Raw genomic sequence first — 136,874 nt, 5'->3', positions numbered from 1 at the left:
TTGGGTAGATACCCAGAAGTGGAATTGCTGGACCATATGGTCACTCTGTTTTTAATTTTTGAGGAATCATCACACTGTTTTCCACAGTGGCTGCCCCATTTTCCATCCCCACCAACAATGCACAAGGGTTCGATGTCTCTACGTCTTTGCCCAAGAGTCTCTGTTTTTAGGAATGTGTTTTGCCCTTTGGCATTTACTATAATCACTGGTACTTCGGGATTTTACTCTGTGGCCTCCCTCTAGGGAAAGGAGGGAAGAGTCTCTCTTCTGTCCTGCCTCTGGGTCATATGGCTAATTGTTTCTCATCACTTCTCTTGCTTCTTGGGCCCCACTTGCTGGGAGGGTGAGCAACACTGGATGACTGATGACTCCTGTTCTAGCCAGGGCAGCATCGTGGTGGAACACGAAGTTGTCATGGAGGCAAACTTCACTTCAGAGTTTCAGGAGCTGTTTAAAAACCTCACTGAGGTCATAAAGGCCAAGTTTATGCATGAGATCAAAAGGCTACCCAGTAATTCTGATGAGTGCAAAGGTAGGTCCTCCTAAAACCCCTTGACATTGGTGGGGGAAGGATGGGAGGGGTCCTTTAGGGAGGTCTCTATATCAACCCCACACCCCAAATCTCTCCTCTCTTCTGGAACTTCAGAGGCCTCCCTATAGGACTTCAGAAGTCTGGGTACCTTCTCCACATTCTGTGATGCTCCCAGCAGCCCCTCCTCCTGGGCTTAAGGTTGTCACTAGCCTTAAAGTCCCCATTTGAGCCTGCTCACTGCTGCATCTAGGGATGGGCCAAGACTCTACTGGCTTTGGTCCTGCATGGAGGAAGGGGAGGCTGGTTGCCCCCAGGGGGCAAAGGGCAGTATATCTGTTTTGTTCTTTCCCACTACCCTGGGCAGGCGTCTCACGTCTGTGCTATGATGAGAAATCCGTCTTTGTGAATGAGACCGTGAAGCTTGGCTTTGACCTGCAAGGTAAGCAGCTCTGCATAGCATGGGCAGTTAATATGGGGGCTAGGGGCGCATCTACTGGGCTGAAGCTTGCTGCCTGCCCCCCATCCCCAGAGCAATGCACTCAGAAGGCTACAAAGGACTTTGCCCAATTCTACTATGTGGATGATCTGGATGGGAAGCTGGCCTGTGTGACCAAGTGCACCAAGGGGACGAAGTCACAAATGAACTGTAACCAGGGCAGTTGCCAGCTGCAGCAAAGTGGCCCCCGTTGCCTGTGAGTGTCTGTCCCCTCGAAGCCCCGTGCCCCCCCTCTCTGGTGGCAGGGCTGCACTCTCCTCACCGAAGGCAGGCAGGGTGGAGGTGGGCAGAGCTTACAAGGCTCCTCCCTGCCTCCTCTATAGCCCTCTTTCCTCTACGGGGTGTCCCATCCCCCACTCCCACCAGAGGGAGGGCGAGGTGCAGATTACAGACATGGGCGTCATAGGACCAAGAAAACCCTGTCCTGAGAAACTTCCAGTTATCAGTTTCCAAATCTATGTCTATGAATCGCTATCTCCATCTCTCATTCATTTCTCTTACGTCATCCCAGCCACGATACCAATATCACCGCTAGCTATAGCTGGGGCCCTACATTTGGGAGACCATAAATTAAAGTACAAAACATAAAACATGGTAACAATCTGTCAAGGTGCCAGCTACTTAGCAATTACATGAGTGACCACCACGTATCTGGGATGAGGCACCAGACACTCTTGGATTCTGAATTCCTGTTTCACAGATTCAGGGTCCCTGCCCCACAGCCCCTCAATGCCCATTAGCCTTGGGGAGTTGGGGAGGGCACCCAGTACCTGCCCTCAGAGGGAGAGCCTATTTCCTGTGCTTTGACATAGTTTTTTTTTTTTTTTTCTTTTGGGAGACTGGGTGGATGAGGGATGCTGGTGGGCTGGCCTGAGCTTGTGTATGTCCTCAGATGCCACAACTCAGACACACACTGGTACTGGGGAGAAACCTGTGAACGCAGCACCAGCAAGAGCCTGGTGTACGGGATCATGGGGGCCGTGGCAGTGCTACTGGTGGTCTTGGTGGTGGTCCTGATTATCTTCCTCAGCCGATCCCAGAAAAAACTGCACAGGTGAGCTTCTGGGGCTGGGCGGGGGAGAGGGGACCACAGTCAGAGTATCCTGAGGCTCTGCTCCATCCAGCTCAGCAGTCAGAGGTCAGCTGAGTCCGCACCAAGGGTGGAGCCCTGCCCCTCCCCATCCTTCCCAGCCCCTGCCAGCCCCTCCCAGCTCTGGGGACAGCAAAGGGCAGCCTGCTGATCTGATAGGATATATCCATTTGGCAGAGAAATGGAAATGAAACTTATGTAGTGAAATTAAATTATGTAATGAAATTACCTAGTACTTGTTATCACCTTGGCTGCCACAGAGCAACACTGTCACACTAGGACACTGGAATGACTGGTGTCACTTTCCCCAGCTGTAAAATGGGTAGGATCTACCTGAGAAGGTTGAGTAATGCCCTGCCCAGCACCTGGCTGGCAGTTGAAGCAAGCTGCCCTGACGCTAGTCCAATGCCCCCATCTCACAGATAAGGACACTGAGGCCCACTGAGGGGTGTGAGGGGGGCAGGCCATGGTGACAGCCCCAGGCATGCTTTTCTTTTTCTGCCACTGCTGCTGGCATCAGACCCCTCCCTGACTCAGGGCTTGGCCATGACAGCTTCTTCTGGAGTCCGAGGGTCAGAGAGCTCTGAGCCCCCTCCCCCACCTCTCTGCCACCAGTTGCTCACGGCATTTCTGTTGGCAGGCAAGAGTACAACATATCTCGTGAGTGGCCAAGAGAAGATGTCCCTGGCAATTTCCAGAGCATAAGCGTCTGGGAAGGTAGATCTCATGGGGGCAAGGGTGGTAGTGGGTGACACGCATCCTGCCAGCCCCGCCCCACTTCTGCTGCACCAGCCAAACTCCTCTGCAGCCTTCTGACCCTGAGGCTTCACCTGCAGCCCCTCCTGCTGACCCTTCAGCCTTTGCTCGACTCCCTGTCAAGTTCCCTGCACTCTAGTCTGTGGTCCACACCTTCGCGCAGACTGCACCACTGTCTGAAAGGTTCCCTTCACCTGCATCTCTGTGCATCCCATCCCACTCTGTTTCCAAGATTCGGTTCACATGCTGTCCCTCCACGGACCTTTCTGTGGGTTCAGCCTTCTCCAGCTCCCAGAGCCTCTCACAGGACAACGGAGGGGCTATAGAGATGGCTGAGCCTGATTCTGTCCCCGGAGACCACCCCCAGTGAAGGCACCAGATGCACAGAGTTAGTGGGAATGATAAGTCCATGACGAGGGCTCAGTGGGGCACAGAGGCCCCCTGCGCCAGCCCAGGGTGGAGCAGGCATCAGATAAGGCTGAGCTGAGGGCCGGGGCAGTGCTGGGAGTAAGCTGTGTGCTTCCTGCTCCTGAGAACAGAGAACGTAGAGCCCCGTGAACAGGGAGACCTTGTGAGGGGAAGGGGGAAAGGAAAGGGCTTTCTGGGCAGCGGGCCCTGCTCAAGAAAGGATGTAGAGGCGGGAGAGAGCATGGCCTGTGGGGGGAACCGAGGGCAGGTCAGTGGGACGTGAGGATGGCCGAGCCAGGTCAGGGAGGACTTTGTGGGCCATGATGGGGGAACCTGCTGGAGAGACTTTAAGGGAAGGGGCCAGACGTGCATTCTGAGCAGCTCAGTCAGGAGGACTTGGGGGGACAGCATGAAACTGCGGAGACCAAGGAAGTGTCTCCACTCTAATGCAGACAAGGGACAGCGAGGCTGAGTCGGGGCAGTGGGGCGTGGGAGGCGTGGACAGCAGATGATCCAGTTCAGATGCCAGGGAGCTGGGCGGGGTGTGTTGTTGGCAGGCTTGGGGTGGGGATGATGAGACGGGTGCAGTGGGGACAAGCAACCGGTGGGATGCACTGAGTTGGGGGCGCTGGTTGCGTGCAGGGTTGGGGGAGGCACCACAGATCACAGAAGCCTGGGGAGAGGCCTGCGGCTTGTGGGCAGGGCTGGGAGTTGCCAGCTCAGCTCAGCCCACGTTGGAGGAGAAGGTGGGCGAGGAGGACCGATTGCAGGGCTCCCGGGAGGATCTTGAAGGAGTCAGCGAAGGAATGTTCAGGAAGGTGCCAGGAGGACCTGGAACCTGTGGCCTGGAGGCCAGGGAGGGAGTTTATCTACAAGACTGGGACAGTGGGTGCTGGACACACGCCAACTCAAACAAGAAGATTCTAGGCACAGCTGCCTCCCCTCTGCTGTGGTTACCGTTGCTATGAGGAAGCGGGCACAGATGACCCCTGCGTGGCCCCCTCCTCCTACTCCGCCCTAACTCTGGGCCCCCTGCGCCTGTGGCCCGTGCTCACTTCTGGCCCCGGGGCATGTCAGAAGGCTGCTGCTTTGGCTCCCTTCTGTCCCTGCATCACACTGGGCCAGCGCCCCAGGCTGCGTCACGGACAGGCTGCCCTGCTGGGAGGGCAGCCGGGCAGGGGGAGACTAGTTTAGGGCAGCTGTGGGCTGACTCTTCAAACCCATTTCTCTTACTGGAAAAAAGCCCCTCCCCCTGCCTCTTCAGCCTACCCCAGGCTCACCCGGTACCTCTCCCTACAGGTCAGAATCTGAAGGGGGACAAGTTTGGCCTTGAAAACACCTACAGACACTTCCAGCCCTCCCTGCAGAACGTCGACCCCACCACAGAGGTGACTCGGGAGCGCGCCCCCAGCTAGGGGCTGCTCTCCTTTCCCCTACCCCTGCCCCCCGCACCCCCACATCCCGGGGCTGCCTGGAGAGGGTAGGGCCCACTTGGCCCAGAGGCAGGTCACTCCCTCTGTATGCAGCCATCACCGATGGCCTCCTTGGCCTCACCTCCTCGGCCTCACCGCCTCTCTCCCACCCCCCAGATCCACATTCAGAGGCCCAGTGTGGTGACAACTGTTCAGTGAGGGGGACAGGAACTCCCACCCCTCACCCAGATCTGGACGAGAAGGCAGCAGCAGACGGAGAGCCCAACATAGGCCCCAGGTCAGTCAAGAGGAAAGAGATGGCAGGTCCAGGTCCCCAGGAGGTCCTGCTCAGAGCTGGTAGACTTGCCTCGCCCAGTCCGCCCCCCGCTGCTGTGAGCCCCCTCTGCTCCCTCACCCTCCATCCAGGAGCCCCAAGGCTGCCCAGACACCTTGGCATCTTGTTGGCTCCACGGCGACTCCCCACTCTGGAGTTTCCTACCAATAAATAATGTACAGAACGAGGCATGAGTGGCCTCCTCCCCTTGCCTGCAGGGGCCTGGCGGCAGGCCATCGTCTCTGGGAAGGTCCTTCTTGGGAGATCACTCCTCCCAGGGTTGGATGCATGTGGGTCCCTTCCTGTACCCACCTGCGGGGCACGGAGCCCCTTGTCCACTCCAGGCCTGGGCAGGGCCGGATCCACCTCTGCCTGAGGTCTCTGTGGCAGACGAGCTTAGGGCCACATCCTGCGAGTAGAACTTGGGCCCAGGGAGTGAGGAGTGGGAGCTCCCAGAAGGCAAAAGAGTGAACACTTGGCCCTGCTGACCTTGAGAGGGGCCAAGGTCACTCCAGATGGTCACAAGGGCTGTGCTTACCTGTGAAGCCACAGACCCAAGAACTCTCAGCCATCCCAAGGCTGGGCACTGGCCCAGGGGGATCCATGACCTGCAGCCCATGACCTGGTGGGGTACCCATAGGGGCAGTAAAGGGGGCTTCAGAAGAGGGGAAAGGGGTCTCCTTCTCCGGGACTGGAATCAAAAGCAGGGCACCCTTCTCCTCTACCTCCCAGCTCCTTCCTTCCCTCAGTTCTCCCAGGCTGCTTCAGGCCCAGCACCTGTCCCTCCACTGGGGTGACATATCTGATGGCGCATGTGCTTGTGTGCTGCTTGGCCAGGGAGGGGGTCCTCTTCCCTCTGCCGTTTGGCCTGGAACAGGGCCCGAACCCCCTAGTCATTAGTGATGATTCCAGATTGCCTCAGATGGCCCCCAGCTCTCCAGTGTCTCAGGGATCAAAGGGCCCATTTATTTCTGGGGTTCCTTGACTGGCATGCATTTTGCCAATTCCTGTATGGGTGAAGGGCAGGAGTGCTGCCCTCTGAGCTCTGAAGTCGAGACTGGTGACAATGACACTCTGCCTGCTGCCTCCTCCAACTCTTGCCCCACCCCCTAGTGGTGAACACCTCCCACCCCCAGCCCTTCTGTACCCTGGATCTGCCCGTGCTCAGGAAGGGCTGCGTCCTGGGGGCACAGGTGGGGAGAACCTCAGCCTCTCGCCCCTCAGCCTCTCGCCCCTCACCTACTCTTCTCCCCTCCCCAGAGAGATTTGGGGGAAAAGCTAGAACTTTGGGGCTCCTCTGAGTTAGCCTCTTTGAGCCTCAGTTTCCTCTCCAGAAAGTGAGAATAAGAAAGCCAACTTGTCGGGGCTGAAGGATCAGACAGACTCCCCCAGGAATGATCCCCAGCACATGACAGATGCTCAGTCAATGGTAGGGGCTGTCCTTCCCCGTCACTGTGCCCTTCCAACCCTCCCTCACCTCTCACCCCTGCACCAAATGCCCAGGGTCTCCCTTATGTGACACGAGACAAACGCCTTATGTCTCCGGCTCTTGTCCTGGCTGTTTCTGCATCACTCCATCCCACCTTTATGCCCTGAGGATATCACAGTGCTGTCAGGCATCCTAGAACCAGAGGAAGGACCACTGTCATACCCAAATGGGCACAAGAAGGAGTTTGGGGAGCCTCAGATTCTAATCCTGCCACGAAGCAGTGTATACACCATGGGACAACTCAGTTCCTCTCTGGCCTCAGTTTCTCCCCCTAAAGGACAAGGGTTGGGGCCTCTAGGATTCCTTCCAATGCAGCTGCTCTGGGCTCCATGGCCATGGAGACTGGGCCCAGGTTGGCAGAGGATGATAGCGGGTCCTGCTCAGACCCCCAGGATCTCCCTCTGCCCTGATCCCTGCCTTTACCTTAAGGTGTCCTTCTCCCTGTGTGCATGTCTGTGCCCAAACCTCCCCTTTTGAGAAGGACACCAGTCATATTGGATTAGGGCTTATCTTAACAACCCCTTTTTAACTCGATCACTTCTGTAAAAACCTGGCTTCAAGTAAGGTCACATTCTGAGGTACTGAGTGCTAGGATTTCAATACATCTTTTGGTTGGGGAGGGGGCACAATTCAATATATAACAGATACCAGGAATCAAAAAGCTATTTGCCCACAATCAGAAGAACAATTACTTTGATGAGGGCCTTTGATTAGTGTTCAATCTATTTTATATACTTGGCTAATTAAACTCCATTAAACATTTTGAGTTGCATTTATAAAATTAATGCATTACACTTTCTATTTAAAGACTTCCATTTTTTGATTAATAAACAAAACCTTTCCAAGTACTCATGAAACTCCATAAATCTAATACATTAAATGTATGTTTTTAAAAGCCTCCCCAAAACCTAATTCTACAAACCTAATAAATTAAACATATATATATATATATATATATATATATGATGAATCTTAATTTCTCTTAAGTGTTCTAACACTGTTTACAACCTTAGCAAGATTTTAATGTAAAATTACAAGTCTAAATCAATCACTCAATTATGTCTTTTAAATTGAAACTACAGTTCCAATAGGCCAAATTATCTTGAACGTTATGAATGTATTAACCCTCGAATGTAAAGAGATTATTTGATATGAAAATATTAATACTAAAAGTATGAATTTCTCTAGGATGACTAGAATAATTCTATCTCTTCCTGGGGCAAAATGACACCCTTAACTGTAGTAGTTAGGATGTTTTTGTATCTGCTATAACATGTATGCCTCAAATATGCAATGGCTCAACTACAATAAGTTTTCTTTCCCTTGCTCATGTAACAGTGTTCCTGCTTAGAGACAGCTTTCCTCCATGAGGTGATTCAGGGATCTAGGTTCCTTTTTCTGGTGGCTTTGCTATTCTCTTGGTCTCCTATTTATGTAATGTATATCCTTGCCAAGTTTTGTTGAACCATTTGGAAGTCAGTTGCAAACATTCTGACACTTGATCCCTAAACAATACAACACACACCCTCAAATACCATTATCATGCCCAGCAAGCTGATAATTCCACAACACCCAATATCTATCTTTCCAGCTAACCCAAGGAACATATCTTATTACTAGTTTTTTCAGATGTGAATACAACAAATTTCACTCATTGACTTTTGCTGTGCCTCTTCAGTCTTTTAATCTAGAACTGACTCCTAGATTTTCAACATACTGATTTTTTTTAAGAGTCTAGGATGGTTGTCCCACATTCTGGATTTGTCTAATTATTTCCTCATGGTGTCATTGAACTTATTCCCCAATCCTCTGTATTTCCTATAAACTGGCAGTTAGGCCTAGAGGTTTGATTAGACTCAGCTCAAATACTTTTGTTAAGTATACATCATGGATTATGAATGTTATTGCATCATCTAAAGAGGTACATGATATCAGGTTGTCCCATTCAGATTGAGGCCAAGATTAGTCATTTGGCAAGGTGAGGCCACTCCTTGATTACTACTTCCATTTCATTTCAATTAGATGGATATTTGAGGACAGAAATATACCATCAAGAGTATTCACACTTCAGAAGAAGTGTAATTGGCTTCAGGTACTGTACTCCCTAGAGAGAGCCTTGAGACAAAGGTGAACGCCTTAGTCAGGAAACCTTTAAACCTGCCTAACTTGGGGGTGGGTGGACAGTTGGCTTGTGCTGGGCTCCAGCTGATAAGCTCAGTTCTAAGCTGAGCACTTTCCCAGTCCCAAGACTCTCATGCTTCCAAATCCCAGGCTCCTCATGGGCACAACCCTCACTTGGTTCTATCTCTCCAGATGAAAATTCAGATTCATTCACTGCCCCAGGTGATGGTGACGTCGATTTAAGGTAAAGGCAGTTTCATATGGAGCTTGAGGTCTGGTAGTGCAGAGACAGTTCAGCTGAGCTTGGTGGAAAAATTCCCAGCTGAGAACACTCCACAGGAACATGATGAAAAACAACACTTGTACTCACCAAAGACGAAGAGGAGAGAGACCACAGTGCTGGGAAACTCTCAAATAGAAACACCGTGGAAGCTCCGATAGCCTTACCATGATCGCAAGGCCCCTCTGCTTATTCCAGGAATGTCCTTCCTCCTGCCTGCTCCGTTTCAGCACCAAGGACAGCGCCCCCAATCAACTAGCTTACCTTGCTTAAACACTGCACTGAACATCCAATTAGACAAAATGCCCGTGTAAGTTCTATTGCATTCCACCTTTGTGGAAAACATGAGTTCTTAATATATAGCATTTTCTTCGAGTACATAGTATTATGAGTATTTTTAAAGTTCTTATTTTTATCCGCAGGTTCTGGGGTTTTGTTGTTGTTGTTAGTCAGTACATATTATACAATAACTAAAAACAAAAACAACTTCATTAAAATTTTCATGGTTCCCAGACCTTTCCCCAGTCAATGCCCTATACAAGGTCACTTTTCTCACTTGTCATGCTCTCTCTCCTCCTCACCTCCAGGATGTAGAATCTGATGAGTTTAGCCTCAAGGTGACAAAAGAGAAGTCTGCAGCCAGAAAGAAAGCCATTCCCTGACCTTCCCTATCATCACTTACGGTCCATCAAGGATGCCATGAGGCAGCACATATGCACACTCACTCACTCACATGATATAGGGACTCACTTCCTCTTGCAAGAGAACTAAGCTCTCCTTCTGGAAACAGGCTAATGTGTCTTTCTGTAGAGCTGAAGAGATGGAGTCTTGGGTTCCATTTCAGGTTTCTCATCCCATCCTTGGCTTAACTTTAGGAAAAATCATATTTGACCATTTGGACTCAGTCTTGCCTTCTGCTGAATAAGGACTAGGTTGTTTCTAAAGTCCCTCTCACCACTGTCATTTTCAAATTTGTAGGCTGCTTTATTACTATTCCTGCCATGGAACTCAAGATTCATTTTGTTCTGGAAGATGTCTCTCACAAGCCACCCCACTTAAACCTTAACATAAGAACGAGGTTAGGCTCTGCTGCCCCCTCATGGATGCTTAGAGCATCTTCAGGCACCATTCAGCTTCACTACGAGAGATCTTTAGACTTCATTCACTTGGTTGGTTCTCACATTTGCCATCAAAATACCCAGCTCCAAAAACTGGGCTGTCTTAGTCCATTCTGGCTTCTATAACAGAATACCATACTAGATGGCTTAAAAACAACAGACATTTATTTCTTACCATTCAGAAGGTGGGAAAGTCCAAGATCAAGGTGCTGACAGATACAGTGTCTGGTGAGAGCCCACTTCCTGGTTTACAAACAGCTCTTTCCACATCTTCCTCTCTAGGACATGACTCATCCTGAAACCCCAATTCCACTTCCTCTAGGAAGCCCTCTCTGATATGACCTTTTACAATTAATCTCTCTCATCCATGTCTTTCTGTCTTAGTCAACCCAGGCTGCTATAACAAAATATCATATCAATACATTGGGTGGCTTAAACAACAGACATTGATTTTGCTCACAGTTCTGGAGGCTGGAAGTCCAACATCAGGGTGCTGACAAGAGTGTGTCCTGGTGAGGGCTCTCTTCGTGGCTTTCAGACCAGCCCCTTGCTCACTGTGTGCTCACATGACCATGTTATTGTGTATGCTCACACAGCAGGTAGGCAGGGGGAAGCAAGCTCTCAGGTGTCTCTCCTTATAAGGGCACTAATCCCATCAGACCAAGGCCCCACTCTCATTACCTCATCTCACTCTGCCTCCCAAAGGCCCCATCTCCAAAAATCATCACAAGCGGGGGAGGTAAGGTCCATGCTTAGCATGCATGAGGTCCTGGGTTCAATCCCCAGCATCTCCATTAAAATAAATAAATAAACCCAAGAAAACCATCACATTGGGAGTTAGGACTCCAACATACTGATTTTGGGGGGACACAAACATTCAGTCCATAGTACTCCTTAACACTGCTATGGAAAAACACTGTTATGTATACTTCTTATGTCACATTCATAATTTTCCCTAGGTATCTGTCCCTTCTCACTGAGGATGTGGCTTGCTCCCCTCTGTACCCCTACAATGCCTAACAAGGGCCTTGTGCATAGAAGATGCTATTAATGTTTGTTAAATTTAATTGAATCAAACCTCATCTTCATAAAGTTTTTATTTTTTGAGGGGGAGGTAATTAGGTTTATCTATGTATTTATTTTTAGAGGAGGTACAGGGGATTGAATCCAGGATCTCTGCATGCTAAGAATGCGCTCTACCACTTGAGCTATACCCTCCCCCCTTCCATAAATTTTTTTTTAAGCATCTTCTGTCCCATTCATCTCAGCCTTCTCTAGCCTTCTTTTGGACTGGTGTCAACACGACATAATTGAGTTCTTACTTGTTCTCGAATTGCTTCATACATGCTTATCTCTGATCCTACAGAAATCACCACGTTTGGGGCCATAGAATCCAGTTCAGGCTGTGCATGCCATGGACATTTGTACATCCCCTCCTCCCACGGCCAAGCCTTGCCCTCTCTGGAAGAAAGCAAGACGAAAAGGATTGGTCAGCAGAGCTTCTTTGTCCATCACAGGGGGCCCTGGGCTTGGGAATAAATAAGCATCTTGATCTCCTTCCTTCTCCTTTTCTAGGCCTCTCCAGATCCTTTCAGTCACCCAGAGACTCTGGGAATGGGTCAAGTATGAAATGAGGCTGAAAGTTCAAGGACAATTCCCTGATGATAAACTAAGACTAATGCCACTAGCCCACCCTTAGGATGTGTAGAGAGGAGGAAGATCATTTTCTAAAGCTTCCTCTAAAATTCAGCTCTCTGCAGGCAGACTATAGTATAGGCTTTCAAATAGCAGTAAGGTTCTTGGTGTTTAGAACCCCGGAGATACCCGGGAAGATGTGACAGTTGGGTTTTGCTGCTGAGGGTGATGTGATTCTGTAGATGGCGTTTAGATTACACCCCCAGGTTGGGCAGGCCTGATTCATCTGTGATGATACAGCAGGCGGGGGAGCTGGCGGCTTCCTAAGTCGGGCTGCCTGACAAGAGGCAGGGCTCACAGGGGAGCCTGGCGGCTGAGGAAATTTACTGCGTGTTGTAGCCAAGGAAAGTAGAATTGGACCTGGGCAATAATCAGCCTGATTAGCTCAGGGCCTCCTGGAGAGAGTCAAGGGCAGGGAGGCAGTGTGGGGTGGGGGTGGGGAGGATAGATCAGCCAGCATCAATGTGGAGCCCCAGGGGCTGGGGTTTGCTAAGGTCAAGAGCATCCAAAGCCCAGAGAAATATGTAGAGCAACAAACCCAGAGAAAACAAACCCAGCGCCCAGTCATGGGAGTGAGGGTGGGTCAGGACCAGCGACCAGACTGAAGGCTAGGAGTGGGGACCTTTAGGCATGGTGGTGGGAAAGCCAGGATGGAGGAGGAGGACAGTAGGCAGAGCTGGGGTGCCCACAGCACCTCCTCACTGGGCGCTCTCCGAGGGGCAGGTGCTGGCCAGATTAAAGGCTCAAGCTCCGCCATCAGCAACCCCTTCTCAAGCCCCACCCTTGAGAGAAGACTCAGCATCTGCCAAATGTTTCGGTTACGAGCAGAGCTCCCCAGCCTTGATCTTGGTGGAAGGCCACAGGCTTCTCGTGGTGTAGGTGGAGGAACCCCAGAATCTCTGGTTTGTGAGATAAAACTGTAGCCTGTTGGTTCTGCCCTACCCCCCTCCCCATTTCAATGGGATTAAAATTTTGAATCTTCAGGAAAAGAGGACCCATAATGTCTGGCAAGGACGGAGTGACTTTGTCCTCCACAACCATTACAGGCTGTTGACCAGACTTCCAAAATCACCCTGATCACAGTCGCAGCTCAACCATTTGTGAGCCCTTGGTCTAAATGCCAGGCCTAGTGCCAAGCATGCACGTGCATTAATTCATAGCTTCCCAACCTGGGCACCTCAACCCTGAAAGCGTGCCCTGAAAAGGCTATAGGTGGGCAGAGGGAGCTCCCAGCCCTTGGACCAACAGGCAGGGCTTGCCAGAGGCTGGTTCCCCACCCTCAGGTAACTGCTTACCAATGCAATCATTTCTCCCATGTGCCAGTCATGGAAAAGATTTGAAAGCACATCATTATTTTATTTGATCCTCACAGCAGCCCTACAAGGCAAGGACCTTTATCTCCTTTTTATAAATGAGGAAACTGAGGAGTTGAAGGGTTAAGTCACTTGCCTGTGGTCACCCACTTAGGAAGAGGTAGGTTGGCACTGGGCATGCCTAGCTTGAAAGCCGACTATGTGAACAAGCTTTTAGGAAAGGAAACTGCTCTCTCTCTCCCACGCCAGGGCCAATACCACTAGGTCATAATTGCTAGCAGAGCCAGCTGTCCCCCAGCACCTCCATCAGGATGGAGGTTTTCTGCCTAAGTGGTGGGGACCTCTTCCAACAGCATTGGGGGTGTCTGTTTCTATGCTGTGGGGGAGACCAGATGGAAGTGAAAGGAAAGATGCTCCTGGCTATCTCATGCCCAGGGTTGAGTTAAAACCTTCCAGGGCTGAGGAAGCAGGGGGCAAGTACTCAGCTGTTTTCCCTTCCTCTTCCTCCCTCACCGGCATGGGGCTGTCTGCACTGCAGAGACCTATGCTGAGAATATCCAGGCCTGGGATTTGGTCCAATAAATCAGAGACACCTGATTCGATGCCAGAGCAGCCAAGTGTTTGCTGTGGCTTCACTCTTAAACCTGGAGGGGCAGTCTGAGCTCGGGACTCCTGATGGTAAGCTCTTCTCAGGAGCAGCCCCACAGGCCGGGGAGACCCCCCCAAGACTCACTCATCAGGCACTAGACCAAGACCTCCTACGCACCCCAGGAGGGGCTAGCCCCTGGACTGGTCCCCTAGGACTGCCATAACTAAGTGCCACAAACTGAGTGGCTGACGCAGCAGCGATGTATTTGCTAGCAGTTCTGGAGGCCAGAAGTCCAAGAGTAAGGTGACAGCAGAGTTGGTTTCCCCTGAGGGCCAAGAGGACGAATCCACTGCGTGATTCTCTCCTGGCTTCTGGGGGTTGGCCGGCAGTCTTGGCGCTTCTTGGCTTGTCGATGCATCATGCCCTCTGCCTTTGTCTTCAGATGGCAGTCTCCTTGTGTTCATGTCTCTGTGCCAACTTCCCCTTTGCATAAGGACACTGACCCTATTGGATTAGGGCTAACCATGTATGACTTCAGGATGACTTCATCTCAATTTAACTAACTACATCCGCAAGACCCTATTTCCAAGTAAGGTCATGGTGGGGGAGGTACTGGAGGTTAGGACTTCAACACACTAACTGGGGAGTGGGGCACAATTCAACCCATAGCATGGCTCTTCTCCTGCAACAGTGGTTCTCACACTAGAGTAAGTGTCAGAATCACCATCAAAGAACCCAGGGGCTCAAGCTTGTTGCCACAATATGGGGACTAGGTGATTCTGATACCACCAAAGTGTGACAGCTGCCCTCCTAGACCTTTAATTGGACCTCAGGGCCAGAGGGCTGAGCTGGTGATACATCTCAGATCACCCCACAGTCAACAGCCCAGGCAAGACTTATTTCTCATCACCTTTGTCCCTCTGTACCCATGCCTACTCTCTCCCTTCCTCCGTCAGTGCCTGCTCCAATGCACCACGTATATATTAACTAGTCATCAGTATATTAGTGTTGCCTTGAAAGTTACATTGTGCTGTTTTATCTTAGCAAGTGTTTTAAAATTCTGCACATGAATGTGTTCTGTGGAACTCATCTTTTCTGTTTCTATTCTTTGAGGTTTTTAAGACCTGTCCACAGGAGTGTTTCTCTAGGAGTTGCATGGCTAGGTCATCAGATGTACACATAACTTAGTCTCACTGCTTGGCCAGATGGCTCTCCAGAATGGCTGTGCCCATGTTAACTCCCACCAGTTCCCTTGTCTCCACAGACCTGCCTTTGGATGGGTGCAAAGCTACCGACTACCAGTGAACATCTTCTAAAATGCTTGCTAGCTATTTAGTTTCGTCACCTTTGCCTATTTTCCTGTGGGTTGCTTGTCTTTTGAAAATTGATTTGCTGTGTATTGGATATGAATCCTTTGTCAATTTCAGATATTGCAAGTGTGATCTCATTCTGAGCTCTCTCTTCTGTTCTGTTGCCATTTACTCCCATTTATCTGTGCCAGCAAAGGTGTCAGTGTGGTTTTCGTGGTTTTAAAAAAATTATTATTACCATGACTTTATAAAACACATTTTAAACTAGTAGAGTGAGTCCTTCTTGCCAACATTTTCTAACTATGTAAGGACTTTATTTAACCATATACATTTAGGATTGCATTTAACAGACTAACTTGGGGGAGAGCTGTCACCTTTGCAGTGCTGAGTCATCACAGTCATGAAGATACTGTATTTCTCCTTTTACACAGATCATCTTTAAAGTCCCTCAAGGGACTTTAAACATTTTCTCTGTAAGGAGGTAAGGGTTCTGGGCCACCAGTCTCCAATGTGCATATGGTGGGTTTTCTTCATACCAACAAGAAACTCTCTGACACCAGCTGGGTGTCCTGCTATTGAACTCACTCCTGAAGCTGTCAGAAGTGAGACAGTGTCCGATTCCACAGGTTAAGGGTTCATTCCCACAAGACCGCCCTCTGCTTCAGATGCCAATCCCAAGTACAAGCTGTTATGTATACACTGCCGGCTGGCTGGCTATAAAGCACAAGGCCCCATGACCTCCTCCTTGGTTGGATTAATTTTTGGAGTGGCTCACGGAACTCAAGAAGCTCATTTACTCACTAGATTACCAGTTTATTACAAAGGACATTAAGTGATATGATTCAGCAGCCAAATGAAGAGATACATAGGGCAAGGTCTCAAACAAGGGAACTTCTGTCCCTATAAAGTTTGGGGCTGGCACGGTGGCACAAGGAAGAGTTCTCGTTCACCAACCTGGAAGCACTCCAAACCATGCCCTTTTGGGTTTTTACAGAGGCTCCATCACATAGGCATAATTGATCAAATCATTGGCCACTGATGATCAACTCAACTTCCAGCCCCTTTCCAATTCTCTCATAACCTGGTTGGTGCTCCTGGCAATCAGCCACCTATCTTAGGTGGGGCCCAAAAGTCACCTCAGTAATTTAAGAAAAGACTCCTTTAAGGCTCTCATCACTTAGGAAATTCCAAGGGTTTTAGGAGCTCGGTGCCAAGAACTGTGGATGAAGACCAAATAAATATTTTGTATTATAAATCATGGTATCCCAGGAGAGGTCATATAGGTTCCATTGACAGAAACACTCATTCCCCCAATGCTCGTGTTTCCACTAGCAATTACCCCAGGATCCAGCCTCTTCCAACACTTGCAATGGGAAGGGACAGCTATTTGTCTAAATCTCTTGAATGATTGTGCCAACTATTAAAAGGCTTTAAACACTAGATTTATGACTCTTTTTCTTCTCCCTCTGCCCTGGGCAGTGTGAGGCAACAGTTCTGAGTGAGGTCTCTGATGTTTAGAGTCAGGAAGATGGGAGAACCCACAGAAGGCGTGGCAGGGAGGCAGGAAGAGGAACAGGAGGGTTGGAAGACCAAGAAGCCAAGGGGAAAGAGCTTTAAGGAGGGGGTGATCTCCTCTGCCAGACGCCACTGCCGCCAAATAAGAGGAGCACAGACGAGGTGAAGGTCGTTGGTGACCTTGGCCAGGGCCGCTTTCTGAGGAGTGTTGAGAACAAAAGCCTAATTGTAGTCAGTACAAGAGAAAAAGAAAAACAAGACAGGGAATGATAGGGCATGTGAGGTCAGGCGGGGGGGGGGGGGGGGGGGACTGGTTTCCTTTTGTTTTTAAGATGGGAAATATGCTAAAGAAGGATCCAGGGGAGAGGAGAAAGGTGATGGTGCAGGAGAGAGGCAAATACAGAAGCGAAGTCCTCTACTCGGTGGTAGGGGGTGAAACCCCGCCTGGGCTGGGCTAGATTGAGGCCTGAGGCCAAAAGAAAAATCAGTAATACCGATTCTGTCTGGACCGAAAATTTTGAAATTTTATTTATTATGGATTGTTGTGCTAATTATTATTTTAAAATATTGCATAAAATATTTACACTGATGAATGGTGTTTTGGGTGCTCTTTTTGATTTTTGCACCTGAAGCCTTGTGAAGGGGGAATCTTTGAGGGAGATAGCCTAGTATAAGAGGGAGGTTGAGGGGAGGAGAGTGTATAAGAATAACGGGGCATGGGGCCTCTGGTGATGGGTGAGGCACCACAGGCTGGCAGGCACCCTACAAAGCCCAGAAACGAGAGGAGGTTTGTGCCTGGGGCTAGTCAGCTTCAGCAGGGGCAGAGCTCCCCCTGGTGGGCCTGGGTGGGAAGACAGCTCAGAATGGATTGAGCTGGGAGTTGGGCTTGCTTGGGTTCCCAGAGACCAGGGAGTGGAAGAGGAAGGAAGGGAAGCCCCTGAAGGCAGTGGTCCCAGAAGGAGGAGGAGGGGCAGCCAAGAGAGGAGCGAGTTTTGAGAAAAGAGTGATGGACAGTTTCAAGTGTCAGAGAGGCCTCCTTTAATTTTGGTCTGATTATTTTCATAGGTGCAGCAAGAGGTGTACATTTACACGTAAACATATTCAAGCCTACGGCATTTTGTAAACTAAGATGGGAACCTTACCTTGTACGTGGAAATTTTCTAAAGGAATCTTGGCTTGGACCTTTAAAAGTCTCTATGACTTGGACTGGCAGATACAAAGTACTATGTACAGAGCAGATTAACAACCACCTCCTACCGTAGAGCACAGGGAGCTATATTCAATGGATCATAGGAACCTGTCATGAAAAAGAATATGAAAAGGAATATATGTATGTATATGTATGACTGAGACAATATGCTGTACACCAGACTAATACAACATTATAAATCAACTATACTTCAATAAAAATAAAATAAAACAGAAGCCTCTACTATTTGCTCTTCTCTTCTGAATCTAGGACCAAGGTCAAGAATGTCCCTTCACACATTTTACCTGTACTGCCTATAAGCGGAAGTGAAGTTCTATCTCAGAGATATTCCCAACATGTTATAAGGTTCTGACTATCAAGGAGTGACCTTCCTTACCACTGTGACGCCAGGACCTTAAACAAATAAATTTAAAAAATAGCAGAGAGGTCAAGGAGTGTAAAAGGTAAACAGAACCTACTATCAACCTGGGTTGCAAAGCAGGTTTTGCTGTCACTGGGCATCTGATCCTGGGCCTATGGCTCTGGGCCACAAAAGCTGGCTAGCCCGTGACCAGGTGGATTTTGAGTGACTCAGAGCAACTTTGGTTGCTGTAAGACTGACTGAATCTCAGACTCACGCCAACAAGAAAATCAGCACCGAGTTGGCAGCTTTATCGTGCTGAAGGTGAGCAGAAATTTGGAGACTGCAACCAGACTTGCCTGGGCAGCTGGAGGTATGAATGATTCCTTTGGAGCAGGAGATAAGCATCAGTCATGCTTCTTAGTGAAAGTGGACACCTCCAGCCTGATGGGTTTAGGATACACACAGACCTAACACAGACATCCAGCCCACATTGTCAGCTCCGCTGGATGGCAGGAGCAGTAAATGCCAGAGCCTCAGGCTAAATCTGGCTCTATAATTTTACTTTTAAGTGAATACTACCCAATAATTTCATTTCAAACTATTTTGCAGCATAGCTACTTCCAGAATGTAATGGCTCTTTTTAATGAAACTGGGATGTAAATATGGCAAAGTATCCCATGAGATCTGCATATCGGTTTCCTCTGGGAAAAGGAGGGAACCCAGCAGAAAGTAAAAGCCGGGGGAGATGTGAGTATAGCTGAACCCCAAATGTGCCCGCAGGCCACCACACACAGGTCACTTGGCAGAAGGAAGGAGCCTTATAGGGCTCCAGGTCTTTGAACACCATCTCTCCAAATCAGTGACTGACAGACAACTAAGCTATGTAGACATAGGGAAATCCCAAAGTCAGACTGAAAAATAAGGACAGAAAAACCAGCTAGAGAGGTCAGTGACCTCACAACCCCCAGGAAACAAAATCCATAGCTAAGGCTAGTCTAGTTGGTAGGCAACAGCGGCATGGGCAACAACCCCCAGCACCAAATGCTCCAAGGTTCCCAGAGAAGCAGGAAAGCGTGGCCCAGACTCAGGGGAGAAGAGTCGTCGGCAGAAACTAGTTCTGGTTTCAGATGGTGCAAGATTCCCCCACGACCAAATGCAAGACAAGAATGCCTGTTCTCACCACTTCCATTCAACTATTCCTGGAGATTCTGGCTAGTACAAAAAGGAAAGAAAAATAATTACAGTCATACAGATTGGAGAGGAAGAAGTAAACGTGTCTTTATTCACAGATGGCATGGCCTTGTATGGAGTAAATAAAAAGAAAAAACATTACTAGAACTTATAAATGAGTTTAGCAAGGTCATAGGATACGAGATCAAAATGTAAAAACGAGTTGTACTTCCATCAACTAGCAATAAACAATCAAAAATGAGATTTAAAAAATAATTTCACTCACAAAAGCATCAAAAAGAATAAAATACTTAGGAATAAATTTAGCAAACGAAATGCAAGACCTGTATATTAAAAACTAGAAAACATTTGTAGGAGAAACTGTGTGAGAAAATCATTGTGACCTTGGGTTGGGCAAAGATTTCTTAGACATGATGCAAAGCATGAACATAAAAGAATAACCTGATGCACTGAGCTCATCAAAATAAAAAACTTCTGCCCTGCAGAAAGCACTGTTTATAGGATGCGAATGTAAGCTACAGATTGGCAGAAAAAATATTTTCAGATCGCAAATCTGACAAATGACTTGTATCCAGAATATATAAAGAGCTCTTGAAACTCAACAGTAATTTAAAAATCCAATTAGCTAGAAAGAGAAAGAAAAATACCATATGATATCACTCATATGTGGAATCTAAAAAAAAAAAAAAAAAAGACAAACTTATTTACAAAACAGAAACAGACTCACAGACATAGAAAACAAACTTATGGTTACCAGTGGGGCGAAGGCGGGTGGGAAGGGATAAATTGGGAGTTCGAGATTTGCAGATACAAACTATTATATATAAAATAGATAAACAACAAGTTTCTTCTGTATAGCACAGGGAGCTATATTCAATATCTTGTAGTAACCTATGGTGAAAAAGAATATGAAAATGAATATATGTGTGTTCATGTATGACTGAAGCATTGTGCTGTGCACAGAAACTGACACAACATTGTAAACTGACTATACTTCAATAAAATATATATATATTAAAAAAGAACCTTATAAAATATGCCAATCTTCATTAAAAAATAAATTTAAAAAATAATAAAAATCCAATCTGGTAAAAGAACAGACAGTTCACCAAAGAGAATATACGGATTCTCAGCATGTGGAAGACATTCAACACCGTTAGCTATCAGACAAATGCAAACTAAAATCGTAATGAGATGTCATACCTATTAGAAGAACTCAAATTAAAAAACCTGACAATACTAAATGCTGATGATGATGTGAAGATTCGGATCCCTCACGCATTCCTGGTGGGCGTAGCACAGCCACTCTGGAAAACTGTTCGGCAGCTTCTTGTGAAACTGAACATAGGCTTATCCTACAATCAAGCAGTTGTGCTTCTGTGCTCCTGAGCATTTATCCCAGAGACACGAAAACTTAGGTTCACACAAAAACCTATATATGAAGGTTCGTAGTAGCTTTATTTGTAAAAACCAGAGGTGGAAATAATCTGAATGTCTTCCAATGAGAAGATAGATAAACAAATGGCGGTGCACCCAAACAATGGGATATTACTCAGCCGTAAAAGGAACTATTAACACTCATGCGACAAGGTGGAGGGAGGGGTGTCTCAAGGACACCAAGCGAAAAGAAGCCAATCTCCAAAGGTTTCATACTTTATGATTCCATTTGTATAACATGCTTGAAATGACAAAATTATAGAAAAGGGGCTGCCAGGGGTTAGGGATGGGGAAACAGTTTCTCTGTGTTGATGGGAGAGTTCTGTGTCCTGATTATGGTGGTGGTCACATGGGGGTAATACTTGTGATAAAATTGCATAGAACTGTACACAAAGTACACACACACACGCTTGAGTGCATGTGAAAACTGGTGACATCTGAATAAGGTCTATGGTCTTGTTAATAGTGTTGTGGCGATGTCAACCTCCTTATTTCATATGGTACTGTAGCATGACCGTGTTGGTATTATTTGACCATATACATTGTCAAAACTCATTGAGGGGGAAGAGTATAGCTCAGTGGCAGAGCGCATTCTTAGCATGCACAGGGTCCTGCGTTCAATCCCCTGTACCTCCATTATAAAAAAAAAAGAAAGAAAGAAAAAGAAAAAAGAAAGATTGTGAATCAACTACACTGCAATAAAAAATTGAAAAAAAACCTCATTGAACTCTACACTTAAATTAGTGATTTTTCATTGTGGATAAATTATACCTCAGAAAGCTAATCTGAAAATATAAAACAATAAATGTTACAGTGACCTAAAGAGAGAGGAAGGGAGAGGAGGGAGGGAGGAAGGAAACCATAACTTGGATGTAACAGATACTGTGCAAGATGAAGAAAACTCTCTCTCTCTCTCTCTCTCTCTCTCTCTCTCTCTCTCTCACACACACACACACACACACACACACACACACACACACACAATCATCCATACCCTCAGATGTAAGAAGATACTGGTTCTGGAGGAGGGTGTAGCTCAGTGGTAGAGTGTGTGCCTAGCCTGCACGAGGTCCTGGGTTCAATCACCAGTACCTCTGTTTTTAAAAATTAAATAAATAAATAAATAAATAAACCTAAAATTACCTCCCCCCATTAAAAAAAATTTAAAAAAAAGAAGATATTGGTTCCGTGAAAGAAAAATAAGGTGCAAAAAAAAAAAAAAAGGAACTCATGAATTAAAACTGTGACTGTAGATTTGAAAAAACACAACACAAGGACTGGACTGGTTTAGGTAGAAGTCGTCTTCCAGAAAGTAGTACAAAAAAAGAAAGGAATAGAAAATAAGAGAAAAGATAAAATTAGAGGACCCATTTGGGAGACGGAACATCTGAATGATGGGAGATCCAGACGGGGAAACAGAGAAATCCGTGGGGAGAGAATCAACAAAAAAGGAGAACTTCCAAGTCCTGAAGAGCATGTGTGTTGAGACTGACAAGTAGACAAGAAGTATCTACACACTCCAACTACAATCACGCCGACTGTCTATAAATATATAGAGGCCACTGTGTAAGCTATGCTCCTATCAGAGACCAAAGGAAATACACGTAGGAAAAAAGGTATTTTGTTATGATGATGATATAAGTGGTTTACATTTTAAAGTTATTTGGTGACATGAGTTTTAAATGTTATTTTCAATTATGCTGATTATTTGTATAAATTAAAATGAAAAAGCTTTGCTTGCCCTGCTCCCAAGTACCTATAGAACAAAGTCCAAACTGGCCTAATAAAAGTAAGGCTCCCCATTACCTTACGGCCTTACAGAATTCTCATCAGGTCCTACTGAAGTGTGTTCTGCCTGCCCGCTCCCATCACTGGCTACTGCCCTCCACCTCCCAGCTCTCCAGCCTTATCAGACCATCCACTGTGAGAGGCCTTCCCTCGAGTCATCTTGAGGAATCCCCAGCATCTGGCAAGAGCACCTGCTCCTCCCCATATGTGTCTCCATGGTAACACTTATCTCTTGGCTATAGCTGAGTTATCACTTGGCTCAGAAGCCTGTTCTCAGGGTGGAGAAACTGTCCTCCTGGGGTCTGCCACACACTAGAGGCACTTTGAGCAACTGTTCAATGTTTGGGGAGATGAGATAGGACAGCTGCTGTAATGCTGCCTCTTACAGGAAGCCTTCCTGATTGCCACCGCTGCCACACCATTCCAGGGGAAATCAAACATTCCCTCTTCTGTGTTGTGTTCTGGGACCTTGGGTGACATTCACTCTCTTTATAACTCAGTTTCCTGAGTCAATCAGGGTACCTATCTTACCAGGTTACTGTGAGGATTAAATCAGGTTACACTGACAACACTCCATGCCAAGCTCATGGTAAATACTCAGTAAAAGGAGGTCATTGTGATAATTAATTTGACATTTAATATGACATTTGTCTATCTCATATTGCATCATGTACAAATCTCACCTCCTACATTTGTTGATAAACTGCTGTGGGTGGGGAACATATATGATTGATCTTTGTATATTGCACAGTGTGTGGCATGCAGTCTGGCCAAGGCAGGCATCCAACAATCCATTCGTGACTGCACAAACCAGCACACATGGAGGTTGTACACATGTGCAGGTGTGTGCACATACTTAGGGACACACACGTGCCAACATGTTTTTTGTGCTCAGCTTGGCTGACCATCTGCCCTGTAGCATTCACCTGCAATGACCCTCTCCTCCTTCTGGAAGGGCAGCATTCTCCAGCTGTGGCTCCTGGGACTTTCTCTTACGCGGATTTCTGTCTGTGTCCCCATAATGCCATCTTGACCCTGCTCTTCTCGCTTTGGACACTGTTGGGTGACTTCATCAAAACCACAGATATATTGGGAAAGTATTGAAAGGGAGCAGGACCCTGTGCCGCTCCCTTCACCACCACAAAAAAGCCTTGCCTCTTGTTTACTGAAGAGCTGCAGTCTCCCAGGCCTCCCTGAGTCACAGAAGAGCGGGCTCAAGCAGTTGATGAGGACAAGCCTGCAGGCACTGGGGGATGGCAACGACTCTGACGACCATTCTCAAAGAGTAACTGAGATCATTCCTTCATTTCCTATAAAATTTTCATGACTGAACAGAATCTCTGGAGATGGTTTTTTAGGAGGGATGCTGGGTCCATCAGATTGCAGGCATTCCGGTTAAAAGCAGCTTTCCTTTTCGTTCCCAGGATCACATCCCTGCCCCTCCCTCAAATAGAAACTAATTACTCTTATCTAAGTCTCAGGAGGCAGCTGCAGAGAAGAAACAAGAACTGGTTAGAACCCAGTTCAAGATGGTGGAGGATTTGACTTCCAGTGGACCTTGAGCCTCATTATTCGCTCATTGTAATGTATTAGCATGCTAAGTGACACGCCCACCAGCGCCCGTGACAGTTGACGATTGCCATGACAACAACCGGAAAAGTCCATACAAGGACTGAAAAATTCCAGCAAAGACTGATTGGTTCCATCACAACCGGAAAGAGGACATGACAGTGGCAGCCTCTCAGAAAAGTCCACCTGGCCTGATCTGGGCTGGAGCTGCTCCTACCAGCCATCTTGGCTGACGGCTCCCAACTGGAGTGCCTTGTCCCCATCCCCACCTCAAGTGCTTTTCCTTCCCTTCTCCTGCTTGAGCACTTTCCTTCCTTTTCCCCTTCAGAGCAATAAGGAGCTATTCACTTCGTCCCTCTGCCTCTGCTGTGTGAATTCTTTCACAGTCGGCAGCAGGAACCCACACTTTGGTGGCCTCCTAATTTAGGGGTCCCTCCATCCGCTAACAGTATGGAAAAGTCATAAGCCCCAGTTATTGCCAGCCGATCCCTCCCTCCTGACCCCAGACCTGCAAAACCTGAAAACATCCTCCCCTCCTTCCCGCACCTCCCTCCCCAGGGCCCATCACAAGACTCATGGCTTCTTACACCTGCAACAATTGCTCACACGCGAAGCCACCATCTTCCACTCTCCTCTCTGCCCCTAGTGCCACCGTGTCACCTCAAACTCCTCTGCTTTTCACCTGGACTCTGTACCAGCTCTCCTCTATTGATAAAGGGAGTTGTACATAGATACGTGATGAATCACCTATAGTAAGTGTAGAATCTAAGTGGTAGGTATATGAGTGTTCACTGCAATTCTTTCGATGCCTTTGTGCTTCAAAATTTTCATAAGATGTTGGGGAAAATATCCTTCTATGGTTTCTTTTGGCTTTTTTGGATAAAACTCAGACTCCTTCGTATAGAACATAAGGCCCTGTATGATCTGACCACTGCCTCCTTCTATCACCCCATCTGCTACCACCCACATGTCCCGTTCCCCCATCCTGAATTAACTGGAGCCCCCAGGAGAGTCATGGTATTTCATTCCATGGACTTGCTGTTTCCGATTCCCGGAATGCTCTTCCCTGTGTTCTTCTCATCTCAGATGACGCCTCCTCCAGGAAGCCTTTGCTGACCTCTCAGTTTGAGGTCCCTTATCTGGTTCCTACAGCCCCGTATCTCAGCAGAAATTTATGGCACGAAGGGCCTCCCCTAGGGCTGGATTTGCAGATATGTTGCAGCACTGGGACCTTCCCCTGAGGACGGGGCTGCAGTTAAGCTCCGTCTCTGAATCACTGATGATGATCTCTCATTTCTTCCCTCAGAGGACATACCCTGGGGCACCTCCCCTGTGCCTGCGACAAACACACTTCAATAAACACACTTAGCAGGCTGCGAGAATCCTGAGGCTCAAATTGACAGGCTGATCTCGGTGACTCCAGCTGTGAAAGCTGACCTGGCCCGGGAGCCCTGGAGGAGGCGGCTGGTGGGGGGCTGTGCCCTGCTGGGGGTGGAGGCCCCGAGGAAGAGGTCCAGGCTGGGGTAGGGAAGAAGGCGGGGCCTGCGGCTGTGCAAGTCGGCGTCCCGGGCCTGGGACGGAAGTTGCAGAAGTACAATTAGTTTCAGTTTTGTTTCTCTTTCAGGGACCCAGCAACAGTGGCTTCCGGACCTCAGGGCCCCCCAGTCCGGCCCTGGAGCCCAAGGTCAGCTCTGGCTAGGTAAGGATTGGGGATTGGGGGCCGCTGAAGTGAGAACTGAACTGGAGGGAGCGGGGGAAGGGAGAGAGCGGGAGGAAGAGGAAGGGAGGGGGGAGAGGGACTCAGAAGGCAGGAGGGGAGGAGAGGCTGGGCCTGAGCACCCCGGCCGCCCCGGGCCTTACCCCTCAGGCCGGAGAGCCGAGGCCTCCCTGGAAGCCCCCACCCACCCACTCTTTGAGCTCCCCTCCCAGCCCCTGCTTCCTGGAAGTTTGGGAGAAATCCTCCAAGTCTCTTTATCAAGTGTTTCACAGCCACTGTGCTGGGAGCTGGGGGCATTCACAGACACTCCTCACGTGACTCCGACCCTCCAGAGGTTTCTAGGAGAGCAGGAGGCCTCCTGCAGCAGGAAAGGCTGAAAGAAAAGGGCCCGAGGAGCTGGGGAACAGGCTGCAGTGACCCTGAGTTTGAGGAGCTGGAAGAAAAGCGCAGGGCAGCCTCTTTCCCTCAGATCTCCTTCCTTCTGCTCCAAAACCCATTTCAGGACAGTCGGGCAGGACGTGGGGCCCCCACTCCCCGAGAAGCTGCTGCCAGTGTCTAGGAGGCAGGTGTAGGGGCTGTGAGGATTGGGGCGCCGGGAACTGGGGCCCCTCGTACTTTCCACCTGCCAGGAGTCAAAGCAACTCCGCCCACCTGCACGGTCGGCTGTGTCCCCTCTGCCCGGCCCCCACCCAGCATTCCCCCACCAGCAGGACCCCAGGGTCTATTCACACGGGGCTCGCGCCACAAGGCCTTCAGCCGGGGCGCTGGTCATTCCACCATCAGCTCTCTGAGGCTGGGCTTCTTGGTCTTGTTCTTTCTCGCAGGACCTGACTTTTGAAAACAGCCTTTACTTCTTCACATTTGCTGAATGTATGCAGGGAGGAGAGAGGCAGCTCTTTAGCTCAAGAGACCAGAAGCAAATTCCTGGCCATTCAGGTGAGACCCCAGACCTGGCGGGGCTGGAGGAAGGGGGAGAGGTGGGAGGGCAGGCTGGAGGCACCGTGGGGGTGTCCTCTGCCTTCTGACCCTGACTCTTCCCTTGCAGAATGGTTTCCCAGGGCTCCTCGCCCTCCCTGCTGGAAGCCCTGAACAGCGACTTCCTGGCCTGTAAAATCTGCCTGGAGCAGCTGCAGGTGCCCAAGACTTTGCCCTGCCTGCACACCTACTGCCAGGACTGCCTGGCCCAGCTGGCTGAGGGTGGCCACCTCCGATGCCCTGAGTGCCGTGAGTCCGTACCTGTGCCACCCACGGGTGTGGCCGCCTTCAAGACCAACTTTTTTGTCAATGGGCTCCTGGATTTGGTGAAGGCCCGGGCCGATGGAGACCTGTGCGCAGGGAAACCGGCCTGCGCGCTGTGTCCCCTGATGGGAGGCACCAGCGCAGGGGGGCCAGCCACAGCCCGGTGCCTGGACTGCGCTGACGACCTGTGCCAGGCTTGTGCTGACGGGCACCGCTGCACCCGGCAGACCCACACCCACCGGGTGGTGGACTTGGTGGGCTACAGGGCGGGGTTTTACGACGAGGAGGCCCGGGAGCGCCAGGCGGCCCAGTGTCCCCAGCACCCGGGGGAGGCTCTGCGCTTCCTGTGCCAGCCCTGCTCCCAGCTGCTGTGCCGAGAGTGCCGCCTGGACCCCCACCTGGACCACCCCTGCCTGCCCCTGGCCGAGGCTGTGCGTGCCCGGAGGCCAGGCCTCGAGGAGCTACTGGCCGGTGTGGACAACAACCTGGCCGAGCTTGAGGCCACTCGGATGATGGAAAAGGAAGCCTTGGCCCAGCTGCGGGAGCAGGCAGCCAGGGTGGGGACACAGGTGGAGGAGGCAGCTGAAGGGGTCCTCCGGGCCCTCCTGGCCCAGAAGCAGGAGGTGCTGGGGCAGCTCCGGGCCCATGTGGAGGCTGCCGAGGAGGCTGCTCGGGAGAGGCTGAGGGAGCTGGAGGGCCAGGAGCAAGTGGCCAGGGAGGCGGCCACCTTCGCCCGTCGGGTGCTCGGCCTGGGTCGCGAGGCTGAGATACTCTCACTGGAGGGGGCGATTGCCCAGAGGCTCCGGCAGCTGCAGGGTTGTCCCTGGCTGCCTGGGCCAGCCCCCTGCCTGCTGCCCCGGCTGGAGCTCCATCCTGGGCTCCTGGACGAGAACTGCCACCTGCTCAGGCTCTCGTTTGAGGAGCAGCAGTCCCAAAAGGACAGCAAGAAAGATGGAGCTGGAAGCCAGGTTGGCGATGAAACCCAGCCCCAGAGTAGAGATGGGGCCCAGACACCCCAAGAAAATGGAGTTCAGATCCTAAAGGTGGAGAGAGCCGAGTCTCCCCAAGAAGATGGAGCCCAGACCCCCAAAGAGGACAGAGCCCAGACACCCCAAGAAGACGGAGGAGCGCAGATACCAAGGGGTGGCAGATCCAACAAGAAGAGGAAATTCAAAGGCAGGTTCAAGTCAGTTTCCCGGGAGCCCAGCCCAGCACCCGGGCCAAACCTGGAGGGCTCCGGCCTCCTCCCCAGGCCCATCTTCTTCTGCAGCTTCCCCACGCGGATGCCGGGAGACAAGCGGTCTCCCCGGATCACTGGGCTCTGTCCGTTTGGCCCCCGGGAGATACTGGTGGCAGACGAGCAGAACAGAGCCCTGAAGCGCTTTTCCCTCAATGGCGACTACAAGGGCGCGGTGCCCGTCCCCGAGGGCTGCTCCCCGTGCAGTGTGGCTGCCCTGCGGGACGCCGTGGCCTTTTCAGCCGGTGCGCGACTCTATCTCATCAGCCCTGAGGGTGAGGTGCAGTGGCGCCGGGCGCTGAGCCTCTCTCAGGCCAGCCACGCCGTGGCTGCCATGCCAAGCGGGGACCGAGTGGCTGTCAGCGTGTCGGGCCACGTGGAGGTATATAACATGGAAGGCAGCCTGGCCACCCGGTTTATCCCTGGGGGCAAGGCCAACCGGGGCCTGCGGGCGCTGGTGTTCCTGACCACCAGCCCCCAGGGCAATTTTGTGGGGTCAGATTGGCAGCAGAATAGCTTGGTGGTCTGTGATGGGCTGGGTCAGGTGATCGGGGAGTACCGGGGGCCAGGCCTGCACGGCTGCCAGCCAGGCTCTGTGTCTGTAGATAAGAAGGGCTACATCTTTCTGACCCTTCGCGAGGTCAACAAGGTAGTGATCCTCGATCCGAAGGGGTCACTGCTCGGCGACTTTCTGACGGCCTATCACGGCCTGGAAAAGCCCCGGGTGACCACCATGGTGGACGGCAGATATCTGGTCGTGTCCCTCAGTAATGGGACCATCCACGTCTTCCGGGTCCGCCCTCTTGACAGTTAAAGGGCTAGAACTGGGGCGGGACTGGGGCGGGACTGGGGCGGGACTGGGGCAGGAGAAGGGAGGCAGGGCTTCTGCTAAGGGCATTTTCCCAGTGGGCAGAGGGTGGCAACTTTTCCACGTGAAATGCCAAACCCCTCTGCAGGTGTGCAGGAATAGGGACCAAGGCGGGTGGCGTGACCAAAACCCTCAGAAGCAGAGGAGGAGGGGTTGAAGGGTTTCTTGGTGTTGACCACCCTCTTGCTTTCTGTGGGTGACTGCTGCTGCCGCCGCTGTAGAGTCTAGGTTTCTGAGATTTGTAAGCTAGGCCTGATTTTCTTTCTGCACGACCATTCCTGATGGAGGAGCCAGGGGGAGACTTGAGGAGGCGGGTGGAAGGAATCCTTTGAGCCAAGAAGGGCTCAGGGTCTGTCAAGGATGTGCTTTCTGGAAGGGAGCTGAGAACCTGGCTCCCCTCAGACTGGAACAGGGACCCACCAGGTCAGAAGAGGCCTGGGTTTTTGAAATGGCCATAAATGGCGTCTCCCACCAGCTGCAGCCAGGAAGTAGAGGTACCTCTGATAATGGTGCTCCCCAGGGAAGTACAGGGTGGGCTTTGTGGGGGGCCAAGTACAGACACCAGTCAAAGCCAATAGGTGTTTACCTTGAAGTCCATGAAGAGAATGTGCTCCCAGAAGACAGAACCCAGTTGGGCTGGAGCCTAAAACACAGGGTTCTGAGTATTAGAGATGGGGAGACACTGGATCTTACCCTCCAGCTCCCCTCCCACCTCCAAGCCAATCGGAGGCAAGATCTATGTAGGATGTAAAATCTCTTCCGTTTTGATGTCACTTCCTGGAGTTTATTTTTATTTCCCTTTAGTTTTCCAGCATAATTCCTTTCGAGAAAGTTTGGCCTTCACTTGGCTGAATTAAAGGGTGAGGGCATTTGTTATTACTGCCATTTTTTGGTGTGGAAAACATCTAAGCTTAGAGGCCAGGTGTGGGATTACAGGGCCAAACCAGATGGAAAACCCGAGAAGTTGGTAGTGGGGCTGGGATGGGTGGAGCAGTGAAAACCGCAGGGAGGGATCCAGTCAGCAGTGAGCCATGACCACCGGCCCTTTGCACGGGCTGGGGCAACGGTGGAACTGAGGTGGACACGTTTATCCAGGGACTGTCAGGAGATGACCAAAGGGAATCTTCATGTAAGGATCATGAACAATGAGCGTTCATGGGAACCAGAGAGATTTTGGACAAGTCCAGATGGAAAGCACAGGACATTAGGTGTAGGGAAAAGAAAATCCTTTTCCAGGGAGGTTATTGATTGTCTAATGAAGCGAAAGGGGAAATCATCAGTGTTGGGGGTAGGGGGCAGCAAATTCAGTTATATAAAAATTTGAAATGTATGCACAGCAAAGAACAATGAACATGAAAGGAAAATCACTAAGATGAGGATATTACGTAGAGTTGATCTGAGGGAGAGCTGAGTCTCCAACATATGCAGTGACTAAAGAGATTTACTCGGTCAAAGGGACAAATGAGCTGTGCACCCAGGAGGAACACACGCAGGCCAGGACACATAAAATAAAAAATAAAATAAAATCAATCCCTTGCATTGGTTAAAAATATGTTTTTAAAACGATGTCGTGGGGAAACAGACTCCTGGCGCTATAAAACGATGCTTCCTGGAGAAGTTTGGCAGTACTTGACAAGAGTCAAAAAAAAAAATGATTGTAAGATAAAGTTATCTCTCTTTGGGGAATACTTTCTGGGAAAATAAGTCAAGAGAAAAATAGTATTTGCCCATAGATATTTGTGGCCACTCTATATATTATAGTCATTGACAGGAAACGGCTCAGCTTGGGGGTATTGCCAAGTAGATTGTGGTCTAGCACGACAGTGAGGTACTGCCTTCGTGTATGACAACTATGAGAACTATTTAGAAGGGTATGATGTTATATGATGCAATCATAGGTTTAAAAAAAATATATTTTGGATTTATGATCCCATAAGGTTAGCTACAGGGTAAAGTATACCTGAATAGTTCCCAGGTGGAAATAGGTTGAAAATATGTAAATAGTCAGTGAGTGGGGAGATTGGATTCTGTTTGACTTATTTCCTGGTATTCATATATGCACATTTCTACTAGTTATTATTGTCCATTAAATAACATATGTACCTGAATATTTACGTCAGAAAAGTGTACCTCTATAGATGATACTCAAAATTTTTTTTCAAAAAAGTGATATTCAAGAATAACCACTGGCCTTGCGAATGAATACATGAGTCAGGAGAGACGGTTCTGTTGGAGGAGGGGTAGGAGTGGGAAGGGTCATCAGAGCAGGGGCCTGTCTGGTGACTGGCTGAGGAATTTGCCTGGGGAAGGTATGCAGAGGTCAGGCGGTCCCCTCCGGTGATTGGTCATTGTGGAGGGTCCAGAGGTGGGGAAGGTCTTGTTGGGTTCACCAGCTAATTCAGGACAACTGGAAATCAAGAGCTGGTTCTGTGGAACCAGCTGGTATAGAATGAGTTACACGAGTGGGGTGCTGTGTCTGTCTTCTTTGCAGCTCTCTCCGCAGAGTCAGCAGTGATGGCGTCTAGTAAGTGCTCAGTAATGTCTGTGGAATGAATTGATATCTAGAAATCAGATGGGACCAACTGAATCGTCCAAAACCTTGGCTTATGGGAAATATCCAGTAGGGGGCACTGTGGACACAGACTACTCTAGCCTCCAGGAGGGTGGCTCAGCTCTGAGTCACAAAAGAGATGAGATGGTGGGGAGGGGGACCTGCTAATGTGTGCGGAGCGGGTCCTGGGAGGTGCTGGCCTCTAGGGGATCATATGCTTTCAGGTTGGAGCAACAGATTTGCAGAGCTGCACAGGAATCTTATGCAGAGGGCCTGGCTGGTGGAACAGCTCCAGCCAAGTGGCTCACCTAGGAGGCAAAGCAGGAATAGAGAACTTCAGAAGGGAAGCATCACCTGCACGCAGGAAGAGAATCCCACAGATGCTCTAAAGATGCAGGAGACACAGGGCTCTCCAGGACGCTATGAGAATCCTGGGAAGCTGAGCATCAGACAATTGACAGAAATACTGAATTTTCTTTGTGGGAGGGTAGGGGTGGGAAGGCACCCGTGGCAAATGTGAAGTGGATGGGAAGTACAGCATTGAGCATAATTTGGAGTTGAAATCCCCAGCACCTCAGCTGTGACCCAGGAATCCGAATGCATCCTGAAAAAAGCACCACTCAGCGCAGAGAGAGAGAGTTCTTGGTTCAGCTACAGGTGTTAAGAAATCAGGAACATCGTGAAAGAGACAACACCCCTCCACCCCCATGCCGCCGTGGACCATGGCAATTAACGCGATCGATCATTCCTTTTCCTGTTTGGAACTTTCCAGTTTGTGCACGTACTGGTGAAAGGAGGGTGCCTTTCAGGTAGAGAGAAAGAGCGGAGAACCCCGTTCATATTCTTTGTGCCGGAAAAAGGAAAGTGATTGAGGCAGCAGAGACCTGGGTTGAGTGCTGGCTCTTCCACTAACTAGCTTTGTGGTCTTGGTCTAGCTCACTAACCTCTCTGAACGTCTTTTTCTACGTCAGTAAAATAGGGAAGATAATATCCAGCATGCCCACCTCGCAGGGTTGTTGTGAGCAGTGGGTGTCTTTTGTATATCATAAAGCTCAAATCTGAGGTCTTGGTTAGGGAAAAGTTTAACCGACTTGTACTGACTTACTAGTCTTCCATCAGGGTAAGCGCGAATGGGGATGTTCTGTGCGTGTATTATGAGGGGAAAGCTCAGGAATGTCTGGGCAGAGTTACTACCTGCTTCTCCTTTGGAGGAGGCTGTTTCGCTTTCCAGCAGTTATTTGGAGAAGCCATTTGTAAGACACAACAGTGACCACAGGAACAGAAGGGACCAATGGGCACCTTGCTAAGGGTCAGTGCTATTCCAGCAGAGAATCAGGCTGTACTAATGAAGGCCTGATAACCAGAGGCATGGAGACGTTCGAAACAGCAAGAGTGGCCCAATCTTTTGATATTTGAGAGAAAATATAATTTGGGAGGGAATAACTCTCCTTTTGCTGTAGTCATTATTACTGTATCTATAAAGCCATGTCATATAATAAATCTCCAGAGACAATATTCAAAAAAGGCAGACATCCAAGAGAGAAGTCAGAAAGATTCCGAGGAAGTTGATGAGGTTGGTGATCTGAGCTGGGCAAGGTTCGGTAAGTAGGAGCCAAGATCAAGGTGTTAGGCCATCCCTCCTGGGCAGGTCAGCTGAGAACTACAGCTATACCATGCATTAAATGGGAGATCGGATGGGGGTACAGAGTTCTGTCTGGGGGAGAAAGCAGTCTTGGACTAGAGGGGGCAGGGAGCTGCCAGAGAGACTGCTCAAGAAGATAGCCCAAACAGGAGAAAGGTCAAGTTCAGATGCAGGCTTAGGAAAATAGGTAACTTGACCAAAGCTAGCAGAACCAGCTTTCCCAACTGGTTCATGAATGTAGTTTAATTAAGTGGATCAGAACAAGATCAAAAATAGGTCTAGAGACCACAGAGTGATTGGAGGGGTGGGGAAGGCACCGCAGGGTCAGCCGACTTCCCCTGAAGCCTGGGTGAGGGACCTTTGGGACTAGGCCGAAGAGGGCCGTATGTAAGGAGGCAGTTAGGAAGCAGGTTTGGGGAGGTTTTAGAAGGCAATCTGACTTGTCTTCCAATTAATTTTAAACAGGTTGCCTTAGCAACCAAGAGAAATGGGGTTGAAAAAGGAATCAGGGCCTCAGTACCACGGTGTCAGCCAGGCAGATTTTTCTCAGTCCCTAGGGGCCGAAGAATCTGGGCTGTAAACTCTTTCATTCCTTTGATTGTGTGCTTTATATCTTCTTCCTGTTTCTTAATAAATTCTTTGGAAAAACTTGAACCTTTTCTCGGATGGTTGATGGGTATGGGAAACAGTCAGCACCCAGGCCCAGGAAGTGGAGGCCTACAGAGCCTGCCATCCCTGTCATAGCTCCAAAGGCGCTACACAGAGTCCTTGGGGACATTTCAGGAGCATGATGACCGGCATAGTCACCGTCTGTGGTCCCAGCCCTCCTCCTTGGCCACTCTGGCCTGTAGGACAGAGGGGCTCTCTGGGCAGAGGTGTGCACCTTCCAGGCTCACGTTTGGTGGGAGGGAGTCAGCAGGCTCTCTGGCCCCGCAGGCCTGCTTGGAGGTGTGTATGAAGGAGGTGGGTGAGGAAGTCAGGGCGGCTGGGCCCACCAGTGGTTTCTGCTTGTGTTCTGGTTTGGGAGAACCAAACAAGCACCTGCACCCGCATTTGTGATCCCACGGTGACCCCTGCAGGGCTGGGAGGTACCCAGGCTTTAGGATTGTCTGCCTACTGGCCAAACCCATGCCCTCTGACCTGGTCTCCAAAGGAGACTTCAAGGAGTTCCTGAACTTCCCCTCTGAGTCCTGAGCAGGAAGGACTCAGACCTCAGGTCCTTATTTCTAATTCACTCAGCCTCTGGCCTCCCCATCAGATACAGGATCAAATAACAGTCATCAAGTGCCGCCCACCCGTGCTTCACACCCATCGGCTTCCGGAAGCCTCCTGGCCTACGAAGCCAGCACCGTTAGCATTATGCTACAGGCAGTGAAGCCTCGGTTTGCTTGTTAGAAATAGATATGATTCTGACTCCAAAGCTGCCCTTCCAACCGCCTCTGAATCCTGAGCCTCTGTTTCCTCAGTCATCAACGAGAGAGCCAAACGAAATGAGATCTGAGGTTCTTCGCTGAGCTCACAGCCAGGCCCCATCCATCCCTCTAACAGGTCCGGAATCTAGACACAGGCAGGGAAGCTCAGGGATGCCCCACGCACCCCACCACCATCTTGTGCTCCCTGCCAGAGCCCCCCAAGATGGAGAAGGGATGACAAGTGACAAGAGAATGTTTTGAGCTGCTCGGTGGGGAAGTAGGGGGTGGGGATCAGGGCCCACCGCCGCTGTGGTGACAGCCTGAATAAAAATTCCACAATTCATCATCTAATGACTCAGCCCGGCTCTGGCCCAGCGCCTTGGTGAACCCTGGGGAGTGTGACTCAGCAGCTGAGGGGGCCGGGCGCAGGAGACACTGCGGGGTCCTTGTGAGCGGGGACTGTGGGGAGGACGGCCTGTTCCAGCTCCAAACCCCAAGGTGGAGCGTCTGCTCCTGTGGTCAGACACACACATGGCCTCGGTTCCCAGCCATGTGGCCAAGCCTCCTCCTTCAAACCTGGGCCCCTCCACCTTTGCACTGGAGAAGTCACAGCCCTAGAGGCACCGGGCCCACCGCCTTTGCTCGCAGCTGTGGGATCAGAAGCAAGTTGCCATGGCCACAGACTCCCCAGGCCTCTCTCCCCTCCACCACCCTGCCAGGGTCAGGCTGCCTTCGAGCAAGGGCAACAGAGGCCACACAGTAGGGGTGGGGAAGTAGGGGCATGCCACAGGCTGGGCGCTTGACTGGGCAAATGGTCAAGCGCCCAGCCATTCCTCCTCACCACTGGGGTCAGGGGACTGGGGCTTGAGGGTCTTGATATTGCTCCAGGGCCAACTCAGACAGTGTCTCTCCCCCATCAGAAGGAGCAGTGTCTTTTCTCTTCCCTGACCACTAAGGTATGGACAGTCTGTCAAGCTGAGACAGGAGGGAAGGGGCAGGGCACAACCATTAAAAGAATGACACCAAGATGGCAGAAAATTCAACTCCCAGTAGACCCTGGGGCCCAGGGTGGCAGGAGATTTGACCTCCAGTAAACCTTAAGCTTCATTATATGCTCACTGTAATATATTAGTATGGTAAATGGCACTCCAAACAGGCGCCATTGCAGTTCTGAGGCTGGCCATAAAAGGTCAAAAAGTGGGGGATGGCCCAATTCCTGGGAATCTCAGCCCCTTTCCCAAAGTAGTTGGAATAATCCTCTCACTTGTTAGCGTATGAAGTTACTCAGCCCACAAAAACTAACTTCGTGGTCACTCTCTCTGGCTTTCTAAGATGGTCCACACTCTGTCTATGGAGTACGTATCTCTCTGAATAAATCTACCTTCACTCTACTATGGCTCCCTCTTAAATTCGTTCCTGTGCGAAGCCAAGGACCCTCACTTGATGGGGCATCCCAGGGACTCGCCTGGGACCTGGGACACAGCCATCCTCTCACGCCCCACTTTTCTTGTATCAAACCCACCAGAAGAAAAGAGCCAAGGCAAGGTGACTTGAAACAGTCTCCGAACCCAGTGAGGAGCCAGGGCACCAAGTCCAGAGGTCAACGTGCAGGGCGTACAGACACGCTTCTCCCCGCCCGGACCACTTTCTCACCTAGATTATTCACACGCACCTCTTCCCTCACCTGCAAAGCCCTTCAGGACAAGAACATCTGATTCACACAGAACACTGCATGACCAGATGTTCTGTAAACATCTGTTAGTGAAAAGAACAAATGAGGGAATTTGCCCTAAAACTCATGTCGGATGTAACACTGGGAGGAGCTGGAAACTCTCGCCCGGGCAGGCCCGGGAGCAAAACGGGTTTATCCCTTTTCCTTAGAAGGGAGTGTGAGTAAGAGTGAAGTTATCCAAATTCTGGAAAGAAAAGATAGTAACCTCGCTCCGCTGTGCTTCTCCTTTGTTCCAGAGCACTTTAACCTTCTGACATAACAGTTTCATTGAGCTATTCATTTCATTATGGTTTATCGTCTGTCTTCTCCCCTAGTTTCCACCCCAGGTAGAATGAAAGCCCTAGGATGGGGCATTTTTGCCCATTTTGTGCATTAATACATCCTCCACCAGTAGAATGGTGCCTAGGATATAGCAGACACTGAATGAAACAAAGGAATGGCATCTCTGGAACATTTACTCCGCACCAGGACCCTCTCCATCTGTTACATAATTTACATATATTATCTCATGTCATGCCCTAGGCAGTTTTAGGAGGTAGATGTTACTCTCATCCCTGGTTTAAAGATGAGGATGGTGGGGTTAAAGGGATTATGTAACCGGAGCAGCATCACCAGGAGCTGGGCACAGAGCTGGGCAGAGGCCAACACCGCCCTGACTGGCCTGGGGCCAGCTCTCCACCACTCCCTGGCGAGCTGCTGTGCACAAGGCCTTCCCCACTCCATCTTTCCTGGGTGAGGTTTTTTTTTTTTTCTTTCTCTTCCTTCCCACTAACTTTCCACACGGCCCCATTTCACCCCCTCAAAGGTATCTCTGCCCCGAAATGCAGCTTCTTCTCAGCTGGGAAGACTTTTCCTGGCAGACTGCATGGGAGGCTCCCAGCCCCAGGCCCAGGGAACTCCCCAAGTCACTTTACTGTGGGTTCCCTGCTGCTGGAAGCTGTGCTAGAACAGAGCGAGGGCCCTGCCCACCTCAAAGCACCAGGGCTCCAAGACACTGTCCCCTCTCCAGGCCAGCTCTGCAGGGCCCGGGCAGGGAAAGCCAGGCCCTCTCACCTTCTGCCTCACTCCCCAGTCCCCTTCTCCACTCTTGTGTGACCCCTGGAGAAAAGAATACAGACCCAAGAACATCAGGAAGGGGGAGAAGGCTGCAGTCCTGCGGACACGTGCAGCCAAGCTCAGGGAGACACGGTGCCATAGGTTTCCATCCCAGGGCTCAGGGAGGCAGTGGGAGAGGAAGAGAAGGATGCCAGGATGTCTGAGCAACAGCTTGAAGTGGTCCAGCAGGGGAGGGAGAAGCTGGTTTGGGGTCTGTCAGGGAGAATCTGTGTCCAGATGTTGGGAAGCAGTGCCACGCCCTACCTATGGGCTTGCCTGTGTGATGGGGGCTGGGCATCTTGGCCGGTGTTTAGATGAGGGAAGGGGGTGTATCTCTGTGCTCTGCAAAGCACATGGGGGTGGGGGACATGCTGTTAGGGTGTTCCCAGGCCGGGTACCGTGCCAGCTTTTGCCTCATCAAAGAATCAAGACTGGAATTTCCCTGAAGCTCATTTCCTACCATTTAATCCTTAGCGAAGGACTACAGCTGCCAAGTCTGCCTCCCCAGGGCAAATGCTGGGCTCAGACAAGGAGCAGAGTCCTGGTTACTGAACCTCTCTGAACCTCCATTCCTCACCTGTAAAATGAATGGGCGGGGCTCCCAGATAAATAAACAAGACAAAGGAGGTAAAGGCACTCAGCCAGTGGAGATGTTCAGGCCATGGCCATTCACTCACTCCTCCCCTCTCCCCTTGGGACCGTGGGCCTTATCCCCATCCTTTTAGAAACAAAATACCTAGGCTGGGCTGTTTTCCTTCCACCCACGCACCCACCACCCAGTCCACCGCTAGGAGAGTATTTATTAGGCCCTGCCTCTAAGTAACCAAATGCAAACAGCAAGTGCAAAATGTCAGGGGAAGACCTGGCCAGCTGGGGAGGGTGGCTGGTCACCCAGACAAGGCAGCTTTATTGTGGCGCTTTGTCCCAGCCCAGCACCTGCTTCTCTGCTCTGAATGCACACCCCGGACAGACCAATCTTGGGGCCGATCAACAGGAATCGGGTGCTCAAAGAATAGCTTACAGACACAAAATGCTAGCTTGTTAATTTACAGACAGAGCCACATCCCCAGGCACCTTGGGGAGGGTCGGGGGAGGGGTCTCAAAATGTGGCTTCAGTGTAGGATCAGGACCAAGCTGGGGCATTGGCTGATCTGCATGGCTGGAGGAGAGTCCAAGGCATCCCTGCCACCTCTGGACACACCTGTCCTGGGTGCTGGCAACTGATGTTTGCAGGACAGGGCACCAACTCTCCTGCACAGCCTGGAGACCACGCACCAATTGGGTCTCCTTGGATCCCCCTTTGTAGAGAGGAGGAAACTTCCCCGGTGCTGGCATTGTCCCTCAGGCGGATGACAATGCAGTTACTTCACTAAAATGCAATCACCATCTTATCTGCTCCTCTGAGGTTTCACCCAGGTCTCCTTAATTGGATTTGGGATATTCACAGACAAACAGTCTCCTAGGTAATTTCTACACAGGGCTAATATCCTCTCCCAAACTGAGTTTCTTCCTAATTGAATTCTCAGAAGGCAATGTTAACTTCAATGTACTTGGCTGTCAGGCCCAAGTCCTGCCCACATAGGGCAGTATTAAGGGACCCAGGAGGAAAGTTTAGACCCAAACAGTGCCCACATCTAAACGGGGTACAATCCAGTAGGGAAAACAAAAGGAAGACATGTGACTCAGTCGACGAATAATCCAGTGCTGAACGTGTGACTGTGTGGGTCTGATCGTAAGCGGGATCAAGTTCAAAGGAAAGACAGCTTAGAGTGGCCTGGAGGAGGCCGGGAAAGCTTTGGGGGAAAGGCAGAAGCTGAGGCACTTTGGGAGGCTCTGGGGACAGTTGATTTACATAGGAAAAGAAGGGGAAGCAGGGGAGGTGGGACTTTCCAGGGGCAAGAAATGGGGGGGGGATGGGAATCAGATGGTGCGGATAGAAGGGGACAGATGTGGCAGATACAGACCCTGCTCCCATCATGGATGCTTTGCCAAGTCCCTCTGTCGTCCCCCACTGTTCATGTCCCTCTGTCCCATTCAGGAGCTGGGCTTGGTGAGAAGCTCAGGGAGGCCGGGGTTGGGGGGGAGGTCCTGGCAGAGCCCCGTCTCCCCCGCCCACCCCGACATACACAAACACTCACATCCAGACACTGCAGAACCAACAGTCTGCTGCGCAGGAAAGCGGTGTCAGAGGGCAAGGAACCTCCACCCCAGGCCAGGAGGGACAGCCCAGTGCCTTCCACCTGCTGCGCTGACCACGACTTGATTCAGCCCGGAAACCAGCCTCTTGTGCTAGACAAAACACCACCTCTTCCCCTCACCTACGAGCCCCTTGGGATTCTCAGAAGCGATAACAGGGAGTTCCTGAGTCAGGGGCTTTGCATCTGGGCTCTGCTGCTGGCTCCCACCTCCGCCCCCGTCTCCCTGAGTAAGCTGCCACCACCGGCAGAAGAGGAGAAGCTGGAGTTTGGCATGTCACTTCCTGAAAGACGGGGGTCTGGAGGAGAAGCACCCCCTGAGCCCCACTGTGTTGCTTTAGACACTCGGTGCATCCAGGGCAGCATGGCTTCCATTAGTGCGAGTCTGAAGCAGGAGCTCAGAATGAGAAGGGGTCTCTCCCCCAATTTCTTAGACCCCAAGGCCACTCTGCCTCCTCTGAGAGGGCTAGATTCTGGAAACAAGACAACTGCCCCGTGCTTCCCCGGACAGTCTGGTCCCGAGATGGAGCTGCTCAGGAGGAGGGTGAGGTCTTTGCCCTCAAGGCCCCCAGCTCCTGGTGACCCTGGCACGACCGGGGCTGTCTGGGTCTGGGGCCAGCCTGGCAGAACGGTGAGCTGGCAGGCTGGGCTGCACCCAGGGAGAGAGGGAGCGTGCCCGAGGGAACCAGCTGTCGGTCCAGGCTGTGAATAACGGAGGCCTCATCGCCACCCTGCAGCCGCAGGGGCAGAAGCCCTGGCACAGGGCCTGAGTAAGAGAGCAGGTCCGGGCAGGTGGGCGACGCCCGGGGAGCAGGGAGACAGGCAGGCTCCCACCCAGGAGCAAATCCCCTGCCTGGCCGGGCCTGCTTTTGGGTGTCCTTCGTTGCCAGGCTCTTCTTCCCACATGACTCTGCTTCTCGGGCTGACATGTCCTCCCCACGCTCCCCGCTGGCCCTTCTGCCCTCTCCCAAAGTTTGAGGCCCTGGACTTTCCCCCACCTGCTTCAGGCCTCAGACATTCCTTGGCTGGATGCCTGACTTCATGTATCACTCAAGAGGCATTTGGTCCAGCCTTCCTTGAACTCCTTATCTTGAGAAACGCCTGTCTTTCTCCGGAATAGGGGCCCTGAGTCCCTCCGGGGCTGGAGCCCTATCTCCAGCCCCAGCACTTGTCTATGGCCCAGGGTCAGAAAACCCAATGAAAGTGGCTCTCCAGGAATGCCTGCAGATGACAATGACGGTAGTGACCTTCGTTCTTCATGGACCACCCCCCACAGGGAACCTTCCTGAACATTTCACAGTGTGGCTCTTTCAAGGAGACATGTTCTGACTCCATGCCTTGGATCAGCTTCTCTCCTTCTCTCTCCCATCTCCTTCCATCTACGAGTCAAGTCTGAAGTCCAAAGTCAGGAGAAAACCAGCTCACAGTCATGAACAGTGCACAAAAACTCCTCACAGAGCAACTGGGTCAAAGGTAACGCACACATCCTCCTCCCCACCCTCCTCCAGCGGCTGCAGCTTCCCGTCACCAGGTGACCCAACCTCCAGGCCTCGGGGAACCCTGACCAGCTGTCAGGTAGACTCCTCCTAGTGTGATAAAAGGACCTGCCTCCTACAGCCACCCTCTGGTAGCAGGTGCCCGCAATTTCACATCACTTGCTCACGGGGTCTAGAGTCACAGTCTCAATCCTAGAAGCACCCTAAGAACTGGTAAAAACAAACCAAAACAAACTCCAGGATCCTGGGATTCCAGTTCAAGGTTCCAATCACTGGGGGTGGGCCCTTGGTTCTCCTGACCTTGGCAGGGGTCCTCTCCTCCCCCCATAGCAGCTCGCCTGCCGAAGGCGGCCAGAGAAGGGGGCAGGGACCATTTCCCCCAGCTTCTCTAAAGAGGGACCCAGACCTCCGGCCATCCACTCCAGCACCCATACCTGGAGGATGGTTCACGCTGGGGTTTCCCAGGGTTGTTTACCTGATTGGGGCAGAAAGGTCCTGACCTTTCCTTGCTCTGTGCTCCCTGGAAGGTGACTCTGTCCCCTGTAACTTGTTTTCTTTCCGGTGGAATTTCTGCTCCTGAGGACTCAGTGTTCTGCGTTACTCCCATCGCCGCCATTCCTCACATCCTGGTTTCCTCTTGTCCAGACAGTGCTGGCTACCAGCCAGAACCTTGGCCCTTCGTGGAGAGGAGAGGGGCTGAGGACAGCACAGGGTGGAGGCAGGAAGTGGGGAGCTGATGTTTGTCCTTGGTCAGAGCCTCGGGCCTCTTCTGCAGGGCCTGCGGTGTGTCCCCTGTGGGTGGCGTGTCCCCTGTGGGTGGTGTGCCCACTGTGGGTGGCATGTCCGCCATGGGTGGGCAAGCCCTCACCCCTGTAGCAGGGAGGTTGTACACAGATGGGGACATACCCTACAACCTTGGACTTCCTACTCCCAAGTCATTCCTCCCTGGATTTGGTGCAAGACCCTGCTGGCTCTGAGGAAGGCAAGGAGCCCAGACAGTCAGGCCAAGACTGGAGCTAATCTCCAGTGTGGTCGCCGGGCTGGGGTAGGCGGGGAGGGAGGAGGTGGCAGGTGGTCCTGCCCAATGTGTGCCAACTGCCCCACTCATGGCACTTCTTGTGGGGAGACAGGGACAGTGCGGGGTGGGGCGGCTCAGGCCTCCCCTCTCCTGAGCTAGCCCTGAGCCCACATGCCAGTTCCTGGAAGGGACCCAAGTCTGATTCCCGAGCGTCAAGTGCAGACCAGGCCGACCTGCTCTTCCAGCCACAAAGCAGAGGGGGCCCCGGAGCCCTTGTCACGTCTGGGCCATCTCGCACCTGCCACCTCAGCTCCCCTCCCTCCAACAGCCCAGCTCCTCCCCCACCCCACCCCCACCCCCCACGGCAGAGCTGTGATGTGAATAACTGTTCCTCGTTCTGCCTGCATCAGTCTTTACTCACACAGCCCTGTTAGCTCCTGGCGCAGATGTAGGGGGCACAGCAAGGCGCCCAGGCAAGGGACTCAAGAGGAAGCTGTATTAGAATTCTGAGTCCTGGGAACAGGCACTGCCAGCTCTCAGCATCTGCTTTAGATCGAATTTCTTAACATGGTCAGAATGCCTTCTTCAAGCATCTGCAGGAAGCCTGGTCCTGCCCTGCCAGCACCAGGTATGAGTCTTCCTTGCCCCAGTGCCCTGGCTCCCCTAGCTGAGGTTCTGGGGCTCCTTACCCAAGGATCTGATTAGCTAACCCCCCTCTAGCACAGGAATCCTGGTCTCTACCCTCAGGAAACCAAGGGGCTCAAGAGAGGACACATACACACATACACATGAACTCAACTTTTCAAGTCAGCCGAAACCTACTGATCACTATCTTCCTCTGGACAGATATAGTCGGTCATTTCACTCATGCCATCTTTTGAAACCCCAACAACATAGTTATGGAAGTGCTATCATTCTCCTCGTTTTGCAGAAGAGAAAAGTAAGGATCTGGGGAGTAAAAGAAGTTGCCCAGAGTCTCCTGCTAGTCCTCAGGCTCATCTGCCTCTTTCTACAGAAAGCATCATGTCCAGACCCGGGGTGTCTGTCTAGGGAGACTGAGGCTTCTAGGAGTCGAGAATGATTTGTTCACGACCATGTGGATAACCGGAGCCAGGCTGTCTGGTCAGAGTGGTGAACACCGGTGGAAACCTGATGTGTTGAGAGAAACCACATGTGGCTCAGTAAGCAGGTCTGATTGAATACAGTCCTTTCTCGATATCTGCGGATGTTGGTTGCATAATCCCCACGGATACCAAAACCCACAGGTGCTCAAGTCCCTTGTACAAAATGGCAAAGTACCGTCAGCCCTCCGTATCCATACCCTTATCCGTACCCGTATCCGTATCCATACCCGTACCCGTATCTGTATCCGCGGGCTCCGCATCCAGGGATTCAGGATTCAAGTGACTGCAGCTGTGATTGGTTGGTCGAACCGTGAAAGTGGAACTCGCAGGTACGGGGCTGAGGGGCCGGCTGTGCTTAGCAAGAAGGGAACGGGAATCTTCTGGTGGTGGTGGGCCTCCTTGGGATGCCTTTCCTAAGCAGGGTGGGCTGCCTGAGGCCAGGAGGAGGCAGCAACAGGGACCCTGGAGAGAAAAGGCAAGTCTCCAAAGGCAAGTGACGTCAGGGCCAGAAGCAGTGGCAAGGAGGAGCTGGGTGCTCTGAGACAGGAGTGGGCACAGGAAAGCCGGGATCAGGAGGTGGGTGTGGGCAGTGGGGAAAGTGTTCCTGTGTGACCTCCAGCCCGCAGGGGCAGAGGGTGCTGCTTAGGACAGGAACCACAGTGCAAGTTCTTTGAAGGAACAATGGAGCTCACCCTCTACATCTCTGAATGTCCCATCAAACCCATCCCAGAAGAGATCCAGAGAAGCTTCTGTATGAACAGCTGAGCTGGAGGATGAAGGGAAGGCAGCCGTCCCCCAACCTCCCTGACCAGGCTAAGGTCCTCCTGCTCCCTTTCGTTCACATACCGCACCACTCTCCCCAGCCCTTACAGCCGCCAAACTACACGGAGGGGCACAGTAAAGGTTCTGGGCCCCCCATCCATCCAAGCAAGCCAGCAGCCCGACTGCCTTCCTGCTTGCCAAGCCAGCTGAAGCAATCCAGGTGACTCAGATAAAGAGACATGCAGAGAAGCTCTGCTTCCATCTGGTGAGGAAGTAAGGGAGAAGGAATGGTCAGTGACTCGGGACATCCCTGCCTCCCCAGTGGTAAATTCCATCTCTGCTACATCACCAGACTGCTGCATTCCTGGGACCTCTGCCACCCACAGGTCCCCACTGACCCAGGGGCACTATCTCTCTGGGCGTCTGCCCAGCTCAGTAAGCTGGTTGCATCCAGAGCCAGGATCCAGACTAGAACAGGAACATCTACTTCAAGAACATGGGAAGAGGCTCCAGAAAGAGCAGACCTATAACACGAAAAGCCCACGGAGAGAGCATGACGGGGAGGGATTCCCTCAGGCAGAAAGGGCTTCTGCCTAGAGGTGGAGACAGGTGGAGAGAGGATGGGAGCATTTTCTTCCCTCCCCATCCTGGGCTGTGTGATCCCCTGGACCGACCCCGTCCATGTTGCCCTCTGCTTCTCCGTCACAACCCCGCAGCAGGCCCTCTTCCTCTGGGAAGCCTTCCCTCCACATTCGAGCCTACATCCTGCTAGCCAGAGTCTTACAACTTTGCATACAGACAGTTTTCATCTTATCATTGTATGTACATTAATCTCCTGTCCCACTATGGGTATATGTGCCTTCAGGGAAAGGAGAAGTCTGTGTTTCACTGAACCGCACCACCCAGCGTTGATTGTCCATAACTGGGTGGCCATTTTGGGGAAGCCAAGATTCACACAACAGCCAGGGTGAAGTGAAACAGATGTGTCCAGAGAAAGTGAAACAGATGTGTCCAGAGAAAGTGACACAGGGAAACTCAGGAACGCAGGGAATGAGGAACAAGTTCTGGTAAAGAGGAAAGAAGTGAATCAGAGCTGGACAACCCACATACCTGGGGAAAGAGAAGTGAAAGGTTTGAATCTGACCCGGAGGGGGCCCAGGGGTGGGGGATGCCTAGCAGGCCTGCACTGCCTCATCTTGGCTGACACTGGCATGCTATGTGGTCACACCTACCCCACAAATCTACATATTCCATCTGGCCCGGACTTCCCCTTGTGGTCACCGTGGGCCCCATTCACTCCCTCTGCCTCTTTCTCCGAAGAGAATAGGCTCTTTCTTGCCTGGGGTCCATGAGGGTCTCTGGTGCTCATGGAATACTGACATTCTGAGAGCCCCCACCCCAGGGAATATTCCCCCTTTACCTCCCTCTGAAAAATCAGGACAAATGAGACAAGGAGATGGCCACAGCAAACAGAAATGGCTGTAAGACAGGCGATATGCTGAAAGATGGTTAAAGAGTTATGGGGTGTTTCATGGGAATTAAAAAGAGACAGGGTGGGTGGGTGGCAGAGAATGCGTCAAAAGGACCAAGACTAGAAGAGCAGGTCATATTCAGCTAGACTCTGACCTTTGATAAAGCAAGCCCCCCTCTGTCCTGGTAGGCTGGAGGGCTCAAGACGAGTCAAAGGTCAGTGAGGTCCACAGGTGACCCCGCAGCCCAGAGACGAAAATCTTCCTGGGATCTAAAGCCTGCCAAGTCGGCCAGTGGGAGCTTGTAAGGACCGGGGTGAAATAAGGAAGATCTGCCCGAAATGGACAGAGGCGCCGGCAGCCATTCTCCTGGTAACCAGCCAGTCCGCTTCCCAGGCTTTGAATCCACTCTGCTAATCACTGAAGGAAGTCAAAAGAAATGCCTAGAACAAGGCGCTTGCCATTTGTCAAAATTAACAGCTCGAGCTGTCTGGGTTCCTGTCCTCTTCTGCCCCAGTGGAGAGTGGCTGCCACTGAGTGAGAGCTTAGACGATGCCAGACACTTATTTCACAATATTTCATTCAATCCTCGAAACAACCCGGAAGGGTGGGAATCGGTATCTATCGAACTGCAAATTCCTATCTACATACCTGCCTACGCACACCAAAACTGAGGCTCACAAAGTTTTGCCGAAAGACTCCTAACTAGCCAAGTGTCAGAGCTCTGACCAGGCCGGGGCAACGAGCACCATTCTCCCATTCTCAGGACTTGGCCTCGAACACATCACACGGCCTCTCTGGGCCTCAGAGCCCTCGCCTGCAAATTTAAAGGAGTGGATTAAATGGTTCTCAGACCCCTCCTGCTCTGAAACTCTATGACATAACTGGAGAAAAAAGCAACCGCAGACACATTCGAGGAGGCAGGTTTCACTATTCTGGGAGTTTAAGGAGAGATGGCTGGCGGAGGCTGGAGAAGGCAGGAAAAAGAGAGGCTTCTGGAAACAGATTCGGGGGAAGTCAGGCTCGGCGCCAGTGTGAGAAGGGACCCTGGACCAGCTGAGGATGTCCCAGGGCTGTGATCCTCAATGAGAAGAGACTGACACAGAGCCCTCGCCTCCACTCACTCCTACGAGAGGGACCGAGAACCCAGCCCAAACACAGGCTATTTTGGGCGTTGTGTTGTTTGGAGAGCAACCAGGCCAGAAATAGTACTGTGAGTTAGTAGGACCCCAGCCTTCTGCCACCCCCGGCTCTCCCAGAGGAATTACCAAGAATCAGGAGGCCTGCTCCAACATTCCAGGGAGCCTGTGTAACTGATAGCAGGCAGCCTCTCCTCCCCACGGGAAGGCCTGGAGCCAAGCATTTGACTGTAAAAGGGATTCTGCGAGGGAGAGGGGAGGGAAAGAGGGTTTGAGTCACAGACAGCCGAAAAGAGAGAGTGGGAAAACGGCATGAGAGCTCACGTGGCTGAGACCAGAGGAGACCTGAGGGGAGGCATGGAGATTCCCAGGACATGGAGGGCTGGTAGAAGTGATCAAGCCGAGGGAGTCTCAGACAGAGAAAGGGAAAGCGAAAAAGAGTCTGTGTGGCTGGTGCTCGGAGAGCAAAGAGGAAGAGCAGAGAGCAGAAGGGCGGCTGGAGGGTTGGAGGAAAGCAGCATGGTGAGGCCTGGACTGGACCAGGGCTACTGGGGTGGGGGTGGGGGTGGGACAGGGGACAGTCACGGAAAGCGTGAGTCTGGTCCCGTCACAAACCACCTGCAGCGGGCCGGATGGAAACATCTTTCCCAGTTGGCTGGAACTGGAACTTCCCCAGAAATCCACAGCCCTGTAACTCATCCTCTTATCTCTGACCCTCCGGGAGTCAGAGATCCAGTGATTTCAACAGTGGGGACTTTTGACCCCTTACAAAAGAACCAAGGCTGAAAAGAGGTGATGGGTCAAGGCTGTTAGTTTGGGGCTCAGGGAAAGAGGGGAAAGTGACAGTCCCTTGAGTCAGGCTAGATTCTGAGAAGGGTGTGGCAGGGAGGTCTGCTTTGGGGAGGCAGGCGATGGGGCTGCACCCCAGTGTGGAGAAGGTCTCCCAAGGGCAGACCAGGTGGGTGCAAGGCCATTTCATGGAGAGGAGAGGCAGGGACCATGGTCAAGTCCGGGTTTAGATCCTTGATCAGAAAGTCAAAGGGAGGATCAGAAAACTCAGCATGGAACCCAGTTACACTGGGCTTTGCCTCAGTTTCTAATCCACACCCACCAGATGCCTACAGGTCCCCTCTCATTTGGGAAAATTCCCCTTAGTAAGTCAGCCCTTTCTGTCTCCAAAGTAAAGCACACACCCCCTCCCCAACAGGACATAATGCTGCTCCCAGGCCCTCCTGCAACCGGGAACGGAATGGCACCAGGATCATTCCGGTCCAGGGGTGGGGACAGCAGTGGTCACCGCCCTGGCAGGGCCCAGGTAGTCTCAGGAAACAGCAGGGATTTTTACAGCCGAGGCCTGGCAGGGAGAAGGACCACGGCTCCTGGAGGAAGGGATGAGGCTCAGCTGAAGTGTCTGGAGAGACTGGGTGGTGGGGTACCTCCAGAGAGCCACTTCCAGCTGAGTCTTGATCCAATGCCTTTCCTACTTAGGGCTTGGCATTCCCAATGCAGACTCTCAGGTGCCTGTCTCTGGCTCCCAAGGGAGGAGGGCAAGCCACTGGGGGCCTTTCTGGGGGTGGGAGATGACTTTGGGGCTGAACTTCTGTCCTCTTCATCAGACAGAGGTCAGGGGTAACTGCTTCCTCCACATGGCTAACCACTCTCTCAGAGACTCCAAGCCAAACCAAGAAAAGGAAAAGGACAAAAACAAGAAGCAGTTACAAGGGAACAGTCTTGTCCTGGGAACAGGCTAATGAGCCTGACTTTCCAGCTGAGGTTTCCCCTTCTCTCCCAGCCACCCCACATCCCTACCTGGCTCCCAGGGGCAACAGGGAAAACAAAGGCGGAGGCAGAGTGCAGATGGGAAAGCCCTCCAGCTGTGGTTACCCTGGGTAGCTGTTTACTGAAAAAATCCAAAACAAACATCCCTGCACTTCACCCACTTAAACTTCCTGTGATTCTGCTATTGGCTGTCTCCATGGATACTCCCAATTGAACCCCACAACTTACACAAAGCATGACAGTGTGTGGGCACCCAAGTCAAGGGCAATATTCCCCCAGGACCCCTCTGGCACCACCCAATCCACAACATCAGGCCACACAGCCAAGGGTGCCTGACCCCACCAGACCCTAAATGCAGCAGCCTAGTCCTACACACTTGCCTCTAGCCAATGTCAACCCTCTATAGAATTCTTTGGTCACTTTTCCACCCCTAACTCCAGTGCCCTAGAAGCACACCCCACCAAGCCTCCATCCCTACCCCCGCCGCTCCAGCCCTCCAGATGCCTGTGCCTGGAGGGGAAGGATAAGGCAGGATTCTCCCCAGTCCCCGCAGGCAGCTCAGAGAACTGAAACCTACACACTGAGCACCTAATTCCTTGGCAAGACTTTACCCCTTTACCCCGGGAACCCGCCACCCCACCCGGCACACCTCAAACCCCAGCCAGATAGGGCATTTTACACAAAGAGAGCCCTTGGGGCACCACGAGAGTCTGGACACGTGGGGGAGTCAGCCTTGCATCACCCTACGGACTGACAGACGGACTGGACGGACGGGCAAGCACTTGGCAGGGAAGAGGGAAAGACGGGAGGGAGTCCTCTGCCAGGTTCATGTCCTAGACAGTCAAAACCCAGACAATCACGTGGCACGCTCTGTGCCCTCTGGCTGCTGGGATGCAGCCAAGAAGGGGTGGGGGCGTGTTCTTCCCAGTCTGGCCAGCGCATGGGGCTGGCAGACAGAAGTCTGCAAAATCCTTAGCTTCTCTGATAACTTTACAGGGACCCATTTCTCCAGAGGAAAAGGAGGACATGTAAACTCTTTTCCCTACACTGAGCACTGGGGGAGGTAAACACTGGGAATTTTCTGGCCCTGCCAAGGGTGAAGTTGGCATAAGATCAGCAAAATCAAGGGAGGCCCTGGGGCCAAGGCAGCTGGAGTTTGCTCAACTGTTCTGGAGCCCTCAACTCTCACACGTACACACAGAGCAGCACGCACACACACAGATGCCTCTGCAAGTCTGGCAGAGGGAGGTGCTCAGGGGGCCCGGCTGCCCTTCAGACAGACAGTCAGAGCCAGAAAGTGGGTGGGGCCGAAGCATGAGTTAATCTATTTCCGGCCCACATCTGGTATAAAGAGAAGCAGCAGCCTGAAGAGGAGCACAGCTGCCTCTGGCTGAAGGGCCTAGAGCACTGTCGAGGGAGCCACGCCCCTCTCCAGCAGAGGAATCGCCACCATCGTCAGCCGCAGCTGAGGCAGGAAGGAGCCGCCAGTCACAAGGCACCTTGAGAACTTGAGGTAAGAGCAAAGCAGACTCTCTCCATCTCATATCTCGGGCTAAGGCGGAGAACACCCCTCTGCAGAGTCCCCTCCATCCACGATCCCCAGTGCTCCTCTTTCTTCCCCCTGGAGACCTGCAGCCCTGAGTTGACCCTGTCATAGCAGTGATCACAGGGGAGCAGGGAAGGTGGTCAGTGCCCCCCCCCAACAGCCTCACCACCCAGAAGCAAGGACCTCAACTGTCTCTGCCCCTCTCCATCAAAATACCTCCCTTTCCCACCTCAGGAGAGGGGTTTTTCATGCCTGCTAATTTGAATGAAACAGCAATTGTGATAGCATTATAAGAGAATTAAAAAGCATCACGCAAATTTAAGATGTTATTATAATTTAGCATCTCAGTCTCCTGGAGGAGAAGGGAGATACCCTGGAAGGTGGGCCAGTGGTTTTCAAGATTCCCATAGGTGAAAACACACTGAAGACTCCCTGAGGCTGAGACAGGGAGGAAAGGGCTCAGATTTGAACCCATCCTGGTTTCTCTATGAATCTTGCCCTCGTGTTCACGCATCACCAGCCAGCAGCAAACACAGGGAGCTGGGCCCACAGCTGGGGTGTCATCACCCCTCCCCACTCGCCATTCTTCTAGAACCATTCCCTCATCTGATCCTTGTCCACCTGCTCTAGGATGCGGATGTCTCCGGTCTTTGCCTGCCTCGCCCTGGGCCTGGCCCTCATCTCTGGGGAAGGGTTGGCCTCCTACCGTCACCAGTCTCAGGCGGCCCGCCTGGCCACAGACTTCGGAGTGAAGGTGTTTCAGCAGGTGGTGCAGGCCTCCAAGGACCGAAATGTAGTTTTCTCACCTTATGGGGTGGCCTCAGTCCTGGCCATGTTGCAGCTGACCACAGGAGGAGAAACCCAGCAGCAGATCCAAGCGGCGATGCAATTCAAGATTGATGGTGAGAGAGGGGGCAGAGTGGGAGACGGGTCCTCACAGTCTTCCCAGGACAGGGGTCTAACCGACCAGAGCAGAGGAAGGGCTGATCCCAGTTTATCCAAGCCAAATTCTATACTACCACGCCACTGGGACCACTGTATCTTCTTCCCACCACATCCTGTGTCACAAGGTGTACAGGCAAGTGGATTTGGTGTGAGATGGCCCTGCTTCACCACTCAGTTACTGAGTGAACATCACCCCTCTGAACCTCAGTTTCCTCATCTGCGAAGTGGGACAATAAGAACAACAACCAGGAGGGGCTGTTGTAAGGAGTAACTAGAATTCTGTATGTGAAATGCCTAGCATGGTTATTATTATTAAAAGAAAAAAATTAGGACTTATAACTTAAAAACAAAGAAAAATATTCTCAGCCAAAGACGGGTTTAGGACCTAAGATCTTTGAGGAGAAGAAGGAGATGCAGAAGAGATTAAGGTTTGAGATGAAATCTCCCTCCACAGACCCTTGGTTGGGGGGAGAAGAGCCCCATGCACGTGGGCAGGGTTGGGCCTCTTGTGGGGGAAGTCAGCCCCGCTGGGAGCCCTGGGTTCAACATGAGCTTCATGTGTCCCTTCCTCCTCACTTTGGTCCAGAGAAGGGCATGGCCCCTGCCCTCCGTCAACTGTACAAGGAGCTCATGGGGCCGTGGAACAAAGACGAGATCAGCACAGCCGATGCCATCTTCGTGCAGCGGGATCTGAAGCTGGTCCAGGGCTTCATGCCCCACTTCTTCAGGCTGTTCCGGACCACGGTCAAGCAGGTGGACTTTTCAGAGATGGAGAGAGCCAGGTTTATCGTCAACGACTGGGTGAAGAGACACACCAAAGGTGAGCAGGCAGGGAAGGGAGGCCAGTCCCCAGGGCCTGCAGAGAAAGGAGACTTGGAAGCAAATCCCAAGTGTCCCACCCCCTCCCTTCCCTCGTTCTCTTCTCTGGAGGCAGAAGGTCAAGCTCTTTAAGAATTGAAGAATCATGTGTTTTTCCATAACTAGGCTTTCCCGTGAACCAACTCTAAAGGCATCCCTAAAAAGTGTCATGAGATGGTGTAAGAACAGTAATAACCACGACAAGGAGCGCACACAACCCTTCAAGATGGCAGCTTAGGGAGCAAAGGCAGGGGAGGCTTATGTTTCCAAGTCTGATCCTGGACAGGATGCCAGGATCCAGAAAGGGTGGTGAGCTGGAAAGCTTTCTGAGACTTTTAGGAAGTTGGAGCACGTTGAAAAGAGCGAGATTGGTTCACTAAACCCCGTCTGTCTTCTGACTGGATTCCTTCTGACACACATTCATTGGAGGACCGAGAGCTCAAGGAAACCATCTAAGAGGATTAAAAACAAAACAAACAAAAAAAAAAAAACCCAGCCTCCTGATCACCTCTTTTTCCCACAGGCATGATCAGCAACTTGCTTGGTGAAGGAGCTGTGGACCAGCTGACGCGCCTGGTGCTGGTGAACGCCCTCTATTTCAACGGCCAGTGGAAGATGCCCTTCCCAGAGGCCAGCACCCACCACCGCCTCTTCCACAAGTCTGACGGCAGCACCGTCTCTGTGCCCATGATGGCTCAGACCAACAAGTTCAACTACAGTAAGTGCAAGACCCACCCCTTTCCCCACGTCCCACAACCACTGCACCTCATCCCTGGGTGGTCCCCTTTAAGGGAGGAGAAAGCCTACAGTGCACCCCAGATTTGATAAAGTCTTCCCAAGTAGGAGACACCAGGATCATCAGAGCAGCAGGAAGCAGCTTCATTTTGTGCAAGATGAAGCTGAAATCCAGAAATTCCCTCAGGCCCGCATTTGACTGCTTGCCCCATCTCTCATCCTCCTGTGTTTCTAGGGTGATTACCTGGGCTTCACAGTTCAAGGACCATGGGGGAGTTGAGATGAAGGCGATGGGGATCGGAACGCATTAGTAGCTGGGTGTGAGGGGCAGGGGTGTGAAAGCAAAGCAGGCCAAGAAGACACAGAGAACCCAGAAGACACTGAATTGGCAGAAGAGAAGGGAAATGGGAATGAAAACATTGAACAGGGGAGTGCTGGGGCCATGATGGCGAGCTGGCTTCCAGAACCAGCAGAGGGGACAGGAGGAAACCAGCTGAAAATCCATTGCTGGGTTAGAATCAACAAGAGCAGGAGCCCTTTGCAATGTGCCATCTTGGTGTCTTTACAGCTGAGTTTTCCACCCCCGATGGCCATTACTACGACATCCTGGAACTGCCCTACCATGGGGACACCCTCAGCATGTTCATTGCTGCCCCCTATGAAAAAGAGGTGCCTCTCTCTGCCCTCACCAACATTCTGGATGCCCAGCTCATCAGCCAGTGGAAAGGGAATATGACCAGACTCACCCGCCTCCTGGTTCTGCCCAAGTAAGCCACCTCGTGCTCTTGGCACACTTGCTAATGCCTGTCTACCCCCTCCCCTCTCCCCCAGCTCCCTGGAAGCAGTGCCACCCCCATGTTGAGTTTCCCAAATGTGACGTTTGCAGGGCAGGGACATGTGTGGGAGGCTGATGGGAAACACTCCGGCCTGGGTTTGATTATGATGCTTCTCATTGTCCCTCTTCTACGGAAGGCCAAGGCGGGGGCAGGGCGAGCTTTTCTAGACCACGCCCCACGTCTACCACCCTCTGAATACCCAGCCAAAGCTAGCCAAAGGAAGAGCCAGAGAGATGATGAAGGCGAGGGGATTCATTGATCTGCATTCTCTTATGAACGCCCCTCACTCCCACTCCCATCTTCTCAAGTCAATATCCAAACAATGGGGACAAAAGGACTGACTTCTGCAGGCGGAACAGCCTGAACTACAGCTGCTAGCTGGCTTCCAACAAAGCAGATTTTTAAAAAAATCCTTCTGCAGAAGCAAAGAAGGTGCAGAAGGCTGAGGCTGGGTAATTCCAGAATTGCGGGGAAGCCTCCCACCATGCTGACCCCAAATTTCCAGATGCTATAATGCCAGGCTTAGGGAAGGAGGGTAATTTAGTTGGGTAGCTTGCCCTCTCTCTCTCTCCCTCTAAGTCAAGGTAATTAGTTGTGCCCTGATGGGAAGCAGAGAGAGTACCCCAAATCCCCGCTGCTTGAGTCCTTTTCAGGCTTAGCTCTCTGAAACACAATCAACAGAATGAATTTTTGTTCAAATATCCTTGCAGGAGAATTTGCCCTTGTCCCCCCTACTCCGCCCCCAAGCCAGACTGAATAAAATCATGCTGAAACTACTGCCTTATTTGAGAAAAGTAATTAGTCATAGGTTCAAGGGGGTGGGCAGATTGCAGAGGAATGTTCTTTAATACTAGAGACCTCCAGCAAGGAGAGAAACCTTGCAAACAGATTTGAAAAAAATCAGCCTCCCGCTTCCACTTCCCCATCAGTCTCCTGTCCTGTCCCCACACACCCTGCTCCCTGGGAGGCAGGGACACCTGGTAGGGGACTGGGAGGGAGGGCGCTGGAGGCTAGAGGTGGCCTGAGCTCGAGCTGTTTCCCGCTCCTGCCCACAGGTTCTCCCTGGAGAGTGAAGTCAACCTCAGGAGGCCCCTGGAGAACCTGGGAATGACCGACATGTTTAGGCCAAACCAGGCGGACTTCTCCAGTCTCTCAGGTAGGAGGTTTTCCTTCCACTGTCCTCTCCTGGTGGCCTGTGGGGCCCCGCAGAGGATCAAGGAGCTTCTCCCAGAGGACGGAGGCTGATGTGCCCGGGTGTCCGCCTCTGTTGTAGATCAAGAGCCTCTGTACGTGTCGCAGGCGCTGCAGAAAGTGAGGATCGAGGTGAACGAGAGCGGCACAGTGGCGTCGTCCTCCACAGGTGAGTCAGGCTCAGCCCCAGGCTTCCAGGAGGGGCTGCGGCCTGGCAGCCAAGCCCCAGGTGAACCAGGAAGGCCCCGCCACCCTGGGCCACGGAGCCTCTCCTCGTAAGGCAGCGCTTCCTGTGCAGAGAGCATCGCCCCATCCCCTGCCCCTCACCTGCTGGCTCTGAGGTCCCCAGAATGTGAGGGCCCGGCTTGCTCTCAGGGTAGCCAGTCAACTTAAAGGAACTTGCTTCCAACACGCCCTAAAAGGGTTTAGATAAACATGCCTGGAAGTGGGCAGCTGACAGATCTCTGCCCAATTCCTGGAGGAAACCAGGCCTCAGCGGACTTCCTGACTTTTACAGTTCACGTCGAGGAAACAGCCAAGCCTCCTAAAAACCACCTCCCAGTGCCGTGCTGGGGTCACTGAATCACTTTGCCCAATCCAGTCACCAGTGCCGACATCTCTCTGCTCTAAGACATTGTCCCTTCTCTTCCAGCCTTTATCGTCTCAGCCCGAATGGCCCCCGAGGAGATCATCATGGACAGACCCTTCCTCTTCGTGGTGCGGCATAACCCCACAGGTGAGCAGGAGGCTGGCCCCACAGCCCTCCCCCTACTCTCGTCTTGAGCACCGGTCCAGACAGGTGTAGACACCCCCCGCTTCCCCCCAGGAATCGTAACTCTACTCCACTCCCCTCCTCGGAGGCAGTGTTCTATCCGAGTGCATTGTCTGTCTCCCAGTCCCGGCTTAGTCACTGGAGCAGCTGTGTCCCCAGACACTCACTCATCTCCCAGTATCTCAATTCATCTGTAAACACCGAGCTGGGTGAGCTGTCCCAACCACCCCCCTCCCCAGTTCTCACCTCCCATGATTCTTCCATCCTCAGGAACAGTCCTTTTCATGGGCCAAGTGATGGAACCCTGACTGTGGGAAAAGCCACCCTCATCTGGGACAGAACTGGAGATGTGTCCAAGAAGAAACTCTAGAGAAAAGAATTTTTATTTTAATTCACTTTTCTGGAGAAAGAGAAGACATTTGCCTTAAAAAAATGGTAAACCTTTTGGATCTGCCTCCTAGACCTCAGGCTCTCCCAGGAATGGAAAAGAGGACCTTTGAGTAGAACTCCCCAGTGGAGACCCTGAGACAGACCTTGGAAGCACAACTCCCCGAAGGTCTCCCAGACTGCAGAACTCCCAGAACCACTTGCGCAGCTGCTTCTGTCCATCACCCTGCCCATTCGGGTCTCTGGACCCAGGTCCCACTGAGGTCCTGGCAGGACGGCACTGCAAGGCTTACAGGATCACTTGTGTGCTTGGTAGAAATAATTTGTGTTCCTTTCACGCTGCCATCACTCTTGCACTGTCTGCCACTGCTGAAAAGGCTGGCGGCAGGCCAAAGAAGGCCAATGGAAGAAACACCCTTTCATGGCAAGGTCCGTCCTCCCCCAGCTCAGAGGTGCGAGACCCACCCTAGCCTAGCCGCCCCCTCCCCAGAAACAGTGTGCACATATTATTTTGGAGTGTAGGTGACTTGTTTACTCAGAGAAGCAGGTTTCTGCTTCCCATAAACTTTATTTTGCAGAAATAGAGGAAGAAAGATGAGATGTATGCCTGGCTCTTGGCTCCAATCTCCAAGATGGGGATGGTGGAATGCCAGGAGTGTGCTTGAATATTTATCACATCCTTGTCCTTGTGTGCTTGTTAGAGAGAAAAAAGACTGTCGAGAAAAACGTATTCTTTAAACTTGTTCCTAGTGTTCCTTTGTGGTCTGTGTCACTGCGTCTCAGGAGCCTGGCCACTTGACTGTCATTCCCCCCTTGCGGCCAGCTCGATGGGACCCACACTGCCACCTGGTGGCTGCCCGAACCCCTTGGCTCCTCTCCTTTCCTTGCCTTTCCACTTGATGGAGTAGGACCCCTGCCAAGATTCGCAGCCCACTTTAGGGACCAAAAGGATGTGGTGGGTGAAGGGAGACTACAGGGAGTACAGAGCAGTTTCAAAATTTTTCCAATATATTTAGGAGCAGGAGTGCAAGGGGCTACATGACCTAGCAGGACAGAACTTTCCCCAATTACAGGGTGACTCACAGCCGCATTGTGACTCACTTCAATGTGTCATTTCCGGCTGCTGTGTGTGAGCAGTGGACACGTGAAAGAGAGAGAGAGAATGAGAGAGACAGCGAGCTCAACTACCCCTGTTAGATAATCTTTCTGAAAACCAACTAGCTAGGGGGTACGGCGTGAAGACCAATTTATTGAAGAATTACACATAGATGGCGAATGAATGTAACCTAATAGAACCCTCATCATCCCACGGTGCTCTCCCGTGAAAAATCTTTGTTCTTGGTGGTTTTTTTCCTTTTTTCATTATGCACTGGACAATGATAGCCACACACAATATTCCCAAGGATACCCAAATGGGGGTCCAGTGTTCGTGAAATTGTGTTGCATTATATGCTTTTTCACTTTTGATATGTAAGCAAGTAAAAAATGTTTTTTTAAAATAATAAATAAATAAATAAATATTCCAAAATAGTCCCTGGCTTTTACTTTCTACATTTCACACCGGACAAAACCCAAACCCTGTCAGTTCACGGACCTCTTGGGCAAAACGAGTATTTATGGCGAAACACATATCCAAAAGCTCAAGACACGCTGACCTGTCATGGGCAAATCCTCAAGGCTGGCTACCGGGGCTCTGCAAGAAGACCCCTGGGGATGTGTTGTCCATGTATGATTCTCCCCCTGGGCATCATACTCAAAAAGGAAAGAGGGTTCCCCAAACACCATCCACCCACCCAGACAGACCTGCTCACGCTCACTCTCCCCCAGGGTTCCCATCTCTGGTAACGCCATTACCTTCCCCGCCAAGTGCCTCCATCCCCCGCACTCAATCCAGTCCCCATTTCTCAAAACCCAGACCAAGTCTATTTCCTCCATCATGGATCCCTCATGGACCCAGTCCAATCAGCGCTTTCTACTTGGCATTTACCTGTCTTTCTTTTTCCTGGTGTGTAACAGTGCTTGCCTGCATGTATGCTCTTTAACTCTGAGTGTGCATGTTACCTTCCCCACTCTCACTGACAGATCAGTTTCCTTGGAAACAAGGCTCTTTGGTTACATAGATGCTTAATATCCTCCTGAAAATGGCAACCAGAAGAGTCCTTTATTGTCTTCCTCCAGCATCTTGAAGGCTCTTGCCAGAGGACAATTATTTTCCTTTCGTATATTCAAAAACAATTTTTTAAACTGAAAAAAATACCAAGAACTGGCTGTCAAAATTGGGTGCTGTCCAGCTCCAGAACCCTAAAGATTGATCTGATAGACCCAGAGCCCTGGAAACCTAAGTCATGTCTTAATAGAAGCTAATCATTGTCTGGGGTTCTTGGCCTAAACATTGTCTGATAGTTAAGGGGTAGTGAGTTCTCCATCACTGGAAGTGTTCAAAGACAGCCAGGACGACCTCCTGGTGGGATGCTTTAGCAGTCAGCATAGAACAGGTGACTTTTTTTAAATGATAAGGAGCACCTGCTCATACTAAGACATTCAAACAGTTTGAAAGGGTAAAAGTGGAAACGTAATAGACCCCCAATTTGAGGGGTGTTCTTTTAGAACTTTGCTAAGCACTTATAGTCATATTTAAAATATTTATTTACTTTTATACAAATAAAATCATAACATGTATAGTGTTCTGCAGCTTGCTTTATTTACCTAGTGATACATCCTACACACCTCTCCCTAATTCTTTACACCAGGTGTGTGTATATAGATACACTATAACTCTTTAACCATTGCTGATTGATGTTTTGGTTGTTTCATGGCTTCTTTAAAAATATCTTTGTTGTTACCAACAAAGTCGAGATAGATATCCATGCACATTTATCCCAGGGCACGTGTGCCTGTGTATCTATAGGCTAACTTCCTAGCAATGGGACTAAATATCCTTTAAGAATCTCCCAACCCTACAATTATGTGATTCCAGCAATACAAACATTTTCAAGTGGTACAAAACAATCCAAAGTGATGATTTCGCCTGGGAAGAATCTTACCTTTTCTGAAGCTTAAATAAGCCTTCACAGCTTCCCTAAATAAGTCCACTGCCATGAATAAAGAGAGATTTTAGACCTTGAACGAAAAGATGTTTCCACATTATAATTTTCCCTGAAATTATGTTAAACTTCCTTGGAGCAAATTTTGATTATAATGTTTTCAAGAGTCAGTCCAGAAAGGGTATTCATTCATCCCCTCCCTCCTCAATCATTCTACGTGTACTAAGGGCCCTCTCACTGCCTCTCCCACTCCCGCTTCCCTCTCAAGGGCCAGTCCCAGGCATTCTTAGGTGACCCCAACACGATGCACGAAGAGATTCAAGGGAGCTGTGACTGCTATGCCTTCTTCTTATGGAGCCCTCTCTGAGTCGCCGTCTTCAGGCTTTCTCGTCTCCCAAAAGGCTGATGTAGAAAGCAGGGCAATCAGGCCTGGAAGGGAGGTCTTCCTGTCTCCTTAGAAAGCCAGCGGGAACCAGGGCAAGACCCAGAGGAAAGGAGGCCTGGAATGAGTAGCTCGCCAAAGCTATACTCAGCTTCGAGAGAGATGCTCTCTGTTAACCTCATTGAGTTCTCCATCTTTCCTTTCCTATTCTTCCTGGGCAGTTGGCAAGCCTTGGAGAACCAAAATATGGTTGTATAACTAGAGAGAGAAAGAAAAAAAAAAAAAAAAAGGCCATGGAGGGCATTTGGCCTCCTTCTAGCTGGCTTAGATCATAGACACAAAACCTAGATGTGGCCTGATCAGTTCACAAGGTACTTCTGCACTGAGATTTGTGACCAAAACTTTAGCTGGTGTTAAAGGATTCCTCTCCCGAAGGAACACTTTCTTTTCCTTTCTCTCATACAGATCACTCTTTGGGCTCATAGTAGGTAGCTGGGCTCATAAAGGCAAAAGTCCAAGGACTCAGGGACACCAGGACCCAGATATATCTGAAAATAAGACCACTGTCAGGCACTGGGCCGGGTGATGAGGAGTCACCCGTCTGTAACAGATTTGCTTAGAAACCAAAAGAGCTTCCTTCTGCACGTGATGCTTCCAAAAGCAGGACACGGTAGCCTTAGTTCTGCAGGATATAATTCAAACGCTGTCTGTACATGCTGAGAAGGCTCAAAAGAAAAGAGTTCTTCAGAAGGTCTCTTTACCACCGAGGGAGTTTGCTCCAGGAAGTGCCCCATTTAACAGTGCCTTCTGCTTTTCTCGGATATTTTGAGGACAAAGAAGGTGATGCAGCCTCACAGCGAGAGGCCAGCTCAGCTCCGCTTGGCTCCACCTGGGCCCCCTCCTTGACTCTTCCTTTCTCTATTTCTAGGGATTAAAACCCCCACAAGATCTGCCTCCAGCCATCATGCCGGCAGATGTCTTGTTCACCTCACCCAGTGGAACTACGTATCTGCCCGTGTGCGGGCAACTAGCAGGGATTCTGTAAATCCCTCCACGGGAAAAAGATGCTATCAGAATGGAACTTGTCGAGGAGATACCATCTGTTCTCCAAATCATTTTTAGGAGGTTCCTCAAGTAAGGTTAATTGTACAAACGGCAGCAGGGACTTGTGTAGAGAGGAGGAAAGTAAGACACAGGGAGGCGGAATAACTCGCTGCTCTTAGTGTTTTTACTTAACAGCCTCAGGCACGCCTGTGCTCCTCACCGCACCCTGCAGGGCTCTCACTATGGCATTTGTGGACACAGGTCTCCCTGAATACAGAGCAGGGCCCCGACAACGCAGTCACGAGCAAAGGTGCTGCCCTCACGTGCCGGTCGCCAGGGTGTCCTGTGTGCCCATCTTTGCCTTACCAGCTTGAACAAGAACATCCTGGACGTAGCCTTTTATCCCCTAGCCACCAGATGTCGCTTTGAGCCCAGTGGATAGCTTCTGGAGCACAGCAGCTGTGCTTTCAGCCCAAATCTTGCTAAGTTTGGAGTCCATTCAATTGAACAAGCTTTTCTTTAATAGTTGAACTGTATACTGGGGGCTGTGAAGAACTTTTATTCTATTTCTTTCCCTTTGATGGAGGTGCCAGGGATTGAACCCAGGACCTCATGCATGCTAAGCATACACTCTACCACTAACCCCCATTCCAAATGAAGCACTTCTAAAACAGTGTAAGTGACCCTTCTTACTATCAAGTACAGGAATAGCTCGGAAATATACAGATTTGGTTCCAGAATCTCGCGATAAAGCAAGTCACATGAGTTTTTTTGCTTTCCCAGTGCATATAAAAGTCCTGTTCGCACTGTACTGAAGTCTATGAAGTGTGCAATAGCATTATGTCCAAAAAAGTGTGTACCTTAATTTATAAGTACTTTATTGCTACAAAGTACTACCCATCATCCTAGTCTGTAATTGTAATCTTTTTGCTGGTGGAGGACCTTGCCTTGATGTGGATGGCTGCAGATGGATCAGGGTGATGGCTGCTAAAGGCTGAGGTGCCTGTGGCAATTTCTTAAAATAAGACACCGATGAAGTCTGCCGCACTGATTGATTCTTCCTTTCACAATTTCTTTGGAGCATGCAATGTCATTTGGTAGCATTTTACCCACAGTAGAACTTCTTTCAAAATCGGAGTCAATCCTCTCAAATTAACTCAGTTTGTGTAATACTCGCAATCCTTTGTTGTCATTTCAACCGTCTTCATAGCATCTTCACCAGGAGTAGATTCCATCTCAAGAAACCACTTTCTTGGCACATCCAGAAAAAAACAACTCCTCATCTATGAAAGTTTTATCATCAGACTGCAGCAATTCAGTTTTATCTTCAGGCTCTGCTGCTAATTCTGGTTCTCTTGCTCAGGGAGGCGTCAGCATGGTTTGTAGGATAACAATACAAACACCATCCTACCACATCTGCAGTTACAACAGGAACATCCAAGATCACTGATCACAGATAACCAGAACAAATATAATAACAATGAAAAACTTTGAAATATTGCAAGAATTATCAAATTCTTGCACAGAGACACAACGTGAGCAAATGCTGTCAAAAAAATTGTGCTGACAGACTTGCTCAACACAGGGTTGCCATAGACCTTCAATTTGTGGGGGAAAAAAGAGAAAAAGCAGTATGTGCAAAGTACAATAAAACAAAGCACAATAAAACAAAGTCTGCCTGTATCTAAGGAGAATGGATACCAAAAAGCTGAAATGCTATGGGAGTCCCTGTAAAAATGGTTTAAAGGACCATTGTAGAAATGAACACTCTAGTCTAAACTAGAACTTAAAGGCTCATCAGCACTGGCTGCTTGATTAAAACCCAAAGGATGAGTAAGACAGATTTGGATCTGCAGGGAGGGAACGGCAGGGCAGTCCAGAAAACAATGTGAACAAAATCACAAAGGAAAAATAACAGCAAGGCAGGCTCACGGTACATACCTGAGGATGAAGTCCACTGGAACCCTATGTCTTGTCCTCTGACCGTCTGCTGAAGTCTTACCTACCCTCATCACCCCATCCCCGTCTCATTCCCTCCTAGACCAAAGTCCAGGCAGGTTCAGGGACTGGCTGAGTCCAGCAGAGGTGCCCATGCCATGGATGCAAGGAAGGCCATCAAAGGGAGTATCTGGGAATTTCAAATGCTACACTGGGAGGTTGTTCTATCTCCCCTTAGACTTATAAGAGGGGATTCCCAAACTCTAGGAAGTTGATTTAGAGCCTTGGAAGTGACAAAAAGAATGGCAAACATCTACCACAGAAAGTATTCTAATTGTCAAGACTATTAGGAATAGCATATGATAAAGGTCCCAACTGCTCAGTAAAATAAAGAAAAAGAAGTTAAAAAAAAAAAACAGAGATGACTACAAATATCATCAAGGAACACTGACTACATAAAGAATTTGCAAAAAAAATTAAGATTGCAGACAGCATCACAAGAGGGAGAGACACAGGGGGAGGGTATAGCTCACTGGTAGAGCACATGCCTAGCATGCAGAAGGTCCTGGGTTCAATCCCCAGTACCTCCATTAGAGAGAAACTTTTAAAAACCTAATTACCTCCCCTCCAAAAAAAAATAAAATAAAATAAAAAGAGGGAGAAACACAGATCAAAGACTCATAGAGATGAAAGGCTTCAGAGGCCATCTGGACCTCCAAACACTGCAGGAACCACCTCTACAACCAGATGAGAGAAAGCTCAGGGAGGTGTCCGCATGGTTTGTAGGATAACAATACAAACACCACCCGTACCTATGAAGGAGAAGCTCACCTCTTATACTAATGGTGCCACTAATCCTCCAGGCTCATCTCTGATTCTTCTTCCTTCTTCTCTACTTAGATGAGTCCTCAACTACAGTTGACTGGCCCATTATAGGTATCGCTCCCATCTGTTCCTCTCCATTTCATCTTTGTGCCCAGATTCCCAGAACTGCCTCCTAGATGTTCCAGTCTTCCATTTGCACTTTCAAACTGTCCCCTGTATTACTATAAGATTAACTTTCTCAAAACTGCTTTCACCAAATTATTCCCCAGCTCAGACAACCGTAACAACACCCAACTGCCCACTGCATTAAATCTGACCTCATCTGCAGAGACAAATTGTATTGGATCCTAACTCATGGATTCTCTACATTGGTCATTCATGAACAATAAAGAAATCCAGTCCACCATCTTCTAGTTAGTTTAAGCCACTTAAGTCGATGATTCTACATGAGCAAAACCCGAATGTCTAACAATTCTCTCATGAATCTTCTCTTCTCTGTAGCTTGGCATACCAAGTGGAGACAAGGAATTCTAGAAAGTGTCATCTTTCCAAAGAGCATAGGCGCTTACATCTCTAGATCTTCTGCACTTCCTTGGGGAGTTGCTTAGCTCTCTGCTTTATATCTTTACCTCACTGCTCATTGCTTTGTTATATACAATCTTCTCTTCTCCCCCTTGAGCACATGTAATGGTTTTGCTTTCTGCCCTTCTCACACACTCCCATTCCTTCTTTTCACTCTGTAATGATTTACCCTTTCTAACTCTAACAACTTGTTTTATTGATATTATTCTTAACCTAAAAAATAATGCCAAGTTCAGCCAACATCTATGCCATTGGCAAGCCTATGATATAGGCAGAGGAGAAAAAGAAATGAAAAAGGGAGAAGAAAAGCAGTAGAAGAAAGAGGCAAATAGTAGTAATCACTACCAATATCAAGTGTTTACAGCATATCAGATACTTTCTATACAGCCTCAAATCAGACTTACAAGTAGGTATTGATATCCTCATTTTTTTAAACAAGGTAACGAAGGGTTAAATGACCCACCTGAGACTATACATTAAGGACCAGAGACTAGATTGCATTCCAGGTGAGTGAGGTCCACCCTCTTGCAACTAAAGCATATTACCTCCATAACAAAGAGTAAGAAAAAAAAGAACACAAAGTGGAGATAGGTAGGGCCTTACCAATATTTACTTCAAGTGCTACTCAAAAATAATAGCACCATTTGTTATCAATAATTATCTAGAAATATGTCATTAAGTTTTCAGCATGACAAAATATAAGACTTTCGTATCCATTTATTTATAAGCAAATTTCTTTACTACACGGATACACACAAGCATACGCACTCATATATGCACATCCTCAGCCAAAAAATCTTGTATTACAATCTACATTCTTCTCATATTTACATTTGTGTCTAGATTACAACTGTCCCTTTTCAGCTTTGACCCATGCTAACCTTTTAAGAATCTCTCTAATTTTTCCTCTTTCGCCTTAATTCATCCTTCTCCCCCTCTTCCTTACATCACTTTTCTATCAGCCCTTCCTTTTCTCTTTTGTTTCTCATCTTCCTCATTATCTACACATTTCTCTTTAAGAGAGTGTTGCATCTAGCAGGTTCTCGGTAGATATGTATTTTGAGCTCCATACTCTTCTCATGCCTGCCCCACCACCACCTTTTGTCTTCCCTTCCTCCTCATTCCTGTTTCCCTACAGACAATCCCCACCCTGCTAGCTCTCAATCGCCCACGCCCCTTCCATTAAACCTCCCTACTTGCTCACAAACTCCAATGGTCATCTCACCCACCTCTCACCCCTTTTCCCGCCTTTTCTCCCCAAGTTTCCAAAGCGCGAGGACCTCATTGTCCTCCTCCCCCATCCTCCAACCAGCCCACAAGACAGCCTTGTTACCAAGACGACAGAGCTACTCAAAGCTGAAGTCAAGGACCTGGTTGCCATGGCTCCGCTTCTCCGCCTCCAGCTCCACCAGCGCGCCCCTCAGCGTTGGCGCCTGCGCATTACGCAACGCTTTGGTTCTCTAGGCTGGGGCGGACGGGGCGGGGCTTCGAGCGAGAGGGAGGGAAGAAGGCGAAAGGATAAGAAAGGGAGGGGAGCTGGCGCCTACGGTGGCCGAAGAGGGACGCGCAGAGCCGGAGGTTGCAGGATGGTAGGCTGTGCAAAGAGGGAGGGGAGGGGGAACCAAGGGGCGTGGGCTGCACCTGCGGGGGTCCTTGGGGGCCGCCCTCTGTGTGAACCGCTCTGTCTTCTTCTGGTCCTCAGAGGCCCTCACTTACCTGGGCGGGTGAGCTGCCGGCCTCGGAAAGAAGAGCAGCTGGAAATGGCTTTCGGAGGAAGGGGCGGGGAGGGGGCACATTTGTGGGGCGAGAGAGGTGACTAGAGGGCAGCGGGACCGTCCCGAGCCTAGGGGAGCGCGCGGGTCGCGATCCAGGGGGTCCTGACCACTGCCGCAAGGAAGTCGCCCGAGAATTAGGGGCTCCGGGGCCTGTTGGCGGAGGGAGGCAGCGGGGGTCGTTGGTCACCAAGACCCTCTGCCCCTATGCAGCCCAGAGAGGAGCGGTGGCTGGGGGGGAGGGCGGCGTGTGGGAGGGGATAATTTCCGGGTACGAGGAGTGGACGTCCTGCCTCGATTTGTCGCCCAGCTCACCTAGAGACTGGGGTAAAGTGGGGAAGCCAAGCTGGCTCGAGGTTTTGCTCTCGGGACCCGGGCTTTGGCTCCCTGGTTCTGGTGCTCCTCACTCTCCGCCCCCCACCCCCTCCTCTTTCCGGAATCCAGGCCTTCCGTCTTCCTGCTCCTTCGCCCCGGCCCACCCCTAATCCTAGCCGCGCGCGGCTCCCTTCCGCCCCTATGTTGCCTTCCCACCGCGCTAGCAGCGCTTCTCCATCCCCGCCACCAAAAAACCCAGTTCTCTTGAATTTTGATCTTTAGCCTACTAAAGTAGTAACGTTCCACACACCCAGGATTCCAGCCCTGGTAATGTACTTGGAGAGAAGAGCTACAGAGTGTTGTGGCCCGGACCCTCCGGAACTGGGAAGCGGGGGTGGGGGTGGGGGTGTGCACCGGGTAGTGAGGGCTCTGCACTCCTCCCCACTCCACCCCCTTGTGCTTTGTTCCACAGGCATTCCCTAGGTGAGCCACCCTGAATGGCTGTGTCCTAACTGAGGAACTGAAAGGGAAATTGGTCACCTGATATCTGGGGAGGTGTGGGCGTGTAGCAGGAGGCTTCCTAAAAGGAAAAAAGTAGAAATATCAGTAGCCAAATGCCTGGATGGTTGGGAAGAGAGGAAGGTGGAGTTTAGGGGTCCCAGTACCATGTGCTGACATGAAGGATACCCTTGGACATAGGACTAGCACTGGAGAGCAGTGTACTGAGGACACCAGGAAGGGTGTATGGCTAGAATGGGGCGGGAGAGGGGCAGAATTGAGGTAGCTTCTTGAGGGGCAAAATGCCTAATTTCCGCGTGGTGATGAATAGAAAGAGCAGGGAAGAAAACAGACATCTCTTTGACATCAGGTACAGGCTGCTTGTCACTGTGCTAACATTTTACCCACCTTTGGAAAACAGGATTAGGAAACAGGAAGTCAGGGAATAGTGACACCTAACGTGTTATAGTGCTTACCACGTGCCAGGTACTTTTTCATATAAAAACTCCCTTAACCCACCTAACAACTCTGTAAGGTAGGTACTTTGATTATTTCCATCTTATACATCAGGAAACAGAAGCCCAGACACAGAAAGTAATTGCCCAAGGCAAAATACTCAAACCAGTAGAGCCAGGATTTGAACCCAAAAGATAAGATTCAGAAACTCTGACACCCCCTGAAGGAAAGACACCTGCTTCTGGGAATACTTGGAGTTGACAGCAAGGGCTGATGTTTTGAAGAAAGTAGGAGCTATGAGTTGAGATGGGTTAGATGAGATGAGTTTGGGGCTGTGTGTTTATAGAGGAAACAAGCTCGGAGAAACAAATCTCTGAGAGTCAGCTCTGACTCCACCCCCTCCCGCCCCCTAGATGCGATTCATGCTGCTGTTCAGCCGGCAGGGGAAGCTGCGGCTGCAAAAATGGTACCTGGCCACATCAGACAAGGAGCGAAAGAAGATGGTTCGGGAGCTTATGCAGGTTGTTCTGGCTCGCAAGCCTAAGATGTGCAGCTTCCTGGAGTGGAGGGACCTCAAAGTCGTCTACAAGAGGTGATTCCCCACCTTCTGTCAGTACCACCTGGATCCTGCTTAACTGGGGTCTGGCAGTGGGTTCCAATGGCTGAGAAATAAGTTGTCCTTTAGGTCAGGAAGAGCTGAGAGCTAAGGCCATCTGGAGGGCAGTGATGAACTCCAGCTGCCTTTCCTTCGCAAATTCACCGTGAAGAAATCCTTGTTCCCTTTTGGTTTTGCTCAAGCCTAGTTCACGTGCACACCTCTGTCCCAAAGGCTCTATCTTGTCTATTGCACACGTCCCTTGCAGCCTCATTCAACAGTCATGGATTCTGTGCCACTTTTCCCAACACACACACACACCCCGTTTCTGGTTCCTTCTCTGAGCAGGTGAATTAATTGACTCAAGATACTTTGCTGAGTCAAAGTGAACAGGTCAGAGGGCAAGAGGGAAAGAGCTTGCGTCTTTGCCTGTGTTTATGAGAGGCGCTAAGAGGCTGAATGAGTTACTATTTGCATACCCTGGGGTCACCCCGCCTGTGTCCAATAGGGGCACACACTGAAAATGAGGGGAAATGAGAGGTTTGGCACCACATGCCTGGGTCCCTGGGTCTTGAAGCAGACCCAGCAGCCCTCCCAGCTAGCCCTCCTGTGTCGCCATCTTCAGATATGCCAGCCTCTACTTCTGCTGTGCCATCGAGGGCCAAGACAATGAGCTCATCACTCTGGAGCTGATCCACCGATACGTGGAGCTCCTGGACAAATACTTCGGCAGCGTAAGTCTCCCCACCCACCCCAGTTTCCCCCAGGCAATCCCCTCTTTCTACCAAACCCTGGGACCCTTCCAGCCTCTGCCCTAGAAGACTCGGGAAAGGTGAAGTTGGAGCAATGAGAACAGTAATTAATCTCCCTCCTTAAGCCTTAAGCCTATTAGCCATGCCTCTTAATCAGCCCCAGGAAGGAGGATGGGGACCAGAATCTGCCACTCCATCAGTCCATCTAGACTTCTCAAACAAGGACAGAAGCCAAGTTCAGATTTTATCAGTGGTTCCTGACCTACTTAGCTCTGGAATCTTCTGGAGGTTTGGTTTTGTTTTTGTTTTTTTAAATAGCCATGCCTGGGTCCCACCCCCAGAAATTCTGAATTAACTGATCTGGGCTGTTGCCCAGGCATTGGCAGTCAGCTCAGATCTTAGTTGGGAAATAGTAATAATTCCATAATTTGTATTCCACTTAACAATTTACAGAGTGCTCTCAGGTTCTCCTGTTTGCTCCTCATTCCATTCCTGTGAGTAGGTGTCGGTGTCTCCATTTTTGGATGAGAAAACTGAGGCTCAGAGAAATTAAGTGGCATGTACAGCTAGCTGGTTAGTGACATAGCACTGCTTGGAACTCAAGTTCCAGGATCTGGAATCTCCTCCTCTGCGCTGTCTCAGTGCCAAGGGCAGAGAGCTAGCCCCACTTCCAGTGGGAGCAGTGTCACACATTTGAGGGGAAGGCAACAGGAGTCACAGTCAAGGGTAGACTAGAGCCACTAATGTTTCATCATCACAGAGAAAGAGGCAAGAGGAGCAAGAAAAGCCAAACCAAGGACTAAGGGCTTGGAGTTGGAGGAGTGGTCAAGAAGGCCTGGGGCCAGGATGGGAAAAGAGGCGGGGCTGCTGGGATTTCAGGTGGGGTGGGGCTGCACCTCCACAGTAAGCTCTGCCTTCTCCCCTTCATTCCAGGTTTGTGAGCTGGACATCATCTTCAACTTTGAGAAGGCCTACTTCATCTTGGATGAGTTTTTGATGGGGGGTGATGTCCAGGACACCTCCAAGAAGAGCGTGCTGAAGGCTATCGAGCAGGCAGACCTGCTCCAGGAGGTATGGGCGCAAGGCAGTGAGGAGGAGGAAGAGTACCGTGGCAGAGGGTGCCCTCCCTCCCCTGGACACCTTGCCTGCCAGCCCCAGCTGCCCTATTCCCGCCACCGCGCAGGGGCCCCCCCTCCCTGTGGTGTCTGGCCCCCACAGTGCACGGTTGGCCAGCTTGCCCTCAAGCCCTGACTACTCTGGTGGGAGATAGTAGGGCTGTGCCAGTTCTCCCCTCCTTCTCCCAAGACACAGGATGTCTCATCCCAGCCAAATGGCCTTTGTTCCATGCTTCTCTTGGCATTCAGGGTTGCTCAGAGAATTGGAAAAAGGGGAGATGATAGATCTTTTTTTCTTCCCTGGTGTCTTCCCTTTTTTTTTCTTTCTTTCTTTCTTTTTTTTTTTTTTTTTTTAACACACTCATGCTCAAAGCGTCTGCTTCTCAGAAGCAAATTTTGCTGCAGGGATGGGGGCGCTGGGGTCAAGGGCGCCTGGCTGTTGTTCTGCCTGCTCTCCAGCACCCCCGCCCTCACCCCATTACTGCCTGCCCCCTCTCTGCTGTGCCACTGCTGAGCCTTGGTGCAGGGAGATGAGTCACCAGAACCTGCAATGATGAGCAAGGCGGCCAGAGCTGGCTCTGAGGAGGGGGAGACATGGGGGGGTGCTCCTGCCTGCAGTGGGAGAAGGGACAGAATCGAACTTGCCACTTCACCAGTCCCACTCCCCCATCTCTCTCTCTCTCTCTCTCTCTCTCTCTCACACACACACACACACACACACACACACACACACACACACACACACACACACACCTGTTATTGGTACTTTGCTCAGACCCTCATGACTCATCTCTCTGTAGTCTGGTCCACCTTTCCTCACGGACCTAATGCCAACTTCTTACTCCCTCTGCCAACTCTGAAAAAATAAAAGGACCTACCCAGCCATCTGCCACCCCCAGCCCTGGGAAAGCAGGTTTCCCATCCTGCAGACCCAGCCTTACTCCCTTCCCCTTCAGATACTAAGGCCAAGCCCCCTGCTCACCAAGCTCCTGGCCTTGGGTTTCTCTGGGTGGTGGTGGACTCAATCTGGACCCTGCTCCTTGCCATGGTTGGCTCTGGGGCATGGTCCTGGGAGGCTGGGGAGCTCCCCTGAAAGGTCCCCAGGTATTCCAGCCTTGGGCTCACGTTGGCTTCTCTCTCCCCTCCCCGTGTCTCTCTGTGCTTCCCCTACGCTGTCTTCGCTGTCTTGCCCACCCTCCTCTCCTTTACCCCCGCCTGTCTCTCCTGGTGTCTGTGTGTCACCCTCTGTCTGTCTCTGCCTTAGGAAGATGAGTCGCCACGCAGTGTGCTGGAGGAGATGGGTCTGGCATAGCCCCCGCCTGGGGCCACGTGGAGATGTGGGGAGCTGGTGGAGAGGCCAGGCATCGGTGGCCCTTTTCTTGGTGGGACCCAGCTGCTCTGCCTCCACTGCCTCCCCTTCTTTTGCAGTGAGTGGTGGGCTCAGGACCCTCAAACATTCCCTCCCTCCACCCCCTACCTCCTGTTTCCCCCTTTCCCACTGAAAGTTTTAGGAGCTAGGAGGCAGGAAAATGTAACCAAGTTGGGGGTGCTATTTGGCTTTCATTCCCTGCCTTTGAAGAACTAATGTCACCATGAACTCCCCCACCCCCATAATTGTAAATATATAAATATGTCAGGTTAAAGGGAAAAGATTTTCAGGGCTCTTCTCTTCGCCCTGCCCCATAACCTACCTCCACCCCTCCCCACGGCAGCCAGGGCAGCTTCTCTGCCTGGGAGGGGGACTTCTGTGTCCTGAGGGGGAAGTCCTTTCCTTCCTCTGCCCCCTCCCCCTCCTTCTTGGCTGCAGTGGGGCCTCTGTCCAGTTCCAGAAAAGGAACAGCATAGTTAATTTTTTTCTAACCTTGCCACTTTGAGGGAAGGGAGGGCTGGGGGAAGGGCAGGCTTTACAGAAGACTGGGCCCTGTCCCTCCTTCACTCCATGTTCTGGGTGAGGCAGGAGCTAAGGGGGTGGGGTGGGGAAAGTGTCTGACTTTATTTCCTTTCCTCTGAAATAAATGGAAAAGCGTTTCTGGACTTTGCCTGCTTTAGGCTCTGTGAAGGAAGGCAGGGCTGCTGGGATCAGTCAGGACGAGAAGGGAACACTACCCACTCCACATGCCCCCGGAATTAGGGCTACCAGATTTAGGGCCAAACAAAAAAAAAGTAGAAGACACCCAGTTCAATTGGTTATGCTAATAAATAAATTTTTAGGATAAGTGTACCCTATGCAAATGTGTCCATTATTTATCTGAAATGTAAATTTAACTGGGTGTCCTGTATTTTACCTAGCACCTCTCCCCAGACAAATTTGTGAGCTCAGTGCCTCTGACCACAACCAAGACCACTGACCAAGGTGCCTCCAGTTCCCTGTGCTGCCTTCAGACTAGGAGGAACAACTCCTGGGGACTTGGTTTCATTCCTCTGAGGTTTCTTTGTGGAAAATTTCATTTGCCAGATTTAGTTTCATTTGGGAGGTGACTCAGGAGTTCAAGGGTATATTCCACCCCCTATGCTTAGAAAAGACTTGAGAATCGGTTGTTTCTGTGGCTGCTAACCCGTCCTGCCCATATTTCTTATGAAGTACAAAGGACCAGGGAATTTAGGAGCAGTTAAGGGAAGAAGGTGGATAAGGTGCGACAGGGTCTGTGCGACTACCTAGGTGGCCCAGGGATCATGCAAAGAATTTCCCATGGCCCAGAATTGCCGCACCTTATCCTCTGCTTCTGCATCAAGACCTGTGACTAACCCCCCCCACGCTGAAAGTGGAATTTGAGGTTTCCTAGAATATGTGAACCTATTCTACCCCTCAAATACGGCTGAGGTTCTACCACTCAACCCTCACTTTTGAGCCAGAGGAGTTGGGTGTCTGGCTGGTGCTTCCCTCACCGCCCCTTGGGAAGGACCACGCAGGCCCAAGGGGACGGGTGAATAACCGAGAACAAAGTCCTAATAAAATAGTCACTTTTATTTCTTAGCAAAACTATTTCCTCCGTGAGGGGTATTTACAACAGGGTAGGGAAAGAAGGGGTAAATTCACAGCGATGGAGAGAGGGTGGCGAGGCTTTTAGGAGACCCAAAGGGCAGGAGACAGACACTTCCTTACACAACTGGAAACGCTTTTTCCGGTTTCAGACGGGGACATCCGAGGGGGGACTAGGTGGGGACGGGATCCTGCGGGGGCAGGGAACTCACACAAACCACCCGCTCGCCAGGGCTGGCCCTGGGACACCAGTGAGTGTGTTTGGGGACTTCCGACCCACGAAAGAGTCTGACGGGTCCCAGCCCAGCCCGGGGGTTGGGACGGCCCGCGGGCGGAGGTGGGGCGGGGCCGGGCGGCGGCCAGGGGCGGGGCCGGGCGCATGCAAACACCGAGAGGGGAGAGGAACGACACGGAGGGTGGGCGGCGGCGCGCGCTGTGGTGCGCGGGGGCGGGGCCGGGGTCGGTCATGGGCGCCGGAGGAGCACGTGCTCGATGTAATTCTCCAGCTCCTCCTGCTCCTGCAGCCGGCGCTCCTCCGCCTCCGCCTCCTCCTGGGCGCGCCGCGCCTGGGCCTCCCGGCCAGGATAGTGGCGCGAAGGTGGCAGTGCGTGATGGTAGTGGCGGCGGCGCGAGGCAGCAGGCGGCTGCAGTGTCCGCGGCCGGATGTAGTTGGGAAAAGGGTGGTAGGGCCCTGGGGGAAACACCTCGTCCTCCTCCCGATCCCAGGGCGGGAGCACCTCGTTCCAGTCGGGCAGCTCGTCTCGACCGGGAGCCGGGGCAGGGGGCTGGGGCTGAGGGGAGCGGGCATGGGTGGGGGCGGGGGCTGCCCGGGGTGGTGGCACAGGCTCCGGAGGGGCGTTCTTCTTCCGCTTCCGCTTCTCTTCCACCTCCTCGATGATGCTGACCACGTCGTCCGCTGGCAGGTGGAGTTTGGTGGACAGCTCAATGAGGCTATCGATCGTCTGCGGGTCCATCTCTTCGTCATCGTCCTCCTCCTCCCCACCCTCCTCTGCCCCCTCGGCCTCCTTTCGTCGGTGGCCGGGCGTCTCCTCCTGGGAGCGCTTGTCTTCGGCTCCGGCTTCCCCGTCCTCCTCCTCAGCGAACAGTAGCGCGTTCTGCCTCGCCCTCTCCGCCTCCTCCGCCTCCGCCTCCGCCTCCGCCGCCTCCTCGTCCTCTTCCCCCACCGTCCCCTCCCCGCCGCGTCTCTCCTGCTCCGCCTCCTCCTTCTCTCTCTCGCTCTCTCGCTCCTCCTCCTGCTCCTGCAGCCCCCGACCCCCTAGGCCGCGCTGCCGAGCCCCGCCCTGCAGCAAATACTGGAGCAGCAGGTCGGAGGCGAGGTCGGCCAACCTCTCTTCCTGCGCCGCTGCTTGCCGTGTGGCTTCTGCCTGCCTCCTCCCGGCCTCTACCTGCGCCAGCCCTTGCTGTAGAAGGCGCTCCCCCGCCTCAGAGCCTCCCAGGAGTGAGGTCTCCGGCCGGCGCGCCTTGGGGAAGGGAGCGCCCAGGCCTTGGTACGCCTTGGACAAGGGTGCCAGTGCCTCACCTAAGTGTGTTTTGGGGGAGGACACTCCTTCCCTGAACTGGTGGGCTTCGGGAAGGGACCCACTCTCGGGCCTACGGGCCTGGAATTGTGGGGGAGCCGGGGGCGGCAGGGGCGCGCGTTCCGGGACGCGCGCCTGGAACTCTCCCCAGGAAGCGCGCCACACGCGCTCCGGCCCGGGGCTCTCCAGGTTGACTCGGGTCAGCGTGTGCGTGCGAGTTTCTGTCTCTGCTGCCGCTGTCTCTTGCTGGCGCTTGGCGCTGCTCGGACTGAAATCTCGCAGTTCCTGGAGCAAGGAAGCTAGCGCCTCGAGTTCCTCGGAGGGGTCGCCCGCCTCGGGACCATTCTCCTGAGTCTGAGGGCGAGGCGGGGCCGCGGGCGCCTGGGTCTCTGGAGCCGGGAGGCTGTGGGTCTGGCTGCGGACGGTCTCGGTCAGTAGAGCTTCTGCTGCTTCTTCCTCTGGCCGCTGCTGGGAGCCACCGGGCGCCAGGGGCGAGGCCGGGCGGTCGAGTGCCTGCAGCAGCACCGCGGCGAGCTCCCGGGGATCCACGCCCTGGAAAAGCTCTCCCTCGTCCTGCGGCTCTGAATTTCGAGCGGCTCGGACCTCTGGGGCGCTAACATCCTTCGGCCCGAGCACTGCGTCCCCGGCTACCAGCTCTTTATGCTCAGAGCTGGGGGGAGGTGGCTGCACCTCAGGGTGCCCCGGAGGCGCTGCTTCCATCCCCTTGATCAGTAGAAGGAAGCAGAAGAGAACAGAAGCCGGCAACCTGAGTGCTTTCATGACCAAAGGATTGCCGGAGACTGAAAAATAGAAGGGACCAAAGAAAGGGTTTCTGTAAGAATTTTCTGCTCTCTGATTTTATATTCCCTTCCCCCACCTTTAATCGGGAAATCCGGGGTTTCCCTTATCCCCCTAACCTTACCCAGAAGAGGGACGTTTAGGAGCAAAAGAGGAAGCTGTTGTGCCGATCTCTGGAGTCGTGTAAATGGGAAAACGCCCGCAAACCTCTCTCCCCCAGTGCCTCCTCGCCCCCTTCCCTGAGCCATTTCACTGCCAGCGCCCACGTACTAAGCAGCAAGGATACCGGGGCGGTGGGGGGGGATCTCTGCTCCCTCCCCACAGGACTCCCCGGATGGTGCGTGGGCGACTTCAGCAGCAAGAAAAAAGCGGCGACTCCCCCATTTACCAGGGACCCTTACCGGGGGCTCCCCGCTGTGTTTTCAACACCCCCATCTGGGGCGAGAGAGAGCCCTCCCTCACGCCCACGGCTGCCGAGGGTTTGAGGGACGGACAGCAGAGTATTTACCAGCTGGTGTCACGACGCGGGAGGTGGAGAGGAGGGTCGGGGCGGGGTGGGAACAGGGAAAGATCAGGACGCGTCCGCCTCGGCTCCAAGCGGTGGCTGAGATACGAGCGATGGTCAAGGTCTGGCGTCCAGTGGGCTGGGCTCAGCTGAGTCGGCGCAGCTTCGGGAGGCTCGCTCGCTCCGGCTTCAGCACGCTGGACAGCGCCCGCGCCGCTGCCGCCTTATAAAGAGGAGCGGTGGGTCATGTGGGCTCGCCCCGCCCCATTGACGTCAATGTTCATTCATGGGGAAGCGGGCGGGCGCCTAGAGGCGGGAGGACACCCAACGATTGGAGAATGCGTGCCTCTCCCGGCCTGCGCCTGCGCTCTGCAGGCCTCGGTTGGAGAGGCGTGCGCTAGCCTAGCACCCGGGAAAGGAATGAATGAATGAATGAATGAATGAAATGCCGAGGCGGGCGGGGCAGGGGGCTATGAATGAATGAAGGAGGGACGAGTAGAAAGGATGAATGAATGAATGGCAGAATGAATGGCAGAATGAATGGAAGGGTGGATGCTGAGAAGCTGCAAGGCGGGAGGGTGGGTTACAGAGCAACCTGCAGCGGCGGGAGCCCGCGTCGCTGAGCGGAATAAGGTGGGGGCACTCCCAACGTCTGACTGGGCCCCAGTAGGAGATCTATACAGGGAAGGAGGGAAATAAGGAGTCCAAAGCTGAGGAGGGGGCTATACTCATCCTCCGACTGCACCGTCCGTGGGGAACACGCCCAAGGACAGCGTGAACCTAAGAGAGGAAGGACGGTTGTGCTCGCCTGCGGGCGCTGTCCGCGGGTCTGCGGTGCGGGGTGCGGGCTCTGGGCCGAGGCATATGGGTGGATCTTGCGGTTTGAGTAATCCCGTCGGAAAGAGTCCGAGTCGGAAGAGAAGGGGAAAAGATTGAGGATGTGTGTGCCTGTGTCGTGTCTATTCATGGTCGGTGCGTGTCTGGAGAAAAAGGTGTGTCTGTCCTTCTGTCCAGCTGACTCTGTAGCGTATGTTGGCGTCCCCGCTGTGCCCCTTTGCAGCCCACCTCGCCCCACCATCCTCCTGCTTCTTCCCCTCTCGCTGCCTCCCCACCACCACCAAAGGACATTTGGAGGACGAGAGCAGACCAGGTGGGGAGGGGGTTGCTCAGGTGGGGGCAGGGTGACTCAACTTCATCTCTCTCCACTGCTTAAAAGAAAGGTTTGAACGCGATGCGGGGGGGTGGAGGGTGGGGGGGTGCAACGTCAGAGATTGCCCTCTCTGCCACCATACCCCTCGTCCGCGTCTCCTGCCAGAGGGGTTGGGACTGGGGTCTTGGACAGTTAGAGGTTCCGGGAGGATGGGGGGCGATGACGCACAGATTGCGCAAAGAGAATCCATCAGCGAGCCGGGTCCAGTGAAGGGAGACCAGACGTGGGCGGGGGTGGGGGGAGGACGGAAATGAGGAGGGGGGCAGGGGAGAGGGGAGGGAGGCAAAGGGAGAAGCCACTGCAGGAATGAAGGGGAGGGAGGGAGGCTGGAGGGGGCTGCGGTGCAAGCAGAGAGCTGCGCGGGGGCGTGGGCAGAGAAAGGGGGGAGTGGAATGACACACGCCAGACACACAAGAACTGCGGACACAGGGGTGTCCATGGGCACACGCAGGGCACCGGAGCCCTACGCTCTGCAAACTGGAATCAGGGCTGTCTGTCAGGAGCTCAGAGATTCTTTCAGAGACAGTTCTCAACCCCCTCCTCATCTCTTCCTAGCACTGACCCTCATTCATTCTCTCTCTCTTCCTCCCCCTCTCTCCCTCCCTCCCTCCCCCCTTTCTCCCTCTCTCTCTGCACACACACACACACACACACACACTCACGTGCTTTCCCTCTATAGCCAGCAGTGGCTTCTCGGTTCCATCAGTGGCTCGACTTTCCCAGAAGAAAGCCCATCAGCCCATCCGCTCTGCAGGGAAAGAGGTGGGGAGGAGTAGAGAGAAAGAGGAAAGAGAAAGATGGGGGCAGGAGAGGGAGGCAGGAAGGCAGGCATCTGGAACAGGTAGAAGAACAAGCTAAAGGAGAGAAAAAAAAAAACCAAAAACCTGAGAACCAAGGTGACTGTAGAGATGCCAACGAAAGGAGGGAGGGAGGGGACTGCAGACTCAAGTCTTTGCCTTAACGCCCCCCAACCCACCCCCTCTACACAAAACTATCTAGGACCTCCCCATCCCCTGTGGCTTCCCCTCCTTCCTCTTCCTCCTCTTCCCATCTCCCCCCTTATTCTCCCAGCCATTTAACTGAGAGCAGTGGAATGGGGAGGGGGGGGGTCACGTTACCTTCCTGAGATGGATGATTCAGAGAGAGATGGCTCAGACATCTGGTGGGGGGAGGGGAAGCCATCCAAGAGGGAAGGAAAGAGGGAGGGAGAGAGGCAAGAGGGGCAGACTGAGAGGCTGATGGGGCTAAGAGACCAAGTGTGAGATAAGGGAGACAGGCATCTAGAGAAACTGTTCCTGTGGGCTTGTGTATGCGCACATGCACCTATGTGTACATGTACATATGTGTACATGTGTGTTTGTGTGTGTACAGAGATTAATGAAACATGTAGGGGAAAGATAAAGAAAGGGAATGGGGGGGGGCAAGTGTGTATTTAACCAGTTAGAGAGTGGATGGGCATAGCAGTGTTGCAAGTTAAATATGAAAAATTTCTTCCAATCTGTGGGGTCTGTGTTTTGATCTGTTTCTAGGTGTCTGTATCTAAGCGTGAGTGTGTGTGGGTCCGGATCTCTATGAATGCCCCTATATCTGTGTGGTTGGGAGTCTGAATGCATCCAGTCTGGGCATCTGCTGGTGTCTGAAAAATGTGCCTGGCTTGGTGTGTCAATAAGATGTGTGTGTACATGTGTGTCTTTGTGCATGTCTCTGGCTCCTTCCATGCCTGTTCATATATATTAGAGGTTATGCGGGTTTCTGTATGCCTTTGATCTTGCCTGCTCCTTCCCCACGTTCCTCTCATCTCTAGATTTCTGTGCAGGAAAACCTCAGGATCCTAGCCACTCATCTGCAGCCCCTAAGTTCAGGTCTTGCCCCTTGTGTTTTAGAGTGTTCCCCCATTCCTCCATTCTTCCCAACCCTTTCTTCTTCCACTCAGCCAAGAAGTCCAGGGGAGCTTCTCAGAAATCGACATCCCAAGAGTCTTCAGTTATCATGGAGTGGGGGAGGGGCAGTGAGGTGGAAGCCAACTGCAATCGGTTTGGTGATTCCACAATCTGGATTATGTCCACATGGACTTTGAATCTCTGGGTCTGTTTCTACCTCCCTCCATCTCAGCTCCCTACCTGGGTCCACTCATTCACACACACCCCACCTCTCAAAGATGTGCTGTGCCCTTCATACCCTGCTGCATCTAGGGGCTTCTGGAAAAGAGCTGGACTAGGGACCGGTTACTGGGACTGGGGAGAGGAGGGAGGTGGCAGGAAAGAGAAAGGAGAGACAGAACTGGAAAAGGCAACGCTGAGATGGGGACCAGGAGGGGATGCCTGGTGTTTGCTCTGAGTTGTTTGTATAAATCCATCTCTTTGTCTTTGTTTCTGAATCTCACACACTCCGGGAGGGTAGAAGGAGAAGATGGGGGCCAGCTAAGTAGTGATCCAAGCTGAAGATTTGGAAAACAAGGCGAAGGGGGCAGAGCACTGGGTCTTTTCCCTGAGAAGGTTTGGGAAAGAAAAAAAAGGGCAGGGGCTTGGGGGCCCCCATAGCTTACTGTCCCATCTCTTCCTCCCTTCTGCCCAAACGGTGACTCACCTCTGCAGCCTTTCAATGCGTCAGCGATGAGGGGGGCAGGCAGGGAGGGGGCACTTTGTGAGAGACGCAGGGGTCTCCACTTTGAACTGAAAGATGGTGCTGAAGGTCCTCCTAGAAATGGTCCCATTAGAAAGCATCATTGCCCTAACCCCTGCCTACCCCAGTTCAGTAGGGTGGGAGTCCTGGGAAAGGGACTAGGAGAGGTCTGGGGGCCACTGGTCGGTTTGGGAATGATGAGTAATAGGAAGGGGGTGCTCACCCTGATTTTTAGTCCTGGGGTCCCATTTCCTCATACCCCCACCCACTCCTGGGTGGGGGAGGGGAGACTCAGCAAGCCGGGGGAGGGCAAAGCCGCAGAGATGAGTCACCAAGAAAGGAAGAGAGAGAGAGAGAGAGACAGAGATGAGGAGAGACACAAAGAGAGACAACAACTGGAGAGACTAAGAAAGGAAAATGTACACACACAAGAAGGTGGTATCCGCAGACTAACAAGAGAAAGGAAATTGTGTACTTCCATAATCTTAAACCAACCCCCTCCAACATCCACCTGTCTCTCTCTCTCTCCCTCTCTCTCTCACACACACACACACACACACACACACCACTATCATTCAGAGTTACAGTGATATTCTGGGACACGCCCATTTACACAAACACAATGTCACACCTAGCCTAGCAGAGTCTCCCAGACACATGCTGAAGATGTGACCAGGGTAATGGAGATTGGCGTTGAGAGCTCTCAATTCATTTTACACTGGATGATGGGAGGGGGTAAAAGCCCTGAAGGAATGTAACTTCAAAAATCCAAGACTCACAGGCTATGCCTTGCACACGCGACAACACACAGTCGCCTGCCTCCCCATCGACACGTACATAGTAACATATCAAGCATCCTCATCAAGAAGCCACTTGGAGTACCTGATTCTGGGATGCGCCAGGCACCTAGTTCCAAATACATCCCTCCCAAAGACCCCCCTGACTCGTACACACATGTACAGAAACGCAGACACACAAAGACGCCCATGGACACACTCACACGGACGGAAACCACCTTGCGCTGCCTCGCCCGCGTCCGCACACGTCCTGGCGCCCCCGCGTGTTACTTTTCGGGATCGCAGTCTCCGTGGATCCGGAGCTCGTCTCCCGCGGGGCGGCGCCCAGGCTCCCTCCACCTCTTCCCCATCCGCGCGGTGCCCACCCAGGAATGGGGAAAGCGAGAGCATAGCATAGGCCATGAGAGAGCTGGGAGTTAGAAGCCTAGATCGTAGGAATGAGGGAGGCTGGTCCTGGATGCCAAGGGGAACTTGCGAGAAGAGCAAAAATTTGGATAGCAGTGGTCTCTCAGGTCCAGGGGAAAGCGAGGCCCCGGGCTAGCCAAGGTGCCTCGCTGCTGCCCGCCTCGGTTCTGAGCAATCACTTCTTTCTGCAGCTTGGCTGGGGTGGGGGTGGGGGCACGCAATGGCCAGCAGCCCTCCCCATCTCCCCTCCAGGAAGTCATTAGCCTCACTGCCACAGGGCTTAGAGATCCTCTCTAATACAGGCTGCTGGGGAAGAGGGGAGGACAGTACAGCTCATCCCTCCCCACTGAGAAGAAGTGAAACAGACACGGAGGGTGGGCTAAAGGGGCCGTTTTATTGCAATACAGCTGTGGTTGAAGGGACAGGGAGGAGGGCAGCATGGCCAGGCGCAGGAGGCAGCCAAGTAAGGCAGAGCAGCACAGCTGGAACTGGGGACAGTGGGGAGCAGAGGCTGTCCTCTTTGTCCACCTTCTTTCGCCTGCTGGCGCCCTCCTCTGTCCACGTCTTTCATTCCATCTCCAGAGAACCCTGTGCTCGCTGTCAACAAATCCCTAGAAACTGTCCATTGTCCAACAAGAAGTTCAAGCTACCCCGTTACATACAGTGAGGTTCTGAAGCATGCTCTGGGCTTGAGACACCTTGGTTCTAGTCCCTGCCAGGCTCCCAGCTACTACGAGTGACTTGGAAGTCACCTGGATCTTTCTGAAACTCTATGTCATCCCTCTGTGGTACATGTGAGGATCCCGTGTAGGAGACATCATTGTGCAAATGCAGCAGTTACTACTTGCATTTAAATAGAAGACCGTCAAAGTCCACAAAAAGCATAAAGGGACAAGTGGGTGGTAGGGGTGTCTAGAAATATCTGGGAGTAGGGGTTCCAGTTGCACTAGAAGGCAACCTGGTTAGAACCAGGAGACAGCCTCGCACCAGGCTGGGGGACCTGCCCTCCACTACACCAAACTCTCCACCCAGAACCCCCTGAAGCAGAGGAGGGAGACTGCAAAACAGCACCATTATGCAGTTGGAGGAAACCCTAGTCAGAGGAGGCAGCCTCAGAAAGATGCATCACCAAAAGTGTAAGCAGGGGCTAAATGGGGGTGGGGCATTATAAATCTATTTCCGTTCCAGGCTCTTTCTGCATACTACACACAGGGTGGGTAGTGAAGAGGTTATGGGGAAGAGGAAGGGGAATGGAGGGGCAGACAAATGGGCAACGGGGAATAGGAGAGGTCCAGGTACAGGAGGGTGAGATGGCGCAGAGGAGAGGGGCGCAGGGAAAGCTCTGAGGGCCTGAGAAAGAGCAGGAGGAAGAAAAGTAATGAGCAACTGTGCTTCTGGCTGGGTGCTGGGTATTGCACACACTTCTGCCAGCTTCCATTCACGGCGAAGAGGAAGAAGGGAGAAGCCAGAAAGGGCAGAGTTTACTCCCAGGCGGGGGCAAGGACTGATAAAGGCTCTGAAGCCCGTGAAGGAACCCATTCTTTGTCGAGGAAAGGGAAAGTGTGGACAACAGCAGCGCAAGTGGCTTCCCCAAACCCAGCGGTTCAGATCAGGGTGTGAGCAATAGCGTTTGAGGGGCTAGTCAAGATGGCAGACAGAGATAAGGGGAAAAGGGAGGGGAGTGTTGGGCACCGGGTAAGGGTAGGCGTCAGAGCCTGTTACCAAGGGCAGGGGGACGGGGCGGAGCTAGAAAACAGTAGAGGCGGGGCTGTCCGGGGATCTGCGGAAGAAGGTGGATCAAAAGGGCACCTTCTTTCTTCCCAACTGAGAGGCCTCAGATGTCGGCCTCCAGCAGGTTCGGCATAACCCTTGACCAGCTCGAGCCCTAAGCCAACCTGGCAGAAGTCAGCCAGCTGCGACAACAACTGAGGCGCCAGCATGATCTGGCACAGACGTTGAGGCTGACGAGGCGTGGGGCCTGGCTCTGCAGATGCCATAGAAGCTGGCTCTGCACTTGCGCGCCGTCGCTGCCGAAGGCGTCAATGTAGAGGTAGCGCCCTGTGCCTTCGCGGTCCTGTAGGTTGGGGAAGGGGCTCAGTGCACAGCGTGATCACGTGAGGCAGTCCCGCCACTTCAGGCCCTTGATCGCCAGTCAGCGCAGGTTGCTCTCGTTCAGCCGGTAGGGCTGCCAATCCTGGATGGTCCCGCCCGGGAAGCACGTCGCGCTGCACGGAGGGCGACATCAGGAGGCATGCCATGTCACTGCCAGCCTCCGACACGGCCCCGGTGGGCAGCGGCGAGAAGATGCCGGAGGCCCGCAGCGCCGCCAGCCGAGCTCCTCCAACAGCTCCGACGAGTTGAACTGGACTAACAGGATGCTCTGCAGGAGGCACGAGTGAGCGCGGGGCAGGCGGCGGAAGGGCTGCGAGCCCGGCGCCTCTTGGCATTTGCACTCCCTCATTCGCCCCCTGGGGGCTCCCACCTGGGTCCCTCGGAAGGCCTAACCGTGTGGGGCCGGGTGGAGTAGGGTATGCGAGAGCGTCGAGGAACCAGGGGCAAGGCCTCGGAATACCTGGATCCCCAGGAGAGGCGGGATCAACGTGGAGTAGTCAGGGAACTGGGTATGTGGGCCCCGGGTCTCTGAGGGGAGTGGAAGCCAAGGAAGCAGATCAGTCAGTAGGATGGGGGAGGAGGAGGGGAAGGACAAAGGCTCAGATTAGGATGTTTGGGTCCCTGAAGGGAGGCAGGATCGATGTAGGGGAGGCAGGGTCATGGAGGTCCGCACGCCTGGGCTCCAACGTCCTGAAGTAAGGACTGAGCGTTTACAGACTGGAAGTGGGGAGCTGTTTGACTTTCTCTGGGCAGAAGGGCCTGGGTAAGGACTGGGAGTCCCAGGGCAGGGCTCATGGGCGCCCCCACTCGTCAAAGCCAGCAGCAAAAGAAAGCCAGTCACTGGGTGCGCGCTGAGGGGAAAACGCCCGGAGGCTCCCGGAGAGAGGCGCTGCCCTCCTATCTCCCTTGTCCTTCTCACCTGCTTGGCGATTAGGCGGTATTTCTTCAGCTCTTGGGGGCCCAGTTGGTTGTCCCGGGTGAGCAGTGCCACTTTCACCCCCGGGTGCTGTCGCTTGACCGACTGCGAGTAGAAGTGCCCCAGCAGCCCGGCCACGCCCTTGCCGCGCTCCCTGGGGGCCACGCGCAGCCCCTCCACCAGCGCCGTCTCCCCGACGTCGATCACGTGCATCGCCTTCAGCTCGACCTGCGGACCGAGGCCTTTAGGGGGACCACGCCCCACCTCCGACCCAGCCAAGACTCAGCTCACGGGGCTCGCCTCTTCCCGAACGCTGAGCACTCTGTCATCACCACCCTGGGCGCCAGGCCAGACCAGGGCCTGCCCAGGGAGCTCTCCTCAGCACTTAGGTCTCGGATTCCAAGAGCCGGCAGAAAAATCATTCGCAGGCGTCTTCCACTTCTTGTGATGCTCGAGCTCCACGCACACCAGGTCCCTGCCCACTCGCCACGCCCCTTTCTTTGGCTCCACCCCCTGGAGCTTGCTACGCCCGGCTTCCTCTAAGCTCAGCCCCGGAGCCCATCTCTGAGCTGGTTCTGCTCTCCGCATCCAGAGAGTTCCGTTTACTCAGTAGTCCGGATCCCATTCTAGTTGCTTCCACCCCAGACTACCCCCTCTTGTCTGCTTCCCACTTTCTGTGCTCCCGCATAAACTCCTCAAAGGAATCCTCAAATACTGAAGCTGTCATCAGTCCCTCCCGTTCCTCCACTATTCTGAGTTCTACACATCCCCCACCCATCCTTCTTCTCATTGGCTGGGCCCCTGGATCCGCACGCCCTACTTGTTGGTTCCAAAGCCGATTCTATTTCCTGAACAATCGAAAGAGGGCTGAGGTGAGGTTCTCTTCCTCTCCTTCCTAAGATCCATGCACTCAAACGTGGCTTTACCCCCTTTTCACCTGAGCTCCGCCCCCCAGCTCTCACCACTCCTCGGTTGCAATTGGCCAGCACTGCCGTGGGGTCCGGATCCCGGAGCGAGAGGTGGTAGGCGGCTGGGAAGGTAGTCGAGGCCACTTCAGACGCCCTAGGATATGGCCATCACCTCTTCAAACTCCTGTTTTGTGACCATCACAAAGTCCAAAGGCGCAGCCTCCATCTCAGGCCCTGATCTGGACCTGGACTTGGACCTGACCTCCTGTGTTAGGGATCCCTAAGTGCCCCTCCGCATCTGGTTTGGCCTCTTTTTCCGGCTTAGGGACCTCTGACCTCTGAGGTGGCTCCACCACAGCTGGCTTCCAGCTTCGTTACCCTGCAGAAAAGAGAGAATCCAACACCAGCATCAGAGTCCCCTGCTTCTGCATCTGGCCCCCTCCACAGAGTCCCCACAACCTCTTCCTACATATATAAACATCCCTTCTCCGCTCTCCACCCAGACCCTGGGAATCGAGAGCCTCCAGCTCCCCTCCTTCTTCCAGCTCTCAGACCCCCCAATCCTGCCCTGTTCCACCCTCCAGGATGCTTCTGGAACTCCCGCATTCAAAACCCCATGAGCTCCTCATCACCCCCTAGGAACTCAGATTAAGGAGAGGAGGCCAGTGGGTGGGGGGAGGATATTGGAGGGGCATCCCCTCAAGAGTCTCACCACCTCTCTGCAAGAACATGAAAAAGAAATTCTGCTACCCCTACGGGAGATTTCCCAGAGCCCTCTTCCCCAGGTGGCAGGAGGGAGGGGTTGAGAGGGAGAAACAGAGGGTTTAACTCTTCTCCCCTTTCCCACCACTGCCATTTATCCTCTCAGGGCAAAGGATGGGGGGCGGTGTGTAGACCCCAGATCACTCCACATCGCTGCCCCAGTGCCCCACCCCCCAACGCACGTATTTAAACATAAGCTGAAGGAGTGGATGGATGCACAGTTCCATTAGAAAATTTCAAGCTGTTCCTCCCAGGCTAATCAAAATCACCCTTTTCTTTCTGAGCCTGTTCCCTCCTTCTCCAGAGGGAGACTTGGCTCCACTCCAGGGCTAGATGATCATTTTGAAGACAGCTTTGTTGGAGCTCTAGCAAACAAAATGACCACCAATGCCCCCTCCCCACTTACCTCCCTTCCAAAGATGGAGTCTTTCTCTGTTCTTCTTTTCTTATTTTTTTGAAATATCTCCCTATAATCCCAGCACCACCTCCCACTCAGTCCATCCCTGGTCTTCCCATTCCTCAGGATCTCCTTCTTGAGTCAGTCCTCTTTTTGGGATCTGGCACCACTTTGGCACCCAGAGACACAGCCAACGAGAAAGCCCCCTCCCCAAGTTCGGATGCCTCCTCATTTTCAGCCCTCTCTCCTCCAGACCAACCAAATCAACCAATCAAATCCCCATCCTCTCTCAGTCAATTATAACTGTCCCCTCACAGAACCTACATAAGCCTCAGTAGCCAATATCTCAGGGGACACACAGATCAGCTACTTTGTGGGGGGTGATATTGAGTTGGCTAGACTTTTTTCCCTCAAGAACACAACCTGGGTTTGGGAGAAGGGACCAGCAGGGGCACCAAGGGGTGGTTTAGGGGTGAGTTTAGCTTCTAAACCACAAACACGGCTTAAGTAAACACAGAGTGCTTCCTATGCAAACAAGCCTCATAACAAGAGCTCCATCTCCCTCTTTCTTTCCAGTCTGATGCTGATGCATAAGGCTCTCCCAGGTAAGCTGAAGTGAAGTAAGACAGCTCGGGCCAGCATCAGCAGAGGGCAGATAGAAGTGCAGGCTCAGGACCTTTAAGCCCCTGCTAGGGCCTTTAGAAACCATCAGGTTCAAGCCACTCCTTTCACAGAGAGGAAATCCATTAAGGCCCTTGATGGTTAAGATCTTGCCTAAGGTGACTGACTCAGTTTGGGCAAAGCCAGGCTAAAAGTTAAGTTTTCCTGACTCCAAGGACAGTGGGGAGACCCTGTTTGGGGGGGGGGGGACTGGGCCTCCAACTCCAGCCTTAGGAGTAAGGGTAGGAATTACTGGGTCCTTGGCAGTAGCCTAAGGGCTCAAGTGCTGAGGGTTAAGGTGACTCAGAACCAGGATGGGATTGTGTCAGGAACCCCCACTGCCCTCTCCCCACTGTCAGCAATTCCTATGCCAACAACCAGCTTAATCAGACTCCTTACCCCAGGCTCTGCAGATGATGGGTTCCAGAGGCAGATGGGAGCTTGAGGCTCCCATCTGCCTCCCTTTCCAGGCAACCTCACCAGCAATTCACGGGTCTCTGAAAAATACAAGCTGGTAGTTCAGTGGTAACTCCAGCAATTCCCCCACTGCCCCTAGAAGAGGGCAGAATATGAGCAACTTGTAGACTGGAACACACCCAATAGAGACCAACACATTAGGCTTGGGTTTCCCTCCTCTTTTTAAGATGGGGAGGCTATCATTTCCAAAGAGTGTGTCTACAGCTCAGATAAAGTTGTGGAGGGGGGTGGTTGATTCCCAGGGTCAGATGAAAGAAGGGGAGAGCTTGCCAATTCACCCTGCATCTTCTCTTCCCAAGCACTCTACTCTGATTCACTTTTGAAGAGACACAAAGTTTCCAAGGACCCTGGGGGAGTGGGTGCTGGGAACACAGCAGGTCAGAGGTCCCAGGCCAATCCAAAGCAGCCAGCTGGCCCCACAACCCCTGCTCCCTACTCCGATCCATTCCCACCCTCCAACCTGGCTCCTTGAATTATAACTCCCAGTAGGTGTCTAGGCAGAGGCCGAGGAAGCCCTGTGCCTCCAGGGCACTGTGGGAGATTTAGTTCAAGCACCCCCTGAAACAGGCTCCAGGAAAAGGGATGGTATTTCTCTTGTCATCCTTGTATCCATTCTCTCAATCTCATAAATATGAATGATCCACTCTGGCCACGGGACGATTGTAGTCATCGCTGGGCATGCCGGGAGCCCACCCCACTACCGACCTCTCCCCAACTCCACACACCTGAAATAGTGATAGCCCTGAGGTCGCAGCTTCTCTGTGCTCGAGGAGGGAGCAGAGGGAGCAGAGAGAGGAGAGACGGAGACAAAGAGACTTAGCTACACAAAGCGCCCAAAGAAGAGAGCAAAAAGAACAGGAACCGAGGCAGAAAGGAGACAAAGGCAACAGGGAGATGCAGGGTGGGAGAGGATGGGAGAGAAGAGCACGAGGAGGCACGGATACCGAGTCACAGACATGACACCTCGTGACTCAAGGCCCAGCAGATGCCAAAAAAAAAAAAGTCCCAGCACACACCCCCTCCCCAAGGAGAACATGAATAGAAAACAGCGTGACAAGGCCCCTTCTCCCGAAGGTGTGCAATGGGGGAAAGGGTCAGGGGGAGGAGAAAACCAGAAAAGAGGCTGAAAGAGAACAGACTTAGAGAAGAGAGGCAGGGGAGACAAGATAAAGTGAGCAGAGGCAGGGGCGAGGAAGATGGACCAACGAGCTGGGGAGAGGGGGTGCCCCAGAGGGCCACGATCATGAAGAAGGGGGTTGCTGTACTAGAAGGTCTTCCCGGGTCTCCGGGAAAGCAGGCTTCCTCCCTTCTCAAAGGAAGCTGTCTACTTGGCAGGGTTCCCCCCGGACACCAGACTCTGGGGACAGGCGGGAGCCAAATGATGAAGGAGTGGAAGAGGGAAAGCGCCTCTGACCACCTAGGCGAAGTCCAGGCTTCATGTATCTAGGACACCCAACAGGGAGGGGTTGGGCCGTAGGGGGCGCGGCGGCTTTCTCCCCGATAGGGGGGCGTGGCCTTCCGCTGCGCGGATTCCACGGCGGAGCAGCACGCCAGCTCCCAGCCCCCAAGACCGGCGGCCCCCTACCTCGCCCGAGCCCCGGCCAGGGCCGGGATGCTGAGAAGCCGATCGGGGCCGGCCGCGCAGACAGTGAACGGTGCCGAGAGAGGGGTCACCTGAGAGCCCCGAGGGTCAAATTCCGATGACGCGCGGGGACCTGGCCGCGCCGTCCGGTCCCAACTCGGAATTTGGATGCTAAGGCGGGGTCTGCGCTGCGGCTCGGTCTGGAGCGCGGGGTCTGTGCCGCGGCTCAATCCCGAGCGCGGGCTAGCACGCCCAGCGCTTCGGGGTTCGGGCGGTGAGCTTCGCTCCCGCGGCGATGCTCCGGCAAGGCCGGGGCGGCGGCTCGGAGGGCGGAGACCCCAGCGACGCGGAGGAAACCCGGAGCGGATCTGGAGCGGACTCGGGTGCAGCAGGGGGCTGGAGGGGACGGGGGAGGGGAGAGGAGGCGGGGTGACAGGGCGCGTGGGAAAGTGGAGTTACGCGGGGCGGGGCGGTCCCCTCGGTGGTTGCTGCTGAGTGGCTTCAAGCTCCAAAGACGGGACTCCGCCCCTTGTCCTAGTGGGGAGCGGGACTGAGGGTAGGGAGGTGTCTTGGGTTTTGGTAGAGGGGGTGATTGCTGGCTTAGTTATTGCCCCGCGTTCCCAGCACCTCTACAGCCCCACCACCACCACAGCGCCCCGCAGTTCCCCTTATCCAGTGGTCACCCTCCCTCAACGTCACCTCCAGCAGCCAGATAAGTAAGAGCAGCTGGAAAGGGGTCGCGGGGCAGAACACCCTACGGACTTGGTCGGAGAAAATGACCAGGAAGATCGGGAAGGGAAGACATCAAGAGGCAGCAGCCGAGAGGCTGAAAGGAGCAGAGGGAGGCCAAGAGGGATCAGATGGGCCACCACTCCCCGGGGTCTCAGAGCAGCCTTGCCTCCCAGGGTGCACAGGCCGTCTCAGGTCACACTCAGCTGGGCGTATCTCACAAGCCATCTGGCAGCAAGGCCCCCGAGGGGCAGCAAGCAGAAAGACTTCCAGATACACCCACCTCCGTCTGAGTGCCGGCAGGAACACAGACCTCTGGGCACACAGCGTGGCACCCTTGCTACCCTAGGCGAGTGGAGGAAGGGTGGGAGGAAGAGTGAAGTGTGAACCTGGAACAGGAGTAAATGCAGCGCTACTCCTGACTCTAACAAGCTGGTGGCCCAGGCTCTTAACTCCTGGGGGGCTTCCACCACCCGCGTAAAGTGAGATTAAACACCTGCAGTTCTATTTGTAAAGAGCCAGGAAAGTGTGGATGTGAAAGTAAAGTTCTTTAGAAACTGGTTATGTGCTGCAAGGAATATTAAGTTCTCCTGAGGATATGACCCCCCACCCCGACCCCTTGTCCTCCCATCAGGGCCTGCCAGTTCCCATGATGCCCCCTTCGCACCAAAGCTGATCTCTCACCTACCTCATTCCAGGTTTGTACTTTCCATAACCTGGTAATCTGATCCCACTGGCTGTGCTAATGTGACAAGGAGGGTCTTGTTCCTGGACTCCCACACACAAAGCCACACCAAGGGTTAAAGGGGTCAGAATCCTCTCTTGAGATCAAGGCCAAGTAGGCCAATAAAGAACTAAGTCACCCAACCTTTTCTTTCTTTCTTTTTTTTTTTTTTTTAAATAAGGCTTCCCCATTTCTGATTTTTGGGACTGCTAACACACTGGGCATCTCACAAAGCTGAAGTGAAAGTGGAATATGTTCAGTTGTGGAAAAGCACCTCAAAAAGCTGGATGCAATCTAATTGTCCATTGACACATGAATGGATAAAGAAGATGTGGTGTAAAAAAAATGTAGTGTGTGTATATATATACACACACAATGCAATACTGCTCAGCCATAAAGAAGAGTGAAATAATGCCATTTGCAGCAACATGGATGAACCTAGAGATTATATTAAGTGAAGTTAAGTCAGAGAAAGACAAATATCATTTGATATCACTTACATGTGGAATCTAAAAAAAAATGATACAAATGAATTTATTTACAAACCATAAATAGGCTCACATAGAAAATAAACTAAGGGAGAGAGGGATAAAGTAGAAGTTTGGGATTAACATAGACACATTACTATATATAAAATAGATAAACAACAAGGACCTACTGTATAGCACAGGGAATTATATTCAATATCTTGTAGTAACCTATAATGGAAAAGAATCTGAAAAAGAATGTATATATGTGTGTGTGTATAACTGAATCATTTTGCTGTACACCTGAAATTAACACAACATTGTAAATCAACTATACTTCAATTAAAAAAAATTTTTTAAGTTAAAGGTGTTGGAGGAAAAAGTCACTAGTTACTGAAAGTAGATGCAATCTTATTCTAATCCTTCCCCTTTTACTGGAAGCCTCTTTCTGCCACCAGAAACTCTTGGATTGGTCCAGCATTCACCCATCCCCAGTTCCCTCAACCAATCAGAATTGAAAGCTGTCCAGAGTTCCAAATCTCTCATGTCCAAGCCAGTCAGAAGCAAGATGTCACTGCTCATTGGGCCAATCAAAAGCCACCGGGTTCCAATATCACTACGCTGAGACTTCGTCCATCTGACTCCCCTGGATGATAGAGGGCAGTGGTGGCAAGAAGTTGAAAAATGACTAATCTCCAGGCTGCCCCTCCCAGCAAGAGAGAAGGAGAGACTTCCAACATCCTTAAGTGCTCTCAGGATGCAGGGAGGTGGGCTATCACCCAGTACTACTGTATGTTGAAATTGGCCAAGGTCAAGGCTGGTGGGGGATAAAGGAGTGGTCTGCTGGTTGAGAGGTGAGAGCCCTGGTTTCACGGACCTGGGTTCTAGGGCCACGTTTTACCCCTGGTGATGTCTAGAGGCCCAGAACCACCCAGAATGGTTACAAAGCACTTCCGCTTAATCCTCACAACACTGTAGAATTGGTGAGATTGTTTACCCATCTTACAAATGAATAAAGAAGGTTCTGAGAGGCTCCATAACTTGGGCTAGGTCTCATAGCTGGCAAGGGACACTCTCAGGTCCTCTGACTGCAAACTCAGACCCTACTGCCTACTAATCCCTCTGAGGTGAGATGTACTTCATGGAAGTACTTTGCAAACGGTAAAGAATGAAGCACAGGTCAGTGCTCTTAAGGCTGGGGATTTCCTGTAGTCGACCTGAATTGTGTAAAAAACAACCTTGCATCTTGGAGTACTGAGAATTGGCTTTGACCCTCCTGTTGGGCTTGTTTACTTGGGCCTTTTATTCGCAAGAGCCTATGGTTTGTTTTCTTTGGGGGCCAAGTATGCCTTATTGTCAGCAGGATGATACCACTGAGGGCATAGCACCTAACTTGCTCTGGGGGAAGCCAGCTGCTTTGTCTTGAGAAACTCAAATAGCTCCAAATCTCCCAGCTCTGCTTCTCCCTCAGAAACTATGTGATAATGAACGTTCAATTTGCTTTGCAGTAATATGGTATCAGGTGACTGATACAGTTGATGTACATTTTAGATTTCTTTTAATCCATAGGTTTCCCTTCCATCTCTCTTTTTGCAACTAATTTTTGAAGGAACAAGATTGTTTATCCTGTGACTGTCCTTGCCATCTGGATTCTGCTGATCACACCTCCATGAGGCTGTCTACCATATTTCTCTCCTTTGTTTATCCTGTAGATTGGTACTTGGATCTACCCTCTTGTCCAAAATGGCAGCCATTAGTGATGCGTGGCTACTGTGCCCTTGAATGTAGTTGGTACCACTGAGGAACTGAGCTTTTTATTTTGTAAAATTTGAAATAATTTAAAATTTTAAATGGATAATTGATTCAGTTATTGGGAAAAGTTTTAAGTATGTTCAGAACAACTTTTTCAGTTGTGAATACACTTTTTTGCTTGTGAATTTTAGAAACTCTAAATCTGGATCGAGTATTTCCAATGGATGTTTAACATCTAAACTGAAACATGTTCAAAGTGTAAAATATGAACAAGATTTTAAAAACTTAGCCCAAAAAGAAGGTATGTAAAATAGCTCATTACTATTTTTATATTGAGTACAGATTAAAATAACTTTTTGGGAATATTGGGGTAAATAAAATATTATTAAAATTAATTGGTATGAATTAATGTGTAGCATTTTCCCATCAAAGGCTCAAATATGGTTGCCTTGTTGGAATTTTATCAGATATTGATGCTCAAGACTTAAATCTAATCAGTTATTAAGGGCTGCAAATGGTGATATTCTTATTCTGTTATTCTGGGTTTTTTTTTTTTTTCTTAGCTGGACTATGTCTATAAAAGGAAACGTTCTCCTCTACTATGATTACCCTGAGGCATAGTATGTGCAGGAAAGACAGAATAAGTGCTTAAAATTTTCCCTTTATCTGTTAAATTTCAAAATAATGAGGTAGTTCTTTCAACGGTGATTATTATTTTCAGAACCATTATGAACTCATGGGTTTTAAACATTTATTGTGATGCAATCCAGTAAAGTTATTGTTCTTATTAATGTTCAAGTTATTCAACTTTTTGGATAATGGATGTTTTAAAGTGACACAGAGGGTCACGCTAGAACTTTAGGAAGAGCTATGGGGATACAGAGGAGAGATGCTCTGGACCAGTATGGCAGGTTGGCAGTCAAGGGAAATGTCCTGGAAGTGAGACCCGAATTGGGTCTCAAAAATTCCCCTCCAGATGACAAAGTAGGACAGGCTCCCTCTGGCAGGAGGGGAAGCTTAAGTAAAGCCCAGAGCTGAGAAACAGCCTGCTTTGCAAGAACAAGCGATTCTGGGTTGCACCCATCCTGTAGGCAGGGGCTGCCGGCAGGGGAGAGCTTTAAGCGGGAAAGTAACAGATTTGCCTTGCGGGTGGAAGTCTCCCTCTGGTGGCCATGTGGAGGATGGCAGGGAGGGAACAAGCCCTGTGAGGAGGGGATTAGCTGCGCTCATAAGGCTTTAGTTCACACAAGTTAGACCCCTCCAGATCAGGAGGAGAAATCACACAGTGTTGAGGGTTATTATCTAGATAAATGGGAAGAGAAATGGTACAGGAAAGCTCCTTAAGAACTCCGTACTGTGGAGCTCAGGGCTGTTGAAAATAGAATAGATCCTTTAGGCAGTCTAGTGACCTACCTTCTCTCTGGGCACCTGGCCCGTGCACTTCCCCAAAGAGAAGATCCCATAGCAAGTGCTTATCACCGCCCAGCCTGGAGCATTCTTTTTCTAACTTGCACAAAGACCACCTCTCGGTGCATGCAGCCCCCAGGCACAAGGAGACAGTACTCTTGTGTATCTGCATTGGGCTCTGTTTGCCAGGCACCTTGAATCCTATGCTAAGGAGTCCACACTTTCTAACAACAAGGATCCAGTGACAGTGAGTGGGGGGAATGACACGATGAAAGCAGTGTTTTAGGAAGAGCATCTTGCCAGCATGAGAAGTTGTCAGATGGGAAATGAGAGGCAAGACCTCTGCTCTCTGAGGAGTGGTCCTAGAGAAAGTCCACGGGAGGGGTGGGGGTGTGGAGTAAGAGAAGAAGCTAAGAAGCCCTTAGAAGGAAGACAGGACGCCAAGAAATGTGACTTGGGTTCTGGAAGGTAGGGAGAGAGGAGGGAGGTAAAGGTGATTCTGGCGTCGCCAGGGTGAAACCGGGGAAGGATAATGTCTGGTTGCAGCAGGCAGGGCAAGATATGGAGCTCACTGGACACACGGATGCCACTTTCTGCCTGTAGACAGGTGACATCTCAGGGCTAGAGGGACAGGCAGTTGGGGAGGACCTACAGGGGCTGGAGCTCTGGAGGAGAACCAGCAGGAGGACTGGAGAGGAGCCCACGTTAGGGTCTGCGTGAGTGGTGGGTGAGTGGGGATGGCTCTGGGCTGAAGTCTGACCCTAGCAGGATTCTTACTGTCCGGGTCTGGAGCTTCCAAAACAGCTATAATGATGCCCTAACCGACCCTAACTTCCTCCAGCCTCCTGGGTCGGCCTCTGCAAGTTCTAGAGGCTCCTCCCCACCCCAGCCCTCCGCAGGGCACCCCTCTCTTCTTTCTCTGAAAAGGCTTCCAGGGCGGCGGCGGCGGGAGGTTACAGCGCGCGGGGGTGTCTCGCGTCCCCTCCGCCTAGAGCTTGAGCCCTTGGCGCAGCCGAGCTCCCACCGACCCACCGCCTATAGCCTTTTTTCGAAGGCGCTGGGCGGCGCCACCCTCCGGCCGGAGCCCGGCACTGCACAATTCCTCCGACTTTGAATGCCCCGCATGCCCCGGCCACAGCCTCCTCGGCTTCTTTTTTTCCCTCGCCCAGCTGCCTCCATTTCCTTAAGGAAGAGTTTTTTTCCTCTCTCCCTCCCCGACACCGCAACCGCGCGCAAGCCTGCCGGCCTGGGGGCCGAGCTTCCCAACAAATAACTTCACCAAGATGTCTGGTGATCGGCAAGGGTCCGACAGTGAGCGCCCCAGCACCAGCAGTAGTTCAGACGCGGACCAGGGAGACCCAGCTGCTCCACAGCCTGAAGAAGAAGAAAGAAAACCTTCTGCCACCCAGCAGAAGAAAAACACCAAACTCTCTAGCAAAACCGCTGCTAAATTACCCACTAGTGCTAAAAGAGTTCAGAAGGAACTCGCTGAAATAACCCTTGATCTTCCTCCTAACTGCAGGTCTAAAGGAGGCAGTATTTCCGAATGGAGATCTACTATACTCGGCCCACTAGGTTCTATATATGAAGGTGCTGTGCTTTTTCCTGGGTATCACATTTCCATCCAGTTACCCATTTAAGCCACCAAAGGTTACTTTCCTCACCAGACTCTCTCTCCGCAACATCAACAGTTAGGGAGTCATCTGCCTGGACATCCTTAAAGACAACTGGAGTCCTGCTCTGACTGGTGCAAAGGTTTTGCTGTCTATTTGTTCCCTTTGGACAGACTGCAACCCTGTGGATCCTCTGGTTGGAAGCATAGCCACTCAGTATTTGACCAACAGAGCAGAACATGACAGGATAGCCAGACAGTGGACCAAGAGATACGCAAAAAAAAAAAAAAAAAAAAAAAGTTCACATAATGCGTATGCAGTGTGAAGGAGCAGAGGGCATCTTTTCACTGGGCTGCAAATCTTTATAGCCTTTACAATACGGACTTCTGTGTACGTTATACTGATTCCACTCCTCGCTTTTATCCTTTGAAGACTGGGAGCCTCCCCCAAAAGGTAAATGCTATCGAGAGTTGAACTTTGTAGCTGTAGATTAGCTATGTTTAAAACTCCTAGTTGCAGGGGGTGAGTTTAGCTCAACGGTAGAGCACGTGTTTAGCATGCACAGGGTCCTGACTTCAACCCCCAGTACCTCCAGTAAAACAAACAAACAAAAACCAATGCCTACTTTCAAGAGTGGCTTCTTTGGGACGTCAAAATGTATTTTGTAATGTACTAAGGATACTGGTCCTGAAGTCTGCCAAATACTAGAGTGCATTTTAGCCCAATTCATTATCTGTATAAAGTTATAAAAGTAGCTGTAGATGACTAGGAATTATGTCATTTGTATTAAACCCAGATCTATTTCTAAGTATGTGCTTCATGCTGTGGTGAAACATATTTTGCCTTTTACCTTTGTCAGTTTGTAATGAGAGGATTTCCTTTTATCCTATGTAGCTCAGAGAGCCCCTGATTTATCATCTCAAACACAATAAACATGCTCCTGAAGGAGAAAACAATAACAATAAATGAAAATAAAATAAAAAGGCTCCCAGATGTTTCCTCCTGGATCCATCGTGTGAGTGGGCACCCACCCAGCAGAGAAATTCAAGGGTAAAGAAGCCTGTGGGTGATAGTTCTCTTCCGATCTACGCACAAGGACACGTGTAGCTGTCCCATGAACTTTGGAGCATCTCATCCATTTCCCGGGATAACCCCATGTTTGTTCAGTTGGAGAAAAATCAGGTCATGCCCTTGAGATTTGTGTACTTGTCTGTGTTGTATTTCAATAAAAGTTTTTTTTTAAAGCGCTCCACAACTCTGAAGTTGGTAGCCCTATGTTACCAGAAATTGAGGAAAACTGAGGCTTGGAAAGGTTAAATGACTTGGCCAAGTCATGATCAGTAGCCAGTGGAGCTGGGATTCAAAGCCGGGTCTGTGGGTGCCCTCCCCCTCCTGACTGCTCGGTGCCCCCTTCTCCCTGCTGCTCCCCCATCAGTGCTAAGATGGCCCATGGACCACTTTGGGTCCCCAAATCCAAGTTCTTTGTCTCCACTTGGAATATGAGGCTTCCAATTCTGTCCTATTTCTGCTCCCAAGAAACAGCCATTGTCACTGCACCAGAGGGGCTGTGTGGTACATGTCTCTGTGAGGACCCAGGACTAGGAGGCCAGAACCAGAAGGAACAGGACTCCTGCTCTGAGGCCTGGGCTCAGGCTCATCTTATTTAGAGTCTTGATTCCCACAGGGCTCTGGGCCTGACCCCCATCAGCCAAGCTGACAGTTGAGTTTGGGGATTTTGTTCCAAGTTGGAACCGATATGACAGCAGCTGTTGGGACATAATTGATGTGTGAAAGTCCATTCTGAGTGTTTTCCCTGGTGTACCCCTGGCCTGGACATTGGGATCTGGAGTCTGCACCTACAAGCTGGGTGTGTGTGACAAGGACCCAGAACCTGGACTCTCCTCTCTTCTCCAAGCCCAGTTCCAGCCCCTTAGATCAAGTCCCACCCAAGATGGATGCCTAATGAGGGAGGGCTAGAAAGCCAGATAACAGGAGGGAAGCGGGTACCAGGAGATATTTATTTTACTTTCAGTGAGGCTGGGGTCAGAACACGACAGCAGAAGTTGCTGGGGTTGGCGCAGAAAAGGGTGAAAGTCTGGCCTATGGCTTCCTCCCAGGCTTGAGTGGCTTCTGGGAGAGGATTGCACACTCAGAAGGTGGATGGCAGTGCGGGATGCTGCCTCTGGTTGGTCACACTGGACAGGAAGGACGCCAAGCTGGCTAATGACCAGGAGAGTGACACTCATCTGACTCAAGCAGACTCTGGAGGGATATTAATTGGGAGGCACACCTGCCATTCTCCAGGGGGGTTGTTTCCAACTTCCTCTGCCCCACACAGTCTTTCCACACCCCTCAGCAGTACTGACATCTCCTACTTGCCGCACCCCATGTGGATGCCAAGTCTCTCTCCCAGAGCCGGAAGCCTGAAGTTTTTTTTTGTATATATATATTTGTTATTAAAGTACATTCAGTTTACAATATTGTGTCAATTCCTGGTGTACAGCACAATGCTTCAGTCATACATGAACAAACATATATTCGTTTTCATAGTTTTTTCACCATAAGTTACTACAAGATACTGAATATAGTTCCCTGTGCTCTACAGTATGAACGTGTTATTTATTATATATATATATATATATATATCTGCAAATCTCAAGCTTCCAATTATCCATTCCCACTACTTCCCACACTGGTAACCATAAGTTTGTTTTCTGTCTGTGAGTCTGTCTCTGTTCTGTAAATAAGTTCATTTGTCTTTTTGTTTGTTTGTTTTTTAGATTCCACATATAAGTGATATCATATGGTATTCTTTTTTCTCTTTCTGGCTTACTTCACTTGGAATGACAATCTCTAGGTCAATCCACGTTGCTGCAAATGGCATTATTTTGTTTATTTTTTATCGCTGAGTAGTATTCCATTGTATAAATACAACACAGCTTCTTTGTCCAGTCATCAGAAGCCTGATCTTGACCTTCCTGGACCTTTCTTGTGTGTGTTGTGGCCTCTTCCCCGCACAGATGTTTCCCATACAGGTCTGATCCCCTCTTGATTCTACCTCCCTCCAGATCTGGCCCCTTTCCCTAGAAACCTGCCTAACTGCCATCATAGGTACTAGCAACACTTTCCCCCTTTGACCAGATCTCAGCCTCCAGGGCCAATTTCATTTACTAACTGCACTTCCTGGCCTTTCTCACTCCTCTCCAGCCTCAGGACAATTCCCACTCCGACCCCCAATCTCAGCGTCATTGGTTTTGGATTTCAGACAGGGACCTGACGGGGAACCACCACACAAAGGTCCCATTATTCACCCACCGCCCAGCCCAACCCCACTGCTCCAGAAAGAGGCACCCATGGCTCACAGGGAAGAAGGGCAGGCGGCTTCATGGGAAAAGGGCCTTGAGAAGTTAATGCTCACACCCCCAGCTCTTGTGGCCAGTTCTCACTGAAGTTGGTGCCTCTGTGCCTCAGTGTCCCCCTGGAAGACCTCAGGGAAAAAGACACATGATGTTAACACTGCAGTTTGGGCTGTGGCATAAAGATACAACATAGGTCCTCGATTCTAGAAGGGGCCAGACGAGACCCTGGGCAACATTTTCCAAGAAAATGGTTAAGAAGAGACTCTTGAGCCCCTTCCCCACAAAAAGGATTAGAATTTGGAGATAGAGAGAAGGCAGGGCTTGGGGTGGGGGGTACTTTGAGAGTGTGCAAGCCCTACCCTCAAAGGGAAAGGCCTACCTCTGAAAGGTCAGGGACAAAAGGCTTCAAGGCTCAAAGAGCTGCATATGTGCCCAGTGTTTAGGGGCTGTACCCACTGGAGAAAGTGAGTGGCCAAACTGTAGGGGTCAGGACATTCCCATTCAGGGAAGAAGGAAGGACAAGTGGTTGCACACCAGGGGTATCAGGACCAAGAATGCCCAAGCCTGGAACTGGTGTTTCCATCCCTCTCCCCATCCCCAGCCTGGAAGAGTGATGGGGCTCCTATAGAGAAACCTATGTCGAGTGTGTGGGCTGAAAACTGGGGTACACGATGAGGCAGAGAAAGCACAGAAGCTGCCAGAGGGACCTTAGAGGGGAAACTCCAAAGAATCCGTGAGAGCTCCAGGGAGAAAAAGGAATGGACTTCAAAGACCTAGAGGCCCAAGGAACACAGTGCTACCTTGTGACAGTGCAGTCAGGAGAGTTAGGGCCCCGTTTTCCCTTGTCTGCCCCCCAAACCCCAACACCAAGGGGATTAGTCACAGCATCTGGCAAGGGAAGGGGAGGAAAGACAGCAGTTCTAACACTTTCAACTCCGTTTGGCCCCAGCTGCCACTTCTGGCCAAGCAGGAAGCCCACTTGTAGCTAGCCCTCGCTGGAGAGGGGAAATGCCTGCCCTCGAGGTGCTGATTACTACTCCAGCTAGACATTTCTATGTCCCAACTAAAAGTGACTATAGGACTTACCACCTGAGAATGACCTAGAGAAGTCATGGGACTGCCAAGATTTTCATCCAGGCATGAGAGAAATTCCTCCACTGAATATATTTTGTAAGACAGTGGGAGATAAATACACTTGCATTCAATTACATTCCAAAAAGTTATTCTTGTTTCAGTCCTGGATGTAGATGCAGAACCAAGCAAACAGGACTGACAAAAGTCAAAGGATCCTTGATGACATGCTGTTTAATCTGACCCTCTCAGTTCACTGGTGCTGGCCTGTGATGAGGAGGAGGAGGAGGAGGACGAGGAGGAGGACGGTGATGGTGATGATGGTGATAGTAAACTCATGGGCGTGTATTTTGCCAATCCCAGCTTCAAATCCTTAAATCTTAATAATTTAATCTTCACAACAGTCCTAACTTATTGAGGAAAGGAGTTAGTGTTGACCTAATGCTGGGCTTGCAGAAACAGGAAGGATGAGGAGGGGGTGCAGAATCAAGCCATGGACTTAACCCGATCTAATCTATCGGGGATCATTCCAACCCTCCCTACTGTCAGGTACCCTTGACGAAGCTTGGCTTTTGTTCATGAGGTTCCACCATCTACTCGATCTTCTCCCCCTACCTGCCCACACCTCAAAGCCTACCCTCCCAAAATCAGTCCTGACGCCCTACAGCTCTGAGCTAAGCAGATGCCCTTATTTGCAGATGAAGCAGGGACCCAGCAAAGGGAAGAGAGTTATGCAAGGTCATGCAGCAGAATTAAGTCTCTCTGGGCCGCGTCGGATTCTACGAGGTAGTGATGTGCAACAGCTAACTTTTACAGGTGCAGTAGGGCATGGCAGCAGGTGGGGGTCTCCGTGCACTGGGCTCAGGGGCTCAGGGGCTGCGGGGTGGCGCGGAGGGATAAGGCCAGGGCTAGATGAAGGTGAAGTGAGCAGAGTCAGGGACACTGCAGCTTTCCTTGTGCTCTTCAAACTGTTGCTCCAGCGCTTCCATGTAGAGCTTGTGATAGTGGCCAACCTCCTCCTCAGTGGGCTGGAGGCACTGGGGCACTGGGATGGGGCGGCCCACTGCAGGGAGCGGGGAGGCGCAGGTGAGGGCAGAGGCCTCTGCTGCCCAAATGCTGATGGCAGCCTTCTTCCCTGGAGACGGGCACTCACCCACAGTGGTGATGGGCCTGGCAAAGGGCCCCAGGAGTTGGCTGAGAAGAAGCCCCGGACCCAGAAGATGCAAGGAGAAAAGCCCAGGAGCTTCTTGAAGGTGGTCTGGCACAGATACTGCCAGGAGTCCGTGGCAAAAGCCTTAAGTCTGAAGATATCATTCTCCCCAAGGAGTACACAGGCACCAGGGAGGCACTGGGAAGGGCCGGCAGGAGAGGAGGGAGGTCAGGCCAGCGGCTGTCAGCCTTGCCCCAATTCCCCCCCCGCACCTCATGATTCCACTTCCCAAGGTCTTTTGAAACAAATGGCGATGGCTCCAAAGAAAGATCTGGAAGAAGGGACTCACATTTCTCAAGAAATGATTGTGTACTGCACCTCCATTTAAGACTTTTCTCATGCAGTCTTTCCAACCACAGCATGGCAGCAAGGTGGGTATGAACCCTGTGTCACAGTTAAGGAAGCGGGTGAGGTCTTACCTCTGAGATAGTGTCGTAAAAGAATTTGAACCAGGGGCATCTGAGCCCCAGGGTCCTGTGATTTGCACTGTGACCCTGTCTCTCTCCACGTGGGAGGAAGCCGGGTGGATGGGCACAGTGCTTGGCACAGAGGAAACAGACAAGGGCAGCCACGAGCCCCCTGCAGGTGCGGACACAGTGTAAGCTCTGGGATGCACAGTCCCACCTGCAGGGATGCGCGTGTATAGGGATAGAGAGTGTAGATCCCCAGGTGCACTGTGACCTCTCGTTCATTCAAGGCAGCCCCGGTGGGGCCTCCACTCACTTATGCCTCAGCGCCAGGCGTACAAAGCCTTTGCAATTCCGGAGAGTGAGGCAGTGCTCCCCTGAGATGGCATACAGGGATTCGTGGGCACCCCCGACCACAATGACCACAGCCTGCCCGAGCTGGGGCTGTGACAGAATAAAGTCCAGGCTGTGGCGGTTCACGGAACATAGTCCTGTGGGCATGAGGACATGGGGGACAGTCACCACCCTGTCCTTGGTTCCCTGGCCCCTCCCCCCACCCTTTCGGATAGGAAGGCTGAGTGCCACACCCCAGTCCTCCCAAACTCCCTGCCCCCATGCCCCTGTCAGCGTGCCCTGCAGCACCTTTCTGAGCAAGATGCAGGACACTTGCTCCAAAGCTATTTACTGATGCCCACTGTGAGCCTGGCCTATGTTCAAGCCAGGTCCCTGGGCTGGGTGCTGGGTGGGGGACACTCTGGTAGGGGAGGGGGGTGCTGGGGCATCTCTCCCACTCAGCTCATGACTCACCATAGGACATGACATACTCTCGATAGACTGGGAAGTGGAAGAGGACATGCAGCACAGCTACTGAAGGTGGAAGCCCCAGGAACTGCTGGGAGAAGTCATTGCCCTCGGTGGCAAAATTACAGGCGGTCCCAGTGGCCAAGATCCCATGTGGGTGAGAGACCAGCACATAGTTCCGGTCAGGGGGCAGCTCTGCTGTTTTCACCAGCTTCGGGGGAAGGGGACAGGATGAGGCGAAGAAAGCACAGAGGCAGGATACCAGCTAAAAGAGTTCACTGCACACCACCACACTTCAGCATTCAAGGTCCTCAGATATGGTAAAGGGCATAGCAGGGCCTCTCTTGAACAGGATTCCACCCCCTCCTCCACTGGCTGAAGCTAGGCAGCTAGGACTCAGACTGCAGCATAGGGACAGGAGGAGAGGTGGAGGAGGGAGGGGACAGGGAGGAAGCAGACAATCTCCTTGCACGGTGATCTGTTTCCTTGATGGGATAACAATTCCTTAGATGTTTCCGAATAGTCCACTTTCTTACCCACTCAGAACCCTGTCCACCTTGGGCAGAGAGTTATGGGTGGAATATTTCTTGGAGGCACCATTTACCCTCTCACTCCCTGGGCCCGTGTTTAGCACTCACCTTGGTTGGGTGTGTCCCAGTCCAGGAAAAACCAGGTTAAGCAGAGAACAAAGACCAGAATGAGGTGAAAAAGAGGAAGAGGAGAAGAAGGGGAAAGAAAGGGCCTGGGGGAAAGATGAAAAAGAAAAATGAATTAGCTTATGAAACCTCAGTGGCTCCTGTCCCCTACCCTGGCCAGTGATGTCCTTGGCCATGTCCCCGATGGACCTCTGGCCCCTCCCCCTCCCTTTGCAATCAGGTGTCCAGGCAAGTGAGGCTCCAGCCTTTCTCAGCCACCCCCGTCCCTTGTTCCCTTGTGGACCACAGGTACGGCTCCTCTCACCCATGAAGAGCAAAGTGAGCATGTATTGGTAAGCGCCCACTACTTCCTGCCATTGTTTCTTCAGGGTTTTCATGCTGGGAGAGGGCAGTGGGAAGGTGGAGGCCTCCAGTAGCTCCCCTCCCCCAGCAGGGCTCCGGGACCCCAGGACAGACGAGGAAGGTTGCTGTCGGAGCCCAGAACCCCAGAAAGGCTTTCTCCTCTGAGTGTCCAAGCCCTTGGGGCCTCCTGGGATTGCTTGTAGAGGACGTGTGGACAGGGAGATCCTGGGATCTGGAGTGGCAGAGCCTTAGGGCTCCTCACAGGGATCTTTTATCTTCTGCATGGTCCCTCTGGGCTGGCCGCTGGGCGGGGCTGGGAGTCAGTGCAGGGTGCGTGGGATGCAGTTCTGTACCCATGTCAAAAAGGAATCTTTGTGGGCAGGATTTGCTGAAGAAGCTGGAGAGCCCGCCAACTGGGTCTCAGCCTACATTGGTTGATTTGGAGTGCGGCCAGCCGGTCCTGGGCGCTCGCCCCAGACGCCCACCCAGGGGCCACTGAGACGCTCAGCCAGGCGCGCCGACCTCCCCTGTCCCGCACAAACACACAAAACACCGCAGGTCTCTTTACATTTTCAATTTCAGGCCCACCTGCCTTCACGGAGGGGTCCAGTCCGGGCTGGCGGCTCCCTATGTGAGGAGGAGGTGCCTGTCGGCGGGGACACCGAAGGGCTCCTTGTGCTCTTCGAACAGCTGCGTGAGCAGCTCCACGTAGATGGCGTGCAGCGCGTCCACCTGCACCCGGCTGGACCCTGGCGAGATCGGGGCCCCCACTGCCTGCGGAACAAGAGGCGAGAGGGCGAACTGCCCGGCGGGGCCCCTGTCCTCTCCCCTCCATCCCCCACCACGATTATCTGTGACAGAGTTCAGAGCTGGTGCGGTTGCCAAAGGCCAGCCTCGGGGAGAGTCCTTGCGAGACCGGCAGCCAGGATTTCAGGCCCCAACCAGGGACCTTCACCTCCTGGTGCGGAGCGTGCAGGGGCCTTGAGCCTGGGAGGAGCGGGCGGAAGGGAGGGCTGAGCAGCAGAGGCGGCAGAGACCGAGGCTCACCGACGGTGTGGATGGGCTTGAGGAAGGGCAGGAGGAAGCCCCCGGGACCGTGCACCAGCGGCAGGGCTACTCTCGAGAGCGGCTGCAGCGCTTCCTGTGCCCTTCACACCCAGGAGCCTGGCGAGTTGGGGAACTGCTGGAAGAGCCCATTCTCCCCGAAGAAGACTGGCACCGGGGAGGCCCTGGGTGAGCAGGGGCAAGCGGGAGTTCGGGTCCCTGGGGTCTCTGTGCTCCTCCCCTAAGGCACAGCCCCAGGGAGCACCACCTGGCCACGTGCGGGCTCCTCACCCGTGATCCAGGCCGACTTGACAAATCCCTTCTGATTCCGGATCCGCAAGCTCAGCGCTCCGGGATTTGCCTCCAGCGCCTCGAGGGGTCTTCCTGCTGCCAGAATGGCCATCTGGCCCTCCTCAGGCCTGGGCAAGAGATAGGAGGCGCTGGCCTTGTCAGAGGACACCAAACCTGGGGGGAGAGCAGAGGCAGGGTTATCTGAGGCCTGCGTCTTCCAGAAAAGAGGGAGGAGGACATTGGGAAAGGAGAGCTGGGACCAGGTATCCCTGGGGAGGCAGGAGGCCAGGTCAGAGGTGACCACAGGGACTGGGGGTCCTGAGGCCCGGCGCTCCCCTCTCACCGGCACACATGATGTAGTCTCAGAAGACAAGGGGGTGGAACCAACAAGGCAGCATGAGCAGGTGGGGCCGGAGGCCAGGGAAGAGGTGAGAGAAGCCAGTGGCCTCTGTGCAGAAGCTGCCAAAGGCCCCAGTGACCAGGACCCCGTGAGGGTGGAAGCCGAAGAGCTAGTTCCTGGAGGGATCTAACTCTGAGGTTTTAACCAGCTGGGGGACAAAGGTGCACACCCCACCAAGGCGCTGAGGTTGGACTTCTGGAGACAATGGTCCCAAGAGCCTCCTCTGAAGCCCGGCTCCCACCCAGCACACCATTCCTGGGGGCCTCACCGAGATGGGAAAGTAGTCACGGAATGTCTCCAGATGGCCCAGTTGCGGGCCCAGGCAGAGCGGCGGCCTCCTGTCTGAGGTGTGTTTCTATCTCCGTAGAGCCAGACCAGGTAGAGGACCGCTAGGATCCAGGCCCAGCCTAGGAATGCAAGGAGCAGGGCAGCCAGGCACACCTGGGCTGGAGGGGTGGAAGGAGGGCAGACACAGGACCCAGAGGTTTAAGTCCCAGGTGTCTCCTGTGCCCTACTTCCTAGTTCCCTGCTTCAGGCCCATCTGTCCAACCTACATCTCTTTTGTTCCTTCAGGGACCCCACCCGGATGCTTCTAGCCTGCCTCCCTCCTGCGTGGTAATAGGGAAGCAGAATGCCAGGGGCAGGGGTCCTCAGGCCTTCAGGAACTCACCGAGCCTTGAAAAGAAGACTCATTGCAGGACAGCAAATACTTGGAGGCCCCGGCGGAGGCAGCTGGAGGAGTCACACAAGGGCCTCTCTGGCTCTGGAGCACACCCTCTCTTGGCCCAACCCACTGGCCCTGGCCCCTGGCCTAGGTTCTGCCCTCGTTACTCAGCCCCCTCTGGTGACCTGCACATTGGACCCTGGTGAGCCCCAGCAAGGAAGGGTTAACCACTATTTGGGCTCACAGGGCTGTGTCCAATAGGACCCAGGGGAATGACCAGGGCCCTGGCTTGAAGCTTGGAGGCAAGGCCTGTGTTTGGACTCGTGGGGCTCAGGACCTTCGGCCTCCGTGAGCAGCAGGGCTAGCAGAGGTCTGGGGAAGTGGGGGGTGGCTGTGTGTGTACCAGCAGTAGCAGGGCGCCCCATTAGTCACCGGGGCCTGGCCCCTCTGAGGGGTAGATGACCTGCAGGAGGATTTATTCCCTGAGGGGCAGCTTAGGCCCCTGTGGGGAGGGCTTTGTGAGGAGGGCTACCGACTGGGAAAGCTCTCCAAGTGAGGGCCCACTGGGCCGGGGGCACAGCCTCCAAGTGGGCTGGGCCGGTCCTCACCGCCTCCACGACACTGCCCAACACTGACATGGGCCAGTACCTTCTCTGGGTCAGGGAACTTCACTTGGTTTTTTCCTTTTAATTTTGATTTTCATTTAAGTAAATTTTTTAATTAAATTTTTTAAAATTTACATAATTTAGAAAAGTTACTTTCCTTTTACAATTTGTATAAAATATTGCCTATATTCCCAATGTTATGCAATCACCGTTTTTTTGTTGTGACTGATCATTTGTTTATTTAATTGGTTCACATTATTTATTCACACATAATACACCTAGTTCCTACTTTTTATCAGTGGGACTCCAGAACCAATTTAGTGTTAACATATTGTTAGAATAGTGTTGTTAGAAATCACCGACGCATTTTCTTCATGAGGTTTAGTATTGTTGACAGCCACTTGCGATAAAAATTCGTGAATTATACTGTATTTCTGCGGTAAGAACCAGGAAATCACTGTCATTATCAGATAACAGATCGTCTTCTTGTACAATACATCCTTCAGTCTATCTTACACCCAGTACGTTGTGCCTACTTCTCCGCCACCCCCACATTGCCCCCTGCCCCAGTGATGTCTGGAACGTGACTTCTTTTAGGGACATCTGACACACACCCCTCAGGAGCCTCTGTCACATTCTCTCCTGGCACAAGTTACTTTCCCTCCATCACGGTGATTTTTGATTAAGGTGTCCCACACGCTGTAAGCAACAAGAAGAGAAGTATTGTGCTCATCACCGCAGCCCCTGTGACGGGTACCCGGTGCACGGGAGATGCTCCTTAAATGCATGGTGGGTCAGCAGGAGACAGGATAGGCCAGCTTCCAATGCCGGAGGCCTACTGCTCAGACTGGCACACACTTTCTGTCCCTGTCCCCTGCCTCACTCTCATGTAGCATCCCTGTGCAGGGACCTTTTGCCAAGAGGTGTTTTTCTCCTGTCCCTGCACAGCCCACTTCCATCCATGGAGCATGGGATGAGGGTGGCATGGGCCAGGGTGAGATGTACTTAAGAATCTGGCCAGAGAGATGCCTAGTCCACCTGGAAAGGTGACCTACCCAGGTAGCCAGCCCCTTCCCCCAGAAGGAAGGCTTCATGCAGAAGTCTGGGCAGGGGGAAGGAAGGAGGGGAATCTAGCTGTGGATGGCAAGGCAGGAAATGTCCTAGGATAGGTGAACAGGTGTGTTTGATTTTTAAAAGGCTTCTGCAAGGGACAATGGGAGATGAATTCAGTAAGTTATTTGATAGAGGCTGAGGCCAACTAAGCTAAAGGGGCATGGTCTGCTGTCCTCAGGCTGCCTCCAGGGGCTCAGTAAGGGCTTGATGCTCCTCTTGAGGCTAGAAGCAAGACCAGCTCTTAGAAGGTGTCTTTTTCAAGGCTGCTTCCCATCCCCCTCTTCCAGGAAGCTTTCTTGGGTTGACCCTCCAGATTCCTCTCTCCTGATCCTGCCTAATTACAAGCTGAGGTCCAAGAAGCCGCAGTAAGTTCCAGCCCGTCTTCCCTCATAGAGCCCATGCCCCCAGGGGGACTTCCTTCCCCAGCACTATCCCTGGAGCCCAGCTCGGGGCTATGCCACCTCCACCTGTCACGCAAAGGAGAAGATGCCAGGGAGTGAGGAGAGGATCAAGGCAGAGAGCTGGGGGTGGGGAGCGCAGGGCGTGGAGTGCTGGCTACGCTTTCATCTGAACCTGACACGGGAGGTCCTTTTTTCAGTCTGGCAATGAAGGGCAGTTAGACATGGGATCCAGGGAAGCTTCTAGGCTCCCACACTGCTCTAAAACCATGTTTCTGCCTTTTCTTCTTCTCTATTCTTTTCCTTTGGAGTAACCCCGGGTCTCCTGTCTACTCTGGGTGGAGGGAAGGATATGGGATCCACAGGTGGATGAAAGAATAAATGGTCTCGAGAGTTACAAATCCTCCTTTATTGAGAGGGATACTGAGAAACAATAATTTATTACCTGGCGAACCCCCAGAAGCCCTCTTCCTGTGAACCCTTGGGGGCTAAGGGGCGGGGCTGGGGGCTCCATGAGCTTCCTGAGGGCCACGTGGCAGTGGGCAGGGGTGAGGCGACACATTCAGTCCCAGGCACATGGAACATATACCCAGGAGGCGAGGAGCCGGAGATACCCCCTCCAAAGAAGGGGGCACAAAAAGGCACAATGGCAGGGAAGGCTGGGCAGAGTGGTTGAGTGTCAGGGGTCAACAAAGGACACCATGATGTAGCGAGTGCCCCGAGTGGTGGGCAGCCCTTCATGGTAGTGGGTGAGGCGGCCAGGGTGAAGGAGCCCCCAGCCCTTCCTCGGGGACGAGACCACGCAGTTGTAGCGCAGGAAGCGGCAGCCGCCCCCCTGGGAAGACAGAAGGGGACAGAAGTGGAGAGTGAGCAGACGTGGGGACTGGGTGGCAGGCAGATATCAGGGGTGAGAGGCAGACCAGGGGAGTAAGTGGAGGGCCATGGGGTCTCACCTCATAATCCAGGCCCTTGTGGTTGAGGGCGACATTGAGGGTAAATGTGGATGAGTCGTGATGCGGCCGCAGAGAGGGCTGCTCATCCGGCCGGTAGCGGACCACGAAATTCATCACCGCCCGGGTCTGTGGGGATGAATGGAGGCGCTGGAGGGATGGCCCTGAGGTCGTGGGTGGCGGGGGTGGCGGCAGGGGCTCTCATTGCGACCTGCGGGCTGCACTCCCACCAGGGCTGCCCTCCTGAGGGTCTCATTCCATGGGGCCCCAAATGCTTCAAGGGCCAAAAAGGCATGGCCTGGAGACTTGCATCCGAGACAGGATGGAGGAAGGTGGAGGAGGCAGGGGTGGCAGAGGCAGCAGCCCACCTTGGTGTGGTAGCCTGGGAACAGGCTCTCGGTCATAGGCCCCACGTACGTCCTCAGCAGCTGCAGCCACTGGTCCTCGTAGCCCACCTGCTTCATGTGGATGTCCACGGTGGGCACGTTCTCGTAGCCTCCAGCCAGCCTTGAGTCCTGTGGGCAGTTGGCACTGAGCTGACAGGGCAGTGCCAGCCTTCCCTCTCCTCTTACTTCCAGGCCTTAAAGCCTGTTTCCCTGTCTGGAAGTCTTGACCACTTCTTAGCTCGACTCACTGCTCCTGGTCCTCTAAGTCTCAGATAAGATGTCACCTCTTTTGTGTGAAGCTCCTCGGTCATCCCTCCTCGTCTGAGCCAAGGACCCCTCCTGTGATTCCTGCACACTTGGGCTGCCCATTGCAGCCTTTAGAAGCTGGGTGGCTGCAGTTCCTGACAGCAGGTGAGACTCAAGAGGGCAGAGCTCAACCTGCACAACACATCAAGGCACCTGCACCGCCTAGGTCAGTGGCCGGTATCTAGGACCCGCCCAGTAAGTATTTCTTGAATGAATGAATGCATCTGTGCTCCCAGTGAGCCCCTCCCCCTTGGGGACCCCTCTCTCTGGATTCCATTTGCCTTCAATCGCACCCAGCACCTCCCTCCTCCTGGGGACACTCCCTCCTCCCCTGCCCCAGCCCCTCACCTCGTGCCGGCCTCCTGACCACTGGCCATAGTGCTCCATTTCCTCCACCAGCTCATCGCACATTTGCTCTGACAGCAGAGGGAACCAGTACACATCTGGGCAGGGCTGAGGACAGGCGGGGTTGGGGAAGAACAACAGGCTGGGTGATGCTTCAGGAGGGGCCAGGCAGCCAGCAGAAGGGATAAAAAGCAGGGAGCAGAAAGAGAAGCCAGGGGATGCGGGAATCTGGAGGAACGGGATTAGAGTGTGGTGACGGGCCAGGAGAGGCGGGGCAGGAAAAGGTGGGAGCAGTGCTGAGAGTCTTGGAGCCCTGGGTTCTGGGAGAATAGCTTAAAACACCATTTTAGCCATACACCAATATACCCAATAGACAAAAGAGGACTACTCTGATTAATGCTGGGGGGGGAGGGGCTGCAGGCCTGTCTGCTCAGCCTTTGCCCAAGCAGAAAACCTTAAGGTAGCTGGGAAAGTCAGTTGGAAAAACACTAATGCAGGCAGTGGACTAAGGGGTGATGGCCGTTGTGGGGTCGGGGCCCGGAGTGGGGCTCACCTGCTCCACGAGTCCCTCCCCTTCAAGGGCCCGGCTGTAGTTCTCATGAATGTACTGCTCCTTCCAGTCCTGGGGGAGGGGGGAGGCTACACTTCGATCTGTGCCCTCTTTACTCCATCTGCTCCCACCCAGGAAGCCCCAGCCCCTGGACCACCCCCTCCCCAGGGGGCAGGAGGTCACTCGAGAGTGTGAGCATGTGTGGGGTGGGGATGAGGCTTCCTCCTTTAGTGAGGGGCGCATACCTTCTGAGTGAGGGGCTGCCTACTCACCAGGGGGTTGTCGAAGATCTGCCAGAGGTCAGGGTGCAGGTGGTCTGTGTCGTACCGGGAAGTGGCCAGGAGGCGGCCAAATTCGTGCTGATTGCTGAGGTGGAGGAAGATGCCCTGGTGTTGGGGGGAGGGTGTGAGCAGGGTGATGGAGAGCGAGGGGGTTGCCTCCCAGCACCCTCACGTTGAGCCCAGGACCTGCTCACCTGGTCCCGCAGAGTCTTACAGAAGGCCATGTCTGGGTCAGTGTCGCTGCCTGAGAACACCTCCCTCTGGAGCAGCTCTGTCCTCAGGGTTTCCCCACGGATCACATAGGCCTGGGATATGTAGGGCACATTCCACACGCCCCTGGAGGCACCCACACTAGGGTCAGCGAGGGGGACGGCCCCCCAGAATTCCACCCAGTTCATCCTGGGAGCCCCTCACCTCCTCCATCCATCACTGCTGGCTGAGACCCTCTCAGGTCCCACTGCACAGTCAGTCCCTACCCCACAACTGCTGTCTTACTGGTGGCCACAAGGAGCCCTGAGACTGGGGCTTTGGAGTAGGATGCAGGCATCTGTCTGGACCCAGATCAGAGAACAGGAGGGGCTGCAGCCCAGACGGGACTCACACTCGCTTCCGCTGCACCAGCTCCACGTAGTCCTCGGAGCGCGCGTAGTACTCGTCAGGGCTCAGGGCTCCCCAGAAGTTGGACCACAGCTTCCCGTGGCGGGACAGCATGGGTGCGATCACCTTCCTGTGGATGGGCAGAGGTGAGGGCTGAGCAGAGGTGAGCTCTGTGTCCAGGGAAGGAGTCGGGGGTTCCCTGGGACTATTCCAGGGCCCTCTGGCTGAGCCGGGCAAGCAACCTGTTCTCCTCGATGAGGATGCGCAGGGTCTGTGGGTTGGTGATGACGGTATCGGCATCCAGGCTGAAGTAGAATTCACACTTGGGGTCCTGCCGACAACTGTCCCTGGAGGTGACAGACCAACAAAGAGATGAGCTGAAATGGGAGTGGTGGGAAGGGGAAAGTGGAGGTGGGGGACACAGTGGGGACAGAGAGTAGGTGGAACTCCTCCTACCCACTGAGGAGAAGAGGAGGAAAGTGGGTAGAAGCACCAGCAAGAGGACAGGAGGGAGAAAAGACTACGGGGGGTAGGGGTGGGGGGTAAGAGAGGAGGCTGGGGCCAGTGTGCTTCCTCTCCAGGACCCAGGGGTTCTCCCATCTGAGTGTGCAGGCCGAGGAGAGGCTGGATGGAGGACAGAGAGGGAAGGGGGGTGCAGTGGGTGACAGCCCCTCCTTCACTGCTTTCACCCCCCACCCATCCTTGTCCTCCCCTCCGGGCCCAATGCCCACTCACATGGCCATGTCCCTGGCCTCGCCTGGGGTCAGGGCCTCCTCGGGCCCCACCAGCTTCACAGCTGAGAAGTGGTCCTGGAGCTGGGGCCAGGAGTCAGTAATGTGGGGCTCATGGTACACCTCCTGGAGATGGGGAGAGATGGAGGACACTGAGAGGGCAGGGCAGATGGCGCCTGAGGGGCAGGATGGGGGAAGGCGGTGAGTGGGAAGGGTACTGGAAGGAGTCTGGGGGTGGGGGCAGGAGTTCTGATTGGGGCGGGGCAGGGTCCCTGGGGAAGGAGAGGCTGTCAGTCAGGGTGTCTCACGTTGTTGTGCAGGAAAAGGGTGACCCTGTCGGGGGGATAGTCCAGGAGCAGCAGCCGCTGTAGGAAACGGGGCAGGAACGGGGTAGGTTGTTCCACAAACACGGCCAGAAGCACCCGGGGGGGAGGCTGGAAGATACAAGGTGACTGGGCTTAGAGGAAAGCCCTGCCCCCCACCTAGTCTATTCTTTACAACCCTGCCAGGTTTGGGGGTCCCAGGAGCTTGGTCCCCTCCCACTGCTGCCCAGCATGCCTTCCCTGCACACTCTGCTTCAGAGTGTTCTCCTACCCCACCCTGGCACCCCTCCTCACCTGCCCCCCCGGGAGTGTCCTCCGGTCCTGGTCGCAGAACCCACAGCCTCCCTCAGGAGTCCAGCCATTGGGGACATAGTTTCCCAAGTAATTCAGCTGGAGCTGTTGGGAGAGATGGTGAGAGGCTGAGGCAGAGGAGCCCAGGGCCAGATGTGGGGCAGACAAGCAGGGGACAGGACAGAAGGGGGAGCAGTGGACACTGAGAACCTCTCCCAGTACCTCTGCACCTGGGGCTGGGGAGGACTCACTGCTTGGAGAGGCTGGAGTTCTTGGGGTTTGGGGCTCCATCTGGGGTAGGGGCTGTGGGGCCAGGACTGACTGGGGCAGGGGCTAGGGCTAAGGGTATAAGCAGCTGGGGCACCTTAGTGGGACCATTTCCATGGACCACAATGGGAAGTGTGTCGTAGGCCACGTTCCGGATACGCACACGATTCCGACCAAACTTTAAAACCACCTCATCTGGGAAGAAAGGCCAGGATTTAGACTCCCTTTCTCTCGAAGTTGTCAAGCAGCAGGTGATTCTAAATATGGGGGTGGGGGGTAGGGGCAGCGTCTCTAAAGAATGAAGGACTGTGGCCTGCGGCCAAGAATGGGATACCTTCTCTCCGTGAGGGTACTGACCAGGCTGCTGCCACCCTGACGGGCTCCACCACTTACAACCTGTGTGACCTGGGAAAGTCCTCAGCCCCTCAGAGAGGCCGTCTCTCCATCTGTAGCGGGCGGATAACCATTGACCCGCTCTCTGTAGGACTGTGGTGCTAAATGAAATTATAGAAGTAAAGCCCTGGCTGACACTCGGCTACCTTTGATTTTTGAGTCATTACTATTGTCAACCAAGAAGAACTTAAGAGTTAATGCATATGGTTACGGGGGGGGGGGGGGGGGGGAGAGCATAAATTGGGAGTCTGAGATTTGCAAATACTAACTAATATATATAAAATAGATAAGCAAGTTTATACTGTACTATCCAGGGAACTATATGCAATATCTTGTAGTAACTTATGGTGAAAAAGAATATGAAAACAAATATATATATGTTCATGTATGACTGAAGCATTGTGCTGTACAGCAGAAATTGACACATTGTAAACTGACTTGACTTCAATAAAAAAATATATGTACAAGGAAAAAAAAAAAAAGAAAATAAGTGAAGCCCTGGCCCACAGCCCTGGCACATGGTATGTTCAATAGATGTTAGGTACCACCACTACTACTTTTGTTACTATTAGCACAGTGCAGCTTACTCTATTAGCCATTCAGGTGTTTGATGGAGTTCACACAAAGGTGAGTAGAAGGTGGCCCAGTTCCACCAGGAGCCCCTCCCAAGTTCAGGACCCCTAGCAGCCTCTCTCATCGCCCCTTCTGATTGCTTTCTCCTCACCTAGAGCCCCGTTGAGGTTCTGAAAGATCCGGGATTTATGATCCAGGTTAAGGCTGAGTTTCTCCTGGATGGGATGAGATGGGCCAGTTAATTAAACAGGGGGTAGGAGGTCATTTCGCATTCTTTTCTCTTTACATCTTCCCCAAAGCCCCTTTATCCTTCCTCTCCCATTCAGCCTGAAGCCTGCCACCCCCACCGCACTGCCGATGGTGGCCCCATCTCTGCCCCTCCCTACCCTGAGTCCTGGATCCAGGTAGAGCCGAGTATAGAAGAGTTGGTCATCATCATCATCTTTGTGCTTCCACTGGCGGACAATTTGGTGGATGGTGGGGGCGAAGCCGATGAATCCTATGGGGGGGAGGGAAGGTGCTGACTCTGAGACTCCAGGGTTCCACAGACCTGTCCCCACTCCCTCTCCAGCCTTCAGGCACCTGGAACACTCCACGCCCCACAACTCTTGGACACCCTGCCACTCACCACCAGAGTTGAGGAAGCGCTTCCCCGTGCCCACCTCAGGGTACTGCTCTGCCAGCCCCCACTCGGGCCAGCAGAAGCCCTCTGCAGAGAAGAGCAGACGGCTGCCACTCTGGATGAACTTCTTCAGCAGCTCGGTGGGGCTGCCAGCCAGAATCACATCGTAGCTGGAGGAGGGAGGGGATGATGAACAGGACAGTCACTAGGGGCCTCAGAATCCTTATCCCCTCTTTCTGTTCACCTCTCCTCTTTCTTCCCATCCCCAGCCCATTTACCTGTCCACAAACATGATGACCATATCTTCCCGGTCTGCGTATTTCTCCATTTCTTTCTTTAGCCACCTGACTTTCTGTCCTCCACCAACCGTTCGGGCTACATCACCCCCTCGCCACTCCTCTCCCAGGCCCAGGGTCTGTGGAGGAGACCCAAAATTCCAGGGAGGGGCTCGGCCGCCCAGGTGGTCCCCCCACCCTGACTAGGCTCACCGTGGGGCCCCAGACACCCAGCCCTCAGCCCACCCCTCCCCTAGACCCTCCTCTGCTCCTAGGGGCCATCAGGATAGGATGTTCCTCTCCTCACCCGCACGGTGTAGTTGAAAAACTCTGCCGACCGCTGAAAACGCCGGTATCCCTCCGTCTCGGCTGTGGCCACGGTGATCACCAGCAGCTTCTCTGTCACCAGCCAGGAATTGGAACTCGGAACCCGGAACCCACTCACCCAGCTCGTTGCCCAGCGCGCTCCAATCATCTTAGGCCTCCCCTCCCCTCCCTATGACTCTGCCCCTGTCCCTTACCTCTTTTTCCATTCCCTCTTAAACTCTTCCCACCCGGGGAAACTTCGACCCCAATGGGAGCAGGATGAGAGTGACACCCAGAAATTCGCGGTCAGTTCGCACGAGCAGGCTGGAAACCTCAGTTCAGGGTGGGGAGTGGGCGAGGGGCCATGTGATTCGGCCCTAGGGAGCACGCTGGGAGTGGAAGAGGCCGGCCCCGACCCTCTCCCCGGCGCCGGCCAGCAGACACGTCGATCCTCAGCCGCTCGGCCCTCCCGGGGTTCTCACCTGGGTTGACGGGGTCGCTGCCCCGGGGACGATCTGCGGCCGAGGCCGCTGGAGACGGTGATAGCAATAGGAGCAGTAACAGCAGGAGCCGGAGTCCCGGGCCTGAGGCCATGGCCGGAAGCGGGCGGAGACGGCACACAGGCCCGCAAGGGGCTCAGGCGGCAAGCCTGGATCCTAACTCCGGAGACGGGCTTTGGGAAAAAGGAGCGGGGCTGCTGTGCGGCCCGCTGCAAGGAGGAGCCGGTCTGGGACTCCGCCCTGGAAAAAAGGCGTAGCCAGAGGTTACAGAAAACTCGAGATGCGGGCGCCCTAGACAAGGAGAGGATTGTCCCGGGGCGCGGGCAGAGCTGAATAAGCGGAGGGGGCGCCCCAGCCGGGAGGCGGGGGAGGGGCGAGGGTTGCGGCCGGCGATTCCGAGCCGTGGACTTTGGTTAGAGCCAGCCTAGCCCACTGCCCGCATAACACTTGAGGAAACTGAAAAGCGGAGAGGGGAAGTGACTCCTTGCAGGTCTGGCTGGACGCGGAGGCGGGTCTTTGCCATAGCCCTGCCTTGAACAGCCAGGCGGAAGACCCGGAGAGTGAGGGGGTGGGGTCGCACGGAGCCGGGACTGCGGTAGGGAGGGAGGAGTCTGCGGTCCCGGGTTCCAAGGAAGCTGGGGGTTGAGGTTTTGGCAGAGGGTCACCGGGAACCTCTGGGATTGCCCACTCAAGCCTGCCCATTTTCTTTGGTAGTCTGGCCCATCATCTCTACTGCCCAGAGAAGCTCCAGGGGTTGCCTTTGTGATGACTGCATCTTCAGGAGGATCAAAAGAAAATGACGTTTCTTTAAAGATCACTGGCGCCACCTCTTTAAAATGACCCATTTCGGGGGTCGAGCACAATACATAACTACACTGAGGGCGGAAGTAGTTTTGCCCGTATAAAATATGGCAGAAAGCTTTCTTGTCTCCAAGGGAACATCTCGTAATAAGTCAGAGGGGGTGGGATTACTATGCGCATGCGCAGGAGCTCATGCCGCCGGAAGTCATAATGCTCTTACCCAAGCGAGTGACGTAGTACGCGTGCGCAGTAGGTTCTTCCGTCAGCTGTGTTGTGGAAATGGTGGAGAAGAAAACTTCAGGTATGTAAACCCCTGGCGGTGGGCCCCCTGTCCTCCTCTTAAATCCGAACCTGGCCTGGGATTTCCTCACCCAGTTATTATTCTCAAATCTCTTCCCTGGCCCTAGGGTCCTGACGTTGGGGCAGCCCCCAAGCCATGCATTCACGTTTTATTCATTCCTGCTAGGGCGCTGGGGATGGAGAAAGGAAAAAGACCATTACCATCCAAGAACTGGCTTTCCGTGAGCGGGGCAGAGATGCAGACCTACCATTACATGTCAGAGTGATACGTGCTATGGTAGAGGGAAGCAAAGCAACTGGGCAAAGAGGAGGGGCATGAGCTTTGGGGAAGGAGGGAACCCAGAAAGTTTGGAGGGAAAGAAAACGCTTGGATTGAGTCTTGAAAGGTAAACTGTTTCGCTCAGTGCAGGTGCGTGGGGACTCATTCCCTGCGGCGGGAACCGCAAATGCCAAGGTAGGAGAGCAAGAAAAAGCAAATCATTTAGGGAGACAAGTTAACAGTTTCGGAGCTTGCGGAGGAATGGTAAAAGAGGCTGGAGGGCTGGGGAAAGGTACCCTTGAAAGGCATTATACACACCTGCCAAAGAGTTTGAACTCTATGGAGAGCCATCAAGGGACTTTAAGGCAGAAGAGTGAGGGAAACAAATTTATCTCTTAGAAAGGCAGTCTGGTTTCAATGCAGAAGATGGATTGGAAGGACTAGAGCAGAGCTGTCCAGGAGAAGCTTATGGAATCAGGGAATGGTCTTAATCAGCACTGTTAAACATGGTAGCCAATAGCCACATGTGGCTATTGAGCACGTGAAGTGTGGCTGGTAAGACTGAGGAACTGAATTTAAAATTGTAGTCTTAATTAATCTACATCTAAATTTAAATAATCTCTCGTGACTAGTGCTTGCTGTATTGTATAGGGCAAGTCTAGAGATTGGGAGGTCAGTTAGGAAGCTATTGAGTAGTGCAGATAAAAAGAGATGAAGGTCAGAGTACAAATCCAGTCATCTTAAAACTCCTCACTGGATCTCCATAACCCCCACCATAAAATCCCCAAATCCAAATTCCTTTAGACACTTAACGGTAAGACTCTTAATGGTCTGCCTGACTTCATATCCTTCCCCACCCCACCCCACCCACACATACTTTATTTACCAACCATATAAAACTTTAAAAAATTTATTGAAGGCACAACAGTCTTTCATCCAGGCCTTCCCTCATGCTGGTACCAAGGCCTAAGATACCCTACCCTTCTCTTCCAGCCAGGCTCACTTCTACTCATCAGTCAGGCTGCAGCCTAGACTTACTTTCCTCTGGGAAATCTTCCTGACTACCCCAAGACCAGGTTAGGTGTTTCTATCATGTGCTCTGTAGTACTTTGTACTTCCCTATCCTGGCATATACTGTGCTGTACTTGTTTGTTTGATCATTTATATTCTTCACCTGGTTGTATTTCCAGAACCTGGGGCACCGCCTGGTACTTGGAAAGGAGGCAGTATAGTGCAGTGACCAAGAGGATGTTTTTTGATGCTGGGCAGTTCTGGGTTTGAATTCTAACCCAGGTGCTTAATAGCTGTGTAAACTTTGGACACATTTCTTAACCTCTGAACTCTAGTAAACTAGAGATGATAATGATACCTGTCTCATAGGGTTGTTATAAGGACTAAAGGATTCCATCTATGCAAAGAGCTTGGTACAGGCATACCTCAGAGATAGGCAGGTTCAGTTCCAGACCATTACTATAAAGCAAATGCCGCAATAAAGTGAGTCACACAAATAGTTTGGTTTCCCAGTGCATATAAAAAGTTATGTTTACACTAAACTGTAGTCTGTTAAGTGTGCAATAACATTATCTCTTCAAAAAACAACGTATATGCCTTAATTTAAAAATACGTTATTGCTAAAAACAAAAAGCAGTAGCCATCATCATCTGAGCCTTCAGTGAGTTGTAACCTTTCTGCTGGTGGAGGGTTTTGCTTCAGTATGGATGGCTGTGGACTGATCAGGGGAGTTGCTGAAGGTTTGGGTGAGTGTTGCAATTTATTGCAACAAGACAGCAATGACGTTTGCCACATAAATCTGCTCTTCCTTTCATGAACAATTTCTCTGTAGCATGCAGTACTGTCCAATATCATTTTGCCCAGAGTAGAACTTTCAAAATTGGAGTCAGTTCTCTCAAACCCTGACGATGCTTTATCAACTCAGTTTATGTAATACTCTAAATCCTTTGTTGTCATTTCCACAATCTTCACAGCAGCTTCACCAGGAGTAAATTCCATCTGAAGAAACCACTTTCTTTGCTCATCCAGAAGAAGCCACTCCTTATCCATGAAAGTTTTGTCACAAGATTGAGGCAATTTAGTCACATCTTCAGGCTCCACTTCTAATTCTAGTTCTCTTGCTGTTTCCACCACATCTGCAGTTACTTCCTCACTGAAGTCTTGAACCCCTCAAAGTCATCCATAAGGGTTGGAATCCACTTCTTCCAAACTCCTGTTAATGTTGACATTTTGACCTCTTCCCATGAATCACAGATGTTCTTCATGGCACCTGGAATGGTGAATCCTTTCCAGAAGGTTTTCCATTGACTTTGCTTAGCTCTATCAGAGGAATCACTGTCAATGGCAGCTGTAGCCTTATGAAATGTATTTCTTAAATTAAAAGTCTTGAAAGTCTTTAATCTCATTGTACATCTGTATCAGAGCTCTCAGGTGACCAGGTACATTGTCAACGGTCAGTAATATTTTGAAAGGAATCTTTTTTTCTGAGAAGTAGGTGTTGGCTGTTTTACATGGGCGTGTTTGTAGTGCGCCAAAACAATTAAAATAGTAATATAAAAGATCACTGATCACAGATCACGATAACAAAGATAATCATGATTAAAAAGTTAGAAGTTTTGAGAGAATTGCCAAAATGTGACACAACATGAGCAAATGCAGTTGGAAAAATAGTGCTGATAGACTTGCTCAATACAGGGTTGCCACAAACCTCCAATTTTTAAAAAACACAATATTTGCAAAGTGCAGTAAAGCAGAGTGCAATAAACGAGGTCTACCTGTATAGCGCCTGGCTCACAGCCCAGGAAATGTTAGCCGTTGGCACTGTTGGTAGTGTTAAGATTACAGGTGCTCAATAAGTATTTATTTAATGAAACAGGGATATTCTGTAGAATCATCAGAACCTGGTGAACAGCTGGTTTGGTAATGAAGAGAGAGGTTTATAAGAGCTCCTAGGTTTCTGATTTGGATGTCCGCATAGATGATTCCATTCACTTGAGTATAGGGGCTAGGTATAGCTCAGTGGTAGAGCGTGTGCTTAGCATGCATGAGGTCCTGGGTTCAATCCCCAGTACCTCCACTGAAAAAGAAAGAAAAAAATAGGACAATGTCTTTTTTTTTTTTTTAAAAAGTATATAGGAGAAGAAGCAGAATTGGATGGGAAGAATTTTAATATTTAATATTGAGTTGCAATGTTAATGGTGTCAGCAGGTAATTTCCTGAATAGCCAGTTCTGGAGCTCAGGAGTCACTTTTGGAGTCGTTTGCTTGGGGGTGAGAGAACCCTGTGTTTGGATTAGAAATCCCAGGAAGAGTGTATAGACTGAGAAGGAGAACAGGGACAGCCATCTCCTTAGAGACAGAGAGTAGCCAAGATGGGAGACTGAGAGGCACAGGCAGAGGTGGAGCAGGAAAACCTGGGGTCACATCAAGGAAGCACATGAAGGGACCCTTCCAACCCATAGGAAATAGTCAACACAGTCTCAGGCTATGGAGACCTCAAGTAGACATGCTGGATTTGGCCTTAGGAGGTCACTGGGGTCCTGATCGTTAGTGTTTCCTGTTGAATGGGAGTTGGTTTGCTGGGGGTTAGTGGATGGGAGGTGAGGAAGTAAAACATCACGTGGACTGCTCTCTCACAGCAGAGTAACTGTGAAGTTGGGTAGACACGTAGCAGGTTTCTCTGTTGAGGAGAAGGTACCAGTTGAGCAGGAGGGGTTAAAGGTGCAAGAGGTGGGTAAGGACTTGAGCTGGGGGTGAAGGGTTTGGGTTTAGCAGTGGGACTTGGGGGGAGTGCATCCACTTGGAATGGAGGGAGGGGGCATGCAGTTGTGATTGAGGGTGGGCTGATGAATGGGCATCTCTACATGGAGTGGCCTTTCTCTTTAGAGGTGGGAAATGAAGTTGCTGTAAAGCTGAGTGCATTAAGGTCCCAGGGGAGCCTGGAAAGCCCCAAGTGTATGATGGTCTCCGTCGGCAGGATTGTGTGATTTCTGCCAGCAGTGAGAAGTCTTCAGGAGGCATTTCAGTGGCTGGGTCTAGAATAGGGAGGAAAGGCTGGAGCCAAAGGGTTAGAAAACAGGCATGAGTGGCTGAAATGTCAGTCTTAGCTGGGAAGGAAGCAGACCGGAGGGAGTGATGTATTGAGAAAAGGTACAGGGGCCAAGGGCTTGGCAACTAGGATGAGATCAGAGGACAAGGCTCTTATCCCCTGGACATCTTCCACACATTGCCCAGAGTCAAGGCTAACCTAGCTTCTCTCTTCTCTTTGCCCCCATAACTTCTGCCCGCCCCCCCCCCCCAACTCTTCTAGTTCGTTCCCAGGACCCTGGACAGCGGCGGGTGCTGGACCGGGCGGCCCGGCAGCGCCGCATCAACAGGCAGCTTGAGGCCTTGGAGAATGACAACTTCCAGGACGACCCCCATGCAGGACTGCCCCAGCTCGGCAAGAGGCTGCCTCAGTTTGATGATGATGCAGACACTGGTGAGTAGGGTGGAGGAGGAAAGGGGAAGAGCCTGCCCAGGTCAGGTTTGTAGAAGGACATGGGGCTGGGGGATAGATGTCCCAGGAGCTCTTCTGGCTCCTTTGACTGCGAGCCAACTGCTCTCCCTTTCTGTGTCTCAGTCTCCTTTCATGTATGTAGAATAAAGCAGATAAACTCAGATCCTTCCAGCTCTGACACATGGTTTTAAATTTAGGGAGTGTGGAGATGAAGGAAGGCCTGGATTAGAGAAACGGGCTGCAGGGAAGGATGGTAGAGAGAGGCTGACTTAGAACCCAGGTGGGCACGTGGGCAGGGAATGATGGGCAGAGAAGACGGTGTCTCTCTTGGCACGTGCCATGTAACTAATTGCTCTTGACCTCTAGGAAAGAAAAAGAAGAAAACTCGAGGTGACCATTTTAAACTTCGCTTCCGAAAAAACTTTCAGGCCTTGCTGGAGGAGCAGGTGAGAGAGGAGCTGGCTGGGGAGGACTCCACAGGGAAGGGATGAGCCTGCATAGATCCTTGGCCTCAGTGGGTGTTGCCACATGGGCGGGCGGAGGAGTCACAGAACCGGCCCCCTTGTCTCTGCAGAACCTGAGTGTGGCTGAGGGCCCCAACTACCTGACGGCCTGTGCAGGACCCCCATCCCGGCCCCAGCGCCCCTTCTGTGCTGTCTGCGGCTTCCCCTCCCCATACACCTGCGTCAGCTGCGGCGCCCGATACTGTACTGTGCGCTGTCTGGGCACCCACCAGGAGACCAGGTGAGAGGGGCCTTCCCCAGGTCCACACCCTCCTCCTCCTCCCCCCACAGCCTCCTGGACTCCTCATCTTGGGCGTCCTCTGCCTGCAGGTGCCTGAAGTGGACCGTGTGACCCTGGGCATCCCTGGAGGGAAAGGCCCTCCAGGCATCGCCTGCCTTCGGAGAGGACATCACGGAAAGGAAGCGCGCTGCCCCTGGACCAAGAGAGGAGCCCAGCAAAGCTCAGGTCACATCCTCCAGGGAAGACCAGTCTCATTCCCAGGGACGGTGGCAGGGCAGTGGGCCGAGCTCTCAAATTGCTGTTGTAATAAAAGGTCTCACGCGAGGAGGAGCCTCCCTGTTTGGTCCTGGGGTGTTGTGGGGGTGAGGCTGATGGGTCACCTGGCTCTCACACTCTCTGCTCCTGTGTCTTTTCCTCCTACCTCTCAATCATCCCTCCCACTGTCTGCCCCTCTGTGTCCCTGACCGTGAAGGATTTTTCCCATTCTCCTGCCACCCCGTGTCTTTGCATTTCAAGGCTGCTGCTTTGTGTCACTATTTTGGTTATTGACTTAGTTCATTTGTTTTTGCACTTTGTTTCTCTGGTTCCTCTGAGTATCTTTGGAGTGGAGCTGGGTCCCCAGACTGGTGACAGGGAAGTGGAGCGAGGGTTGGGGACAGGGCTGGAGAAGAGGAGTATGGGAGGAGCCAGCCCTGTCTTCATCCTCTGGTACTTAACCAAATGGGAGAGACTGAGCCCCTGTCCTTGGTGCCGCCCATCTGAGGGAGTCATCATCCTTAAGAAGCCCCTCTTACCAAGGACTGCAGTATGTGGAATTATTAGCAGCAGAGAAACCCCAGAAATTTCTGGGAAGCATGGGGAGTTGGGGGTAGAGAGGCTCCTGTTCTTGGTGGCTGTGGTTGCTGTCACTGTCGCATGGTTCTAGGACTTCTTCCACCCACGCCTGCTCTCAGTGGACTGCAAGCTGTAAGTTCGCAAGCACCTTGGAGTTGCTGAATTGAGGCCCAGTACTCGCTGGAACATAGCAAAGCAGGTGCTTAGGAAGTATTTGTTGTACAAATGACCTCAGTAAGATATTCATGGGCTCCAGCCAAGTCGGTGTTAGGCACCTTCTCAGGCTCTTCTCCCCACTTTGGGGGACTTTCGTGGGGTTGGCCCACATGTTCCCAGCGTCTTCCTGAGTTGCTGCTTGCCCTTTCTTTGGAGACTTGTGGTTGGACAGGTGATGTTGGTGACAGTGTCGTGTTGGATGGTGACGAGGACAGAGTTTAGAGACAGTACTCGGTGTGGTGGTTTTAAAAGATGGCTGTATAATTTTTGACTATCCTTCCATCAAAAGGTGGGGCTTTGCCCCCTTCCTCTGGGATCTGGGCAGGCTTACAACCACTTGGACCAGTAGATGATGGTAGACGTGAAATCACATGACATTCCAGGCGAGGTGGTCAAAGACAGTGCAACTTCTGCCTTTTCCCCAGCACTCTTGCCTTTGGGGCCCTCAGCTGCCATATAAGATATGCAGCCATCCTGAAGCTGCCATGCTGTGAGGATGCCCAGGCTGCGTGGAGAGGCCACATGCAGGTGTTCCCCTTGACAGACCCAGCTGAGCCAAGCCCTCCGGCCATCCCACCCCAGGCTCCTGTTGTAGGACTGAGGATGCTTCCTGATGATTCCAGCCCCCAGGCATCAAGTCACCCTCAGCCGTTTGAGTCTTCCTGGCTGTGTCCAGAACATCGTGGAACGGACACTGGCTGTCTCTGCTGTGCCCTATGTAATTCCTGACCTACAGAATCTGTATATTGCAGAATGATGCACCCCCTTGGAGCCTGGGGATGGTTGGTTGTGCAGCAGTAGGAACTGGGGCATCGGGAATCCGGTTTGCTGGCTGCTAATTCTTGGCCTGGGTTAACTGTCTTGCTCTCAGGAAGGGAAACTTTCTTGGGTCCTAACCTTTCTATTTTCTTCTCCACCAAGAAGGGTGCTCAGGAAAGAAAACAAGAAAAGACGATTTCTTGGCTGGGAGACACCATCTGTGCTTCCCTGTGATCACCTGTGTCAGAAGTCCTGTCAAACTTCCCCTGAGTCAGCACAATCTCTTTGGTTTATTTCCTAAATTCACTTTGTTTCATATTTTGTTGTTACAGAAAGAATCACATAGCTGCTGCTTGACGTAACATTTGTCTACTGACTGACGCACTCAGGCTTCGCCAGCTGACCTTGATAGGACAGAGCCAGACCCCAAGGGCCCCCTGTTGCTCTGACGCTGATTGGCTCCCCAAGTCATCCATTGGTGTCCTCTAGGAGGGATCTCTGGACCCCCATTTGAAACCACAACTCCTCAAGGAAAGCCTTGAGCCAGCTTCCTGTGTACAAGTGGAGACTTGGTCCTGCCCCGGGAGACATTGGGGTTTTTGGGAAATCTACACTATTCTGAAGCTTCTGGAGGCTAGACCCAGGTCATATGAGGGAGAAGCACAGCCCCCTCCTGGGCACACAGGGCAGAAGAGGTTACTGCTAGGATCTGGAAGGCTGGAGACTGGGGGCTCACACCTGAAGACCTGACTGAGTGTTGAGTTTAATTGACATGGATTAGTTGGAGAGCCAGGGGTTCTGGGAAGCAGGCCAGTTGTGTCTCTAGTCTCAGACACATCTTGGGCCCACTACTTACTTTGTCACCTGGACAGGTCACTTTACCCCTCTGACCCTGTTACAGCCCCCTCCCGGGAATTCTGAGGATTAGAGATGGTATGTAGCCCAGTGCCTGGGCATTGGGTAAATGACAGCTGTTGACTAAATTGCCCAAGACCCAGAGCAGTTTGTTGTTGAGCTGTTTCACAGTCATTTCCCTGAAAAAAAAAAAAAATGGAGGATTCCTTGATTTGCCCCGGCACTTGCCCATTACATGCTAACTAGCCATCTGCATTTCTGCCTGCTCCCAGCCTGTGTGTTCTCTGAGGGCAGGGGCCAGGTCTTGCTGCTCTAACTTCTAGTAAAGAAGAATACAGTGTTAAAAAGAGTAAGTATGTTGATAGCCATGTGACCAGGCACGATGGACAAGGAAACGGAAACTTAACCTCATGATCATATTAAGTTAAATGTGTGAATGTGAAACTTGACTCAGGTTAGTTTTCCTGAAAGGGGGAAGGGGCGAGAAGAGGCCAGTGTCATTTGGCCCAGGGCCTGTCCTGGCAGACTGGGACACTAAGGGCCCTGTGAAACACGCTTCTCAGTGTCCATCCTTTTGTGCGGTCCCTTCCACATGGACTTTGAATTTGGCTAGGGGACAGCCACAAATGGTATGAAAGCAGAGTATGAAGGGGTAGGAGATTAATAGATTTTCACAGACTTCTTGCTCGGCCACGGAATGCTTTATGTAGGGGAACAGAGCAAAAGGCATGAGTGTTTCTGGGTAGAGCCCAGAGGGGAGCCCTCTTGAAGGTGTGTCCAAGTGAGCAGAGCAGCTCACGGGGAGAGCACTGTTGTGTGGAGGAATGGTAAGAAATGGGGAAAGAAATGTGGGCTAGGGCCAGGCTGTGTGTCAAGGTTTAATTGTCTTTGGATTTTTTTTTTCCCCTGACGCACCAGGGAGCTGCCAGGCAGGACAGTGAATCCCCAGTAAAAGAATGTAGAATGGATCACAAAGATGAGATGAGAAGCTCCCTTAGGGACATTCTGTAACAAGTCTGGGCCAGAGAGGGTGGGGGCAGGACCCAGCACCTGCGGTGAAGGGGGAGAACTAGGTGGATTTGAAAACTATTGAGGGAGAATCAATAAGCTTTGGCAGCCAACTGAGGGGAGGTGGTGAAGAGAAAGTGAAGGAAGAAGCCAGAGATGATTGAGGTTGTCAGTCTGTGTGAATGAGATGTTAGCACGACAGGAACTGTGGTTTTGGGGGCAAGTGAGGAATTTGATGAATTTGCCCAGCCTGGTGAAAACACACGTACTTCTGAAGCTTGGGAGAGAGGCCCCAGTTAGAATTTAGATGTGGGAGTCTACATCCCAGGAGAAAGCCAGGGCCAGTGAGCAGATGGGATGAAAGAGAAAGGGGAGGGAGCCAAGGTCAGAATCCAAGACACCACCAAGTGACTGGTCACCATGCTCGGCACTGCAGAGGGTAGGTGCCAGGGTAGGGCCCTAGACCCCCTCCTTCCATTGGATGCCTTCTTCCTTATGGCATCAGTTTCCTATCTCAAGTGGGTACCAGCTCTGCTCAGTACCCACTGGCCCTGTGCCAAGCCTGTCCATGACCCAGTGCCACGTCTGAGCTGGACGCACACACCCCACCAATATGCAAGCCTCTATGAACAAACCTCTACCACCTTTTCTGGAAGTTATTGAACCTCCCCCCGAAACATGTACCTGCACCAGACCTGGCTGATTTGACAGTTTCAAAGGGTGTTGACAATTTCTGATCTCTACTCCCAGGCCCAGGTAAAGAAGCTGCTCTAGACCAACTGTCTCCTTGTACAGCTAAGAAAGGAAGAATGACTTGTTATCAGGATGGCAAAAAGGGATCTCTGCTATTGTTTGTTAGAGCAGGATGTTCCCTTATCTGCTCTTTGATGGCCCTTATCAGTAACTGAAGAGTGCCACACTCCAGTAATCACTTGGAACTGCTTTCCTCTTCTGCTGGATGAGATAGTCCAAAGGCAATGGAGAGGAGGACAGGTGACAGTCTAGGGTCCAGGAACTGAGATGAAGATGACCTTAGGCGCGGCCTTGGCCACCACTTGCTTGGCCAACCGTCTCATGACACCTTCAACCCCTGAACAGTTCACAGTACAAATTTATTTATGCATGTTTTTATATAGAATACAAACATTCGGGGATACCTCCGCCCAGAACCCAGACTCAAGGTTAAGAAGGGTCCAGCCTCAGGGGCGGGAAATGAGTCCTCAGGAGACAGATTGTTGGTCTGGGAGGATCCAGAGGGCCACACGGAGCTCCGAACGGGGAGGCGGGGCCTGAGGTGGTCAGAGCTGGGCGTGGCTTCTGGGCACAGGGCGGGGCCTAGAACTTGGCACGTTCCTGAACTTGTTACTGGGAGCAGGGGCTGGTGCCTGCAGCCCAGGATTCCAGTGACCCCTCTCTACTGAGGGCAGTGGGAAGGCAATGGGGTCCACAGGCCAGGCCTCCTACACGTAAGCGTTTTTCCCGTACTTGCCAAAGCTGCTGTCGCCTTCTTCATCAGAGGCCACCATGGGCAGGCGGGCAGCGAGGCTGGCGGACGGCATCACTGGGGCCTTGTAGGGAAGCCGGACACTGGCAAGGGAGGAGGCCTGGGTCAGAGGGAGGTGTAACCCTCGCCCCCTCCCCCGCCGTGGCTCACCTTCTCCTACCTGGCGGCTGGGTCCTCGTCCCGGGTGCAGCAGCAGCTGGAGCAGAGGCAGATGCCGCCCAGGATGGCGAGCAGAGAGGCGCTCCAGCCCAGGTAGAGGGCAGGGCCCAGCTCGTACCTGGGGACAAGGACAACGAGCAGGCGGTGAACTAGCAGCGCTAGCTCAGGGGTCGAGGTTGAGACCCACCCATTGTCTCCGTGGGTGGGACTCCCACACTCACTTGGTTCCGGGGTACAGGGGATCGAAGAAGTCCCGGGTGATGTTGAAAGCGTACCAAGAGATGGCCACCATCCCGCAGATACCTGTGGGAGGGAGAGGAGGACCATACTGGTGCCCTAGGCCTGGTGGAGGAAGAGGTGGCCCAGAGAGCAGGTCGTGGGCATCAAGCCCAAGAGCAAGTTTCATTGGATCCCTTCTGTTTCCTCTCCCCAGCTCATAACTCTTCTGTTTCCTAGGTCAACTGCAGGCTTTTCTACCCAGGACCCAGGACCCAGCCGCAGCTCACCTCTCTTGTCTAGTCTCACACTCTGGTCCTCAGGCCCTCTTTCCGTCTTTATCCCTGACATACCCTGTTCATTCTCCATTCCTACCTCTAGCACCTTGACCACATAGTTTCCTCACTGGGAATCTGCCCCATCCAAGTCCTACTCATCCTCAAAAGCCCATGCAGTCTTCCCCTACCAGCCCCGCCTGCCCTGATGCCCCTTTCCTTGACCTCCCAAAACACTCAGTGCCTGAGAGCCTGAAGTCAGCCAGGCCGCTCCCTGGGCGCTTATCTTCTAATAATATAACTGATCTTTCTGAGCCTGTTTCCATATCTAGCGAACAGGACAAGAACTGCTCTGCCTCACAGGCTTGTTGTAAGGTGATGTGTGCAGAAATGTTTTGAAGGTTGAAAAGGGATGGCGAGTCACATGGATGTGCTGTTATCGTGCACAGTGTTTGCATATGTGTGTGTTTGTGTGTGTGGGCGCATATATGTCCTAACTGCGGTCTTCCCAGCCAGGCTGTAAGCTCTGGAGGGCAGACACTCCCACCTCTGCAGTCCCTCCCACACCTCACTCATGCCTGGCTCCTAGTGGGGGGTCAAGAAACATTGCTGATGGACTGATTTGTGGCCAGGGAATTTGGTGGGTATGGGGGAGGGTGGGGACAGGTGTCATTGTAGAGGGGAAGGTGAGGTCACCCCAAGGTCTGGACCAAGGGCCACCCCCACCCTCACTGAAGGGCAGGGTCCACCCACCACCTTCTCCCAATTACCAGCCAGTATGTGTAGGGCCCCTGCTGTGGCCGCCAGCTTGGCTTTCCGGGAGAGCTCCAGGCCCCCAATGTTCGTGCAGCGCAGCCCCACCATGCCTAGGAAGAGGCCCAGGAAGCCCAGGAGGATGGCGGTGATCATGAGCGCTCGGCAGGCTTGGATGTACCCTGGGGAGGTGGGGCACAGCCATGGGTCCCTGAGCCGGCCCCTTCCCCACCATCTGCTCTCCCCTCTAAGACAAGCCAGCCCCTTATAGCGCCTGCTTAGGTCTCATTCCCTGAAAGACTTCAAGGCCTATCTTTCCTCTTTGGGCCCCATCCAGCCAAGGGGTCAGGCTGAGGTCACACCCCCCCTCCTTCCCAGGCGCAGCGCCTCCCACCCCATGCCCCTGCACAGGCGCACTTCGCCTCCATTACAGGGCTTCTCCTCGGCACTACTGACACTTTGTCTGGATAATGCTTTGTTCTGGGGACCGTCCTCTGTATTGTAGGATGTTTAGTATCCTTGGCCTCTGCCCACTAGACGTCAGTAGCAGTCCTCCCAAACAGGACAATCAAAATGTCTAGACATTGTCAGAAAATCACACCTGATTAAGAACCGCCATGCTCTGCTGTGTCCAAGTGCTCCCGCCCCTTCCCCACATCTGCTTCTCTCCAGGTCCCACCTGGTGCCTAGCACAGTGCCAGACATCCTGAACTGACATCCTGGAGTGATCGATAAGGGGCAGCAGTGGCCTATGGGTCACCAGGTAAAGGGCAACTTCTGATCTGGAAAGTAGGATACCTGGGCCCAGGACCAATCCAAGTCAGTCTAGCTCATAACGCTCTCAGTGCCTCACTTTCTCCTTTCTCAAACCAGAAGGAAATGGCTGGCTCCCTTTTGGTCCCCCCTTCCTCCTTCTCTGTCTTTGATAGTTGCCAAGCACTCCCAAGGACCTTGCACCCCTTTCCAAGGTGGGGTGGTGCCACCCATGTTGGAGGGGAAAGGCTGGGTCCTTGCCAGGATGTGAAGTGGCCCAGAGTTGGGGAGAAGGGAGGAGGGATAAAGTTCTCTGGGAGCATTTTCTCATTTCCAGCTACTCCCTCCAGAGTTCCTACCCCCTCCCCCTCCCCACATCCTTTCCCTGTCCATCCATCTACCCACCCCTACCTTGGGCAGACCAGCTCCTGATCCCCAGGGAGTTCTCCTAGACACAGTGAGGTTATTGAAGGGCCCATAAAATCATATGCTAAGAGGCTGGGCGGGGGTGAATAAATGGTAGGACCCCTCACAGGATCAGAACCAGCCTGGGAAGTATTGGCTGGTTCTGGACTCAGACACACAAGTCTGGATTCCAGGCCCCTGCCACCTGTGTGGCTCTGGGTGGGTCACCTTGCAGTTTTCTAGCATCTGTAAGACGGAGTTACTAACACCGCAGGTCTGTAAACAGTGCTGAAATGGCGTGTGTGAAGGACCCAGCATGATGCCTGGAACCTCAGCCCGGGCAGCTGTGCTCTACTCTGCCCGTCAGCATGCTCCTGCACCTCCATCTTTGGTGCACACTCATGAGAGGTCTCAGGTCAAGTGCAGCAGTCCAGGTGGGGCCCCTTGGGTGGTCAGGCTCGCAGCAAAGGCCCCTTCTCACACCACAGTGTGGTTGAGGGGTAGGTGAGGTGGAGATCCCCAGGACTGCTGCGCTGGCTGCTGCCAATGTCCCTCTTGGCCACCCAGACATTCTTGGTGTCTGGCCTAGATTGTCCTCAGCTTTTATAGGTTTTTTTTTTGGTGAGGGGGTCCTGAAGAGAGGGATGAGAGAATGAAGCCCCTGCAGCTGCCTCAGGAGATTCTGGGAATAGTTGGGGGCACAAGAGACCCACCTGGACTCCCTAACTGACTCAGAGCATCTCTGACATTCATGGCGGGGATTTCGTGGAGTGTTGGCTTCAGTTCCTTCCCCTACCACCCAGCACCAGCAGTAGGAGACCTGGAAGAGCACGCTGGTTCCAGGAGCACTCAGTGAGGGCACAGGGGCCGCACCATGTTCCTGGTCATCCCTTTCTGGCCTGGCATGGGACAGACTGAAGGACTCCCCTGGAGAATGGGGGGCGCTGCTCATAGGGGCACAGGCAGCAGGAAGATGCTCCAGCCACCAGGGAGACCTTTCTGGGCCAAAAGAGTTGCAGGCTCCACCCCGCCAAGAACCTCAAAAAATGCACTGCTCCAAGCACCCCAAACACACAGGCACACACACCCCCACTTACAGGGGACACTGAAACATGCAAAAGGACTCCCTTTAAAACGGCCCTTTGGAACTCACCATGGTGGTGAGAGCGATGCCCCAGTGGAAGCCTGCTGAAGCTACTGAAACTTTTCAGTCTCAACCCCCAGGAATCCAAGATGGGGTTTCCTCTCCACCCCACGAGCCCCAGCACTCCCACCCAGAAACAAAAATGCTAAATTTGATTGAGCACATTTAGATGCTAACATCACATTAACAGTTTGCACAGTTTATCTCATATAATCCTCATGACCACCCTGTAAATAGTGCTGTCGTGACCCTAATTTCACAGATGGGTCAAATGAAGCTCATTTTACCACCTGTGCAAGCACAGAGCCAGCCAATGGCAGGTGCTGAAGCTAGCAGTCCGACCCTGTTGCCTGCCCTTATAACCACAAAGACAGAGGGTCACCTTAGGGCAGGGGGTCATGTGTGACGAGAGAGACCTCTGCTGTAGTTCCAGGCAGAAGGCTGCCCCCAGAGCTTCCAGCTGCAGGAACCCAGGTCTCAGAGCAGGATCCGGCCTCCTTTATCCATATGGCACCCAAGGCCAGGCCACAGACAACACCCACCCTCCCCGGGGTCTCTCCAACCTTCCACCTCCTGCCTCCCTCTGCTCCCCGCCGCTCTCCCCACCCCGTACCGGAAAGGGCCAGCATGGACGGGAACTCCCAGCAGTTGTAGACTCCGAGGGAATCGGTAGCACAGCTATACCAGAGGTTCTCGAAGATGGTGTTGGTGGTGATGACGTTCCCATGTATGGTGGACACTCGCCAGCTGCTGTGTGGCAGGGTCACCCCCAGCATCAGCAGCCCCACGACTGCGAGGAAGAAGCCGAAGGTCTCCACAGCCACTGACATGTTCGGATGCAGGCCCCGAGGGGAGCCGGGGGCCCCGGTGACGGGGAGGGGCTGAGCCCCAGGTGAACTTGACGGGGCTTTGGCTAAGGAGGGTGGTTAAGGCAGGCTGGGGAGACCGAGGGAGGCAGGCTGCAGCCTCTGCCTCTTCCTTGGCCCTGTCTGTCTCTGGTTCACCTCCTGCCCTCTCTCCGGGTCTCTCTGCTTCCCTGCAGGTCAGTCAGGGGAATGAGCCAAGAGCGCCCAGCGGCTGCTGACGAGGAGATGGAGGGAATAAACGGAACGGGCCAAAAGTCCACCCCCTCCCCCCAGCCTCTGGGCTGCCCTGGGCTCCCCGCCCCACGAGGGTGGGGGGAGAGGACTTACTGGGGAGTGACTAACGGATGCTGCCAAGGAGGGGCTCCCAAGGGAGGCACTGGGAGCCAAGGGGAAGCGTCTGCCTCTGACTCAGCTTTCATGGGGGCCAGAGGCTGGAGTCAGAGGGACGAGGGGAGAAGGTGGCTGAGAGAGCAGAGCCAGAGCCAGAGCCTAGCCACAGCCGGCTGGAGGCACCTTTCAGAGGGGAAGGATGGAGGGAACTGAGCCACCCCTCTGGATGTTAGCGAGAACAAGTCAAGAAACTCAAAGACTTAGTGGTTGAGGTACTGAGTCTCTGAGGAAGATTAAGGTTGAATAAGGCAATGGGGTACCTGAGAGAGACCCACAGCTCTGGAATCCAACCAACCTGGACTCTAACCAGGTCCCACCATTTACCAAGAAAGGTTCGGGCATGCAGTTTGAGCCCCTTCAGCTTGTTTCTGCTCACTTCATAGTCGTTTTAAGAATCACAGATCAAAGCTCCCCACAACTACGCATTGCTTAATACTACGCGAATGTCCTAGGTCTGGATGCCCATGGCCCGGGGTGAGGTTGCTTTCCTCTAAACTTCAACTTCCTGAACTTTAACTTCCCCCCTTGTTGGGCTGATCTTTGATTTTCGGCAAAAAGCTTGATCTTGCTGCCAAGGGGGCCCAGAGGGGGATAAATCACAAGCCCAGGACGTGATCCTGTGCTGCTAATCTAAGCGGCTCCGAGTTATCAGAACCGTCACCAGCTCTATTAATTATGATAGATTAGAAACCTCTGGGTCCCCACCTCAAGCCAAGGCTAAACACCTGTCCTGGTGTAGATGGTCTCATTTCCCGCCTCAAGGCCATGCTGGGACACACTGGTTCTTGTCTGGTGAGTGTGGCTGAGGCTCATTTCCAAGGGGCCCATCCTACACCCAGGCAGTCACATGGGACATCACTGAGATGTAACCCCTCACCCCCTCTCTGTGTGTCAGGCTCCTCCGTGCTCCCCCCAGGTGCCTCCTCCCCAGTCCCCGCCAGCTGGGCTGGCTGGACTGTGGAACGAGAAGTATGCAAGACAGGCCCACGCTGAGCCTGGCACGGGGCGGGTGCTGGGCAATGCGGGCTGGGTGGGGACTGGGTCCCAAACTTCCATCTACAACTAGGATGTCCTGGGTTCCTAACCTCTCTCAAGACCTCTGCTGACTCTGTGCCAAATGCCTGTTTCCTTCCCCCGACCAGCGGCCCCCCTCCTCTAAGGAGAAGGATGGGGAGGAGGAAGGGGAGGACCCAGGAAGACAAAGGGAGGGAAGGGTGGAGGTTTGGGAGGAAACTGAGTGGGGGGCCCCCCTGGTGTGGAAAACTCCACATGCCATGAGGCAGCTGAGTGGGTCAGAGGAGACGGGAGACATAAATTCTGGCCTGTCCCTTCAGCTCTGCCCTTCTTGTCTCTGATTACTGCTTTTTCTCAGGCTTCTAAGGCCGTGCAAAGGCCACGTCCCTGTGCTGGAGGGGAGGAAGAAGGAAGGGTGTGGGGTCTGGGAAGCTCAGCGGACAAAGGAGAACCCCACATCAGCCTGGCGGGTAGGAGAATGAGGGCACAGAGCAGGGAAGGCCCATGCATGACCCCCACCCTGGGGCCGAAAAGAACCTGCCTCTTCTCAACAAGGACACTGAGGTTCCCATGCCAAAGCCCAGTTTTATTTACACTCATCTCAAAGCACATGATTTGGGGCTAAAGGACAGGTCTCAGGGGAAAGGAAGCTGAAGGCCACAGGGGACAGTGACAGGGTGCAGGAGAAGAAAGGGACAGGGAGGACAGGTGGGCCTCTCTTCCAGTGTCTGCCACGGGCTCCCACGTATCCCTGGGCTGAGGCAGAGATGCAGTCTGCTTCAGGATTTAGACTTGGACACAGCAAGTCCGATGAGTCCAGCCAGTCCTGCCACGCCCAGGGCCATGCCTCCGACAATGGCCATGCCCACTAGTCCATCTGGGGAGAGGAAAAACGAAACTGTCAGGAGTCCAAACCCAGTCTCTGTGAGGACCTCGGCCACCATCTTCATGCTGCCCGCTGTTGCTCAACAGGAGATGTGCCTCTCTACCTGGAGTCATGGGGTGAGGGCCTCCGAGGGCTGGAGAAAGAAGGGGGTTTGAGGAGGAAGTGCTTGGAGGGCATTGTTTGAAGAGAGACCGGAGGGCCCAGGCATGGGGGAAGGAAGGGGACTTAACAGAGCTGAGAAGGACTGGGGGATGCTGGGGGCCAGGGAGCCAGGAGGGCAGGGGGTGGAGGGAGACAGAGGGAGGGGACAGAGAGGAAGGCCTTCACCTTTCTTCATGGCCTTGTCAATGAGCCGTTCCAGTTCTTTGGCCTGGTTGTTCTGTGGCTCTGTCTGCAGCAGCCCCCGCACATACTTTAAGGCCTTTTCATATTCCTACACTCAGGGCAAAAAAACACCCCCTCAGAATTCTCTCCCTCTTCCTGCCCATCAGATGAGCCTTCCCTCCGCTGGCCCTGGGGTTCCTCCGTCTACTCCGCCCCACTGCAGCCCCACCCAACAGAGTAGAGTCCATAAACCACCCCAACTGTGTGGGGGCGATAAGCCCAGGGAGATAACAGCCCAAGGCTTGAGGCTGCACCCCAATGGTGACATCACCTCGCTCCCCACACCCTCAGCACCCTGATCCTCTGTCTCTCACCTTCCCTCAGCTTCCTGACCTGCTATCACCTTGCACCTCTGTACCCAACACCACCCCTACCTAATGGCCTCTGTGGCCTTCCAGAGGGCCCGGGCTCTACTCTGGAGAGAGACAGAGGGTGCTGTGGCCAGGGGGTGGAGCAGGGAGCGGGGAACTCTGCCTCACCTTGAGCCGGTAGTTCCCTACGGCCAGGTAGAAGACATAGTCCCGCTGCTCCTCTTTGCTCCCTTTGGGCAGCAGCTCTGGGGAGGGAGGGAGGGAGAGAGTGAAAACCGCTTCCCACCTTGCCTTGTGCTTGTGTCCCAGGGACCCCTTCCACTCTCTGAATCCCCATATAATCCTGGGAGGTCACTGTCCTGAGCCTCCATTTTAGCTCTAGTCACTCTGGGCTTCCTTGGGGAGGCGTGAACCCAGGCTGCCCCAACACCCCGGGGATCAACGCCCTGGGGGTCAATGCCCCGGTATCAATACTACAATCAACTCTGGCTCATCCAAGTGACTGAAAGGAAATCAAGGCACTGGAGAAGCCAAAGGCATCTCTCCTCAGTTCCGGCATCTGCTGTGCATTTTACCTACAGTTGCTTGCTACCCAGACCAGTGTTCAAAGTAAGTCTGCACTCCCTCCCCCTTTAAAAAAATCAGCTCAAAACTCCTTTAATTCACCTCCCCGAGGTCCCCACCTTCCTTCCTTAGTTCGGTGATCTCCCAGAGGCTTCTGTGTTTGGTTGTACTCTAGGTACTAGAATGTGTTGCTAGGTAGTATTGCAGGTGCTTATAAATCTTCCCAAGTGTCTGTACTGTCTCCTCAACTAGACTGGCAATGGCTATAGACAAACGGAAGGTAAGATTATTTGCGTTAACGAAGATTCTTACTGTTATGGATTTACAATAGGCATCCCTGGCTAGCACAGTGACTGTTTGCTTTTACATCATTACTTGACCAAGAGAAAAGGGTTACAGAGAAATTTAAAGGTTAGGTATCATAGCTTCTGACCAATGGTGACCAATCCAAAAACCAACAGGAAATAGGATTCTGATCAAAAAAGGACCATCTGCTCACAGGTTTTGGGGACCATCTTCAGTATTTCTCCCATGCCAGCCCCACAAAAGGTCTGCTAAATAAGCAACATAGTGGGGGGCAAAGAGCACAGGACTGGGACACACAAGACAGGAGCTTCTAGTCCTAATTCAGCCCTTAAGTAACTAGTTGTGTGACCTGAAGCAAATCACTTTTCTAATGTCTAGACTACCAGATCACCAAAGTCCTGTGGGGACTGACATACTCTGACCCTGTCTGGCAAAACAACGACAAGGTGGTGAGTAGCCCAAAGTGCACTGAGAGAAGTCAGGCTAAGTATAGCCCTTTTTTCCAGTGAGTTTACTGGAAAATAACTGTGAGGTGGCTGTACTATGAGGGCCCATGTTTAAAAAGGATCCCAGCACTTGAGATGGACGGAGTGACCCTGGCCAATAGTGGTAGAGGACAATGGCAATTGGGAACGGGAGAGTCAGGGAGCCTAGCACCTCACCCTCCAGCAGAGCAAGGCCTTTACGGATGTCATCGTTGTACTTGCTTCGCACCAGGCACCAGGCATACTCAAACTGCGTGCTCTTGGACACCGAGCCTGCTGCCTTCTCAGACTGAAATTTCCTTTCAAACTTCTGCCACAGGAGAGGAGAGGAGTCATTTAGAAATTAAGGGGGCAAGCCACTCTAGCAGGATCTGGGTGTCCATTTCCCACTTACCCTCCATCTTTCCCTCTGCCACATTTTCCTCCCGGGTCCTAGGGTCCCAGGTTCTGCCATTTGCATCCCTGGGACCCAGGCATTCTGCTTCTTAGTAGTGGGCTATCTCCTGGGACGCATCCTCTCTGCTTCCCTCCCCCTAGTGGTACCGAGAGGAGATGCCACCTGGTGGCGGCTCCAGGCACCGCTCCCGGAGCAGCTGACCCCAAGAGGCTGAACAGTAAACAGGCTGTCTGAACTCCTCAACAACAGCGGTCCTGTCGGAGATTGCTTCTCCCATCTCGCCCCACCCTGCCGAGACTGGACCCTTTCTTATCTGACAAGCAGTAATAAAGATAGTACCTATCTCCTATTAGAGCAACAAAGATCGAGATATCTCTTGTAAGGCACTTAGTGCAGTGCCGGATTCAATAAGTAATATATATAACTATGGTGGTCGCTGCATTTCCCCGCCACTGAAGGAGCACTCAAAAACAGGTGTACACACGCTTATCTCCCAACTCCTGCGCACACCCAGACTCCAGGCCCTGAGTCTATGGCGTGGTGGCGAAGGAAACTACAACTCCCGATAGCCTCTGGGGCAAAGTGGACCTTCTGGGCAGGGGCCGGACGCTGCAGGGGCTGCCGGGAGCTAGTTTGGCTTCCCTAGGCAAAGCTGATGCTAGGATGAGGGTTAGGCCCCTACCCGACTCTCTTCAGGGCCCGCCCTTCAGAATCTTCCTTTTCCCTCCCTCCGGACCGGGCCTCACCAGCAGGTCCTCCGCAGACACCAATTCGTTCAGCACAGCCTCCATGGCCGCAGTCCCCGAAAGCCTCGCAACTCAGACACTACTGTCCCCGGGTCTCCATGGCCCACTGACGGGGCAGGGAGCCACTTCCGGCGTCCGGCGGAAGCGGGGTCCCCCACCCTTAAGCAGAGCCAATCGTTTCACGCAGCGGACGCCAAGCCCGCCCCGCCGCCAGCGCGAGGGTGGGGTCACTGGTGCGCATGCTCCGACCATTCCCCCTCTCACCCTCACCACAGCTCGCAGGCTGCACACGGCGTCGCCTCTGTCCCCATGTTTGTCGTCCCGGGTACCCTGTGTGCCTCCGGGTATGGAGGCTACCTCAAGAAATTCTGAGACAGTGTCTTGGTGGTTAGCCCCCGGAATGAAAACAGCAGAAAGAGAAGGTGGAGAACTGGGTATGGATCACGTAATTATAGGGACTAGTGTAACCCTCCCTCCCCTACCACCCCTTCCCTGGTTCTCCCCTCTCAGAAATCAAAGACCGTAGAGGCTACGTGACTTTTCAGTGCCTGCAA

The 136,874-nt window shown here is 52.5% G+C and overlaps 12 protein-coding genes and 1 pseudogene across 12 annotated transcripts in view; 6 read left to right on the top strand and 7 right to left on the bottom strand.

The window, feature by feature from the left end:
- The window catches only part of LOC102518836 (mucin-12), an 8,818-nt gene extending 3,683 nt beyond the window's left edge, over window positions 1-5,135 (top strand). The window contains exons 5-11 of the mRNA XM_032461039.1: window positions 381-532; window positions 897-971; window positions 1,062-1,224; window positions 1,921-2,082; window positions 2,759-2,835; window positions 4,582-4,670; window positions 4,872-5,135. Coding sequence (XP_032316930.1) covers window positions 381-532; window positions 897-971; window positions 1,062-1,224; window positions 1,921-2,082; window positions 2,759-2,835; window positions 4,582-4,670; window positions 4,872-4,913 — 760 coding nt within the window. The 3' untranslated portion in view covers window positions 4,914-5,135. The remainder of the gene's footprint in view (window positions 1-380; window positions 533-896; window positions 972-1,061; window positions 1,225-1,920; window positions 2,083-2,758; window positions 2,836-4,581; window positions 4,671-4,871) is intronic.
- A 20,343-nt stretch (window positions 5,136-25,478) lies between these two features.
- Window positions 25,479-33,904, top strand: TRIM56 (tripartite motif containing 56). The gene is made up of 4 exons (XM_032459647.1): window positions 25,479-25,519; window positions 25,621-25,695; window positions 26,538-26,649; window positions 26,759-33,904. The coding sequence occupies exon 4, from the start codon at window positions 26,760-26,762 to the stop codon at window positions 29,001-29,003; it is 2,244 nt and encodes a 747-aa protein (XP_032315538.1). The 5' UTR covers window positions 25,479-25,519; window positions 25,621-25,695; window positions 26,538-26,649; window position 26,759; the 3' UTR covers window positions 29,004-33,904.
- Window positions 33,905-49,827: 15,923 nt separating this feature from the next.
- Window positions 49,828-57,271, top strand: SERPINE1 (serpin family E member 1). Its single transcript, XM_006180915.3, has 9 exons — window positions 49,828-49,984; window positions 50,648-50,919; window positions 51,549-51,782; window positions 52,344-52,538; window positions 53,124-53,322; window positions 54,447-54,547; window positions 54,665-54,751; window positions 55,235-55,318; window positions 55,625-57,271. The coding sequence occupies exons 2-9, from the start codon at window positions 50,649-50,651 to the stop codon at window positions 55,660-55,662; spliced, it is 1,209 nt and encodes a 402-aa protein (XP_006180977.1). The 5' UTR covers window positions 49,828-49,984; window position 50,648; the 3' UTR covers window positions 55,663-57,271.
- A 7,731-nt stretch (window positions 57,272-65,002) lies between these two features.
- On the top strand, window positions 65,003-71,285 carry AP1S1 (adaptor related protein complex 1 subunit sigma 1). The gene is made up of 5 exons (XM_032459645.1): window positions 65,003-65,145; window positions 67,011-67,189; window positions 67,818-67,926; window positions 68,878-69,015; window positions 70,324-71,285. Exons 1-5 carry the CDS (start codon window positions 65,143-65,145, stop codon window positions 70,369-70,371), a joined length of 477 nt encoding a protein of 158 aa, XP_032315536.1. The 5' UTR covers window positions 65,003-65,142; the 3' UTR covers window positions 70,372-71,285.
- Window positions 71,286-72,001: 716 nt separating this feature from the next.
- Window positions 72,002-77,121, bottom strand: VGF (VGF nerve growth factor inducible). Its single transcript, XM_032459644.1, has 3 exons — window positions 76,753-77,121; window positions 74,884-75,103; window positions 72,002-74,377 (listed from the first exon to the last, which is right to left on the bottom strand). The coding sequence occupies exon 3, from the start codon at window positions 74,355-74,357 to the stop codon at window positions 72,504-72,506; it is 1,854 nt and encodes a 617-aa protein (XP_032315535.1). The 5' UTR covers window positions 74,358-74,377; window positions 74,884-75,103; window positions 76,753-77,121; the 3' UTR covers window positions 72,002-72,503.
- A 3,168-nt stretch (window positions 77,122-80,289) lies between these two features.
- On the bottom strand, window positions 80,290-89,150 carry NAT16 (N-acetyltransferase 16 (putative)). The gene is given in 14 exon segments (XM_032461038.1): window positions 80,290-81,770; window positions 81,772-81,865; window positions 81,868-81,985; window positions 81,987-82,039; window positions 82,042-82,126; window positions 82,128-82,255; window positions 82,258-82,294; window positions 82,946-83,170; window positions 83,905-83,967; window positions 83,969-84,139; window positions 84,141-84,191; window positions 84,193-84,229; window positions 87,732-88,124; window positions 89,146-89,150. Coding segments are annotated over 14 exon segments (1,482 nt in total). The 3' UTR covers window positions 80,290-81,748.
- Window positions 89,151-94,086: 4,936 nt separating this feature from the next.
- Window positions 94,087-95,463, top strand: LOC102519304 (annotated as a pseudogene).
- A 4,159-nt stretch (window positions 95,464-99,622) lies between these two features.
- MOGAT3 (monoacylglycerol O-acyltransferase 3) lies at window positions 99,623-102,100 on the bottom strand. The gene is given in 10 exon segments (XM_032461037.1): window positions 99,623-99,913; window positions 100,004-100,033; window positions 100,036-100,173; window positions 100,176-100,444; window positions 100,784-100,958; window positions 101,275-101,482; window positions 101,757-101,824; window positions 101,907-101,957; window positions 101,960-101,989; window positions 102,076-102,100. Coding segments are annotated over 10 exon segments (1,149 nt in total). The 3' UTR covers window positions 99,623-99,758.
- Window positions 102,101-103,096: 996 nt separating this feature from the next.
- LOC102519790 (2-acylglycerol O-acyltransferase 2-like) lies at window positions 103,097-103,954 on the bottom strand. Its single transcript, XM_032461036.1, is given in 4 exon segments — window positions 103,097-103,495; window positions 103,602-103,617; window positions 103,620-103,775; window positions 103,945-103,954. Coding segments are annotated over 4 exon segments (261 nt in total). The 3' UTR covers window positions 103,097-103,416.
- Window positions 103,955-107,168: 3,214 nt separating this feature from the next.
- PLOD3 (procollagen-lysine,2-oxoglutarate 5-dioxygenase 3) lies at window positions 107,169-114,987 on the bottom strand. The gene is made up of 19 exons (XM_032459643.1): window positions 114,460-114,987; window positions 113,979-114,070; window positions 113,675-113,811; window positions 113,403-113,566; window positions 113,161-113,273; window positions 112,926-112,989; window positions 111,906-112,003; window positions 111,545-111,646; window positions 111,236-111,361; window positions 110,932-111,053; window positions 110,439-110,543; window positions 110,201-110,326; window positions 109,794-109,935; window positions 109,591-109,704; window positions 109,322-109,390; window positions 108,772-108,876; window positions 108,100-108,246; window positions 107,735-107,860; window positions 107,169-107,616 (listed from the first exon to the last, which is right to left on the bottom strand). Exons 1-19 carry the CDS (start codon window positions 114,569-114,571, stop codon window positions 107,461-107,463), a joined length of 2,220 nt encoding a protein of 739 aa, XP_032315534.1. The 5' UTR covers window positions 114,572-114,987; the 3' UTR covers window positions 107,169-107,460.
- Window positions 114,988-115,424: 437 nt separating this feature from the next.
- Window positions 115,425-121,415, top strand: ZNHIT1 (zinc finger HIT-type containing 1). Its single transcript, XM_014556035.2, has 5 exons — window positions 115,425-115,579; window positions 120,158-120,328; window positions 120,713-120,792; window positions 120,921-121,090; window positions 121,180-121,415. The coding sequence occupies exons 1-5, from the start codon at window positions 115,558-115,560 to the stop codon at window positions 121,199-121,201; spliced, it is 465 nt and encodes a 154-aa protein (XP_014411521.2). The 5' UTR covers window positions 115,425-115,557; the 3' UTR covers window positions 121,202-121,415.
- Window positions 121,416-125,855: 4,440 nt separating this feature from the next.
- CLDN15 (claudin 15) lies at window positions 125,856-132,665 on the bottom strand. The gene is made up of 5 exons (XM_006180919.3): window positions 130,585-132,665; window positions 127,687-127,851; window positions 126,647-126,728; window positions 126,427-126,543; window positions 125,856-126,349 (listed from the first exon to the last, which is right to left on the bottom strand). Exons 1-5 carry the CDS (start codon window positions 130,799-130,801, stop codon window positions 126,223-126,225), a joined length of 708 nt encoding a protein of 235 aa, XP_006180981.1. The 5' UTR covers window positions 130,802-132,665; the 3' UTR covers window positions 125,856-126,222.
- Window positions 132,666-132,806: 141 nt separating this feature from the next.
- On the bottom strand, window positions 132,807-136,478 carry FIS1 (fission, mitochondrial 1). Its single transcript, XM_032459641.1, has 5 exons — window positions 136,321-136,478; window positions 135,355-135,487; window positions 133,991-134,067; window positions 133,455-133,560; window positions 132,807-133,118 (listed from the first exon to the last, which is right to left on the bottom strand). Exons 1-5 carry the CDS (start codon window positions 136,363-136,365, stop codon window positions 133,021-133,023), a joined length of 459 nt encoding a protein of 152 aa, XP_032315532.1. The 5' UTR covers window positions 136,366-136,478; the 3' UTR covers window positions 132,807-133,020.
- Window positions 136,479-136,874: the final 396 nt, after the last annotated feature.

This window comes from Camelus ferus, chromosome 18, assembly GCF_009834535.1.
Source record: "Camelus ferus isolate YT-003-E chromosome 18, BCGSAC_Cfer_1.0, whole genome shotgun sequence".
NCBI classification, from domain to species: Eukaryota; Metazoa; Chordata; class Mammalia; order Artiodactyla; family Camelidae; genus Camelus; species Camelus ferus.
This window is presented reverse-complemented; position numbering and strand designations above follow the sequence as displayed.

Coding starts and splice junctions, on each gene's coding strand:
- TRIM56 (XM_032459647.1), top strand. CDS start 26,760: ATGGTTTCCCAGGGCTCCTCGCCCTCCCTGCTGGAAGCCCTGAACAGC.
- SERPINE1 (XM_006180915.3), top strand. CDS start 50,649: ATGCGGATGTCTCCGGTCTTTGCCTGCCTCGCCCTGGGCCTGGCCCTC. Junction 50,920..51,548: donor GATGCAATTCAAGATTGATG/GTGAGAGAGGGG, acceptor ACTTTGGTCCAG/AGAAGGGCATGGCCCCTGCC. Junction 54,752..55,234: donor AGTGGCGTCGTCCTCCACAG/GTGAGTCAGGCT, acceptor CTTCTCTTCCAG/CCTTTATCGTCTCAGCCCGA.
- AP1S1 (XM_032459645.1), top strand. Junction 67,190..67,817: donor CTCAAAGTCGTCTACAAGAG/GTGATTCCCCAC, acceptor CGCCATCTTCAG/ATATGCCAGCCTCTACTTCT. Junction 67,927..68,877: donor TGGACAAATACTTCGGCAGC/GTAAGTCTCCCC, acceptor CCTTCATTCCAG/GTTTGTGAGCTGGACATCAT.
- VGF (XM_032459644.1), bottom strand. CDS start 74,357: ATGAAAGCACTCAGGTTGCCGGCTTCTGTTCTCTTCTGCTTCCTTCTA.
- PLOD3 (XM_032459643.1), bottom strand. CDS start 114,571: ATGGCCTCAGGCCCGGGACTCCGGCTCCTGCTGTTACTGCTCCTATTG. Junction 111,054..111,235: donor CCCTTTTCCTGCACAACAAC/GTGAGACACCCT, acceptor CCCCATCTCCAG/GAGGTGTACCATGAGCCCCA. Junction 109,391..109,590: donor AGATCTTCGACAACCCCCTG/GTGAGTAGGCAG, acceptor CCCCTCCCCCAG/GACTGGAAGGAGCAGTACAT.
- ZNHIT1 (XM_014556035.2), top strand. CDS start 115,558: ATGGTGGAGAAGAAAACTTCAG. Junction 120,329..120,712: donor TGATGATGATGCAGACACTG/GTGAGTAGGGTG, acceptor CTTGACCTCTAG/GAAAGAAAAAGAAGAAAACT. Junction 121,091..121,179: donor GGCACCCACCAGGAGACCAG/GTGAGAGGGGCC, acceptor CTCTGCCTGCAG/GTGCCTGAAGTGGACCGTGT.
- CLDN15 (XM_006180919.3), bottom strand. CDS start 130,801: ATGTCAGTGGCTGTGGAGACCTTCGGCTTCTTCCTCGCAGTCGTGGGG. Junction 126,729..127,686: donor GGCCCTACACATACTGGCTG/GTAATTGGGAGA, acceptor TCCCTCCCACAG/GTATCTGCGGGATGGTGGCC. Junction 126,350..126,426: donor GACGAGGACCCAGCCGCCAG/GTAGGAGAAGGT, acceptor CTCCCTTGCCAG/TGTCCGGCTTCCCTACAAGG.
- FIS1 (XM_032459641.1), bottom strand. CDS start 136,365: ATGGAGGCTGTGCTGAACGAATTGGTGTCTGCGGAGGACCTGCTG. Junction 135,488..136,320: donor TGTCTGCGGAGGACCTGCTG/GTGAGGCCCGGT, acceptor CTCCTGTGGCAG/AAGTTTGAAAGGAAATTTCA. Junction 134,068..135,354: donor AGGCCTTGCTCTGCTGGAGG/GTGAGGTGCTAG, acceptor CTCCCTCCCCAG/AGCTGCTGCCCAAAGGGAGC.